Source organism: Falco cherrug, chromosome 9 (genome assembly GCF_023634085.1).
Source record: "Falco cherrug isolate bFalChe1 chromosome 9, bFalChe1.pri, whole genome shotgun sequence".
Taxonomy (NCBI): Eukaryota; Metazoa; Chordata; class Aves; order Falconiformes; family Falconidae; genus Falco; species Falco cherrug.
Window position 1 is genome coordinate 53,750,538 of NC_073705.1, and position 128,814 is coordinate 53,879,351.

A 128,814-nucleotide genomic window follows, 5' to 3' on the forward strand; every position below is an offset into this window, starting at 1 on the left:
GGTTTTGAAAACAAGCATTGAGCAAATATAAGTATGACTTGGCAAACAGACATACCCATTGTGAAACCCAACCACAGCAAATTAATAAACCTAAAAGACTCTCACAGTTTGAAACTGTGCTTCCTAATCTATGATTGCTGCTACATTTATTTTATTGTGATAGAAAATAAACATCATACCTTTAAACTTTTCACATTGCTAATAAATCAGCTCAGAGGGGATGACTCTCACGAGAGGATCGTGCCTGTGGTTAGCACAGTCCCACAGATACACAAGAGGTGCAATTATGCTAGAATAGCCAGTTCTATGGCTCTGACACAGCTTATTATTTGACTGGTAAACAAGGAACTTTTTCAACTTAATTGAAGCCTGGCTTTTCTACCACTTATCTATTTCATCCTTCTTTTCCTTTAACTGTGGCCTTCGTAGAATTTTATTTTATTTTAATCCTTTGGTTGTTGATGTGCACATTTCTTGGGTCTGTGTTTTGTACTTGCTACGGATCTGCACAGCTTCAAAACGAGGTAAGCAGTAGCTGCTGATAAGATTTACCCCATCTCAGCTCACTTGTTAGAAATTTGTGATTCAGATTAAAGGAATTTGCAGCATTAATTTGAGCCATGCACTGATAAGAGGTTCTTAACTGTAGTGGTGTAATGCCCCTGAAAGCTATGAAATTATCGAGTCTCTTGCCGAAACATTTATTTTTGGATGCATCTTCAGACAGTAACATTCCTTGTACCATAATGTATGCATGTTCGATAAGGAACTAAAAACTACAGAGGGAAGCAGAAAATACCTATCGGTAACGGTCTGCATGATCTGCTAGCATGTGGGAAGAGCTGAGCTTTGACCAGCATTAGCAGCAAAGCTCGTACCCCCCGAACAGTGCCCTTGCTCTGTGGGGCTGCAGGTACTGATCACCATCTTAGCTGCATGCCAAAGACACAAACTTGTCCTGACTGAACATCATTTCTGTCTTCCTGTCATGTAACGCTTCGATCGCCCTACACATATGGAATACCTGAATTTCACTAATTAACAAATGGCCCTGGCATGGGGCCCGGGGACACGGCTGCCCATGCTCTGGTACTGGCTGGAAAGCGCATGGCAGAGCAGCTTGCAGGATTGGGCCCTTAAAGGTCAAGCAATTACCAGCTTTCAGCAACATAAACTGCCTTTAAAGTCAGCAAAGTAAACAAAAACTATTAGGAGATTCATCCAACATTTATCTTTTAACTTGTTATCTCCAATACATGAATTTATTCTTATACTGTTTGCATTGCAATGCATAAAATATTAAAATTAAAAGGCTCAGGGACTTCCAAGAGGAAAAAAGAGCAGAACTATTTTAGATCCAGAAACATTTCATCAGTATGTAGTGCATTTGCATAGTGGAATCAGAGATTCCTGATTATACATGTTTATCGATTTTGGCTTTGTTTTGATTAATGATAAAACTATGATAGTCTTGTGGGGTAGCAAGGCTTGAGGGAGCTTAACACAATACAAATGGTTTGTATTGTAAGAAATCCTATTTATGCAAATAAGAGGACATTCACATGCATTTTGCTCAACCATGGTTGTAACAAAGCTCCAAAAACGTTCTCTTTTATACTCTGGATAATTTGGGGAGGCATGTTTAATACAAAAATACTGCATAACAATTACTTTTTTCTTCATTATGAATGACTTCCATTATATCACCTTGGACAAAAGAACAAGCTGAAATTCCCACTGCGTCTAATTTATTATTACTGCTGAAGATATTGTTTTGTGTCAGAGTGCGTACAGTATTTCTAGAAATGTATTGCAAAAAACCTACTGGGGGGAGTTAAAGGGGAGCGGGGAGAAGTAGGGAAGAAATAGAAAAAACATAGCTGGCTATAAAAGTTCTTGCACCTTCGTGAAAGAGCAACGTTGGCATGTTAGCCCACAGTCATGCCACTCAGGAAAATGGGAGAAAGGTTTTCATTATACAAAGCAAGCTGTAGATACTTGTTATTGGAGTGCAAAGCAAATGAGAAGACAGACTTCCCATGTAGAGTGTGCCAAGGACATCAACAGTTGTGACAGATCATATTCCTGTCTTAGCAGCATTCAGACCATATACTAGGCAGTGGGCTGAGATGATTCTGAATTTATCCAACAAGACACCTGCACATCAAGATCAACTTATCAGATGGCCTGTGTTCTGACACATGAATTATTCTTACAGAACTCAGCAGGATCTCTGCCTGTGTGACAGCTGCCATATTGGCCTCTGATACCTACTTTGGCAGTAAGAACACGATCTATATAGTTTAAATATAAGAGCAACCAGAGAATAAGGGAGAGAATGGAGGTGAGGAGGATCTTCTTCCTTAAGATAGAGTCCCAAAACATAGTTTGGGGACAACTTGATAGTCTAAAGCTGTGTTGTAGAAGAAGGATATGGAACAAAAGTGTCCACTTCTGCAAGCAAGGGCTCACCCATCTGCTAACAGACTCTGTGACAACTTCTTTTTAAAGCACAGTAGGGTTTGCCCGCTGTTGGCTGCTGGTGCTGCAGACAACAGAATACCACTCTTTCACGTCATCCTCCCATGACCTAAGGATATTTGCTTCCACAGCAGTCTGGAGCTGCTTCATGCTGCAGGAAATCTGATTGAATCCCTTCTGCAGGTGCTACTGTGCATTTGGGGAGAGACTTGGCCAATCTCCGAGGGAAGAAGAAGGGTCAGCTGAACAGCAAGAAAGGGTCAAACCACCACACAGTCATTCCTGCATCTGAAAGACCAGATTTGTCTTAGAAATTATGCCCTTTAATGTCTTCACTGCTTAACAAGCCCTCTTCTACTTCAGGGACTTCGTTATATGAGATAGATGAAACGGTCATCTTACTCTTCCGGCTCAAGATGCTGAAAATTTTTTGTTCACTTTCAGGAGAAACAGTATTGCCCATTGAAAGCCTTCGTTCTACAATCATTACAGGAAAGCAGGACTTCCAGGCTACAGGACAGCCTCTGCTTAACAACTCAGCAGGGATCGCCCTTTTCTGATACTTAGGGGTCGGAAACAACAGAGCCAAACGGACAGACTGAAGAGATCACAACTGTTTTCTGAGATGGTGTTTCTGAATCTAACAGTCTGTCAGCAGAGCCCTCAGCACAAACCCACTGCATAGGAACCCATCACTGTAGCAGGGTCTCTCCCAACTACTCTGCAAGAAGGGACCATCTAAGTACATACACAAACACACACACATTTCTTCCTCTAACAAAACAAGTTTCATTCATTTTTCCACTCACTTGAAAAGGCAAATATGGATTAAATGGAACTTCAAATTTCATAAGGAATTATTTAACCCAGAGGCTAAAGCTCTTTTATATTGAAGCCTGAATTTAACTTGAAGCATAAAGAAAATTGTAGCATAAATTAGCACATATTGAAAACTTGACACTAGAACAATAAAAAGTTGAATTAAATCTAAGTAGTAAACTAAAGAACTAATTTTGTTAATTTGCTGGATACTGTCAGTGATTAAATAAGTAACTGTAGTCAGATTATAGGCTCTCAAAGGCAAAACAAAATAGCTCTGGATTGAAAAAATTTTGAACTTTATACACATCAAAAATGAACAACTGGAAAAAGATATTTAAATCCATAAAACCCATGAGACTTACATATTTCCATTTGTGTCTGAATCAAGTTGTTGCATTTCTCTGACATGATTGAGAGCTCACTGATACCAGTATAAATCCGATAATTCAACCCACTACGGCAGGTTTTATACTAATATAACATTTACATATCAAAATAACACCGTTCAACACATCTGCCCTCCTATGGTACCTAACTGTATTGCACATTACAAAATATTTTTAGAATTAAATGTTAATTCTATTCCAATGATAGCAAGCCTAATTTAGAATGAAAATTAACGCCACACATGCACAGAAAACCTTCACGGTAATGCTTCAAAGATGACAACGTAGAGTTTAACACCAGTAACAAAAATAGGATTCAGCAGTTTTGATGGAAAATATTGTCCTTATGTATCAACAGTCTTCCCCGTGCCAGTCCTCTTTTATTCCCACCCCCCCCCCCCTTTTTTTTTTAGAAGTCTTTAAACCTGGTACTTAACTCCATCCATGAAATATTACACAATATGTTGATCATGCTGTTTTTTAATTTCAACTCGACTGAAGAAGCATTGTTAAAAAGAGTCACCATATCCCAGGGGAATCAGGAAATTAAACTTTATTTATTGGGTTTTGACTTTCCCATAAGTAGATACAGCCATATACCATCTGATTACCATCTGAGGGAAGGCACAGCTTGAAAAAGAGCACTGCCAATGTGCCACTGGGCCATTGATTAATTAAGCAATAAGATGAGAAGGTCTGTCGCTTAGGGTCATTAATGCATGCCTAAAATACCATTTGAGGCGTGAATGCCTGGTTAGTATTGTAGAGCCTGATCCCACAAGAATTTACATCTGAGCACAGTACTTGATACTTGTGTTGGTCTGTTTGCGTAGTAGGCAGAGCTATTTGTAGGTATTAGAATATGCTGGACAATCTAAACACAATTTTTATTTTTGGAGGTTGGGGGATGAGAGAGGAAGAATGGATGTTCACTTTAAATTAAAAAAACCCACTTCCACTTCAGACATAGCATGCCTCGAGTTACAAAAATTGCCTCTCATTCCATGAACTATTGAAAGGGATCATAAAAAAATATACACAGCCATTAGTTTCTTAAAATAATACACTGGCAGGCAACTAGGTCTCTAATGAAGCTCTAAATACTCTATAGCAAATCTATGTACAGGAAAAGAAGTGCTGGTTACAGCAAAAGTGTAGGAGTCAGGACTCCTCCATCTTACAGTCATGGCTTTGCTGCTGACTGAGCAATCCCCCGCAGTACAGCATGCCACAATTAAGTCATCTGCAAAATGAGTACTACTGCTTAAATACTTCACAGGGCTACCGTAAGGATTAATTCAGTGCTATTAGCATAGTGCTTTATGATCATCACATCACTATTTCTAGACATCCCACAGCAAGGGGAAAAAATAGGCGTTCCTAAGATTCTTTGAATTTTCTGAACTGGTTCAGGTAGTCTGGGGAAATGACCACTCCATATCCCTTCTTCCAGAGCTGCTACAGTTTATATGAAACAGTTAAACATTGGGCCTGAAAGAAAGCACAGGGTTTTCTCTAGTTCAGTGGTCTGGGCACTCAGCTGTGAGTAGGCAGACATGAGTTCCAGCCCCTGCTTCAATTAATGTTTACTTCAAATTTAAAAGTCATACCAGGACCCTAACCCAGGCAACCCCCTCCCTTCGGTGGGTATTCTAACCTCTGGGCTAGATCATCATGCTCACTCACGTATACCTGTGAACTTTCTCTTCCTGATGTAATGAACATCTAAATAACCCATGCACGTGAGACAGCTTCAGGAAAAGGAAAGTAAGGAAAACTTTGTAATAAGCCATAACCTCCTCGCTGAAACAATGCAAAACCGGAGGAAATAATAGAACCTATTTCAAATGGGTGTTGTAATAATTAAGTTTACACACAAACATGATAATAGCTGCTCCTCATGTACCCTCTGGAGGACTTGACGTGTTTGAGCATTCTCTCAATTGAAAGCATGTCATGACACTAGAATAATTAATTTGTGAATCTTTCCCCCAACACAGGTATGAGCTTGGTGCTGTCAAGACTAAGGCACTTTAGACTTGTCCAGAAGTAGCATTTTAAGCACTTGTGGAAGACTTCTGGGACTTGGGTATCTCTAGCATCTGCCACCAGATTAACAGGAGTTCAAATATATACAGTCTCTGCAAATTCTACACAGCTTCCACTTTTGATACATATAGAATTAGCTGCATAATCTCAAAAGGAAGGAGAAAACAGAGGCTTACCCAGCTGTTTTATTTTAAAACCCTGGTTTACAGGCTGTCCACATGATTTCAGTTCATTGGCTTCAGGAGAGATTAAGGCTTTTGAGAATCCCTTCCCATGAGCAGGCTGAGAGATGTCATTATTCCTTCGGTATTGTAGGCTGAACCTGGGATTCTGTGACCACCTTTGGGCCACAGAGAAACAGGAGAGGAGCCAGCAAAAAGTAAGATGGTCTGAGGCAAGTGACTTGTGAAGAAACAGGTTTGTTTGGTCTGGTGAAGATGAGGCTAAGGCAGGTCTGTGGCTATCTGAGAAACAGTTGCAAAGGGGATGCAGTCAAACTTTTTGGTAGTGTCCGATGACACACCAAGAGGGAGTGGTCACAGAGAGCAGACTGGGAAGTTCAGGATGGATATTAGGAAAATACTGTTCTCTTGCACTGCAGTGTAGTGCTGGAACAGGTTACCTGCACAGGTTGTGCAAGCTCCCTCTTTGAAGACTTTCTAGACTCAGGTCAACAAAGCTAAGGGCTAAGGCTGAGCTGATCCTGTGCTGACAAGTCTGGCCTGAGTGGGAAACTGAACTACACATGTCCCAGAGGTCCCCTCTGAGCAGCACTTCTTTGATTCTTTGGCTGAAACTTACCTATTTCAAACTACTCTTCTTTCTGTACACCACATCTAAGAAACGATGATTTGAGATATTTCACTTTCAGGTGAATATACTGAAGTATCACAAACCATGATCAGACAAGAGAGCAAGCTGATAATGTGCTTTTCATAAATGCTAAACAGCTGCCTACCTGAATCATAAATTGGGTGCTTTAATGGTTCGCTCACACCCACTGTTGCCATACATCCAAATTAAGGTCAGTTAGGATTACTTCCCTGTTGAATAGGCTTCCCTTTAATTAGATATTGCAGAGGTAATGTTTTAACAACTCATTATTAACAACTCAACTTTGTTGGGGAGGCAGGCATAAAACAAGAAATTTGGGATGAGGCAGCTCTATATAGTCCTTTCCCACTCCAGAGTGGAATAGGTCTCTGTATTTGCCATCTAATGCTCATTAGATAATGTAGCAGCAGAAAGGGAGAGGTTAAGGCACAATAAGAAAAAAAAAAAAAAAAAGAAAAGTTGCAGACTGTGTCTTAAAGATAGAAGAGCCTAATCTGAAGTTTCTACTTATTTCAGATACTTTATTTCTTGTCAACCAGCACAGCCACTGTACCAACATAAACATTTCTATTAGATACAGGCCTATATTTTTGGTTCAACATTAGCAACAGTTGAACAGCTATAGCAGTATTTTGCTCAGATAGGGAGAAGTTAAACCAGTATAAGAACATTTATAGAAGCTTAATATTTTGAACTACATCACTGTAAATAAATCAGCACCAGTTTTGAGTTTAGACAGATCTCCAACAGTATTACTACTGTGTAGCCCAGGGAACAAAATGGGCTCATCTTCAGTGCAACATTTATATCAAGTTACTTCACTCAGACTAACCTTGAGAGTACCCGCTAAGAAACATTTCAGCTACACAGAGTGATTAGATTATGAACACTGAGTGGTTAGATTAGCAGTAGATGACTTGGAAGTCAAGCTGCTGCATCCCCACTGAATTACTCACCCCATGAGCAGCAGCACTCCCCCTCCACCCAACCATCCCCACAGGCCAGGCACTTCAGGCTTTAAGCATCTCTTTAGACACCAAGTAAACAAAATGCAAAAGTTAAATCTTGCCTCCTATTGTACCAGAACCAATCTGCTATCAAACAACAATAGTTTGTCTATGAGGGTCAAAATGACTATGAAAAGCATTTCATAGATCACAACATTTCATAAATGAAACAGCTATAAAAGCTTGACATCTAGCTTACCAGCAGGCCATGTGGTCCAAGAGACAGCAGCTTTGAGAGAGACTGTTTTCTCAGATCTAGTTATCAGCAACCAGGGCAGCAAAAAGAAAAAACCAAACAAACACACCTTGAACAAATGGACATAACCATGCAGACACAAGCATAAGGCTATATTCCAATGCAGCCAAACTGATGTGACCCAAGAAGCAAGCTGGGTATGGAAAGTCAAATGACAAAGCTGCTACTCTTCAGCTCAACCGTATTAATGACCAGCCTGAGCCTGTTGTGGGGTTCAGCTGATGAGTAGCAACTCATTAAATCAAAGAAACTTGCAGCCATCTGCCCAGCCCCTTGGTTGTTTTTTTTTTGATCAATTTCACTTGTGTTCTGTGAATTTAGCTAAGATACTAAAACACTTTTAAACAAACACAGAAGTGACTTCTTAAGACAGCTGTATAGACAGTCCCTAAACTGATGCAGACTTGGGAAAAAACAGAGGGCAACAATACCTGCTCATTCAAAAGGGTTATATTACAAAGCCAGTTGTTTCTGTAAAGAGATTTTGGCTGTTTTCAAATTGTTGATAATACTGTTCAAGGAAATTTTGTTACAAACTTGCTTGGGGTGTTTTGTGGTTTTGTGGGTTTTTTTTAAATAAAACAAGCAAAAAAAGTCCATCTTTATCACACCACCTAGGGTATAACCTCTACTTCTCCAAAACAGTATTTGGCTGAATTAGCCCACAGTGCGCTCATTCTGCTGAGCTTACCTCCACCCATCTGATCCTAAATAACTACCAGCTGGGATCACTTCCTTGCACCAACTCGGAAACCTTTCTGGGAGTTGCCAGCCCTCCTCCCCTCTCTTCCATCCTCCAAGGAGGAAAAAAAAACATATTGCAAAAATACTTTAACTCAACAGGTCTTCTTCTCAGAGACATAATTATTGCAAGTTTAAACAAAACTGATGGTTTCTATCCAAAGTACACAAGCCTATGACTTTCTAGAATTCATCAGGGGCGTTATAGTTCATTTTGAAATTCAATGTATTGTATCTCATGCTGTTTACCCAAGAAACAGACACAGCACAAGATATGTGGGAATCACCTGTTTGGTTCAACCCAGCACAGTGTATTTCAGTGTGTATAGAGGTTTTATGATCTCTCTATTTTCTCCTCTGGAATCTCCATCACAATGTAGTTGAGAACATGTATTAATCCAGTTACTTAAAAAAATAATAATTTTTTATATATATATGTGTGAGTGTGTGTGTGTGTGAGTCAAAATGTGAAGGGAAAAAAAGAAGTCTGGAATCTTTCTATTGGTGTTTTAAGGCATAACAAACTCCAATAATTTATTTCACCATATCCAGTTGTAATGCTAAACCACAGATAAACATTACTATAATGTAGCAAGAATGTGTTTCTTCCTTCTGATGTAGGTCCAAGATTGCCCTCTTGAGTATGCCAAACAGCAGGGGGTACTTCACTTACCATGTGATTTGCACACACTTTAGTTTTGAATCAATTTGGAGATGAAATTGTTGGCTACGGCTACGGAAATTCTGACTCTAGAGTTGTCAGGCAGGCTGTCTTTACTTTGAGAAAAAAATAATTCTTTTTAATAACACTATGTTACTTGGCTTTTTATCTGTTTTTACGTTGTTCATTAATGTTTTGCATTTCTACATATTGTGCAGCACCCCAAGAACTTTAGTAGAGAGAACTTCATAAAAAAAACAGTTTATTATTTCAGCATGTCCTAATAAAATTGTTACGTGTTCAGGGAAATATGCTAGTACCATCTATCTGGATGGCACACAAAAAGGTCAGCCATTGCATGCTGATGCAAAAATATCTATCTGTTCACTCAAAGGAAGAAATAATTTTTAACATAGATCATTTTCAAGGCATCTCTTACAGTGCAGGGAATGGGAAGGGTTGAGGCTTTATTTTTCCATTTATCTTGTAAACAAAGGGAAATTATCCCACAAACTTATGCTTAAATTTTTCTAGTCAACATTATTTTGCATAGCAACAAGTTTACTTCCAGTGTATTTTAAGACACACAGTTTGGTTTATTATTTTATTCATACTAATGGAAATGATCCAGAAGAGGAAAACACAGTATTTGGAGTTTTGACTCTAATGCCTTCCATATCATACAGCCAGTAAGATTCTGGGAGCAGAGTGCTTAGAGGATTGGTTCTGAATTCACTTCATTAGGGACATGGCACTATAAAATCATGAGTTCTTTTGAGATCCAGTTCATCTCAAACTCAAACTTTCATGCAGCCTTCCACTTTCACCTTGACCTTTTTTTTTCCCCTTACTGCCATGAATGACGCTTCCGCATGTACACTCACATTTTGTGAGTGCACACACACGCATGCAAACATTGTTTGCCACACCCTTTCTTTCTTCATTTATACAATTTCTGTGTTATAACCAAATGTTACAGTTATTTTGCACAGTAATCTAATGCACAGCTGCTTTTTTATCTAATGTCTGCAATGGCCAGTAACCCACCTTCATAGCCACAAAACCTTTCAGAAAAGTGTCTCTCTTACCTGAACACACAGTTTTGGCTCCCTGTTGTGGTAAACCCTCAAGAATCCAGTTCCATTATATACTTCTGTCAACACAGATGCTATCAGCTGCTCGAGGTACAGTCATACCACTGATTCGGAAGCTGAAGGAGCTTTTCGATCAAGATGAGGGTCAAGCAGTATCAAATAACACAAGTACAATCACCACCTCTGTTCTCCTAATAGAGGTATTTCTAAAAATATGTACAATCATGCTTTTCCTTACAATGCTCCTCTTGCATTACTATAAAAATTTCAGTGACGTCTTCAGAGTAACATATGGTTGTTGACTTCAATGAACTCTCAACTGTACTACCACATTCTCTTTACACAAATGTTTATTTCATCATCCATTTGAGTAACAAGTAGTTCCACTCTCAAGAAAAGGCACAGATGATGATAAATAATGCTACAAAGGTGTTTTGATAATTAAGATGACTTGTTTGGCTGCAGGTTTTTTTCATTCTCAGGAAGGGGTTTGTGAGTGCCACATTTTTCTGAGTGGTGTTTCGGATACCGCCTACAAAATGGGCTCTTGGTATTCTGATCTTTTACAAATGATGTCTGATAAATGGTTAAGCCATCCTCGCTGCTAGGAACGGAGTCATGAGCCCATAGGAAGAAGTTTTGCGAGTTCTGTTGCTGTCTCTCTGGTTCAACCTTCCTCCGGCCCATACCCTAGAAAAAAAAAATCAAAAGAAAAATTCATGTAAACATATGACTTATAATCACAGTTTCACAGATGAATCTTGTAACAGTCACTACCCCACTGGGAAGTTAACAAAGCTGTTACTACAGTGATTTCAAGAACTCATGGCTGATCTTTAGTAAGTTAAAAATAATATTATTAGACTTGCCTGTATGGACATTTCTGGTTGCATATATAATGGGAAATGTGTTGACCTTCCACCTCGTAGTACTAATAAATCCCTTATACTTTGCATTTCTGTAGCATACTATATACTCAAGGCTATTTAGCTATACTCGGCTACATTAATCTTCAGAGTAACCCAAAGAAACAGGTTAATAATTTTATGTTCAGACTGCAAGAAAGAAACTGAGATAGACCATGAAATCTGATTCTTCAAAGCTATCCCTTGTGTGTCCAAACACAAAGAGACAGAGCCTGATTTTCACACTCCATAGCTTGCAGGAAATTTATTTGGAATTATGGTTGATCAGTATCTGTAAAATTATGAGACACTGCACAAAGTGCACAGAAATGGCAGTTAGTCAGTGAATAATGAGTATCAAAAAAACCTAGCTGTAAGAGCCCAAAGTTAGACAAACTTTCACAATTCGCTGCTTCCTCCTCTATTCATTATCTTGTGAAGTGCACTATTTCTTTCAATGCCTAGAAAACTGTCAACAATCTAAGAAAAGTGGAAAAACGTGAAACTGTTGCACATACAGCAAAGCCTCACACAATTTAAATTCTATTAAAAATTGTGGCTTCTGCAACATACATTTAAACAGTTATATTATAAAGAGATGCGGATGGGAAAATAATACATTCTGGAGATATATTGTCTGTCCCCTATGGATTTCGGTGAAACTTATGATAAAGATGAGTCTGAATCAAATATGTGGGGCTGTGAATTATGAGTGGCTGACACCCCTATAAAAGTTCATCACAAGGCAAATCACTTCTAGCAGACTAATAGGACTGTAACTTGTTACAAAACCATGTTAGGACATAGAAAATAGGATCTCTAGAAAATGCCTGTCAGAGGCCCTAATCATCGGGTTTTTGTTCCCCTTGAATTCTGTCACTTTCAATGACCATGTGTGCTGCTGTATAGCTGTGCCAGCCTCAGGGAAGTCCCATCCCTATACTAAAAAAAAGTGTGTTTTCCTTTGCTGTATATATTTTTCTTTTCTCACAATTTTTAGCATCTATAAAGTTTGCACGAGAGAAAAAAGATCGTGTTTAATCTCTGGCAGACAGATACATGAACTTGCTTGATCTTCTCAGTGCTGGGTACTTACCAAATCAAAATACTCTCCTACATTCTGTAGACAGTGTCTGTTGTCATGAGAAGAAAATGGAAAGTTTTTGTTCACTGCTCTCTGAAAAGAAGAAATTATAGCAAAAAAAATTATGAATTTTCACATACCTTGTTTGGAGTCCACTAGTCTTAGTTCTTATATTCTGACAGATGCTGAAACTACAGCTGCCTGTGTTCTAACACGGAAGTCATATATTAAATCTTCAACTGCACCCTCATTATATTATAATTTTACAAAATCATCAGGAGAATTTGCATTCCCTTGACTTGCTGACTATATATGATTAATATAAAAGCGTGAATTTTCAAATAAAGAATGATACATTCTGTCTGCAAGCAGCAAAATACTAGATCTATGTCAGGATTGCCTTGTTTGATTCACTAGTAAGCCTAAAGCTAATTAAAATTAACTACAGAAGGGACCTCAAAACTGAATTAATCTATGATTTATGTACTGAATGTCATGTACACTGCTTGTTGCAGGGGAAGTAGAGGAAGTATTAATTGCATAACTAATTTATAATCTCATTCTTTAACATAATGTTCATCCAGTCACTAAAATGAAACCAGAGTTTCAGAAGAAAAAAGGACAACTGCAAAAGAACCATTTTAAAATTAATTTAACATATTTAACTTTTTAAAAGTTTATTATGTATCATTGTCATATTATTACAATAGCTAAAAGTTGAAACATTGCAAACTCTTCTGGACTATTAGATTGCCTCTGTTCTTCCCCAAGCATAACTTTCCTGCTTCATGCTGGGAACTTTATGTTTCTTCTGTAAACGCTCTAGCAATTTTTACTTTTAATGTGGTGAAATACATTTTTCATCTTCCAACTATGATATATTCATCTCCAAACGGAAGAGCAAGTTTTAAATGTAACACAGTTTAAAAAAATGTGTTTCAAGAGTAAGTGAATCTGAATAATTTCTAATGATAAATGTAACTGGATGACTGATCCAGCAAGAAGAATCACTAAATACAAAATATGCATGCATGGAGTCAGCTGCGTGATCATATCTTAAAATATTTGGCACACTAGACAGATTATCTACCTTTTTAGGTACGTACCACAAGTTCACTTGTTTTCTCATACAGATTCAAGTAGACTACAGTTTAATGGATAAGTAAATTCAATTGATATATTCTCATATATGTGTTTAAAAATAAGTACCTTCTAAGTCAGTAAAATGTAAGACTTGGTAAAATATCCTACTGCAAGTACATGTCAATCTTAACATTTTAGGAATAGCGTTTATTACTAGTGCTTATATGCTACAGGAAAATTGAAAACCAAGATGGTAAATATTGAATATTGTCTCTTGGAAGGATTCCCCATATTAACTAATGGTTAAAAAAAAAATCTATTACAGAATAATTACAGGACTATCATGAAGTAAGAAATGAGAGGTAATATAAGCTTAAACAATATGTATTTCTTAGAAAATTAATTAACCTCACAGCCAGTGAGTTCCCTCATACAGAGATTAGAGACATCCAGCTTCTCATGCAGTGAGCTTCCAACACTCTTATCAGCACTTGTTAAAAATGTCACATAAACAAACTCCCTCAGATTGTTCCTGTGACATCACGTTGTAGCCTTTAACGCATCTTTGTACTCTCACCACTGATTTCATGTAATTCCTCATTTATGACAGATAGGAATTCCACTTACTGTTTTTAACAGTGAAGGGCTGGTAAATACAAGACAAAAACAACCAGGTGAACAGTCCTACTATTGTTGATAAAAGGTCCATCTGACCTGGTTCACCTTTTCAGACAGTGGCTAAGGCAAGATGCTCCACAGAAAGGTATATGTACTATCAACATAATGCATACTTATGTTACAGTATAATCTCCTCCTTTTCACTAGCCTCAAGCCTCCCTTTTAAATATTCCTTCCCAGCCCATTTCTGCTCTTCATTATAGCAAACTCTGTGAAATGAACTCAATATAATTGCTATGCTTATAGAAAATGAAAACAGAAAATCTTCTGTGCACAAAGTGGATGGGTAAAGCAAAGCTCAGTCTGATGATAAAATAAGCACATAAAAATGTGCTTATAAAATTCTAACATTTTAAATACTTCTGATTTTAAAATACTGGATTTTGTTTCCAAGATTGTCCCAAATCCCCTCATATTTAAGCAAGCCTTAAAAACATTTCACATGGGAAGCTTCTAACTTTTTAATGATCAAAAAAAGTCTTATCCATGAATATATAGGATTTCTGACATTCAAATCAAAACAGATCATCAAATTTCAATTAAATGTTCTTATAGGGCTTTACACACAGGTTTTGGACAGATAGATCATAATATATTCTGGCACACAAATGTGTTTCGAACAGCTAGAGCGGCTAATAAAAGAGTAACTGATGCTGGAAATCAGCAATAACTACAGCAGGACTTTGAGTATCCAAAATTACAACCAAGTAACAGTGAAATCTGTTTCTTCCTTAACACAGCTAGGAATCATTTTACTCCCTGAGGCACAAAGTCTGCCAGTCTGCTATGACTGCTTTGCTAACTCTGTAAGTGCTATTCTTACTTATAACTTAGCAAGTGATATCTTGCAAAAAGAGAGCTCTTTAAATTGACTGTATTGCCACAGCAACTCACCTGCTCCTGAGCTCTGTATGCTAGCGGCAATCTATCCTCAGTACCCTGAGCTGCTTCTGAGTCCTGGACCTGTTTTAGTGCAGAGCTTGTAGGTGACTCAGGTTGACTCTGGCACGCTCCAGAGTGAGAAAACTAGAAAATAAAGAAAATTGTGATCCATTTAGAAAAAAAGCCAACAACAACAAAAAACAAATACATCTGATCACCAATGTAGGCAAAATTGTATTTTCCCATTTATTTTTTATTATTTGGATTATAGCAGCACCTAGTGGCCTCTGGAAAAATCAGGAGCCTCCCACATACAACACAATCCCTACCATAAAAATCTTACAACATAGATCAGTAACCGGACAATAATATTATTTCTCCAGGAAGTTTCTGACAACTGTTTATATGCTGATAATTCAACTAGCAAAACCACATATGCTATAACACCTTTTTTTTGCCCATGCTGTTGTACATAGTAAGGTCGCACATAGGTTTGAAAGCACAAAATTTCTGGGAACAGCTCAGCGAAACGTTAGGCCCAGGGGTTCGGAGAGGGAAGAACAGCCTATGCCAGGTGCACATCGCAGCGCCCCAGGACGCCAAGGCACCCCAGCCCAGGGCCCAAAACATGAGAGGCAGCATTTCTCTTGAGGCTGAGAACCCAGGCAAACGTCAGCTAGCATTTTCAGAAGTTAATCAGCTAAATATAAAGTTAAGACACTTTCCAGTGCTGTTAGAAAAATGGGGGGTGTGGGGGGTGTGTGTGGGGTTGGGGAAATCCTGCCAGAGTTTCTTTTAGCATTACTTCCCCCGGATACCTAGGGCACATTTTCTTCCTAAAAATCAGGGACGGGAAACGGCGTTTGTGGCTAAAGACAAAGTCACCCCTCCCAAGCTTTTTCGAGTGTTTAAGGCTAAAAAAGCCCTGGGGAGCTGGGGGCTCCCGGCCGGCCCTCACCCATGCTCCAGCGTGCTGCTGGCTGGGGCGGTGCCCCCTGCCCCTGGGCATGGCTCTGCTCTGCAAGGCCCCTGGCCTGCTGCTGCCGCTTGTCCTGCTCACAAAGTGGGGCAGCGCCAGGGGAACCCCCCACCGTGACATCAGACCCGCTGTGACATCAGACCCGCCATGATGTCTGACCTGCAGTGACGTCAGACCCACCCTGATGCATCACTAAGTGATTCTGGTGCTGGAGGAACAGCCTGACAGGCAAAGGCAGTGCTACTCTTATCCCTCTGCTGTGCCGCCAGGGCAGGGGGAGTTGGTAAAAGTATGGAATGCTGCCTTAAAGTGGGAGAGAAATGGAATTCCATTTAAAAATGAATTAGTTCTGCACAATTACTGCAATGACACTTCACAATAATGTGAATATAACAATAATGGTAATAGCTGAAGAAAGGAGGGTCATTTTTGAGGAAAAAACTAAGGATGTTATGTATATTGTTTTAAAGTTGTAACCTCAAGCTCTTCTTAAAATCACTTTACACATACACACACCTTAATCACCTACACAAGCAATTTTTGTTTAAAAACCTGACAGCACTGTAAAGGTATTTTTTTTTGCCTTTGAGTTTGAGCACCAGCTCAATACCCATATTATTTCACTGTCAGTGTGCTCTGCCAGAAAGCACTGCCCTGGCAGAAACCCAGCACCACCAGTGTCCCTCAAGGAATATGGGGGTGGGGGGATGCCATCTACACTTGCCTGCTGGCCAGAAAAATCCCTAGTCCGTTCATCTGTGTTACAGACATAGTCCCCGAGATGGATATAGCAGAATTATTTTTTTTTATAACATTTTGTAACAGGTTTTTATGGACAAGGAAGTGGAGAGCCAACTGAAATGTAAGGCTTCTTTCACAGAATGAAAAACTGGGGCACAAAGCCCTTGCTTACTGTGAAATAAGGCTGTGGGTAAGCTGGAGACAAGGCAGAACTTCTCACTAAATTAAGCACAAACCAAGACTTTGTCTCCTTGGCCTTGACAGACTGTAAAGAACATGACACTTGTACGGCAAGCAGCCTGATTTCCAGTATATTGATATTCAAGGCTAGCTTATGTGGGAATCAGACACTATCGCTGGCAAATGGAACAAGAGAAAATACAGTATTTGTATTAGTTAAGTATGAATGATTCAGACAGTCACAGCCATTTACAAAGTGCAATTGCAAAGTTCCTGCAGGAAAATCTAGTTTTCCATCCTACTATCAGACACAGGTATAATATTTGGGAACACTAGCAGACATCATGATTTTTCAAGGCTTTCTTCTAAATGACCTAAATACTTGTTTCTCTACTTGTTGAGCTTTTCGTAATACAGATAAGAGCAATTATTTGGAACTTGTCATTATTCATGATGCCATGCTGAGTTACTTTTCAGTACAAAAGTAGGTAAATTGACTTTTATGATGATTTAGAGGCTAATGCAAGCCTTGTTTATGAAAAATAAGCTGTTGCAGATAATGCAATTTTGATTAAAGAAAAAAAAAACCCAACAAAACCCAACAGTTGTAAGCAAGCTCTAAGAGCAACATGTTTTGGAATACTTTCATGATTGTACTGTCACGTCAGCCTCGACTGTAATGAACTGCACCAATGTCTGAATGTGCCAGGATCAGCTCAGAAGGCTGTGGAGTTAACTCATGCTATTTTTAAGACTTAAGCCCGTGATAGAAACAACTAGAGAAGGATAAAGAATGTGACAGGCAGAGGAACCTGTCATTTGTTTTCGTTCTATTCTCTTAATTTTCAGATTAAGTAAATTGGTGCTCCTTACTGCAAACTCAGGCAGCACTTTTAAGGTATTACTCCACTAGAACCTCTTTTTTCTGAAGGGCTGCAAGTTTTGTATGTACTGCTGTTCTCCATTGAGATATGGGTAAAACTGAGAAAGTTTAAGGATGAAATATAAAAGGTCCCTTACCAACACCATGAAAAGATTCTAAGGGAAGATAAGGAATAAATAATTCATTTAAGGAAGAGTTGTGCCAGTCCACAATGGCAGTAGGCATAGGTCCAATATAATAAAAGCTTGACTAAAACTGCTTTAAAACATTACCTTAAATAATTGTATTTCTTAAATAGATTTTTTATGTTTATTTGCATACCAAAGTTGTTGCCGTATTTATAATATTGTTGTTACTGCTAAAAGACTTATGCTTTGTGTTAGTAAAAATAGGTAAGATTATTTCAGCTTGGTTCACAAAGGAAACAAGGTTTACGCAACTGCACTTTCTGATTCTCGGATGCCATAATAATTTTCAGATTTTCAGGTCACTTTCAATCAACTTTGATAGAAATTAAGGATTTTGAAGATGACTAGGATCACCTAAGCTCAGCGAGGATCAGTGGCAGGACAGAAAAGTACCTCGGTAAAGAAAGGCAGGCCCTGGCCCTGTTGCTATGTATGTTTAGGGGGATGATGACAGGCAGAGAACATTTGTACTTCCCAACCACTCACAAACTGTACTCTGTTATGGCCTGGAGAATAAACAATCTAGTCTAAAAGGGTAACAATAAACATTAAGAATTCTTTGTGCGCTATTCAAGGCACCATTTACTTGCTTACGCCATCACAGCTAGGCCTTTGTCAAATTAAACTAATGAACAAGAGGCCAGCACAACACATTCATGATCCCCCTAAAGGTAAGGTGCCCTGTCACAAAGTTTTCACTGGTTTCATTGAGAGTTATTCAGTATCTCCGTAAACCCCATCAGAAAGCCCTACTGGCCCATTTCCTTACCTAAGCTACCTAACACGGCGGTTAGCAGCGTAGCAGTCCTAGTCTCAGGGCAGGGCTGGGACAACCGGGCCCCAGAGCAGGCCCCAGGGGCTGCCAGCTCCCCGCCACACACAAACGCCCTGAAAACCACAGCACCTCACGCTCCCAGCAGTGCACACGGTGGCGCTACCAGACCAGCTGCTAATGGTGCAGCCCAAACACAACCACCCGCTTCGGTTCGGCACCCCTGGGCGGCGGGACACCCCGCTGGGAGCCTCACACCAGCACCTCACCGCCCGCCATCGCCACCTTCTCCTCACCCCCCGCACCGCCCGCCATCGCCACCCTTCTCCTCACCCTCCGCCCCGCCCGCTAGCCCCACCCTCCGCGCTCTCCTATTGGCCAGAGCCCCCTTGCTCCGCCCACAGGGCCCCGCGGGACTTGTCCGTAAGTGTCGCGAGAGGTGGCTGCTCCCGAGCCGGCGCGCTGCCCGCCCCCCCGCCGGCAGCGGGCGCTGACAGGGGCCTGCAGCGCCTCCGCGCCGCTCGCCCGGCCCCGGCCCTGGCCCCGCACGGGCCGGCCCCGGCAGGCGAGTGGAAAATGGAGGAGCTCCGCGTTGTGGGGGCCGCCGCTTCTCTGAGGGGAGACGCGGAGGAGCCTAAGCAGGTGACGGCGCGGGGGGGGGCGCGTCTGTGCCCGGCAGCCGTAGCGGGAGGGGGCCCTGGCGCCGCCCCGGTGCCGCGGGCGGCCCGGCTGAGGCGCGGGGGGCGGCGGCGGGCTCGGCGGTCGGGCGGGGCTGTACCACCGCCCACAGGGGTGTTTGGCGGGTGTCCGCCCGCCGGTCGGGCGGGTCAGGGAATGCTGCTGGGAGGGCTGGAGTACAGGAGGGAACGTACTAATTATGATTAAGCTATAATTGTGAGCAGTATTTCTGTTGTTATGTTTAAGTGCAGCGTGCTGCCTTGTATTTACATAAATAGTGTCCTGTGGATCTGTTTTTCCCTTACCGTGTGCCGGTTCAAAGCTCTTTGCACGAGCTGGCAGCTGCGTTGGGCTGTATTTGAGGGGGAACGCGCAGTGGTAAGGCGTGCGTACCGAGTGAGGTTGGCTTTCGTGTTGGTCTTTCTTAGCACACAAACTTTTGAGGCATTAGTGGGAATTACGGTTGATTTTCCACCTTCTGTGGGGAGCCAGCCTTAATCACGCCTTAGCCCTAAAGTGGGATGTGTGCTTGGTGCAAGCATTGGAGTCGGGGTAACTAAAATACTCATGAGCGTATATGTGGGAGAAAGTTGGGAGCAAGTGCAGGACGGGGGCTTTGATCACTTACCATGAAAAATAACTGATAATCAGGTAGTTTCAACTGCTGTTGTCTATGATAAACAAAATACTTTTTTTCTTTGAAAACCAGGGCTCGGTGTTGTTTCTCGGAGGCAATGAGGTGAAGAGCAGTGCTGTGGTGAAATACTCCTCTGCCCCGCCACAGGCAGCGTTTGCCCGTCTTCAGGAGAAAACAGACCTGAAACTTCCACCTGCCAACTGGTTACGTGAGAGCGCAAAGCTGGGACCGGCGGGTACAACCATTCTTGGCAACAACAAAAAAAGTAAACCGTTTTCAAGGTAAATAAGAGCAGGCACTATTTTTTTCCAGGCCTTTAAGAATAATTCTAGTAGTTGACTTGACACTATGTAATTCTAAGTGTAAAGTACAGGCTTTACCATAGCAACTAGCTATTGCTTTTTTTTTCACTGTACTCCCTCTGCTTTTTCATCCTTAGTTCTTGCCTGTGTGCTATAATCTTGTCTCCTTTGTAAATGATTAATGATGCTGGAAATGCTGTTGATTATTATTTTTTTAAAGTGCATGTTGACACCTTGCCTGAGACAGTCAAACAGCCCTCATGTTCTTCCCTGGTTGACTGTTGTCAATTGGCCAAAACCAAGGTAGTCTGGCTAAGCCAGCCATTCCGCTTTTGATAGCAGGCGAAAATGGAACAAAGGTGGTTCACCTTGAAAGTTACAGAGCCAATTTATACTTCTTCTGGATCTTTAGAAACTGGACCTGGCTAACTAATGGCAAAAGACACTTGGTAGTCATGTCGGGAGTGAACACAGAAGGTGAAATAAGAAGCAAAACCAAAAAGCAGTGTTACCTTTCAGTATGGATGTTAAATAGTTGGATAAGTTGAGTTCTGAGTGTTTGTAAATAGGTTTAAATCCTGTGCTGAACAAGCAAATTCACACTAAGTCAACTAGTTAGTGAAATTGAACAGTTTGTGGAGGGTCTATGTTTAGATCCTCATGATCTGTTTTAGGAGATGCACGTTTTTGAGCAGAGTAACATGTTACTCAGGGCTCTGACTTTTTCCTATTTATTTTAGGTACCATGTTTGTTTGTCAAATAGATTTTGGCAGTTCAATCTCTCTAGTGTTAGTATCAGAAAGCTAATACTGAAGGTATAGCTTCAGATGCTTGCACATCATGTATTTTTTTGGGTTATGGTAATATCTGGTTTAATTTTAGAGACTGATCTGTATGTTAAAATATTCTATTCTGTTCAGCTTATAATTTAGAGAGGCCTTAATGAGGGTGGATGAAGATACAACCATATTTTGTCTGTTACAGAATCTAGGCCAGTTTCAGAAAATATAAATAAGAGGTAAAATGAAATGACAGCTGCTAAAATGAAACTATTTAAGGTGCTTAATGCCTTAAAGAGAAACTCTTTGAAAAACTGTTTTTGTTTTTAGTGTTCAATAAAAAAAACAACTCAATTTTTCTAATTTCCCATAGCTCTCTTAACAAACACTTTGAATAGTTCCAATTTTCCTGATTTCAACAAAACTTAAACTACCTTTTAGAATGTCTTGCAATTGGATCTAAGCACGTCCAAGGGTACCTTTTGAAGAACTTGTTGAATGTGAAAATGATATGATTTTGTTAATTCACTTTAGATGTTATTATACCTGGTAACATTTACCTAGACTTCTGGTTTTTTATGAAGGAAAAACTTACAAATATTTAATAAGCTTAAAAAACCAGATCTCTAATGCCACGTTGCATTTGTCTAAACTTGTATTATTTTCTAAATAGCTTTGGGATGGCATATGACTTCATTGACTCAGTTGGAAATGATGTAGATGTTGTGTCTGATTCAGAGGTATGTATAAGTCCTATCATTCAAACTCTTACGTTGTATAAACCTTATTTTAAGTTCCTGTCTTGGCTTCTGTCATCTTTGTGTCCTTTGAGGACAAGTAAAGGTCCCCTAGTGAAATACAAACAGATCCCCTGACTTGGTCTGTCATTTAAGGGAGCTGCGATCACTGAATAAGGGATGTAGAGATGAAAATTATTATTTCCTGTGTATTCCTGCAAATAACCTTTGATTAAAATATGCAGTGTAATGAATGCAGCACGTCAACCTTGCAATGTAGTCGTCTTGTGTGTTTGAAATTAGCTATTTTGATGTAAATTATTACTCTCTATTAAGTTTTTTCTATTCTTATCTAGAAGAGATACCCACTCTCCAATCTACTTCCTCTTTCCTCTAATTTTTGCCAGCTTTTTTGGTGCTGGTAATATCTGTAGAATTCAGATGAGGCTATTCAGAAGAGGAAATATACATACTCATTTGCTGCCTCAGTGTTGATGTTTGGCAGATTTTTATTCAAAATTAGGTCTTTGTCCAGATTCCTCCAGATACCTGACAAAGTGTTGGTATTCCTGTGGTGAAGATAAGGTTTTAAAATCCAAACCATCCACTTGCTTGGATTGTTTAAAATCAAAACCGTCCATTTTGTCACATGTGGTTGTGATGATCCAAAGAGAGATCATGTTTAAACCACCTGTGTGGTTTATACTGATCTCTTCATCATCGTTACTTATCTTCTCTGACCTCAACAAATGCAACTTCCTGTGAAATGGCCTTCTTAAAATCACTGGCACTATAAGGTTTTATTTGCCTGCTCATCCCTCTCCAATGTTTCTAGTTTATTCTTTGCTTAGAATTTCCGAGGAATTGTCTTACAGTGTATTATAATTATATTGAATATTATCTTTGTTCTCTTTTTCTCCTGCAAGAATATTAAAAAACTTCTGAAAATACCTTATAGCAAGTCACATGTGAGCATGGCAGTACATCGCATTGGGCGGACGCTTTTGTTGGATGAGCTAGATATTCAAGAACTCTTCATGAGATCATCTCAGGTTAACTGTTTGGTTTTTGTTAAGTATGTCGTATGGTCAGAATGTATTATTTCAATAACAGTGTAGCCAGCAAGAAAGCATGTATATATTGGAATTCCTGAGAGCCATATGTGAGTACAAAAGTTCCTCTATTCTGCAGCAATTGGTTTACCCACAAACTGCTTCTGATGTCCTATATTTATGGTACTGTAGGATTAAAATTCCATGTCCCACTTTCCTATAATTATTTCAGTATTGCTATACTCTTTTATTTTATTATTAATACACAGTATTTGTAACTGTGGAACCTCTTACTATGTATCTGACTTTCTAGTGCAGTCAGCTTTTCAATAAGAATGTTACTTTTCTAGAAGATACTTTTTCAATAAATGACCAATTCAAGACTTTAGCTGTGAAGTAATTCTGGGTTTCTCTTGTTGTTGTGGATGAGTATTCATAAGTTAATAAGGCTCTTGGTTTATTTCACGGATGCTTTTTGATATTAATTTTGTATTTATGGTACTGCCTAGACAGGGGACTGGACATGGCTGAAAGAGTTTTATCAAAGGCTGATTGATCAGAAGTGGCAACGAAAAAAGAAGAGTAAAGAACATTGGTACCAGAAGGCTATACTTTCTAAATTTTTGTATTACAGGTAACCTTATGTCTGCATGAATCTTGATGCTGCACATCTTACTTTTGCCTGGTTTCTTGTCTTGAAGTAAATGTTAAAATTATATTTTGGGTTGTCATATTTACTGATTTATCCTTATACAGATGAAATTGAGGGATAAGATCAGGAAATAATGCAAATGTTTTAACAGAAATTGAACTATTTTAAAGTAAAATTAAAGTACTGAAGAGTAAAATAAACAGTATGACTTAGTTAACTACATATCTCAGTATTTCGCTGAGGGAAGAACAACTTCAAATGTCCAAGTTAAGATAGTGACACCTGCTGTAATTTTGTTAAAACTTTGAGCAATGAACAAATTGTCCATATAGCAAAGTCATTCTTTGAGAACAGTGCATCAAATATAGCAATTGTAAAACGAATCTCTGTGCATACTGTCAACTGAACTTTTTAATGTTCCTTTGTCAGCATTAATGGTGATGGAGCTGCTCAGCCTGTTCCTTCCACTTCAAAACAGCACCAGGAGGGTCCTGTTTCAGGTGAGAGTGATGAAGCAGGAAGGGCCTCTTGGCCAGCTCCTTTTGAAATGCCTTCTTCATTATCTGAAGATCCGGGTGCCTCTAACCAGGTTAGTGTGTATGATGTTTTAAATGGCACCTTAGTTTTTGTAGAGGCATATATATTGAAAGGTTTTCAAAAGTGCTGCTGCAGAACTCTCTGCTGAAATAAATTAACTAAGGCGTTAGAAAGAAGAACTTGGCAGTATGTGCGGTTTAGCTTATGCCGGTGTTTCAGAGCTCTGAATTTCAGAAGTATTTTTTTCTGTCACTGTAATACTAAATACATATTTATCTACACATTTTTGAGAAGCAAAACATTTGGCTTGGAGTAGTCATCAATGACTTTATGTAAAAGTAGGAAAATCTTAGGTTTCCATGCACACCTTCTGAATATCAGGTCTTGGCCTTTCTTTTTAAATTTGCCATGTAAATGAATCTGTTGTGGCCCTGAATTTATTAGGTGAAGAAGAAAATTAAGATCTGTGAAAATGCTTGTAAACAACTAAGCAACATTTACAGATACTTGCTATGAGATTATCGAAGTGGAAAGGGGAGATGTTGCAGTAATTCTGCAACAAACTGCAATCATTATTAGGCCCTGATTCTAGGGTTTCAGTCAGTGGCTAAGCTTATTTATGAAAACTTAATTCCTGGCGTTTTTGAGTAATACAATACAGGAATTGATTTAATGTTTGAGAAGTTGAAAGATCTGTTGTATTCAGTCTACATTAGTATAATGATGATGCTATAGTTATGCTTAGACTACCAACTGGTATGCCAAATGACTGTCAGCTAACTTAGGAAGGCTCTAAGCTATGTTATCCATAAAATTGTAACCTCATATGTTGTGGTCTAGTAATAGTTTCAAGTGGTGAAATATTTCAGTACTTGGAAGCTTTATACTTCTCTCTTCTGCCTTCTTGAGGAGCTATTGCCTAAACCAGACTGTTTATCATAAAGGAGCTATTGTGCATTTGTACAGTGTCATTTTCTTTAATTTACTAATTGGGATAGAGGTTTTACTTCTGGAGAATGATAATCTGGTGCTGACTCTGGGGTAATAAAGAGTTTCTTTAAATTTTCTGATTTCTTTCCGAAGCCTCTGAGAATATAAAATCTAAAATTTTGGTACTACCTATAGAAAAGAAGTATTCTAGTCGCTGACTAGAGGTTTTTTGTAGTTTAGTGCATATTTATTTAAAGATATTAGAGGTAAAGGTTTTTCCCTTCTATGCTTTTGTTGTTCAGATATTTTTTTTTAATGGCCTAACTTTACCTCAGCAGCAGAATCACTCCTTATCCTTGTGCTTTTCACAGGGTAGTGTGCCTCTTGAACCCTCATATATAGTGGGGCATGTGGCCTCAGCCCCCAAAGAACAAAACCTGACTACTTTGTTCAATGACGGGGAAAACAGTCAGGTATGCTATATGTGAAATTTGAGCTCAAACACTGAACCCCCAATTTAATCAACCATTTAAAAATTTGGTCTAAATTGGAACAGAGAGAAAAACTAAGTCCCCTGTAGAAGTAGTTTTTGTGGCATTTGCAATCTCAGTCTTTTAAGTTAATGTGAATGCGTAGCCTAGTTCATTCTGTGCTGTCTTTTATTTGCTGCTTTTGCTTCTCGCTTTCTCATAATTCCACAGAGTATCATAGAGAGCAAGTTTTATAGTAGTGCTTTATAGACCAGTTTTTTCTCTCTTAATGAAGGGACTTAAAAATGACTTTGTTCGTAATATCTTGTGGACTTTTGAAGATATCCACATGTTAGTAGGATCAAATATGCCTATATTTGGAGGTGGGAGATACCCTGCTGTGAGCTTGCGTCTCAGGTGAGTTTTGAAGTTAATGAGATACGTATGCCAGCCTTGATTGACTTGTTGCTTTGCTTCCTCTTTAGCTATCTGCATTGTTTGACTCACTCAATTTTTACATGCAGTTTAAAGAATAAAATTTGTACTTTAGACTTAAGTGGTGATGGCATTGTGAAGTGCAGAAAAACAGAAATGGAGTCCCAATGCCATGCCACTGCACTGTGACTTGAGATGCTCTGCTGATCTTTTTCTGGCTCTAAGTAAACCTTTATTTGAAAGTACTTGTGGTTTGCAACCTTTCCTGACTTCAGTGAGAATGCTGAGTGTTAAAACACTCCTGTATATCTAGCCCTTAGTTTTATTCTATTGCTAATTTTATAAAACAGAGCAGTAGTATTTCTCCTCTTGGGATTCTGAATTTCGGTAACTTCTAGTTGGGTATAAATACCTAAAACTTGTGATTATAGTATTTCTAAGTTCTGTCTTACTGTTCACTAATACTTTCTGCTGATCACTTGATTACTAGTCTTTCTGTTCCTGCCTATGCATAGGCAAAGAATGAGTAGAAACTTGAAACTTGGTCGGTATATTTGTTGTCTTTTTAAGACACGTATAGGAATTTACACTTGCTTTGCAAGGAACGTTGGAAGGTCTGTGAGAAAGCTTGCGCTATAATTAGTTGCAGTTAATATTGCCATTCCTTTAGTATTACTTAATAGGTACTTATTATCTTGGTAGTAGTGTGACATCTGAAGCTTGTTAAGTTTCAGTATATGTGCAGGTAAAAATTCAAAATTGTTGAGGGAATGTGAGTGTATTTCATTGGAGAGATTGGTACATCTATTGTGTTTGATATAATTCATTGTTATAACAAGCCACAAATAATTGTTTTAGTATCCATCCACTCTCAGGTGACTCAAATCTAAATCCCATTGGTAAACATCCATAGTATTTTCTGAAGAGTAAATACTTAAATAACATGAGAATTACTTATTCTTAGGGATAACAACAAGCCAATAAATGTGCTGACAGGAATTGACTATTGGTTGGACAACTTAATATGCAATGTACCAGAGCTTGTGATGTGCTTTCATGTTAATGGCATTGTTCAGGTAAGTCTGGCACTTCGCACTATGCATGGTTAATCTGTTCTTCTGTTTCTGAAATTGCTCCAGTTGTAACAGATCTCTTTAAAATCTTACTGCTCTGACAGAAAGATTTACAAAAATCCTTTATTGCAGAATGAGAAGTATCTACACAGCTTGCAACAGCCACTAAAAAATACTATGCTCTTTATTCCTCTCCCTCCCATGCATGCAAGATTCCTTCTTTCCCTGATGTATGAATGAAGGCAAAAATAAAAAATGTAGCAGCAGAAATAATGTTTCTTGCATCTTAAAATCTGTAGTGTTCACTTGTCAAGGTAGATGCATGCTTTTTAAACTTTAGTTTGATTATTTTGCAGTAGACCACACGTATCAGCTGAGTTTCTGTTGTACCTGATAGTGTATAGTTGCTTACTAGGCTGACTGGGTTTCATCGAAGTAGACGTAGAATGGTTTGGGTTGGAAGGCACCTTCAAAGATCATCTCATTCCAACCCCCTGCCATGGGCAGTGACACCTTCCAGTAGACCAGGTTGCTCCAAGCCCTGTCCAACCTGGCCTTAAACACTTCCAGGGACTGGGGCATCCACAACTTCTCTGGGCAACCTGTTCCAGTATCTCGCCACCCTTGCAGTCAAGAATTTTGTCCTAACACCTGATGTAAATCTACCCTCTTTCAGTTTAAAAACATTACCCCTTGTCCTATTGCTACAGGCACCACTAAAAAGTCTATCCCAAATATAGTTAGATTTTGCACCTTTACTGTTTTTTCACCTTTTATTCTCCAGTTACCATGTTTGTCACAGAAGTGATGTTTAAAAGCTTTTTAAAGCTCTTACTGAGTAGTGTAATCAAGATGTGCTTGCTTTTAAAGTAAATCATAGAAATTAACTCAATTTATCATGACGCTGTATCAAATAGTAGCCTTTTGTTTCTTTTAGCAGTTGGTAGAGACACTGCTCTATAGATTTTTGGGGAGGTAGGTAGCAGAAAACCCTCCTGATCTTGATACATTCCTTGCAGAAATATGAAATGATCAAGACTGAAGATATTCCCAATTTGGAAAACTCAAATTTTTCTACCAAAGTGATAAAAGATATTGCTCAAAATATCTTATCTTTTCTGAAATCAAATTGCACCAAAGAAGGACATACTTATTGGTTGTTTAAAGGTAAGTAGATTTAGATCTGTTTGAAGAGCTTTATGTTAATGCGAGGTTGATTAATGAAAGGTCTTACCTTTCAGCAAGTGGGAGTGATATAGTAAAGCTTTATGACCTAACCACGCTTTGTGAAGAGACAGAAGACAAATACCAAAACCCTTTTACAATGCCTGTGGCAATTCTTCTGTACAAGTAAGTTTTTATAGTTTTTGTTGTAATATTTAGTTCTTGGTGCAGTTGTATTAAGAATTGAGACCAAAAAGTACATTACAATTAAAAAATGCATTAAATGAAAGTAGTCTTTTACACATAAGCTTGGTAAGCCGCAGTCCTACAAAATCAAACCAGACTTTCTTCTGTTCACCATTTCTCAGTGTAAACTACACTCTTGCTAAGTACGTCTTGTAGACCCATCATAAAGTCTGGGAGATCTACATTTGCATCTGGGTACATTTACAGTTCTTCTAGCACAAAGAAATTATTCTGTGATACATGATTTTGTTCAACCTTCTTCTAGAGTTGCTTGCAATATGATGCTGAAGAAAAACCAGAACAAGAAACACTATGGCACTATCAGGACATTGCTCCTGAATTGTCTTAAGTTATTGGACAATGGCAGACATCCTCAAGTAAGAATTGCATGTTTTCTTGTAACTTTTTGTAAATATAATAAATGCTGTCATCGTAATACACCTAGTAATATATTGTGTGGTACTTCCTCCTTTCCTTGCAAGGGAGAAAACTATAATTAATTTATAAACTTAAAAGAAAAAAATACTCTGGGGCTTCTTTAAGCACAAATAAATTTCTAAGCCGTAGCCTTCACTGACATGCATTGCTATGTAATGTTGCTTCTGTCCTGCTCTAAAAAGGAACTTGTCATTACATTTGCTCTCTTGCTTTCATTCCCGAGGAGTCCTTTTGTGCTTGGAAGCTATACAGGTGCTAAGGTAGATCTTAGCTGGACAGTGTAAAGTGTGAATATAAGAATGTTTTTACTCTGAAGGTGGCTGAATGTTGGGATAGGTTAACCGGAGAGGTTACAGAGTCTCTATCCTTTGAGGTACAAAAAGCCCAACTGGATGTGGACCTGAGCCACCTGCTTTGAGCCAGGGGGGTTGGGCTGGGCTAGGCCGTCTCAAGGGGTTCCTTCCAACCTCAACTATTCTGTGATAGATGGGAGAGTCAGGAAAAGAACCTCAAACTCTTACCTCTTCATTAGACCTTGTGTCAGCCTTTGGTACCTTGATGCTCTGTAGTTTCAGAAGCAGTAAGTAATGAAAAGAAGGTGAAGCTGTACTGACCTTTATTCCACATAGTTGATTCTGGTTCTTTTCGAAGAAAGACAGGAATCCAATTGCTCTGTCAGACAAGTAGTTTATTAAAGTTTAGGGAGGTAGGGAACATGTGTATGTCTTAAAGTATTACTGCTGCCAGATGTGCTAGCTTCTTTTTTCATTGCAGAAGATAAGGGAGTGTGCTACTTTCTCATTGGTATTTTGACTAAGTCTATTCACAATCTTTTCCTTGTCTTAAATTGAGAAATCTGTAGGTTCAGAATGCTATCAATATGCTTAACCAAAAGACAGGAGGCTTGGAAGTTTATCAGGCAGGAGCTGCTTTGTGCAGGCTACAGCACACCAGCATGGTAACTTAATACTATTTATAGGCAACACATTATACATGTAAAAAAGAAATACCTGTACTGAAACTAAAATCTAATCCAAAGTTTGTCTTCATTTACATGTAAGTGGTCTAGATTTAAGCTGTTTTCAACTGAAAATTGATCTCAAAAACGTCATGTGAAAAATATTAGTTCAACTAATACATGCCATGTCTCCTCTTGTTATCTACTTTAAATACAATTCATAAGTATTTTGTAGACTCCTTCTGAAGTTGTGGGAAGCTCTCAAAATCCCGTTAGAAGCTCTTGAAAATTGGTGGGTTTTTTTGCTTGCATGAGATCCTTCCGTTGTTTGCTTCTTGTGATCTACAAGCTTTTAGAACAGGTAATACTCTTTAACAGCTGGTTTTTATTCTTTTCTGAACTTGATCAGGCTAGAATCGCTTTCCCTTTCCTATATGTTTTTTTTTTAATTCTAAGTAACTCTTTAATAGGGCAGGAGAGAGTCCTTACTTGAGTAGGTTAATGGAATTCATACTCCTGCACAGTGGTGGCCTCTTTTACTTTCTCTCAGCAGCTGTATACTGGTTCAGAAAGCGGCCTGGTAAAATGAGTAATTTTCTGAGCGCTGGTTTTTTTTTGTGTGTTTTTTTTTTTTTTAACAAAGCAAAAAGCCCTCCAAAAATACACAAGAAGTGTAAAATGTTGTTTGGTTGGCAGTTCACCCAAATGGCTAATGCCGAAAGGTTGCTGTTCTGATGGAGGGTTACTTAACATGCTTACATGATATAGCATGGCTACTGTGGGGAAATTGTATCTCAGTTCCATTTTGTATGAAATTGCTGGACTGTATTCTGGTCCAATCTCACTAGATTCCAGCAGAACCAGGAACTGGAACATGCCCTTTATTGCCAGAAGCAGGAACTGTAAGTAACAGTGCTGTTGTAATGCCACTGAAGCCCACTATTTACATGTAGTACCTTTTTTGAAGTCAGAAGTAGAGAAGATGTTGGGAAGCAGAAGGCGGCAGCGTGGGCGCAGGTTTTTTTGTCACTTTTTTTTTTCTTCCCCCTATTCCCTGGCTACCCCACTGCTTTAGAAATTACTCTTGACACTTTTTCATATTCTGAATGTTCAGGAAGTAAAATGCAGGAGTTATGAATCACCAAGGTGCATATCAGGGGAGTTAATCGCACGTCCTTCACCCAACACTTGTTCAGCATTGGGGGGGGGGGAAAAGGCGTCTCAGAAGCCAGAGATTTCAGTGTAAAAATGTGTTCTAGAACTTAGGCCTTGACGTAATCACTCTGTGTGTGCATGAAGCAGTAATGCAAGTCTTTTGGCTGTTACATCCTTCCTAAGGTGCCTAAATGCAAAAGGCCAAACCTGAAAGCTGTTCCTTAGTGTTTTCCTGGAGCTACACAAGAGTCAGTGATTTAAGGTGGAGCCTAAGCACTTATCAAAATTGTTCATTCCAGTTTGGGGACCAGGTGCACAAAAGCAGGTCACTTCAAGGCATATATTTGTGTTTGGTTTGTGTTTTGGTTTTTCTGTGTGTTTTTTTTTTTTTTAACTAAATCTGATCCAATTTTCTTGGCAGACTTGACTCGTCTCTTAGTGTCAGAATTCTTAGTGATAGGAGTGTGAGAGCTGTCTGAGCAAGAGTTCAGTTTACTTGAAAACTTGAGGTAGCAAGAAAAGGGCTTAACACTTACTGTAAGGTTTATTATTGTATTGTTCTTACTGGTTTAATTGTTAGGTGTGTGTTATGGTTCCAAAATAACCTTTTCTCTAAGCACTTTTCTTAGAGGAAAAAAGTATGTGTATGTGTGTATAGTGTGTATACATATTTCTCATCTTGCTGACTTAGTCTTTGATGGGTGTGTTGAAATGTTCTGGAGTGCAGTCTGATGCTGGACCAGGTTGGCTTTCAGCTGTTTGTGTTCAGTCTCTTTTTGAATGGAATGGGAGGAGGTTATGGAGCAACATGTACAGGACTGCGTAGTACACTTAGGCAAGAAATGAGGTTGAACTTTGGTACATCTTGCCTCAAGGCTTTTTATTTCTGTATAAAACCAAACTGAAGCAGGGGGTGTAATGCTCCTTGTTTTAGGCTGTTGCCAGTGTGCATTGTATTTCTCCTGACTTACTATATAGTTTTATTTGTTTTCTCACTATAAAAAGCAAGCTAGTTACCTCTACAAGTATATCCCATTTGTGTGCTGTTTTCATGTTTGACCCCTTGAGTTTCAATTTACATCTGTTATGGTTGTCAGTTCCAGTGTGTTCTTTGTTTTTGGAGAAGCTGAAATTGATTTCTTCACGCTCTAAACTGTTAGTACTGTGCATGCTGCTGCTGCTACAGCATAGCTTTTAAATGTTTATATCTAAGAGCTCATTCACTGACATATTCTGAAACTCTGGCAGTGTATAAACTGAAGCAGGAAGAAATTAAATGCAGACCCCCTGAATGCTTATCCCTACCAGAACATAGTTTTCATTACTCCATTTTTCTCCATGCAGCAGCAGTCCAGAGAAGAGAAGGGATAAATACCCCCTTACTGTCAACTAAGATAGCTGCTGGGTTTTTCTCTTACAGCAGATTTTGCCTTTTTTTGTGTGAGTTAGAACAAAAGTGGAGGAGGTAAAAGCTTCTCTGGAAGGCAGCATAACTGCTGTTTGAGACAATCCTCAAAAGATGTGAATAAACAAGTTTTTAGGGTGGTGCTGAAAAGAATAGAATAGTGTGATAGAGCTGCCCTTACTTCTTTTTCTTTTTTTTTTTTTTTTTTTTTTTAAACAAACTAAAGCTGTCTTGGCCCAAGGTGGTCTGTGTTCCAAATTTTACCTTTACACCCTCGCTTACAAAATGACATAAAGACCTTGTAACGTGGGGGATGAAGCCAAGTGTGGGCAAGCTTGATTGCAGGGTCTGCATGCACATATATGGATATTTAACAACATACTGTCTGCAAGCCTTTGTTCCTTAAATATTCTTTAAAGTTCAGTGCTCAAGGATATGGTCATACAATGTGTGTGTGTACAGGCTGTATTTACAGGTTATCAACACCTGTTTGTATGCACACTCTACTCCTTGTTCTAAGGCAATTTATATTGATGTTGCCTTTCAAAAGAAAAATAACTTGAAAATAAATCACCAATTTTTTCTTTTATTTAAAAAGATTATTGCTTCAGCAAACTACATGTTATCAGAGCTTTTTCAGTTGGATGAACCTAAAAAGGAAGATGGTACAGACTTCCCTATAAGTGGAAATTCTGATGAAAGTTACAGCGAGGAAGAGGAAGAAATGCCAGACAGTGATGAAAATGGTTCCTACAGTAACAGTTCTGATCCGCCAGATGACAATAAAGCAGTGGCTGTAATCAAATCTGTTGGGGAGTTATCAGTACCAGAAAAGTACAAGTCTGTTCATCGGATCCGTGTAAGTAAAGCTGTGGATATTTTTAAAGGGCTTTCTTGAAAGATTCAGTTCATGTAGCAAGGTTTGTTACTGAAATTCAGTTACCTGTTTTGTGCTTCAGTTAACCTGAAGACAAGACAGTGGGGGGAAAAAAACTTCTGATGGGCTGCTCATAACATTTGAGGTCTTTGAATTTTAAAGTATAGCAGGTTTAATGTAGATTTTCCCCTGTCTTGCATGTGTCCTTTGTGTCAGCATAGCAGGATACAGAAAAATTATTTCCGTCGCAATAGTAAGAAAATAGGCCAACTGTGGCTATGTGTAAGCACTGTAGATGACCACGAGTTTGTGTGGATAGCTAGGGTATCTTAGTCTTTTATTTCTGGAGCAACGTTGATGTTTGAGTGTTTTTCTGAGATCAGCAGCTACTTCACTTCCACAGGGTTAGTGTTTGATTTCCCTTTGTCTTTCCAAGGTAACTGATCGAAATACAGCAATTGATTTCCTTGAAAACTTGGTTCTAGTTAATTTTAAAGAAGAGGTGAAGCTTCACTCTGCACACATGTACATGTTGTGTCTAAGGGGATAGCTGGGTGCGTGGCCATAGTATTCCTGAAACTTTCTTGGCATACATGTGCCTGATAAAGGAATTGGCAGAAGTGTAATAGTGCTACCTTTGTTGCACTTTCTGTGTATTATTATTGTAACAAAATACAGGAACATGAGAAACTGGGAAGGTCAGTGAAGAAGTTGTTCAAAGCATTTTATTTCTGATATTTTACTTGTCTTACCTAATATAGGGATATGATTGTGAAGTTACTCTCATTGGTCAAAAGCTAAACCTTTTTTTTCTAATGCCTGTGTTGAGTAGCAAAGAACAAAATTTCCTAAGTAAATTTGTAACTGTTATTGCATCTTAATTTCTAATGCTGCAAGGTCCATCAGCTGAAAACACAACTTGTACAGGTGCAGAAGTACTCAGTTTCTTGTTTCTCCTCCCACTTCTACTCAATCCTAGAAAAAAACAAAAATACAAACTCCCCCACCACCACCCCTGAAATCCCAAAGCTTTGAGTTGTTCAAAGGTGACAAAAGTGCAGCTTTGATGTATAGGCTGAAGAAATTATTTTTCTGCAGTATTGAATCTTATCCTCCCAGATCTGCATTGCAGACCGTCTGTGGATGCTTTTGTAACTACTGATGGAATAGAGACATCTCTTCTATTTGTGATTACCAGGGGAGACCAAGTAAATGACTAGGTATATGAATTGCTCACTAAGGTAAAGGAAAGAAATACTGTGACACTTTTTAGTCTCGAGTTCAGCTGTTCCGTTAACACATTTCCTTAATGCTAGGTCTCATTTGCATCTTCTAGCCAGTAACTTTCTTCTGCTGAACATTTTCCTTCCTTCCCTGTGCCCCCTCCATGAAGCCTAGCTGTGCGTTTCCTGTCTGCCATGGCACTGAAGAGCGCTGCAGGCTAGTGCTCAACTATGTCCTGGAGGTAAGTTTACAGTCAACTTTCTAGTGATATTTCACCTAGTACCCAATTCTTGATGTATTCTGTATTTCCTAAATGTTGCTTTCAAGGTGACTTAAATTACTTCTTTTTGCAGGGCTTGAAGTCTGTTGACAGCAGTGTTAAAAAAGAGGGTGACCTTCCTGCAGCTGATCCCAGCACTCCAATCCCATTGAAATATGAAGATGAATCCACCAGTGGTGGTCCCGAGTGTCTGGAAAAACAGATGGCATTATTTTTGGACAAAAGTAAGTTGTATTGTTGTGCAAATAAGACCTTTTCAGTGCCAGCACAAACTGCTGCTACTTTATTTTGATTGTCAAAACAGTGTACTTACGAGTCACTAATTACACTACTGCCTAAGTAAAAGTAATATATTGAAAATTGAGGAACAGTCTGTTCCCTTTTAAATATGAAAAGAATAGGTCATTTGGGATATTTTGCATATCAAAGCAATTATATTAGTAAACTCATAATTTACGGGACCGTATTTAGATGTAGTTTGCAGATGACTTCCATAAGGACTTAGTATTTTGGGGTTTGATACATGGAGCATGACAAATTGCATGGGTTGTTTTTAAAATAGTCTTTAGTTGTGGGGTTTTCGTGACTTCTCACTTCTGGCAGGTTTTTCTCCTACATTGTTTGCTGCTGAATTGCATATCAAATATTAACTAGGATTTTGTTTTCTATCTTGTACATCTACAGTTGTGGAAGGAAGCAGCAAGTAAAAGATGGGGTTTTTTTTGCTTAAATACTCGAAATACAGAAGTCTCAGACTATAGTCTGTCTACTTACTTTTTCTCTGGATTACCATAAAAGGGTAGAAGAAGAAAGACTCTCCTGAAATTAGAGTTCTCTGCAGGGTGAGAAGCCCTACAAGCACAACCCAGGAAGAAATTTGTCTTGCATGTTCGTACAATTCTTTCTTCTTTCCTTTTTCCTTGCTTCCCCCTTCAAAAATCTCTAAATAATAAGCAAGTTCCGTTTTGAGGTACTAGTTTGTGTTCTCATATTTCTCTTCCAATTTCATGATTCTCTTGAATGTCAGTGATCTGGACATGTACACATACTTCCTAGTTTTTATCACATACAAGACCAAGGAGTTTAGCACCTCCATCAGAAAGTTACATTGTGCCCAGCTTGCATAAATCATGTGCAGTACTGCTAATACAGACTGTGAGACTAACTGTTACCAAGATCTACGGAGAAATTCCACCTAGGGCAGCTCAGCAAGAACAGTGGGCGGATTTCAGCTCTCCTGCAGTCAGGCTCTGTTTTCTGCCTTCAGGATTTGGAACTGGTAACATGTTGCAGCTCTTGCCAGCTGGCAAGGAGAATGTCCAGGTTAACTTTTTCTGTTTAGAAACAAGTGTTTCCTGGGGGAGGTGGGAGCTGAATATTGTACAGATCTCAGAATAAACCAAACCAAAAAACCACCAACCACCCCCCCACCCCCCGCCAAAAAAAAAACCAACTTAATTTCTGGATCTGTGCTGGAGTTCTTCCCTGAAGTAGCAACGGTGTTGCTTGTTTAGGTCGTAAGGATTGAATTCAACCTAGAGAAAAATATTTCAAACATAAGGGGGAAACTTCTGCTTCTCCAGCATGTGGGTTTATTTTCTGTGATGCAGATGATATAGTTTCTTGGCTACATGTGTATGTTTACATATGTATAGAAAGGGTAAGTGCTCTTAATTCTTGAATTTTGAGCTTGGAGAACTACTTCTGAATGGTATATGGACACAGTATGTGTGCATTCTATGTCTTTAACTGCATGAGGTGTTGACGTATTAGATTTGGTTTTGTTATAAACACGTAGTTCTAGAACTTACTAAAGAGAGTGGCCTTGCAGGTCAGGCCTTATATGTCCACCTGTGAGCAAGAGACTCATTTCTGCATGCAGATACTGTCAGGACAAAATTCTGTCCTTTGGTATGTCTAAAGCCAAGTCACCTGTTCTTTCTGGTTCCATAACCGAACCCTGCAGCACTGAAGGAACCTTCATATTCTTATGTTGAGGATGTCTTGGAATGAGCGCGAGACAGACATTGGCTTTCCTTGCAGAAAGGACCGGGTTATCCAGTTCCTTTTGTGCTGGAAGCTAAACTCGCAAATGGAGGCTTTCTCACTTTGAGACTGTTCATACAGAAACAGAGCATGTATTGCAAGGATTTGGCAGAGAACGTGACACGTTATGCCCATGGCTTTCTTGTTCTTTTCTACTGCTGTCTAATGGAATAGTCTTGGTTGTTGCATCTGTATTTCAAAAATGGTTTAAAGTTTGAGAGGGTAGCTGCATTGGCTCTGTGCTCACTATGTTTGAGCATCCTGCTACCAGTGGACTACATGGAAAAGTTCAAAGTATTGGGTCCATTTTGCAGATGAAAAATGTAGTGGCAGACAAGTTGGCATAACTCTGCTTGTGCAGAGCTGTACTAAGGCAATTTGCATTCTGTCTGAATGCTGATGAATTATGTTCAACCTCTAACATATGTTATGGAGATGAGATTTACTAATGAGGTTCTGTTGCATTACAGTGGGCTCATTTCAGAAGGGTAAGCATTCCAGTCAGTCAGGAATGATTCCTGGATCGTGGCAATATAAAATGAAACTCCAGCTCATTCTGAAATCATCGAAGGCTTATTATGTCCTATCTGATGCTGCCGTGATTCTACAGAAATACGGGAGAGCGTTACGATACATCAAGCTGGCTTTACAGTGCCATGGTAAGTTGCTTGAATGTGTTTTGTCATCTGCACCATTGCCTGTAGATACCTTTCACGATATCAAATACTTCTCATGTGCATGATTTATCCTAGTGGTGCGCAGTGACAAGTCTGACAACTGTGCGTTTAGTTAACTAAGTGTCTAGCTCCTTATTCGGGAGGGAAGTCTGTAGTAAGAAGAACTCTTGTCTCCCTTTGGTAGAAAGGTGTTCCCATGTTGACAGACTGGGCATATCTGGAGCTTCAGAAGACTTGAAGTTGGGAAAGTTGTTCTGGTGCCAAGACCAAGATAATATTCTGTGGTCGAAGTGCTATCGCTGCAGGCAGATGCTTTTTTGCTGGAAGTGCCTGGTGGTTCCTGTTTCATTTAGATATATTCCCAACTCTCAAAAATACCAAACTTGTTCATCAGCTGAATTGGATACTCCTCTAAAATGAAATATATTTTCAAATATTACTGAGGAAAACGAAGAAAGTAAAATCAGGCTGTTTAGAGTATTACTACCATAATGAGAGTAACTAGTTGGAAAATGCTATTAGCTTAGTACTATAGTGCTGCTATTTTGCTTCCATGTTTGTAGGGCTTGGGGCAGGAGGAGTCTTATAAAGCAAGAGTCTTGATCTTAAGATGAAGAATCAATATGCTTATCAATAACTCAAAGCATTCTTCAGTTTTCAGTCTTTTAAAGACTTGAGAATCAATTTTAAGCTGTACCTTTTGGAAATGAATTTTTCAGGCTATAACTCATTTGAGTTAATCTGTAGAAAGTCAGTTTTCCTTTAGTCAAATATGAGATTAGCATTTGTAATTATCAAATTCACTGTTCATCTTGGACAACATAGTTGCTCTTTCGAAACTGTCAGCTGGGTAGAGCAGCTGTAACTTTAAAATAGGCTAATTTTTCTTAGCAGAAAGTATGTTGTCTGCATACAGAGAATAAGTGTGACAGGTAACATCAAAACCAATTATATTGTCAGTCTGTGTCAAACCTTTTGACATTTAATTCTTTTTTTTTTTTTTTTCCCCTCCCTCATCCATGGGATTTTTTTTTTTCTAATAGATACCTACTGTTGTCTCTGCGCCAGCATGCTTCCTGAAGTATTAGTATTTCTTTGTCAGTGTTTAACCCTTTGTGGAGATATCCAATTAATGCTTGCTCAAAATGCAAACAACAGAGCAGCATATCTTGAAGAATATAATTACCAGACAAAAGAAGATCAGGAAATACTACATAGTCTTCATAGAGAATCCAGGTGCCAAGGTATGGTACTGTTACAAGATAACTGCTGTAATTTGGTTATGTGACAGACATAAGTAATTGCATTATGCTTCCTCAAAAGCATGCACTAGCAACGTTTCTGGAGGAGGGTTTATTATGCTTCAGTTCAGTTCCCTTCAGAGAAAGCTTACCGTGCCTGTCACACGTAAGGAGGCTGTCAGTATGACATGCCTGAAGCTGTAAAATAACTAAATTTAGATACTAACTGTTTAAGTAATGGGTAAATTTTACTTACCTGTAGAAACTGTGGGATCATTCTGACATGGGTCTTATATTTGGTTATCTTTTAGGGAATTTTCTTCTAGACTATCACAGGTTTAAGTTTATTTGGAAATACTATTTGACATGCAGGCTTTTTGGTTTGTTTTGTAGCATTTGCCTGGGCTACGGACTTGTCTACGGACTTGGAATGCCAACTTTCCGTCAGCTGTAAATGTTATGAAGCAGCTTATGAAATTTTACTTTTCAGCAATTTAAAAAACCAAAATCCAGAGCAGCATATACAGGTACTAAAGAGGATGGGCAATATCAGGAACGAGATTGGAGTGTTTTACATGAACCAGGCTGCTGCAGTGCAGACTGAGAGAGTGGGCAAGTACTCTTCCCCCCTCCCCCCCCCCCTTCTTACTATTTCATGGAACTGCAAAAACAATCATGTTCACTGGTTGTGCTGGAAGTCTTGTCTATTTCTAATTATAAAGAAAACATTTAAAGAACTCTGTAGGAAGTACACAATATCAATTACAAAAAAAACTTTAATGTCCATTGTAAATATTTTTCTACAGTAGATTACTGTGACTTGTAAATTAAGTCTAAACTGAATGATGAGATCTATAGCTTTGGAGAAGTTCCTTTACAGTGGGTAGAACACCTTCAAAAAACAGGACAGCAACTTTCAACCAACTTTGTTATAAAAGGGAGGGCATGTTGCTTTCTTGATATTCAGTTAAACCCAGCATGGCATTAACAACTGTAAGATTAATTTAAACATAAGAATAGTTTCGGTAAAGCCAAAAGAATTCTTTGGCTGACAAGTAAATCCTTGGAAAGTTTTCTTCCGGTTTATTTTTGGTGGGGTTTTTTTGAGGAAATAGAGGTTACCTAAGCTGCTTTGCACAGTAAAGTATTTGGTAGATTTTTGGTTTTGAAAGCAAAGCCAATAGTGTCTACAAATAAGAGTTAAATAAACTAGAACAAATTAGAAGCTGGTGGTTCAGTTTAAACAGCTCCAGTCTCCCAAATACTAGCTGTTTTCTGAGACCTTTGTCCAGTTAGTATTTGAAAGATTTTGTGTTGGACTTCAATTTTGTAATTTTTCATCATCTCTGTGTTTTAGTAGAACTGCCATTTAGCTGAAGTAGCTGAAATACTGGATTTCACTTGTCTGTAAAAGACACTTTTTACTTGTTTCGTATTTCACTACACTTCATACATACTTTTTTCATACTTGTAAGTTTATAAAGCAACTGCAATACCCTGAATATTACTACAGAAAAAAAAAATTAGCTGTTTTATCCTGCTTATTTCCCCTGGGTTTTATGTCGTGTTACCACAGTTCTTTAAGTGTAATAGTGCACTTTGGGCATTAGTTTTCTTATGTTTGAGTTTTTTCTTAAGAGTAGTTTCCCAGAACTGGGTTTTCAGAATCATTTACTACCCTTAAATTCTAAAAGGTCATCTATGAGAAAAAGAACATAGTGGAAATGTTTGTTCAGTATCTTTAAAGAACTTGGGTGAGACTGTAAGCCTTGTGTCTTAACCCTAGTGAGTAAAAACGTATCGACGACAGAACAGCAACTCTGGAAGAAAAGCTTCTCTTGCTTTGAAGAAGGAATTCAGAATTTTGAGTCAATTGATGATGCAACCAATGCTGCTCTTCTGCTGTGCAACACAGGAAGGCTGATGCGAATCTGTGCTCAAGCCCACTGTGCAACTGAAGGTGACTTCAAACGAGAGTTTTCCCCAGAAGAGGCCCTTTACTATAATAAGGTAACATCATACTATTTTTAGAATGTCCCATACCCTAATTTGTCTTTTACTGTAGAATATGTGCAAATATCTTTGTAAATATCTGTAAGCCTTGATGTAATAATTTGAGATACCTCTTCTGCTTTTGTATTGCCTTAATCGGTGTTCTGTAGGCTTCAGTATTGTTGGTTTAATTCCATTGCCCTGAAATAGCGCCGTTCAGATCCTGGTGTTTAACGGACTGTAGTACCGTGCACAAGGGAGACGGAAATGCCTGTTCCGGATTCAAGTTAGGACCAAAATGGTTGTAAAGAAAATGAAGAACGCTCAGATAGGTGTTTTGGAATGCTTCCTTGAGAATGAGTGTAAGGAAACTAATTACTAGCTGCTGTAAATACAGGCAGTAATAAGTATGTGTATTATTTTGTCATCTGCAGGCTATTGATTACTACCTGAAGGCATTAAGATCACTAGGTAAGAGAGACGTGCATCCAGCTGTGTGGGATTCTGTGAACTGGGAGCTGTCTACTACATATTTCACTATGGCAACTCTACAGCAGGATTATGCTCCGTTATCTAGGAAGGCTCAGGAACAGGTAATACAGAGCGTTTGTGGCAACATCTGAAAAAATTACTTTCTTCCTGGAAAACTGAACAGTGAAAAAAATTGATACTGGAATAACTTCCAAATGTTTATTGGATTCAAAAACTTTCGTGAAGTATTTCTTGGAAAACAGAAAACATTTAGTGACTTGCCTTTTTTTAAAGTTTTGCTTAATGAAAAGTGTGTGTCACAAACAGATTTAACTCTTACACTTGCACATAGTTGTGTTCTAGTTTCAGAGTAGCCACACTACATCTTATTGGTTTGTTTCATAGATAGAGAAGGAAGTTAGTGAAGCCATGATGAAATCCCTGAAATACTGCGATGTTGATACGGTGTCTGCACGACAGCCTCTCTGCCAGTATCGGGCTGCAACCATCCACCACAGGCTTGCTTCAATGTACCACAGTTGCCTGAGAAACCAGGTATTAGTAAAAACTGTTTAATTTTTCTGCATAGCTTCCACACGTAACATGTCCGTGTGCATGGAGGTTGATATGTATTCTTCTACCTGTAGTTGGGATATATTTATTTACATGATTTAACCAAAGAAATTTGAGATGCTTGATTTGCAAATCATTGTGAAATATAATGTTATTTTTAAGTGTAGTCTTTCCTTCACAGAATGTATTGACCTTTATGGTTCTGTCTATTCTAAGTAGTTCCATGCTCTCATAACAGAAGCCATTGATGACAAATATTTTCTTTGGTTTGGTTTTGTGTCCAGGCCACTCTTCTGATATGCAAGCAACCAGCATTCTGCTAGAACTTTAGCACAGAATTTATTAAAGTCTTAGAAAGCAACATGCAAATCTGCACTGATTTTTTTTATTTATTTTTTAACCCCAAAGTAGTATTCTTTATGGCTGACTTAGTTCTACTTGGTGTGAATTTGTTAGCATTAGCTATGAAATTACAATAACTTCAAAGATGGCGTGCTGGTGATGTGTTCTAGAACCGTGCAGCCATTCATATAAACCGTGATGCAGTGAGGTGAGGAATGATTGTGGACACCTTGTGTACCAACCTACACAGGTGGTTTTTTTCCTAACGGTTATCTCATGAACATACAAACTGTCTGGGATTTATTATGTACCCTAATTTGAGCGCAGGTTGGTGATGAACACTTGAGGAAGCAACACCGTGTACTTGCTGATCTTCATTACAGTAAAGCAGTACGACTTTTCCAACTCTTGAAGGATGCACCCTGTGAGTTCCTTCGTGTGCAGCTGGAAAGGGTGGCATTTGCAGAATTCCAGATGGCGAGTAAGTCTGGCTTTGTCTTACTACAACAGCTTTTCAAACAACCATTAGCTCTTAAATTTCATTTTTAGATAACTGTGTATATGAGAGCAGGACTAATCTGCTCCTTGGAATAGAGTTTTCAAGAGAGAAGAGATTTTTTTTTTTTTATCTTACTAGTTTTCTGTTAACTAGAACAGTACACACTTTTGTTGTGGGAACTGTTTAATTGGGATGGAAGAAAGTGCAATCTGTAACATAACCCATTTGTGTCATGTTTACCTTTTTTTTTTTTTTTAATTTTATTTTTTATTTTTTTAGGTCAGAACAGCAGTGCTGGGAAATTAAAGACTTTGTTTGGGGCCCTAGATATAATGGCAAAAACCAAAGGTGCATTCCAGCTCATCAGAAAGGAGCTTGTGGCAGAAAGTGAACAGGTAAACAGAAGTCAAGTGGTGTGATTCTTTGCTCCCTTGTCTCTCTTGCATTCCTGTAAAACCGTTATTTGGCAATTAAGATACTGCTTGGTCGCTTTTCAGTAGAGCTAGTTGCTTAAATAGCGTGGGCAGGCTTTGAGCCTATTGCAATTCTTGTCTAGCCTTTAAGTGGAAGCAGATTAAAAAAAAAAATTGCTCTAGAACATAATTTGGAGATGGATTAAAACGTGTATTGCTTGAGTGAGTGAATGGGGTTCTGTGCAACTCTCTTATCCCTTAAAAGATCCCTTATCTGTTAGAAGTAGTCTTAAAGAACTTAATGTATATAAACGGGAATTCTCTCTATAAAGTATATTGAACTATTAAAATGTGGAAGGTTATCTGTAGCTAGTGTTAATAGGTTCGTGATGCCTCGATAATTACTTGCAATATATGCTGACCCGGTGTTCATCCCTTGCTAGCAATTTGAGCAACAGATTGAGCAGTCAGGTCCATAATTTCCTGATATTTTTATAACTGAATACTCCAATGGACAACATAAGCAGTCGGTGTAACTTGTGTGCAGCGTAGATCTGAGCTAACTACTGAAGCCTCATAAAGAGGGTGTCATAGCAGTTGGGGTGTCGGTACCACTTCTGTAAAGAGTAAGCTAACCTGCAAGTGCAGTTGTCTGACTTGATTGAACTGTGTTTAAACGGTGGAGTTCAGTGAAATGGTGTGGCTTTTCTTTCTTTTTCTGTAGATGAGCGAGAATAAAAGTACTGCTGAGAATGTGTCACCTAATGATTCCTCTGCTGGCCTTAACAAAGAAGAAGTATTGAAACTGCTTGGTATTTTTGAGTCCAGAATGTCATTCCTTCTCCTCCAGTCCATTAAATTGTTAACTGCAACCAAAAAAAAAATTGGGTAAGTTGAACTTTGATGTGTGTAGGTGTAGGTGTGGTTGTCATCCATAAATTCATACGGAGTATGTATCTTAACCATGTAACAGTCACCTCCATAAAAGAATAAATACCACACTCTTCTGTGTGGAGAAGGAGCTGAGATATGCCTTAACCATCTAAATTTTGAATGTTTTATGTGGTTTTGCAAGTAATTGATGGAATGACCAAGAAACACCTTTACTGAGCGTGTCTAGGCAGCTTTTTTCTCTCCTCTTTCTGATAGCAGTCCAGGGCTGAGTGAGTTAAAAAATCAGACTTGAATGGCTGTATTCAAATGGGAAAACAATGGTTTGTAATAGTCTCCTGAAGTGCCTGGTGCAGTTATGAATCACTGATGCTTCATCATGCTCTGTGATACCTGACTTACCCTTTAGAGGGTATAAATCCTACGTCTCATAGGTATAAATTCACACACAAAGCAGTTTAACTTTTACTGCCATAATTTTGCTGGCATAATTCTAGTTGTCTTTTATTTGTAATCAAACTGTTTGCTCGGGGAATGAGCTACATGTATGTGGTGTCCTTTATCTTAACTGACACTGGTTTGTCTGTGACAGAGCACTTGAAAGCTACTGGGGGAGAAACCACTGCATGCTGATGATCTCTTCATCTACCTTGACAATAAAATGTATTGGCTACAGCATCGTTTAGCAAGCAGAATACTTCAGAATAAACGTGGGCACATCAGCAATGCTGTTAATAGAGGGGGGCTGTATTGGGAAGATACTCACTGGCATTAAAGAATTTTCTAATGCCTAATGGCATTGTGCAGTGAAAAAAGAATCTTCTGTCTTGCTGCTGGGATTCAGAACAAACGTGGCTTCTCCTTTTTGTGTTGACCTTGAAGTGTTGCTGGGATTCGGTGTGGCAGCGTAATTCCTTACACCACTTCTGTTGGTCTGATTTGGGTGTGTGTGGTGCTGCCCTTGGGATCCAGACAATAACTTACTCCCTCAGCAGCGAATGTGTTTGCAGAAGCTACAGCAATATACTGTTGCTGTTTCTAATGTTATATGAAGTTAGCTTATGAAAACGTGGCATTAGTTCTAGTATGCGGTTCTAGAGAATTCTTTTATTGTTGGAAGTTGTCTTAATAGTTTTTCAGATTGAAGCACTGCTGATGCGAGTGCTATTTTGCTAGAAGTAAACTGTGAAATGCATTCACTCTGCACAGTCGGTTGTCTGCTGATCGGAGGAGGCTGTGAATAGAAAACCGTGAGACAGGAAAAATCCCGCGTGCTTCCCTGGCGCTGGTTTAGGCGCAGTGTTCGGTGCTTTCACTTTTTTTAAAGAAGAGCTGCCACAAGGTGGCAATCTGAATGTGTGACATTCAGAGGACTGCAGTATAACTTGTATGTAACCAAGTAGATGGCCCAAGTAACAGAGCAAATTGTTTTAGTTCTGTTGTCTCATAATGTGGGTAAGTGTTGTAAAACAAAAAGCCTCTGTTTTTGTTCGGGGGCTCCCCCCGTTTACTTTTTCATCGTTGTCTTGAGTGGAGTTTTGTACTGAAGATCCCACATAGGGAACGAGTTACAGTTTGGATGCTGTGAAGTGGCACTGTTGGAACATGTGAAACTTTTTAAAATGGATCAAGGCTAAGCTTAAAACTACCTTTTGTTAAACCTTTTGAGTGCCTTGTGTACATTTCCTCAGTTCTGCTTTGGACAGGAAGGTAACGTCTGCCTTCTGTTTTAATAATGGGTTGAAAAGGGAGGAAATTGGAGCCCCCAAAATCTGTTTCAGGGTCTCAGATGCAGTTTGGCAGAGAACAGGAGAACGAGGTGAAATTAATGTTTGACAGCAAAACCTGCAGACTAGCTATAAAACTGGATGAAATCAGAGTGTTACCCTCTAAAATTTAAATGCACAAGTGTAACTGAACTTGGCTATGTAAATTGGAGGGAAGAAGTAATTGAAAGTAATTATTCTGGGAATTCTTTTAACTTATCCTGGAAATACTTTGCGTTTCAGTGGCTTTTTATTGACTACCTGTTCTGTTTAATAAATAAACCTGTCCGGCTTCTGCCAAGTTTTATGAATTTGATTTGCTTCACTTTTTCATGGTAATGCCCAAAGCATTTACAATTAAACTCACTGCTGCTTGTACACATGTGCTTTATTTGTCGTATCAATGGCAGCATTTTTATTTTTCATTTTTCTAGTTTGGGTCACTTATTAGTCTTGGACATGAAATGTAGCAGAGCAGGGTGGCAAAGACAGGGGGGTGATGGTGCTGAAGCAGAAGACCAGGATGTGTGCTATAAGTGATTTACAGTCTTTGTTGAATGGGGAAAGTTGGTGGGAGCTTAGACTGCAGGCTGGCAAGAAGAGGAAAGGCTCTTTTGTGTAGAGGTGTCGAGCATGGAAAAGTCCCTGTATCGTAGGGGAAATAGCTTAGGTGTATGGAACTTGAGAGAATGAGGCCAGGTCGTGGGTGTCAGACGTGGAATAGGAAAATTATGTCCACAGCGGTTTAGAGGGGAGAGCTAATAGCAGGCAATGGCACAGGAGCAAACAGACAGTGTCCTCTGACTGTTCAGGTGTCTGCATTTGGCACGATCAGGTTAGACACTAACTTATCAAAAGTACAGAGTTTTGGCATCTAGACCTGGATTTTGGAGGGTTTATGATGCGATTTTGGATTATGACTTAATAAAATGGCCAGACTGGAGCTGAATAAAAATCAGCACAGCTTATCCCTCCTGCAGTATAAGCAGGGGCTCTGACTGCAGTGCTGTGAAATGGCAGGAGACAGGAACTAAGGCAAGAAGAGACTCACAGCAAAACACCAGCCATGTAGTTTCACAGGGATAGTCATCACTGTTGTCATTTAATAATAGGTTTTGATAATTTGCGGAATAAAATATTGTGGTTAAAGCTAATAGGTTGTGCTATCTGTTTTCTTTTTTAGGGGCATTAATGAAGAAGAAGTTGTTCTTAAAACAAACAAGCAAGTTTACTCCCTGCTGTTGCGTGCAACTGCTAACAAAAGTATGACCCTGCTAGAACGAATAGAGGTAATCGTAAATTTACTGGAACAGCTGGCTCAAAATGCTGAAGGTAGTAACGGAGGAGTTCAGTGACTGAAATGGTGCAAACCAGCAGAAACAGTGCCTTGCTACGCATGGGATCAGCAGTAGCTTTTCCCATGTCATTTGTATTTGTTGAAGGTGATAATATCACCTACTTCATTAACGTTGTACATCTGGGAAAGAACAGGAATTCCTTTTTATCCTGAGGACTCTGTACTGGTTCAGTTACTAGAGTTTCTTTCTTTGAAAAGCCAATTTTGGGTTCGGGATAGAAACAACAATTTTTCATGTTGGAGAACTTCAGTTTATCTCCTACAGATAATGGGCTTTGCAGTGATACACATGTTTTGCATAAAAATGTAATCTCACAGTTGCTCTAGTTTGGTATTTAACGGAAACGCACTTTGAGCAAGGCTTCACTGAAACACTTCAACCGGTAACGTGACCCAGAGTTGTACAAGGGACATTTCTGTTGAATATGTGGACATGCCACTTCTACCACCATTGCTGTCCTGCACTGAAATGTGTGCCTTTCTCGCTTTGATGCAAGACTCTTGCAAATGTTAGCCATTACTGGGACTTCATTTACCCCAGAAAGTGAATGGTTTTAGCTGTGTTTGAATTAATCAAGAAGAGTATTATCTTTTTCAGACTTGAAACTGTGAATAAATGAGAGCGTATTTTTAAATAAGAAGTTATTTATTAAATATAAACTAATGAATCAGTCTGCCTTGTTTTTCTTGTTATGACTGTTACAACCCTCATCAGAGAAGCAAACTGCTCAACAGAACTAAAACAATTGGAAAGGCAGCAGGCGCTGGGAAAAAAAATCTGTAAAATCACACCTAACAGATGAGTGTAGTCTTACCTCAGTATGTGAGGACTCTGGTTTTTTTGGAAAGATGTGTTATTTAAAGATAAAGTTTTCAAAATGCAACTATGTCTTAATGTTTTTTTTATAAAAAGTGTGGTTCATTATAGGATAATAATAGTATAAAACACACTGTTTATTCCAAGGTAGTAATAGTTTTCATGTGTCTATGCATGCACATATATTTTTTTAATCTATACTAAAGACACAAGTGGTTAATTAACTATATAAGTTGCTTATTTTGAGGAGGTGATTCTTACTGTCATGGTGACAGACAGTGACATATATATATTTTTTTTTTTTTGTATGGGACATGTTTTCACCCAGAAAACCCCAGTTTGTAGAAATTTCCATCCTGACAATTTAAAGACAGTTTTACAAGTGCAGCCTTAGGTCTCTCTTCAGAAGAAACCTGATCTTTCTGGTGCAACATAGAGCACAAATAACCTGAAAGAAGCAAAAGCACCTTTTGGAAGGATGAAAGATGACAGGCGTCGTATGTATCTGTTCTGTCGATTCTGATTTGGAATGATTGATCTGAAAAAGAAGGATTTCTGTGTCTTTTCCTGCCCTCCAGCTGGGGGCTGGCTCGGGGCAGCACCCCTTGCACCCGCCTCACTTCTGGTGAGGTCGGAGCTGCAGAAAATTGAACAGCGGGTGTCTGAGGTAAGACTGCTAAAAGCCCTGTGTCTGAAGCTGTTATCAGCGAGAAGCCTGGCAGCAGCGAGGAGTGGAAGAAATAAGTTCACGACAAAAAGCTCTTCAGAGCAGAGGAGCTGAGGGGTGACTAAGCAGGACTGCCGAGATCAGTGACTGTATCACAGAGCTACTCGGGGTTGGAGAAGTCTGCTGATCTGATGGCTGCTGGCAGGTTCCTGGTGTAAGGGGAAATTCTAGCTGAAAGCCATTGATCAAACCCAATTTCACAGGCTATCTTGCTGCACGGGTCAAAGAGCACTTACACCTGCCCCAGTCCTGCTGCTTTGGGAAGCAGCTGTGAGCATAGCGTGTGCTTCTGCAGGTGTGTGATGGTCAGCCAGCCGATGAGAAGAGCCTCAGAGTAAGCCTGGAGAACCGGTAACAGGCTGTTACCATGATTATTTTTTTTTTGGGGGGGGGGGGGGAGCGGGTTATGGAACCTCTTCTTGATTCCTTGTAACAAAATGCAAGTAATATTTTACGGTACTTCAGCCTCACATAAAAATAGATCAGGTCTGTAACCTGCCAAATGACATCCTAATAAAAGTCTTAAGCCTGCTCTGGTTTATGAACGCCACAGCGGTTGGGTAAGGTCCCCTGCTGCTTAATGACTGGGGCAGACTCGGTGCCACCGAGGCAGCAGCTGGGAGCGTGGCCTCTCCTGCAGGCAGCGCCTGTGCGCGGGGACAGGCTCCCGCAGCGCGCTCGAGGCGGTTGGCAGCGGGTTAAAGACCCAAGGGCCCAGCGCAGGGCGGGTGGCGTGGGTCTGGCACAAGGGCGAATTCCTCGGCCCCAGCCTGGCAGTGGTGACTGGGTAAAGGCAACGTCGGCAAAGTGTGCGTGGCAGTGGTGGAGACCGGTGGTGTCCGCTCATCAGCCAGGCAACAACAGGTGCAACTTACACTAGATGGCAAATAATTTTGCTAGTGTAAGGGAGCAGAAGCCCACAGCTGGCTTCTGTTTCCAGTTCCCATTCTCTGCCTGATCCTGGCTCCTGTTCTTGGGCGGGCACTCGCGGGAGGGGGCACTCGCGGGAGGGGGCACACAGGCTTCATCACAGCTGCCCTCTGTCAGAGAGCAGAGCTGCGGGCAGCACTGCAGGGGGCTGGAACAGGCTTCCCCTTCCTGGCTCTGCCGTGGATTTATTTTTGAGTGAAGCGATGAGCAGCCCTGCACGCTGTGTTACAGGGGTGGTGCCCAGCAGACTGAGCTTCAGTCATCTTACAGAAGGGGCAAAGTCAGCAACTGCTGCATACTCATCCTCTTCCTTCTTCCCTAGGGCATGTTTTCGGGTCCTGCAGCTGCATCCAGTTACCACAGCCATTCCAGTATCCTACACGAGGTTCTGTAAGGGTGAAGCATTCCACTGTTCAACATTGCCTTCCAGCAATTAGCGTACTTCTGAGATCCTATGTCATTGCAAGAAATTGAACTGCTTTATAAAGCAAAATGGTTGTCATATTGTGCCCAGTCTGACTGATGAATCCATATACACAATCTGAAATTACTTCAGTTATTATTAACATAATTGGGTTCAGATTGACTCTCATTCTAGGTATGGAGCATCTCACCTAATTGGAAACGCAGGCCGTATACTCGGAATTAAGCTAATAGACATTTGCAGCAAATGAGGATTTCTCTGTTATTCTATGAACCTCAGTGCTATCCTAACAATGTGAATGACTTTCATGAGGATTATAATTGAGTGTATTATGATTTAAATCTTCTACAAATTCCTTAGTATTAGCTGAAGGTAGCATTAGTGCTAAATAGGATTACTTTTTCCCCCTTTCACAGATAAACAATTAAAGCATAAACCACATCCAAAACAGACAACTCTTAACACCATGATTAACTATGACAATCCAGTTTATTTCTCTGTTAATAAATCCTCCTTCTTTACAGCACTAGAAACCAAAACCTAATTTTTAAGACCCTATACTGTAAGGATATGGAGTGGCAGCAGCTGCCCTGCTGTTGGCTCCACACCGTGCAACTTCCCTGCAAGACCTGTCCTATTCCATTGAGAGTCTACAATCATTATTTTACTATAAATATTTGAAAAGCAGAACAATGAACAAGTAAGCTTTACAACAGAAAATACTTCATTGTAAGACTGCTTCTTCTGGGTTTGGAAAGAAACGGGAGAAAGATGGGTTTGGAAAACTGATTGTACAGAGAAATGAAAACCTTGCCTTGTGTGCTAGTATTACCTGAAGTGATACACTGAACTTCTTTTGATACACGCTGACGCGGATTAGCCTCTCACAACCCCTCTTCAGGGAGCGCCCACATGAAATATTTACACTGCAAACATGAGGAAAGGGGAAGAGCTACATGCTTTAAGGGACACTGGAAAAAAATCTAGATTTCTGAGATAGTTAGATGCAAGCTTCTCACACCAGGCCCTGACCAGGACAGTGTTGCATATCCCTGAAAAAAATACTTTCTTGCAGGACAACGGGTCTGCAAGATGGAAAAACCTACAGCACCATATTCCCTTTCAAATGCCTGCCGTGCTCTTATTCAGGCACACAGCGTTTCTGTCTGTGAAGTGCTTTTTGGATCCCAGCGGCGAGGTCCTGTGGAGTCGGACTCTCTGCAGTGCAGCTCACAGGGATTCCTGCTGCTTCCATGGCTTCAGCTGTCGTTGGACCGATAGCAGCAAACTGAAATGACGTTATTTACAGTTACAACAGCGCAGTCAGGTGCAGCACCAGCTCTCACTAGTTACTCGGGTACGTACCCCTCCTTTGCTGACATTGCCGGTGTTACCAACTTGTATGACTGAGCTTACTAAACTGTACTAACCATTTCAGGTTGAAGAGTCTCAGTATTAAAAACCGCCTACGAATTGAGCTACTTAGAAGTCACTTAGGAAAGGTTATTATTTATCTTGCTATTAGAAACATTGACAGCTCTTAGTCCCGTGAAACAGGAAAAGTGAGAGGAATTTTAATATGCCTCAGCCTGATTCAAGCAAGAACTGTTTACACCTTCACATTACTAAAAGAAAAGAAAGCCTATACCCAGTGGAGACTGGGTAAGTTAAACTGGGGAAATAATTCTAGGTGAAAACAATTACTTTTTTTAAATAAATGGCTCTCAGCTATATAATCACATTTGTGTTTACTCTCTGTGCATTTGCTATAATGTGGTTTTTTTTCAGAGAAAGAAGCACAAACAGAAGAGAAAATGAAGGTCTGTAATGGGTTTAACAGCTTTCCCTTTTCTCATTTGCCCACACCAAACCTACTCCCTATTGTATTTCACCACTTTTAAAGAGAGTATACCTTGATATGGCTGATAAAATCCCCTGAAAGCTTCTGAATGTGCTGGAGGCAAAACTTGACACCAGATGGACTGAAGAACACGATACATGCTGGAATTCCCTGTGTAAAAGTAACCACAGGTTGGCATAGATTACTCACAAATTACTCAGCAGTGTATGGGTACACTTTCACATAAAACCCTTCAACTGTCTCTATATGGACGTGGAGTGTTTTTATTGATGAGACACAGCAGGTATGCCAACGGAAAGGGTTTCCTGTGGTGCAGAGAGCCTGCCCAGCCCCCACGTACCACAGAGTGCTGAAATTCAGGTGTGACTTCAACCAAATGCTTTGTCACACAAGCGCTTGGTGATAAATGCACTGCCAGGGTTCTGGAGCTGTTCTCATTTTCCTGCTCTGCAAGAAAACTTGGCAAGTTCTTTCTCTGCTCCATCCCCATTTCTGTCAGTTCTGCACAGGCACCCTGTTGCCCAGCTCCTGAGGTTTACCCCAAGTTCTGCCTGCCCTGAGATGCTCTGGCAAAGGTGAGGCGATGCCTTAAAACCGCAGACTCTCAGAATAAACCTGCCATAAGAGAGCAGCAGCAATCTTCTGGAGCCAAATAAAACTGCACAATTCTGTCTGGAGTGAAGGTCCCAAGCTCCTGAGCTGCAGACCTAAAGCACATGCTCACTTTATCGTGATTGTCTGACAAGAAAGATACACTAGTTCCACTCAGAGTACATCTGTTGTTAGTTTATAGCACGTGACTTGGTAGCCAGCCTTAGCTCGTGGAGGCCAGAATGAGAGTTTCACACAGTGCTCTTCACTGTCCTCACAAATTGCTCAACACTTGTCATTTTATGTCAGCTCTCCACACACTAAATACATAACCACAGCAGCACCAGTTAAGGACAACTAAAAAGCGCATGAGAAACACATTTTCACAGCTTTACGCTTAAACCAACATCTAATTGCAGCAAGTGAGGAGTGCCATCAAAAGGTTTCAGAAAGTTACAAAATGCGTATGTACCATTGACTCACTTTTGTAACGGCTGTAAACTACATACCGTGGGGATCAGAACTGCAGTACCCACCGAGGAGCACGGGGATACTGCCGTGTATCATCGACTGCCCGTGCCATAACCTTTTAGGGCCTCTTGAAAAAGAACTTCAAAATCAATATGTAATTTAACAAGATGTTAATGCGCAGACTTTAAAAGGAGGTGCAATGTGCTCAAGGAGGCCAAGTCTGTGTAATAAGGAAAGCCTGCGTTTTGCAGAAAATTAATCCTACGTATGATGTGGGTGCCTACAAATGGAAAATTCAGAAAGCCAATCTTGAAAAAATAAAAGCAATTATTAGTACATTCAGATCTTTTACTATGCACTGATCCTTGCTTAATGACATTTACTAGATGGTTTTAAAAAGAGAAAAACAATAATTAGCAAATAGATCTCAACAACACATGTCAACAGCAAGTCACTGCTCTAACACTTCCAGTGAGATCATTAATGCATTCACAGATCGGATAATTGGAGAAAGAACGCTGAAACTACGTAGGGCAGATTACTGCTGGATTCTGATTTGTAATATACAGCAAAGATGTCCAGTGAGATTTCAGTTACAGTAATAAAAAATAATAATAAAGCTGTTCACTAAATATCCTCGCTAAATGTAATTTCTGACACTACTACTGAAAAAGTAGTTGTGTCCAGCTGAAAGGAATAAACTGAATATGTAATTAAGCAGTTATTTCCCGGTAATTCTGAAACACATCTGTTTTGAAAGTTAGACAAAATGTGGAAGGATTTGTTTTCTTCAAAGGGAGGCACTTCCAGGCTCATTTGTAATTCCCATAACAAGTAGCTAAGGGACTCACTCTCTGTCTGAACCTTCTGCTATCGGACTTTGTTGATAACCAACAGGGAAACGAGAAGCCTATGGAGGATATTCTTGTATCACCACAAGTATCCTTTCCAGACAGCTGAAAAAAAGGAGTACGCTGCTAGGTATTATTGTATACCCCCAAAATTCTCAACCTACATCAGCATCCAGTACCTGTTGCGAGAAGTAACTGCTCAAAGATTCTTGCAGATCAGTGTGTTGCGTTGTTTGATAAACGGTAAGGCTTTCCAGAGGTATACCTGGGATCATGATATACATTCATAATTAAACGAGGTTTCATTAATTTCTATCATTTCAATAAAAGACTCTCAACATACTAATTGCAGTTAAGTGTACCATTTTAGGCTTTAAAAGATAGATAAAAAATTCTGTGAGGCGCTTGCAGGTATTTCTAGAGTTGCAAGGTATACCAAAGCACGCGTAACCAGAGGAGCTCGGAGCACGCCTCGCAGCTCGCAAGCCTCGCAGTGTTTCTGTGACACCTTCCATCTCACAGCTGGGAACACCAGGGGACAACAAGGCGAATAACCCTGCCCCTGTCAGGCCACAGCGCAGTCCCAGAGCTACGGGCAGCAATCCAGCCTCACAGGTTTTAATCCCATCCTCTAACTTCTAGCCGACATAATGGCAAATTCAATTTTTACTTATTAAAATGTGGTTCGCAAGCTTTAGATGAAACTTTTCTCATAACCGACTAATTAAAATGAGGCTCCAGGGGAAGTTCAACCTTTTTCTTTAAGTACTGTAGGAAGTACTTCTCTTTTCAGGGCTCCACAAGGAAAAAGAAGAGCTGAGGAATTAGGTTTCTCTCCTGTAAACAAACAAGAACTTTAATTAACTTGCATGTGTAATAAAGAGGAAACAATACATTGAATATATTTTAAAAGGATCGAATGTTGAACACAGCAGTAAATGCTGCGTGCTTCATCACAGACACAGCTCTAAGATAACTGAAAACATCTGCAGGGCAACTGCATCCGCAGTTCAGAGGACAGAGGCTACACTTTGCATGTACATTAAAAAATATTCCATAACTATAATATGAACACATTGGCTAAAAAGATCTCACAAAAGACAAACTGCATTTCTATTCCCCCTGCCAGTCTACAAAGCAAAACAAGTACCGTGCAAGTTATCTCCTCCTCTTCCTCCTCAGAAACACGATCTCCCTCAATTTAATACCGAAAATCTTAGTCCTGCTCAATACACGACAGCTCTCTCTATAGCGACGAATGATCAGGCAGACAAAGAAGAGGGCTGAAAAGTTTCAGTCTATCTGCCTATCTGAAATTCTTTTTTTTTTACTTGCCCAAAGAAAAATTATTCTACTTCCACTGCTAGGATGGAAGTAGGTATCCTCGCTTGCTCTTCTCCTTTGAAACTTTAGTTACTCTTACACTGCTGAGGTGTGAAAGCCCCTTGGTAATTCTGGAAGGACCTTCCCGATACATGGCTGCTGCTAACTTACCTCTTGTGATACACCTGGGGTGCAGTTTCCACAGGTTTTGTATGTTTGTAATACGTTACCAGAGGAGCAAAATTTAAAAATACCACCAGGGGATTTTACTCATGTTACCATCTCTTTGGTTACACCTCCTGCACTCCTGAGGCCACCCTGTCCCCGTGCACTATGCACATGCCCACACACGGAAGAACACTGACCGTGATCAGGACACGGTGAATGCAAACAGCTGGCTCGGAAGAAAGAGCGAGCACTCTCTGTGTGAGACTCGCAATAAATCGCTGGGCTTAGGGCTTAAACTAATAGTTTTGGAAGGTTTTTCACTAGATTTTATCTCATAAAAGTGAATATTGACACTTGGCAGACAATAAACAGCATTTTAATCAAGGAAGAATTCAACTTTTAGACAGGAATTTAACCGTAGACTTTTTTTGTACAGTTTGCCTTTTCTATAAATAACAGAAAATTTCAAGATGGAATTCTACACAGCTGCACGCAACTTTGCATTCATCTTTCAAAATAAATGAGAGTTCCCCAACACATCTTTTTATTACTAATTCAAGTATGTTAATACATATGTTTAAGAGATGACTACTAGAAAAATAAACGCTTTTTCCTAAGTGCTGGAATAGACTCTTGGTTTGTAGCAGTGAGCATCAGAGATGCCCCCCAGGAAAAAAAGGAAGGACAGCATAGTAAAAATGAAATGGAAAGACCCTCATTAGGAGTCAACACAGATACCTTTGACTGCCCTAACTGCACGCTGAAATTTTATTAGAAACTACAGATATGCTTGTAACAAATTACAGGAAGGAAGAATGAACTTGGGACAGAAGTAAAACAGATTTTAATATAATAAAACCAAGTATCTCAGCATTAATCCTCCTACAACTCATGTCAGTTAATTGAAATGTCAATGTCATACCTGTAAAGAAACACTAATCTCCTACTTCTGTAGCCAACACGAATGTTACACTGTAATCAAACTAGAAAAATATTTGCCTTGAAAAGAGAGTAAAGCTAGCTAGCAAAGGAGTAAATTCTTTTATTTTCCCAGTCATAAGTTGAAGTGGGTACCAAAGCACAACAGGTGAATAACAAAAGAAATATAATTACCTCCAATTTTATTTTTACTCTGACAATAAATTCTATTGATATGAAAATTTAGAGGTATTTTTTTCATTTACTTATAATTTTATGCATAAAGAAAAATAAATATATACATAATAGGGAGCACGACGTAATTTAATTCGTACTTCAGAGGCTGTTATAAACCACTTGATGAGCTGAGAACATATAAATATGCACAATCCAATAACTCACTGAGCATGGTTATATATTTAACAACAAGCAGTCCCCAGTGATTGAAATTCACCCTTTGGTTATCAAAACTGAAGGGTATTCAAAGGCAGGCGTTTCTGCACGGGTAATGGAAGTGCTGCAGCACCGTGTTAATTTAAATAGCCTGCTGGCGTTCTGGATCTCAGCACCCTCTACGTAGAAGGCTGTAAAAGCCACGGATCTCTCTTTCCCTGTGGTGGCTGCCAGAAGCTGCTGCTGGCTCTGGATTGAACTTCCCTGCTCTCACCAGAAAGTGCTGTTCCCTGCCTGGCTCCTGGGGCTGCAGCGGTGGGAGGCAAAGCCGGCAAACAGCCACGGGATCAAACACGGTCAGAAGTAACAGGGTCTGAACCAAGCGGCTCCCAAAGGAGGAGGAAGAGCCAGGATGACCCTCATCTGGACCGGCAAAATAACCGAGATACTACGATGCAGTAACTGTGCCAGTCACAAGCTCTCCAACAAGGACTTTTTCCACTCGTGGTACCACACGCATTGCTTCCTTTAGACCTGATCCTATTTTTTTTTCACATTCATACAACAGAAGAGACACGTATTTTTCTCACCTTCCTTCTCAAGAAAAAAGCCTCCATCTGTAAACTGGCAAACATTAATTCATTACCAGAGGTAGAATTCCTAGCACTAAAAAACCAGCTAAAAAACACCTCTGTTTTAAAGTATCTGTTGAAGACTAGACACGGGTTATTCCTCACTTACAGAATTTTGACGTTGAAAATTTCATTATTAATTTTCAGAATTTATCATTTAATCTTTTGTTGGCGACTATCATTTTTATCATGAAATATTCCACATAATTAAAATACTTTATTTGCCAATTAATTAAATAGCACTGACCCTAAAAAACACTTGCCAGCTCCAATCGCATTTTACTTTTACCTTAGATCTCTGCTACTACGCAGGCTTTGCTAATCAACGCACTCTTTCATAACTAACAGCCAAAAATAACGTGTCAGGGCTCTTGACATCATTTCCACTACTGCAGCGCTTAGCACCTTATTTAGCAAGTTCATAAAGTGGGTCAGCAGTAGGGCTTTTAAACCAGCAGATAGAATAATTCATCCAACATCTAGAATAACTGCACTGATTGTCCTTTGTTTCCCTGACCAGGGTTAGCCGGAGGCGGACTGGTGACTGTGACTGACTGAATAACGTGGATTTTCAAAGCGTGGCTCGTTCTCTGTTCAGCTAGTGGACCCTGCGTGAGCCTCTAGATGAAGGTTTCTGTTTCCCTTTCTAAATTTGGGGCAGCAAATCCTTCCGCAGGGGACATACCCTTGTATCAGACTGAAAGCCATCCTCTAATTTCCCAGAGACTTCCCTGCTTTCTCACGTGAGCCGGGATGTGCCCCAGGCTGTATAAAAGCACAGAGGAGGATGTGCCAACTAAAAGGTTCCTGCTGAGATACTGAACCTTCGGTGTGATTATCACCTAGTACAAAGATTATTTTAGCAGCGAGTTTCAGAGTGCTGGGGGACTAATTCTGCTGGCTTATTTTGGCAGCTGTTCGTCCCAGCAGATGCTCAGACAGACACCTTGAAGGCAGCACGTACCTCAGTGGTGGATCCCTGGAGCACCACCACGTGCATCAGCAGCTCTGAGGTCAAACGCACAGCACTGGCAGCTCCTGCTTTATGACATTTTCACCCGAGTTCTACAAGCTGGTCTGCACAAAAACACAGCCTCCTTTTTCACAGCCTGTACTGACCCACCCACACAAAAAATTAATCACCCCCTAAGCCTAAAAATGTTTCGTATTACTATTGGAAATTTTAACAAATTACAGTAAAAAAAAAAAAAAAAAAAAAAAGAGGGAGTAGACTTTTAAAATTACCCAACAACTGATATAACATTTAGAAGCTGCAAACAGACCAGCATTACAGCTTTAACCATAAAAAAATGGTGACACAAAACAGAAAATCATTTGAACTAACGCTTCCTGCACCTTCTTCAAAACCACCCTCCTTCCATGCTGACAAAACAGATTCCTCTGAAGCCACATGCTAATCCTGAGGAGAAGAGTTCCCCGTATCTACTTTGAGCTACGGCAGTGAACAATCCCCAGCACCAAGTGGGCTGAGGCCACCTGAAGTTCACAGAGAACCAGCACATCTACAGTCACCGGCATTTAAATCTTACGATTAAGCAGCAATTTCTAACTATTACAGCCCTGATCTTTTAGTAAAAAAAATACTCTGTCTCCTGGCTCATACAGCATTATTAATCAATGAGAGAGCCTAAGATTTCATGTAAATGAATATTTTGTATAGGTATTTCACAATATCTTTTATCGTCTTTTAGAGGTATCACCCACATCCCCAGAAGCTGAATTCACAGGTTCTACATATAGGAGATACATGCAGTACGGATTGCTCCGCTTCACTACGCACTCAATTTTATTTATAGGAAATGCTGAAACAATGGAAAGTACATTAGCTTAATTTAAGTAGAAGATTTTTAGATACTTACTTGAGCAAATATATTCAGCTAATTTTTCAGCGTTTCCAGACTTTTCTCCTTGTGGAGTAAGGCCAATTTCTTCCACTATAACCAAAAGCAGCAAAGAAAAGCGTTCAGACTGATGAGAACAAATCGTATTTACTGTCACAGAAACATGAGATGAAAAGGGAGACACGACTTGAACCAAGCACGCAAATAATTCTTTGAAAAGCAAAAAAAAATGGAGCACTTGAAGTAATAACATGCTTTGAAAATCTGATTTTGGCTCTAGAAAGACATACCTGAAAGAATTACAAATTAAGAATTCTGGGGATAGCTAAGCTGTTTCGGAGAATTTTTAAACTCTTGTACCCGAAGCGGTGAAACAGAAAGCCCTGTCTGACTATGCTGAACGGGCGGCAGCTCCTGGCATGGACTGCTTGCAGCCAGCTTCCCAAGGAGCGGATCGCTGCTTTTTCTAGTGAAGGCTGGAATCCTACTGGAAAATCTGAGAGTATAACCTTGCGCTTCTTTAAGCAAGTAAGCAGGGATAAGACAAACCCTGAGAAGTTAACTAGTTTGGGACTTGACTCATTCAAGACGGTTGTTAGGTGTCACCAGTTGGTGATCCAGTGTTGTTGTTACCAGTCTGCCTGAAAAAATACATCAGTAATTATCCAAATTATTTTTGGACTAGGAGCAGAAAAACTTCGAGACTTTGAAAATTCTCAGATGCTAAGTCTTTTCGTAATATTTCCTGGGTAGTTCAGTGGAAGCTAAAGCTGCAATGCAACTTTACAATAAGAAAGGCTTTCACAAACTACAATCTACATTGCATTTTTGTTACGCACCAAAAATACGTATTACATCAGATTAAAACCACTGTCAAGACAAATCAAACAGCTGGCGCACTGAAGTCAATGTGGAGCGTACTGCTGACTTCGTTTTGGTAAATACCTCAAAGGAACGCTGAGGGAAAGATGGGCCAGTGCATCAAACTTCGTACAATCTCAGACCATCATGCTATAAATCCTTTCATCCTTTTTCATTTCAAAGTGAATAAAAAAAAACCCACATGCAAATTAAGAATAAAGGTTTCTTCTTTTCTGATCAGTTTTTAAACTAGTTATGATCACATTACAATAAAAGTAGTGGAAAACCAGAATCTGGATCCTCTGCTAAAGTAAGCATGTATCGTTCTAATGTGTATACAATTACTTGTCTACAAAATTATCCATTTATAAAACTTACCTATTTCTTTTTTCTGAGCACCCTTGAATAACAGATAATACTCCAAAAACTTTACTTACAAGACCGACTTATCTAAGACTTCTTTTTCTAAACCCAAGCTTACCTAAGGAAGCTGTAGCTCTTCCTACCACATACGCAGGTTTGGTATTCCACCTTAGTTTAAGAGATTTTGACCAGGCTGAAAAACATTTCATTAAATTTAAGCATGTGGCAACAATATATGAATGCTAAATGAGCGTTTTTAAACTTCTGTTTAATCTACAAATAGAGCAAAATAATAATAACTAACACTGCGCTACACATTTCAGTAAATCTGGATGTACAAAATTAATTTCTCCAGTATTTTTTTCATTGTGTAAACAGCAGTCTACAACTTGTTTTTAAAAGCTTAATTGGAGTAAACAGCTTTTGCTAAGTAGCATTTTTAATGCACATATGCCCTATGCCAGATCACATGCAACTTGCAATGTTCATTTATATTTTGGCATTAAGGACTTGGCAAAACTCATAGGAAAAAAGGCGTATAGTACAAAGGGAGATTCAGACATACAAACATGGTTTAAAATTGAAGGCTTAGGCAGAAAACAAATATAACATTCTATGACAACAAATAAAAGGGGAAAAAATTATATCCATGCACTACAGTATTCTATAAAGCAACACTTCCCTATACAAGAGAAATATAGAAACTCATTATATTTCAAACATGAACCAAAAATAAGTTATCAGCTCAGGAATGAAATATACCTGAGACCAAAATAAAGTTACTAGGAAATGGTTTTCCTCCTTCAGGCAGTAAGTAGGTTATAGGTTACATTTCTTCCTTCCGGCTACCTGACGCCTATGCCTGATACCCTAATGGGTCACAACCAGATACACTGTGTCTTTTACTGTCTTGTCTTAAAACATAGCATAGGACGTTGAGTTCCTTTCTAGTATTCTTGAGGGAAAAAATTAGAAATAGAAATGACAACAGTTAAAAAAAAAAACAACCCAGAGGAAACTACTCTAAAGAAGGAAAAAGATAAGAATTTATTACCTTTGATAGGAACTAAAGACACTTTTTATTGATTAAAATACATATTTCAGTAGCTGCCAAAAGTCCTAATGAAGATTAGGACTAGATAAGAGATTACCCTTGACCAAGAATCCTAAAATATAGTCCTCTGTTGTTGAAAATGCTAAAATAAGCTAACAGTCTCAGTGTATTCACTGCTTACTCAAGAGCGTAAGCTTACTCGCTGTACATTGATTAGTATGACTACAGCCCAAATACGGCGCAGATGAAGTCATAAAACAATTTAAGTGTAATCAGAAACTCAAAGCCAGAAGTTATCACTTAGAGTAAGATTTTAGAAGTGTTTACAAGGATCTGATAGATCGTTGGTATGGTAAATTCTATTTAGCACTTTGCAGGATTCTTACAACTAATCTGTCAGCTTTTATGTATCACCATTTTTTCACCACTTTTTAGCTAATACTTCATTCACTTGAGAAATTTTATATTCAAAACACAGGAATCTCTTCTGTAAGACTTCATATGAATTATACAGGCTCAGAAGTTAGCAGTGGCCTGTTTCTGTAACACGCTCCTCTCTTTCAAGAAGGAAAGTAGTTGGTAAGCAAAACTTGGCACTGCAGCAAAATTCTCCCTATGCAAGAGATAAGCACAACTGCAAAAGCTCACAGTAATTAGTAATTTGCACCAAAAGCTCTTTCCTTTATTTTACAATAACAGTGTAAGTGCGGAAAACCCAACCCTTAAAAACTCTGTTTAGCATGAGGCCTTTATGATGCCCAAAGAATTATGCGATGCAGCTTTTTTAAAAGGGTATATTCCGAACGCCTACTGCTGGGCAAAATAAAATCACAAACTTCACAGAGTACTAAACCAGAAAGAGTAGGCAATATAAATATGTACTTACCTTCATTTTTACTATTCTTTTTTAAACACATCTTGATGGCTTCTAAAGCTCTTGGACTGGTAAAAACTAGGCCTCCATAACATTCTGGATGAGAAAGCTACTTATAAAAAGTAAATTTAAGGAGTAAATTAAAAAAAAATAAAAATAAGTTGATAAATTCTTTATAAACTTGTGAAGAACAGAACAGCTTCAATAAATGTCTGAAACTGAACGGGGCAAATATTTCATTACTATCAGTAGCCAGAGTATTTGTAAGAGAAATTTATAACAAAGCTTAAATGCAGAACAAAATTTGCACAGATTGTATTCATTCTGAGAATCTGTAGGAATGGACAAGGATTCCTGTCACTGAAATGAGCTGGATGGATGGGCAAATGAAATACGAGGTTCTTACAATTCACAGAAGAGAAATGAACTGTTATTCCAAGTAGTAACAGAGGGTACTACTAAGACAGCTGCTTGCCCCCTGCCCCTCAAACAGCAGTTAAAATTACTAAGGGGCTCTTAAAGATCAGTATAAAAAAAGGAAAAGTGTTCTTGGATCACTTGTAAATGCAGATCATGACACATTCGAACACCTAACAAAGTTCAGTGCTGTTGGAGACTGTCAATAAAGGCAGAAAACCTTTTCAGGATTTTAAAATTAAATACATACATAGAAAGAAAGAGTAGAAAGAGAACACCGATTACGCAATTTTATTCCACATAACTAGGAGATGCAGTACAGAATTTCAGCAGAACGTAAGGGTGAACCTCAGGTAACCGTTAGTTGTCACTACAGTCTTCTAACTTTTTGTTGTGACAAAACAACTTTTTGTTGTGACAAAATGCCTCAGTACCTGTGACTACCTATGGTCCACCGACTAAATGTGAGTTCTATCTGACCAACTTAATTACTTAACAAGTATGGGCAAGGTACTTGATGTACAATACAATAATTGTATACAGCTCTGTGGAAACACAAAAAGAGGTACCATAAAGGGCATTATTAAATCAAGGTAAGGCATGGCATCTTGGCAACCATGGCCTAAATACTGTTAAAAATAAGACAACTGAAATCATTTACAACTTACCTTTTCAAATAAGCTTTCAAGAGATATGAATTCAAATGACAAAACTGGAATCAAAGTCGTTTCAAAGTTGTATAATCCTAACTCCTTAAAAAAAAAAAAAAGGGGGGGGGGGGTTAGAGCTCTTGAAATAGACCTCAAACAGTAGTTTTTCAAAGAACAGACTGAGTCAGTACAAATATTTTTTTTTTTATACTAAAGCAAAATACAAAGGCATCTTATTTGCTTTTGCTAGTGAATCTACTTTGGTTTTGTTAGTTATTTAGCATTACAACATAATACTAAACAAACAGCTGTGGAAATGAGGCCTCCTACGTAGCCACTGAACGGTTACAGCTTATACCAGCACTAACTCTGAAGTCCCGAAGTGACAAACAATCACCTAGTCCTGCAAATACTCCTGTACATCTCTGTAATTCTTTAAAGTCAATAGACTTGCTCTTATGAGTAAGACTTACTCACATGACTAAAGGCAACAGCAGAAAGACCACAGCAACAGGTAACCACTTTTTCACACTGCATTCCCAGTAAGGCTACTAACATTTTTTGTAAACTTAATTTTATCCATATGAACATAATCAATATTGATTAATTAAAATGAAATTGCTTTAATATCAGTACTTTACTGAGAGCTTTAACAGTGAATTCAATAAAAATGCTCCGTTAGTAAAATATTTTTTTAGTATGAGCAAATTTTCTAGCATGCTTTTTTCTCAGCGTAATTTCAAACACACACTCCTAATTTTGCTTATTTTTCTTAGAAAATATAATTTCAGACACACATTTCTCATTTTGATTAAGCACATTTTTCACTTGAAACAGTTTAATTCACCTATCTTGCTGAACGCGTGGCTCTATTATTTAATAGCGAAGTGACACAATTGTTTGTTTTTTTAAAGTTTACTCACTTCAATATAGGGATCTGGTCCTGAATCTTTGTCTTTGGGATCCTTCAGCAACAGAACCTTCATTGTTTACCAAAAGAACTCTGAAATACAACAATGGAAATTATCTAAATTAGATCTAGAGTACTTTCTACTGAACAGTGACTTTAATAGCTTCAAAGAAACTGGGTTGCTAACAGCTGCACTGCTCTCTATACCATGAGTAAGCAGTTAATGTACATTCTCTGGGCAAGAATATCCACCCTGATAAGACCAACAAATGACATGCTGTCTTCAGATAATACTGCTTAAGGGAGAAACTACAATGAGAGTCATCAAGGAGAATACATTTTAAAGGAGAATATTTTGTAAAACAAGTAACAACCCCTACAACGCAGTCACATTCAGCCATGTAACAAGGCCCTACCTATAAAAACTTACTCTGTGTATTCATTCCCACGCTAGTTTCCACCCTATGCTCATAGTAATGAGTTTGCAAGGGGTTTACCTCGATCCGTTTGGGGTCTCATCCTTTTCAAGGGGGAAAATGCATGCAGGGCAGTGTTTCAAAATGTTTTTTAAAAATACAAATATATGTGTGTGTATATACAGACACATTTATACATCTGATTATTTGATAATATTCATAAATGCCTTCTTTGATATACCTGTAGTAAACAAGGCAAGACTGAAAAAAAATACATTCTGCCTTTACAATGGAAGGTGACAGTTCTCAGCTCCTTAAAAGCTGCCTCGGGTGCTGAGCTCAAAGCCCCTTACCCCACCTAAGCAAATACACCAAGCACCAGGTAAACACATGCATTAACACAAACAAATAGAAATCCACTCTCTAACTGCACATTTATTATTTATGTGTTACTTTCCTGATAGGTTACATACTAGCAAATTCTCTTTAAAATGAATGAAAATAAGAATGACTATTTGAATGTATAGAACATCCTAGATTTGATTCCTTTGAATGACATGCACTGAAGTCCTCGAAACTCAAAGACAAAAATGTCAATCAAAGACAAAAAAAAATCCACTCAGACAAAAAATGAAAAGAGAAAAAAAAAAAAAGGCGAAAGGCAGCTTTAGACCGCAGCAGGCCAAGCAGGGCCTGGTGCAGGTCACCGGGCTCGGTGTCCCACGCTCACCTTTGGCCAGCAGCGGTGACACATGGGTGGGGAGGGGGCACCCAGGGCACCCCAGGGCCTCACCACCCGCCTGCCACACCGGGGTCATTTCGTGGGTTTTAAACTTCATTATTTTTTTTTCACCGAGGTTCTAAAATGTGGCGTCGTTAACTGAGGTGTTCAATTCTGAACGTATTACCGTTAGACACGGACGCGCTCATGGCCACAGGGCTTCCAGCGCTCAGCACTGACACAACAGGGGCTGGTGCCCGTTATAGTTGAATTTAAACAAATCGAGTCCAAAATGGATTCACTAAATATTTATTAAGGTAGGAAAGCAAAAGCAGCTCTGGGCGGCTGGGAAGTAACAGCTCCACCAAGGGCTTGCAAATTCAAGCAAGCTGAGCAGCTCTTTTTATCTTCACCGAGGTCGCTTCTGACATCTTCGGTACGCCCCTCTGCTTCTTCCGTGGTTTCTTGCTTAAGGTAGTTTCGAGATGTTGGTTCCAGAATCAACTTATACAATCTATTCTTTACATGGTTGATTGGTACAACGGCACACGTTAACATAACATTGCGGTTTAACATCTGCCCAGGATCATACATTCCGATAACATTGCGGTTAAGATTTATCTTGTCAAACAGGACGTTCCCATGTTTGGTGCAGCAAGGTAACATTGTGGACATGTCTCCTTAAACAGGAAGTTCTCAAGACCGCCACAACGGGTTCGTTCCTCTTGCTTAACTTGTTTGATCAGCAAATTACCCTTAGTTAACAATTCCCCCCTTCTTTTATTTATAAGCGGTTTGTTGATCAAACCTAGACAACACTTCACAAGCTGCATCTAATTCAGGATTTTCGGTTGGTATAATTTTCATTTCCAGTTCTGATTGCTTCAACACCATTAGCTGCACTTTTTCTAACCTGCTTTTAAAAAAGGTTACAAATTTATTAATGACACAGGGTCCAAAAGTCAGAGCCAATAGCAACATTATGAGGGGTCCCGCCAAAGTAGAAATTAAGGTAGTCAGCCATGGTGACTGATTAAACCAAGATTCATAGCAGGAGGACTGAGCCTCTCGCTCTCGTTTTCTTTTCTCTAATCCTTCTCTCAGCTTAGCTAACGAATCTCTTACTACCCCTGTATGGTCAGCATAAAAGCAACATTCTTTACCTAGGGCAGCACATAATCCTCTGTTTTGCAAGAACAAAAGGTCCAATCCTCTTCGATTCTGTAAAACTACTTCCGACAATGAGGTCAATGATTTCTCTAAATAAGAAATAGATTTTTCTATTCGGGCCAAATCTTCGTCTACTGCAGCTCTTAGAGATGTTAGACTCTGCTGTTGTTGCATCAAGGGGGTTATGCCAGTGGCGGTCCCAGTGACCCCTAAACCAAGTAGAGTAGCTATAGTAATTGCAGATATTGGCTCTCTTTTGTTGATTGTATGTCCTAAATTGCTCCAATGTAAATACATAGTTTCTTCCCCATGTAAGAGGATTCTAGGTACCACAGTAACCTGTACACAAAATTCTGAGACATTTTTCTTGAGAACAGCAGTGGACAAACACGGTGTTAATGTGCTTACGGAGCAGACCCACCATGCCCCAGGACTAGGCAGAACCCATTTAGTATTAGATATAAAGTTTTGAGTCTGCTTGGTACATAGAGTTCCTCTCTCGTTCGTTATCTTTCCTATACACCAACCGCTCCCTCTGACCTGTTGGAGAGTAATCCCCGCCTTCCGTTCCTTCCAATTACATCTGGAGGGATTGTCCTTGGTAGAGGTATTCAAAGGAGATGACACAGCTATCCCCTCATAAAAAGGGGGCTTTATGTCGTAACATAACCAACAGGAAATGGTAAAATTTGGATTTGTTGCATTTAAAGCTTGATAGGCTGCCTGCATTACAGTTCATAAGGGTTCATCGTCTTTGGGTGTTTTCTCCACTTTATTTGTAGAGGTTAGGTATGTCCCTGGGGTGACTGAGGCTGTGGAGCTTCCTACCTTTGTCTTTTTCTTTTTCCCTTTTTGCTTTGTGATGACTCGATTGGGCCCTACTGCTTGTGGCATTTTAACTTCACGTATTTGAATGAATATTAGTCCTCCTCTATCAGTTCCAGATTCCCAATATCGCATTCCCCAGGTTCGTCCAAATAACCATCCGTGGTCATTAGGCTGCAGGATTTCTAGTACAACAAGCTTACAGTTGCCAAGATGGGGGCCCTCTATGTGTCCATCCCAGCTAGGAGCTGGCAGGTTGCATCCTCTGGGTCCCCATGTTATATTTAAAAATCTATCTTTAATGGCTATGTCCCAGTTTGAAGCTATGGTTTCACATCCCCAATATGCACAGTAATAGTGATTAGGGAAATTGCAATAGCTTTTCCCTGGATTCGAACCGGGGCAGAGATAAAAAGGTTTTATTGCTCTTTCTTGTCGACCGGGTGGGTCTAGTTCATAAAAGACGAAATCTTCCAATTTAACTTGGAATTCTGGGGGTCTGGCTGTCACGTTATATCGAACTTCTATTGAATCCTCCCATCGACCTAAGGTCCAATTGAAGGGTTGATGTTCATTTTCTAAAGTCGTGGTAATCAATACCATTAAGAGGATACCAGCTTTCATCTCCCCACCGTTCAGTACCTCTCTGCCTTCCTTGTCTACTCTTTTGCAGAGAACAACGGGATATCAATATCTTCTCGGCAGCAGCAGGTAGTCTTCAGGGGAATTTTGCTGTTATCCTGTCAATAATTTCCAAGGTCTAAAGAGTTAGTTATCTCTCAAATATATTTCCACCTGTTTGGTTGCTCTGCCTGTTTCCAGGCGAATCTTATAGTACACTGTCTTAAAATCTATACCAGTCTGTTTCATATACTTCCCAAAGTTCAGGTACTGACAGTTCCCATCCACAAAATAATTTACGAATTTCCACTTGATCCTCTGGCCCCCTGGTACGTATCAAATCATTGTGGCATTTCATACAGTAAGGTTGTCTCTTAAATGAAACACAGGACCAATCTCTATTACAATTTAGACATCGCAAACAACCCAACATAAATGCCCGAAGTAGGGTGTTTTAAGCAGGGTATGCCCCGGAGATCTCCTATTCTGGGTGATTCGGGTATCTCCGTCTCTGTTTCGCAACAAAAGGGAAAAACCTGGGGAGTTCCTGTTAGTTTGTATAGTCCACACACGCCCCACCCCCCCACGCCCCACCCCCCCACCCCCTGTTTGGTCAGGTATCCTTTCTTCACTCCAAGGTGCAAAATATACCTTTCATAGAGTATTTCCCGGTGCTATTTGGAACCATTGATATAAACTATCTCTTACTTCCCTTCTGGAGTGGTTCATTTACCGGTCTCACTTTTCCTTATCTTTATTCAAAGGTCTCCTGGTTCCGACGTCACGGTCCACTTCTCTGGGAAGATAGGTCCCTTAATTCTACTAGCGTGAGCCCATCCTTTCTCTGCTGTCCGTACAGCCATATCGGTGGTAAGTAACACAACAAAGGATCCTTCCCAACGGGGTGTTAGGGAGGTTTCTCTCCAGGTTTTGATTAGTAGCTGGTCTCCGGGCTGGATTCGGTGTATGGAAATGTCCAAGGGAGGTCTTTGTACTACCAAGCCCTTCTTTCTTAGTTCCTGTCTTCTTTTTGTAAGTTCTAAAATATATTCTGTTAAAAGTTTATCCTCGACCTTTGGGTGTTCCACTAATAACCCAAAGTCATAAGGCATTCCATACAACATTTCAAAGGGGGATATACCAGTATCTGCTCTTGGCTGAGTTCTAACGTAAAGCAAAGCCAATGGTAAACATTTAACCCAATTCATTTTTGTTTCCACCATAAGTTTGGTTAGGTGTTTCTTTACCTCCCCATTCATTCTTTCTACTTTCCCAGAACTCTGGGGGTGCCAGGGAGTATGGTATTCCCATTTTGTACCGAACAATTCAGTTGTCTCTTTAATTACTTTGGATGTGAAATGTGGGCCTCGGTCTGAGTCAATTACCACAACAGTCCCATATCTTGGAATAATTTCTTCCAAGAGAATCTTAATAACAGTCTTTGCAGTAGCTCTTACCACTGGAAAGGCTTCTACAAAGTGCGTAAGGTGATCAACCAAGACCAATAAATACTGATACCTCCTAACCTTTGGCAATTTGGTAAAATCCACCTGTATTTTCTCAAAGGGTCTTTTAGCCAATTCATGACCCCCTTGAACCTTTTCTCTAAGTTGTCATTTATTCACTTTGTGACAGGTTAAACATCTCTCTAAAATCCTTTTAGCTAGACCGTATATTCCGACACAGGCATAGTCTGTCTCAAACTGATCCACTAAAGCTTGAATTCCCCAATGAGTTTTATGGTGTAATTTATTCGGTATTCCCTGAGCTAATCCCTTTGGAAAAATTTCCCTGCCATTTATCACCATCTCTTTTTGCTCCAATTTGTTTTAGCTTATCCAATTCTTGGAGAGTGAAAGTCTTATCTAATTTTAGCCTTTCAGGCTCCTCTCTCAAGGTCTGAACCATTAACAATGCAGCCCGTTTTGCCTCTGCGTTGGCTAGGTTGTTTCCTCTTACAATATGGGTTAGTCCCTTCTGATGTCCTTTTACATGGACTATGGCTATCTTTAGCGGACCTCTTAATGCCTTTAAAACTTCTAGGATTAGCTTTTCATGGACTAATCCTTTTCCCTGGGTGTTAATTAAGCCTCTCTCTTCCCAAATTTTTCCAAAAGTATGTACCACCCCAAAGGCATACTTTGAATCTGTATAAATAGTTCCAATTTTATTTTCTAAGAGCTTTAATGCTCTTAACATAGCATATAACTCACACGCTTGTGCGGACCAAGCTTTACTTCATGGTCCTGATTCTTTTATCTTAAAAGTATACCCATCCACAATAGCATATCCTGATTTTCGTTGTCCTTCAACCACTCGTGAGGAGCCGTCCACAAATAATTTTTCTCCTTCGTCTAATTTATCTTCTTCTAAGTCCTCCCTTATTTTAGTCTGCAAATTTATTAGTTGGAGGCAGTCATGTGTCAAATCTTCTTTAGGTTCTCCATATATAAATTGGGCAGGATTCTGAACAGAAGTGGTTTCCATTTCTAGCCTAGGGGAGTTAATTAAAATTCCCTCATATTTTAGCAATCGACTATCTGTAAGCCACTTAGCAGCCCGTTGTTGTAATACTACTCGAATGTTATGGGGGGTGTATACTTTTAGTTCATCTCCTAAGGTGACTTTTCCAACTTCTTCTACCAATAATGCAGTGGCCACTATTGCTTGCAAGCAGGTGGGCCACCCGCGGCTTACAGGATCCAGTATTTTAAAATAATATCCTACAGGCTTTCTCTGTCCTGCCCATCCTTGGGTCAGAACCCCATAAGTTGTCCCGTTATCCACACTGATAAAAAGTTGAAAGGGTTTACAGATATCGGGTAAACTGAGGACAGGTGCTTCTACCAGATCTCTTTTTATATTTTCCCAATGATTCTCATCTTCAGGGGACCATTTTACCAACCCGTTTTTAGTTAATTTTTCATACAAGAATTTCACTCTACTGCTGTGATTTTCTACCCAGCCGACAATACCCTAAATAATCCCAATAACTGTCTTATCTGTCTTTTATTAGTGGGCGCTGTTAGAGACAAAATTCCTTTTACTCTTTCAGGATCTAATTTCTTGTGTCCCTTTGTGAGCCAATGTCCCAAATATTTTACCTCTTCTTCAGTAAACTGTAATTTGGACTTAGAAACCTTTAATCCCTTGAGGCCTAAAAAGTTCAATAATTTGATGCTCTCATTTCTGACTCCTTCTTGAGTTTTTCCAGCGATCAATAAATCATCCATGTATTGTATTAGAATTAGTCCCTGACTTAATTCATAAGATTCCAGTAACTGTTCCAGAGCTTGTCCAAACAAGTTCGGAGACTCTGTGAATCCCCAGGGCAAAACCGTCCACCGTAATTGTTGTTTTCTATGGGTCTTGGGGTTCTCCCACTCGAAAGCAAAATAGTCCCTACATTTTTCTTCTAAGGGACAAGCCCAAAAAGCATCTTTTAAATCTAGAACACTATACCAGTTATAATCTGGATTTAACTGATTAAGTATAGTGTGGGGGTTAGCCACCACAGGGAACCGGGAAATGGTTCGTTCATTTACAGCTCTCAGATCTTGTACTGAACGATAAGACCCATCCGGCTTCTTTACGGGCAATATGGGAGTATTGTGGGGTTCCAAAAGCCCCTGGGCCAAAAGTCTCTCAATTACTGGCTGTCCCCCTTCTCTCCCCTCTCTAGAGATGGGATACTGTTTTATCCTAATTGGCTGGTCTGGGTCTTTTATGGAGACCCATAATCGGTTTGATATTTAATTTTCCCACCGACCCTGGGCTACACCAAGTTTCTGGATTAATCTTGGCTCCATCTTCCGCGGTTAATAAGCATAATCTTACTTTTAATTTCTCTTGATCTACTTCCAAATTGATTCCTAATTCCACCATCAGGTCTCGTCCCAGAAGGTTACACTCAGCTTCTGGGACCAATAAAAATGTTCCCACTCCATATTTATTTGGAGCTTCTATTGTTACATTCCTTATCAGGGGCACTTTGAAAGGTTCCCCCTTTGCACCAATTACTTGGAGTTTATCCTTTGATTCAACACATCCAGATGGTAACTTTTGGATGGTTGACCTTTCAGTGCCCGAGTCCACGTGGAACTCGAACACTTCATGCTGAGGACCCAATTTTAATTTTATCAAGGGCTCGGTAACCTTAGGGGTCCCCAGCAAATAGAGCCCCTGACCCCCCTAATCTTTCTTAAAAATCTCCTCATCCTGTATCCTTTTCCGACAATTTCTCTGCAAATGTCCCTTCTTGCAACAATAAAGACATTCCATTTCTTACGAACCAAATCTTCTTCTCAGGTCTACTGGACCCCTCTGGGGACTGTTTCTTCTCCTACCCAGATTTTGCCCTTCTCTTACAGCTGCCATTAGGATTCTGGCTTGTTTCTTCTGATTTTCTTCTTCCCTTCTCACATACACCTTCTGAGCTTCTCGTAATAATTCATCTAACCCCATTTCTTGCCAATCTTCTATTTTCTCTAACTTTTTTCTTATGTCTGTCCAAGATTTAGCTAAAAATTGCGTTTTCAGCAGAGCTTGACCCACTTGACTATTGGGATCCAACCCAGAATATAGCTATAAAATCTTTCTCAAACTTTCTAGCCATTCAGTGGGGGTTTCATCTTTTTTCTGTTGTTCGTTAAAGGCCTTATTAATAATTTGTCCTCTGGGTATAGAATCGCTAATCCCCTGAATTATCATATCCCAGAGATCTACCATATTATTTGTATGTATGGGGTCTTGATTGTTCCAATTGGGCCTTTGCAGGGGCCATTTTTCATCTCTGGCGGGACCTTGCTGATGTCTCTGGTCCCAATGTCTCATACCTGCCGTTCTGATCATTCCTCGTTCTTCGTTTGTAAACAAGATCTTTAAAATAGGCTCCATTTTGTCCCAAGTATAAATGTTAGGTCCAAGGAATTGATCAAAACATTCGGCTACCCCTAATGGGTCCTCTAACAAGTGTCCCATTTCTTTCTTAAGTTCCCTCACATCCCCGGAGCTGAGGGGTACAGATACAAATCCGACTCCGGGTTGTGGTCCCCCCATAGCAGTCTCCTTTAATGGATACAATAGATTTTCCTCCCTCCTTTTTCTAGTTTGACTTCTAGTCATTATTCGATCAGGAGGGGCCTCTTCCTCAGGTTGGGGGGGTGCTATTGGAGGAAGATCACGCTCAGGACCTTGTGGTAGCGGAGGAGGGGGAATATAGGGTGGGGGAGACGCTGGAGGTTCACCTACATCCTGCCTTTTCTTTCTATCATTTTTCTTTTCTTTTAATGGGAACAAATTAGTGGTCTGAGCTATGCCCAGGATCCATAAAAAGGCATACTCGCTCTCCTCCTTATTAAACGGTCGTTTGTTGTTAACATATATGTTTAATTGTTGACATATCCAATCCTCAAAAGATCCATAAATTGGCCAATATAAATCTTTTCTTATTTGTTTTATCCCCATACTTCCATACAATAATGGACCATTTTCTCCTTGGGCTTCCCCTTTCGAGAAGGGGAAGTACGCCCATATTGGATCATTAGGCCTAACGGGCCACCTTGGGGTATATCGGGGAGCCCACCCCCACCCCGTACCTCCTGCATGGAACCAGAAGCCTTACTCTTTTGTCCCATCTTCCGAGAGTGCCTTCTTTCACTCAGATTACACTGGTTTCCCTCCGTCCGTGGCCCACGCCCTCGCAGACAATGGGAACCGCACTATTAGGAGGTCCACACTCACTTTGCCCGGTGGACTACTACATCCAGTGGACGTCTCAGTCACTTGCACCCTGGGCATCCAATCCCCGACCGAACGGAACCACAATACACTTACTCACTCCCAAGTCTTCGTCCAGCTCTTCATGCACAAAAATTATGGGGAACTGTAGTATCTCCTTTCTCTTTCTTTTTGCTTTCCTATCTCAGTTCGGAAAATCCAGGTGAGCTAAGCTGGAATCTCCTCCGGGACCATCTGAAGATGGGGTGCCCTCCTAAAGTTGAATTCTGAGTCGGCTGTCTGGATCCAAGTCATGGCACCAAATGTGTTATAGTTGAATTTAAACAAATCGAGTCCAAAATGGATTCACCAAATATTTATAAAGGTAGGAAAGCAAAAGCAGCTCTGGGCGGCTGGGGAGTCGCAGATCCACCAAGGGCTCACAAATTCAAGCAAGCTGAGCAGCTCTTTTTATCTTCACCGAGGTCATCTCCCTTCTGACATCTTCAGTATGCCCCTCTGCTTCTTCCCTTATCGTGGTTTCTTGCTTAAGGTAGCTCCCATAAAATGATGGTTCCAGAATCAACTTATACAATCTATTCTTTACATGGTTGATTGGTACAATGGCACACGTTAACATAACATTGCGGTTTAACATCTGCCCAGGATAATACATTCCGATAACATTGTGGTTAAGATTTATCTTGTCAAACAGGACGTTCCCATGTTTGGTGCAGCAGGGTAACATTGTGGACATGTCTCCTTAAACAGGAAGTTCTCAAGACCGCCACAACGGGTTCGTTCCTCTTGCTTAACTTGTTTGATCAGCAAATTACCCTTAATTACTTATTACAGCGCCTGCGCCGGGCCGGGGGTGCGGGGCGCCCGGCGGAGCCCCCTGCCCATCGCCGCCCGCCTCAGCCGGGCCGGGCAGCGGGGACACGGCGGGAGGCTCCGGGGCCGGGGGCAGCGCTCGCAGGGGCCGGGGGCACGGGCAGCGCCGGCTCCGCCGGGGAAACGGGCTCCGGCCGGTGCCGCTCACAGCCCGGCGGGGCCGGGAGAGAGAACCCGGCCCGGCCCGCGCCTCCCCCCGCCCCGCCCGCCGGCCCGGCCCGGCCCGGCCTCCCCCCCGGGCTCCCCCCGGGCGGGCAGGGGCCGCGCTCCGCTCGGCGCCGCTGCCGCTGCCGCGCCGGCCCCTCCGGGCGGCTCCTCACACTCGGGCCCGGCCCGGCCCGGGCTCCGCTCCCCGCGGCGCCACAGGCCCTGCCGGGAGCCGCTCCGGCGCGGGCTGCCCGCGGGGCACGGCCCCCGCCGGCACCCCCTGCCCCGGGGGGGAGCCGCTCCCCCGCGGGCTCCGTGGGCCGAGGGGCGCCGCCTGCCCGGCCGGGGGCTGCCCTGCCCCGCGGGTGGGGGGAGCCCCCCCGGCCCGTCCCGGCCCGGCCCCGGGTGCCCGCGGCCCCGTCCCTGCCCCGCTCCCGCCCCGCTCCCCACCGCCGGGGTCCCCGGGCGGGTTGTGCCCCCCCGTGAAACGCGCCCCCCGCGGCGCTGCCCCCGCGGCCGCTGGGCTGGGCCGTGGCCAGCGGCGGGCCCGGCTGGGAGCGGCTGCCGGGGCTGCTGGGGCCGGGGGGAAGCGCCCGCAGCCCCCGCGGCCCCGACCGGCACCGCGGCCCCACTGCAGCTCAGCGCTGCAGTTCTGAAACACCAAGGCCAGTGAAGTCAAAGGGAGCGGCTATAAAGCGCAGACAGAATAAGAAATAAGGGCTTTGTCACGGGCTGTATTCTCAACAGTGCAACTCTCGCCGATCTGTAACTAGAGCAAATGCCATAGTAGATCCCATCCGTGGCTTCCAAGAGTTGGACTCCCAAGTACTTTGGAGTATCCAGTTGCCAGTAGCTTGAAGAAGGTAGTGTGAAACGACTTTTCTCAGGCGCTTTGACATTGTAACAGTCTTTAGCAATCCAACATTCCTGTAAGAAGGTACTGTGCCCGAAGTTCTTTGTAGTGTAGATTGTCATTATGATCCCGACGTTACTAACGACTGTTACTATAATGCCACCTTCAGTGCTTATGCTCTAACTACGATACACTTACATTGCTGGTACTCTTAAAGTCTAATAACACCAAGAAAATGATGTTAACCTAGCACACCTATTTCCAAAATGTCAATGGTATGACATTATGAACTCATCAAAATGTAAGGGGGGGGGGGGGGGAAATCCTTCCAAACTGTTTACTAAAAGATAGTAATACTTTCTGGAAAGCGCCATTTCCAAAAGTATTGTAGTAAAACCCCCAGATGACATGAGAGAGTTAATTCAGGTACACCTGGGGAAAGCAGATTTCTAATTAATTATTTTAGGTAGTTACAAACAAATTAACTTCCCACCCTATGCCTTATTACTGTGTCAAGTAATGAATAACAATTAGAAATGGGTAAACATCCATGTTTAACAAGGTGACTTACAATAATCAATTTAATTATTTTGTTTAGAACCTGCACACAAAACACATACTGCACCAACAAATAATTACAAAGTCATAAAATATCATGAACTACAGCAAGATGCAATTACCTAGCATCTCTACACAGAAATCATACAAGCTGTATTTTGGACTCAGCCATCTGGCTTACTTGTATAAAGAGCAAGACTGCACAGCTCTGGCACTCCTAGAAGCCACTGGCTTATTTTCAATTCTGCCAGAAGGCAGCTCATTTTTGGACTCCAAAAAGGGGCTGCAAGTGTCCAAGAGAAGACAAATTTGACCTAGGGAATCTATAAATTTCTGCATTCATGAATAACATGTATATTGATCTGCAACTACCCTCGGATTGCTTTTGGTTTTACCGCTGAAAAAATTAGTCTCTTTTTCTGCAGCCATAAACCTATCAGACCGTTCTGTTCTTTCTACCTATTTAGCTTAGACAGGTTCGCACAGAATTGCAGGGACCAAATGAAAACTGTTGGAATATACCCATTTCCAAATGCCAGGTCCTCCCACCCCAGCATTTTCTTAGAAAGTGCGTCCTACTACTGCTGACACATCACTGCGAATCCAGCCAAAATGCCATCTTAACAGGCAGGCAGAAGGCAGACAAGATCCCAAAGAGGGACAAGCAGCAAACCAAAAATATGCCAATATACATTCAAAGGGTGAAAAAGTTAAAACTCAATTATGGATTGTTTTTTGGGGAAAAACATACAAGTTTTCCTAACTTGCTGCAATGACGTGGGGGTTCCACTGCACCAGGAAAGGTAAGAGAAATACAGTATTTTTATTGGTTTACTTGTGTCCTTGAGGTGTTTCTAAGGAGTGCCCTATAAATGACTGAAAGAATTTTAAGCTAGGTTTCTGCTAAATACATGTAGAATCATGAATCCTGACAAATTCTTATTAAATCAAAGAGCATTAAGAGAAAGCACATAAATAAGACATGCGGCATCTTTGGTAATTTTTGATGTATTCTAAGGGAAGTACTTACAATACAAAGCTATATTTCAGATCTCTCGTATTTTATCTATATATTACATCTTACATATTTAATCAAGAGAGGTATGCACAAACTTCTAAACAACCATTAAAAGTTTCTATTTAGAACAATGAATGGACTTAGCTGAGCCCAGCAGTGCTCTATCTGTGCCTGGAAAAGGGAATGTGTATGAATAACGTTGCTGTGGTTTAACCCCAGCTAGCCACTCGCCCACTCCCCCCGTGTCAGGATGGAGAGGAAGTGAGAAAACACGTGGATGGAGATGAAGACAGCGTACCCGGCCAGGCAACACCGCGCACAGGAGCAAAGCAAAGCCCGGCACTGGTTCCCCGCTGCCCGTGGCAGGCAGGTGCTCGGCCATCCCAGGGGAGCAGGGCTCCAGCACGCCCAGCGGGGACTGGGGAAGGCCAACGCCATCGCTCCCAGCGTCCCCCCGCCCCCCTTCGTCCCCAGCTCCATATGCCGAGCGTGACGGCGCATGGCACGGGGTATCCCTGGGGTCGGTCGGGGTCAGCTCCCCCGGCTGTGCCCCCCCAGCTCCCCGTGCCCCCCAGCCCGCTCGCTGTGGGGTGGCGGAGGAGCAGGAACGGCCTCGGCTCCGTGTAGGCACCGCTCAGCGGTCACGGAAACATCCCTGTGTCATCAGCACGGCTTCCAGCACAGACCCAAATCGTGGCCCGCACCGGTGGCTGTGAAGGCAACCAGCTCCAGCCCGGCCAAAGCCAGCACAAACCTTAATAAGTTTTACACTGCCAAGTCTTTGTTTCTAGGATGATACTGGCCACCCACTTTTTGGCTCACTAAACAAGCACTTTGCCTGAGCACCAATAACAATTCTGCAAAGACTGTTCTTCAAATGTTAAAAAATTACCATTTAAAACCCATTAGGCTCACAAACAGCTAAAAAGAGGGCAACAGATTTTCTGCCTTGCGGACACAGACACAAAGATGAAGAAAAACCTGTATTGGTCAGTCTGAGGTTTGGGAACCATCCAATTAGCTCAGATAATGAACTACAAGAGCAACTGGAGTGTTTGAAGCATTACATCATGACTGAAGGCTAAAAGCAGTTTGGTGCTCTGAGTCCACATTACTTAATTTTAAGTCCACTTAATTTATAAGAAGGGTCACACTGCATTTTCAGAATATTATTCTTACAGACATAATTGAAATGGTTCTCATTCATAGCATCACACAGTAAAATTCAACATCCTTGTGCCTTCAATTAAAATATAAAGTGGATTACAATGTGTATCTCTAGGTACCTGATATTAGTAGAGTAAAAATGAGCAATACTCTCTCATATTAAAAAAAAACCCACAACCTGCAGATTTCTTATATACATTGTACAGAAAGAACATCTTTGTAGGTCACTCAAATTTCATTTGAAAAGCTGCCCCCAAACTAACTGCGACCTATCTTTAATACAGCGGACAGCCTGTAAAAAGAGATAAATGGGGACTTCTGTTTCTTGTTGCTGAAGTGACACTGCGAGCTGCAAAATATTACAACTTGTCTAATGCTATTCTGATTATAAGCAACCGTACGGGTCACACGGTAAGGTCTGATTGCCATGTGCAGAGGGAATTGTCTGTTCCATCATAACATAAATAAAGATGAATTTTGAGATACTACTGAGATAAGATATGCTTAGGGCAGTGAGGGGGGCACACAGAAGCTCTGGACTTCAGGAGAGCAGCCCTTGGCCTCTTCAGGGATCTGCTTGGCAGAGTACCATGGGGTGAAGCCCTGGAGGGAAGAGAGGCCCAAGAAAGCTGGTTAGTAGGATCACCTCCTCCAAGCTCAGGAGCGATGCGTCCCAACAGAGAGGAAGTCTGGCAAAAATGCCAGGAGGCTGCATGGATGAACAAGGAGCTCCTGGACAAATTCAAACACAGAAAGGAAGTCTACAGAGGGTGGAAGTCAGAGCAGCCAGCAATCAGGTTAGGAAAGCTAAAGTCCTGATAGAATTAAATCTGTCCAGGGACATCAAGGGCAACAAGAAAAGCTTCTATAGATAAATCAGTGATAAAAGGAAGACTAACGTGGGCCCTCTCCAGAAGGAAACAGGAGACCAGGCTACCTGGAACATGGAGAAGCCTGAGGTACTCAATGACTTTTTTGCCTCAGTCTTCAACAGCAAGTGCTCCAGCCACACCGCCCGGGCTGCAGAAGGCAAAGGCAGGGACTGGGAGAATGAGGAACCACCCACCATAGGAGAAGATCAGGTTTAAGACCATCTAAAGAACCTGAAGGTGCACAACTCATGGGACCTGATGAGATGCATCTGCGGGTCCTGAGGGAACTGGCAGATGAAGTGGCTAAGCCACTATCCATCGTATTTCAGAAATCGTGGCAATCTGGTGAAGTTCCCACTGTTCAGAAAAGGGGAAACATAACCCCCATTTTTAAAAATGGAAAAAAGGAAGACTTAGGGAACTACAGGCCAGTCAGTCTCACCTCTGTGCCTGGGAAGATCATGGAGTAGATCCTCCTGGAATCTGTGCTAAGGCACATGGAAAATAAGGTGACTGGTGACAGCCAACATGGCTTCACTAGGGGGAAATCATGCCTGACAAATCTGGTGGCCTTGTACAACAGGGTTACAGTGTTGGTGGATAAGGGAAGAGCGACTGGTGTCATCTACCTGGACCTGTGCAGCACTTGATGCTGTCCCACATGACAGCTTTGTCTCTAAACTAGAGAGACATAGATTGATGGATGTACCACTCAGTGGATAAGGAATTAGCTGGATGGTTGCACTCAAAGAGCTGCGGTCAATGGCTGGATGTCCAAGTGGAGACCAGTGACAAATGACACTCCTCAGAGGTTGGTACTGGGACCGGCACTGTTTAACCTTTGTCAGTAAGATGGACAGTGGGACTGAGCGTACCTTCAGTAAGTTCACCCACGACACCAAGCCGTGTGGTGCTGTCGACATGCTGGAGGGAAGGGATGCCATCCAGAGGGGCTTGAGAGGTGGGCCTGTGCGAACTTCATGAAGTTCAACAAGGCCAAGTGCAAGGTCCTGCACCTGGGTCAGGGCAACCCCCAGTATCAATACAGGCTGGGAAGAGAATGGATTGAGAGCAGCCCCAAGGAGAAGGACTTGGGGGTGCTGGTGGATGAGAAGCTCCATGTGACCGAGCAATGTGCGCTCGCAGCCCAGAGAGCCCCCCGTGCCCTGGGCTGCATCCCCAGCAGCGTGGCCAGCAGGGCGGGGGAGGGGATTCTGCCCCTCTGCTCCGCTCCCGTGAGACCCCCCTGCAGCGCTGCGACCAGCTCTGGGGCCCCCAGCATGAGAAGGACACGGACCTGTTGGAGCGAGCCCAGAGGAGGCCACGGAGGTGGTCAGGGGGCTGGAGCCCCTCTGCCATGGAGCCGGGCTGGGAGAGCTGGGGCTGCTCAGCCTGGGGAGGAGAAGGCTCCGGGGAGACCTTAGAGCAGCTCCCAGCACCTACAGGGGCCGGCAAGAAGCTGGAGAGGGGCTTTGTACGTGGGCACGTGGTGACAGGCCAAGGGGGAATGGCCTTAAGCTGGGAGAGGGGAGATGCAGATGAGCTGTGAGGCAGAAATTGTTCCCCGTGAGGGCGGCGAGGCGCTGGCCCAGGCTGCCCAGAGCAGCTGTGGGTGCCCCATCCCTGGCAGTGCTCAAGGCCAGGCTGGATGGGGCTGGGAGCAGCCTGGGCTGGGGGGAGGGGGCCCTGCCCAGGTGGGACTAGAGGATCTTTAAGGTCCCTTCCAAGCCAAAGCATTTTATGATCCTAAGATTTTTAAAAAACTTCTAAAAATCCCTGGGCTACCATTTTTGATACTATACATTTCTTACCAATACTCTTTTAGTATTATTAGATGGGTTTAATAACCAGAGAAGCAAAAAGCCTACCTGTAAGGCTGCCGTGAAATATGGCTCCATATTTCATATTTCTCACAGATAATGTAAGACATTTATCATCAAATAACAACAAGAGTTGAGAATAATTCCTGCTGTTTGTGTGTCTACATCACAAAACTCAACAACAAAACTGTTTTTTTGACACGGCAATCCAGAGGAACAGCAAAGGACTCAGACTCTTCTACTACATCATGGATTTTTACCAAAAGCAATGTTAGTAATTATTGTAATTCTTGACTGATACAGTTTCAGAAATAAAATGGAAAACTGTATAGAGGCACAGATTGCATTGCCACAGAGGCAGTCCTACTTGCGGCAGTAAAAGGCTTTGACAATTCATCTCTCTCCACACTGAATTCTTTCCCTGTATCACTGCTCATGTTTTGTAATGACCTAAGCGCTCCCTGAGCACACACAGCTCTCGAAAAATAATAAAAAATAATAAACAGTGACTTATTTGATACTTTAAAGGGACTTGAAAATTCTAACCTGTTTGGATTGCATTTATAAAGCTGAGATTACATACCAGGCCCTCCGCCTTGTGTTTCTTCTGGCTGGCAACAGCGAGCGCCCAGTCCTCTTCTTCAAATGACCTCGTTAACACTTACTGTTCTTCTTTAACTAGACACAAAGACTTAAATGGAACATGGTGCGCATGAACCAGGCTCAGACACTCACAGCCACTTTATAATTTCAGTGCTTTGGATTTTTCAACTCATTTTCCTGATCAGTATTTTTTATAAAAAACGCACTCACACTGTGGTTACTGCACTCTACCTGGCTGCCTTTCCTGTTTGTCTGTCTGGAAATTCATTTTTTAAGCAAGCAGTAAGGACTTGATTCCTTTTTGTTTAATTGAACTTCCTTAGCGCCAGCGACGCTGTGCGGGGGCCACATGCGGCCTGCTCGGCTCTTCCCTTCCCGGCAGGGTCACCGCCAGGCCCCAGACGCGGCCACGCATGGGCAGTGAGGGCAGCGTGAGGGCATGTGCTGCACAGTTATTTCTCTGGCTTTTAAACAGGCGCTGCTTCAGCAGGGCAGGGAGCTGCCACCATGAACACGCACTTACATGGTCACATATCGTTCTTAAGTGTATCTCGAGTGACGGCGGAGCCCGGGTGACTTCCCCAGAACACTCTTTTAAAGCGGGTGACATGTGCAGCACGAAGAGGGGCTCCGGGTGTTTCAGGAGCGGGGCAGGGGCGGCCCGGGCCCACGCTTCCCAGAGGCCCCAGCGGGCGGGGCCAGGCCCGGCCCCGGGCCCCCCCCCGGGGCTCTCGGCCCTCGGCAGCCTGACGCCGCCGGTCCCCGCGATGCACCGCGGCCGGGCACGACCTACCCCTGCTGCCGCCTGCAGAGCTCTGCCCGAGCAGGCCCGCGCTGCGTTCCCCACACGGGCGGAGGCGGCGTTGGCCGCTGCAGGCCCGCACGGCGCGCTCCACCAGCCGGCCGGGGCACGGCCCTCCGGCGGGCCCTGCGGGGAGCGGCCGGCCGCGCTCCCCGGCGCTCCGCAGCGCGCAGGGCGGGCCCCGCGCCTGCCCTTCCGGCGGCCGGGCGCCTGCGCGCCGCGACACCATGGCCACGCCGGCCAAGCGGCGGGCCCGGGCCCAGCCACAGCCCCAGCCCCAGGCCCCGGCCCCCGCCGGGGAGAGCGGCTCGGAGCCGGAGTCGGGCGAGTCGGACTCGGAGTCGGGCTCGGAGGAGCTCGGTGAGGTGAGCGGGACCCTCGCGGCCTTCAGGCGGCCCGCGCCCCCCCGCCCGCTGGGTGCCGCTCCGACGCGGCCGCCCCCTGCCCGCCTCCGCGGCCGCCCCCTCCTCTCTGGCTCCGCTCTCGGACAAGTCGTACCGCGACAGGCAGCGACAGCCGGAGCTGCGGCTGGAAGCTGGTTGGGGGGGTGCCCCCTGCACAGCCCCTGCGGGGCACCCGGGGCTGCGGCCCGGCGCTGGGCGCGGGTTCGTGTTCCTGGGTTACAGCGCGGGGGGCGCCGTGGTGTCTGTCGGCGAGCGGCCGTGTGAGGGGAATTCTGTAATTTTTGTGGAGAGTCTGATTTTTGTTTGTTTTCTTTCTGGTTTTGGGTTTTTTTTGTTTGTTTGTTTGTTTTTTTAAATGCAGAGGTCCCCGAGGCCGCAGTCAGTTGTGCAGGCTTGGCCCCGGCGTGCGGGGTTTTTGTGGGCCTGGAGGCAGCCGCTTGAAATAGTGCTTTGGCACAGATGATTTGTTATAATTTTTTTTTTTTTTTTTTTGGGGGGGGGAGTAGAAAAAACACCAGGCCCCACGGAAATAACATTTTAATTGCTTTTCCGAGCGCACACACTTGTCTTTCCCCCCGCACGCCTTTCTGGGCCTAGACATGGGTGAAAATGCTTTATTGAGCCGTGAAACACAGCACTGAGGGGGGAGCAGGAGCCCCCTTTGCAGGAAGGAGGGAGATACACACCGAGTTTGAACTCAGGGACGGATGATAAGGCAATCTGTCGTTTCCACAGGGCTTAGAAGAGTCAGAGAACAGACCTGTCTGTTTTAACCCAGTATATTTCAAACTAAATATTTTAACTCGATTGTCTTGACTACGTTTTTGCTTTGAGTTTATTATCTTCCTTTTTCTTAGATGAGGCTTTAGTTAGCAAATTAGCAAATAAAAACCCCAAACCCTACCTCTTTTAAAAGGATACCATGTGATAAAAACTGCAGGCTTAATTGTCTTCTTAGTCATGATGGAAAAGCACATTTATCATTTGCTAGAAATGTGTGCCACATTAAGTGACTGACTTAGTTGGAGCTAACGTATGTTTGTAAAGTTCTTGGCTAGCACTGCTACTACGTGTACTAATCAGTGTTTGTAAACTGATAGATGTTACACTAGTGTCTAGAAGCTATGAAATTAAAGCTAATGGTAATAATCCTTTTTTTTCCTTTTCTTTTTTAAAAGTGGATGGCATTCCTGCATAATGTAGAAAGGACAGTGGTTTTGTTGTGGTGCTTGTGGGTGAAGACTTGAGTCTTCAGTGGCAGGGCTTTTGAGGATGGTTTCCGTTTCCTGCACTGGTGTGTGGTACTGCATTTTATTTGCAATTGTTTGTGTGCTGGATAAAATTTGCAATGTAATGCTTACTTTAGTGTTCCAGCTTTTGAGGATGATATATCACTATTACATCTATTTCAGTTTGGAAGTCTTCATAGAAAGGTACATTGAGTATCTCTCAATTCTTGTAAAAGATGTCAAGGTGTGCCTTGTTCCTATTAAAGAATTGTACAGTTACAAAAATTCAGTACACACTTAAAAGAACTTATGTACTTAAAGGGCATTTGTTTCTCTGCAATTCTTGGCATTTTTATTTTTGCCATATTAGTCTTTCCCTTTGTCTCTTGCCACTTCAGGTGGAAATGGAAAATCTCTTCCTTCAGGCAGATGTCTTCTTTATAGGAAGGGGCATGTGGTAGTTCTGTCAGTCTGAGAACAGCAGCATGATGGCTAAGTGGCACCTGGTTGCTGAGAAGGAGCTTTGCTTACTGCTGTGTCATACGTAGCAGAGTATTGCACAGTACAGCTTGTTCTGCATAGTCTTGCTTTGCTTTGGATGCAGTCCAGGGGGAAGAGAATAAGCACAGAGCATCCAGACAGGACACACCAAAATATATGAATATATGATGAGTCTCCATTTGCTTTTTTTTTTTTTTTTAATAGATGAAAGATGGAGGGTTTGTAAACTGTCATACTAGGCTGTTACTTTGGGTAGTGGGAAAGCTATGAAGCAAGACCAGTGTTAGAACATCTAGCGCTTCTGTGGTTTATATCAATTTTATGGCTGTGGTTTGCACAGTATTCAGAACCACTGTAAACTGTGTTTTGTTTAGAATTTACTGGCTTAATCATTCAGTGAGATCCTTGAATTTTAAAGCAGTCAGAAAGTTCCTGGATGCCAGGAGTGAATGCTGTATACACCAAAGATAAAATCTGTTTTCTTATATTGATAGCTTCTCAAGTAAATTATGTGCTCTCAGTTACCTCTGTAGAGCTTCCTTGCTTTACTAGACCATAGAAAAGTATCTGAGCATGTCTCCTGATTTTTATTACCCTACAAAGTGGTTATGTATCTGTTTTCAACATTGTAAACAGGCCTTTAACACTGTTCTCCCAGTGGACCGTAAGGACCATGACCTCAGTATAGGATAGGAGAGAGTTATGAGTCTTCATTGGTGACAAAAATAAGGCTCAGTTGCTTAGATTGTTCAGAAGGTGGAATTCAAACTGACAGTTAAAAGGCAAAGTATGTTTGGATGATCTTGAGCAGGCAAGGCAACCTTGGCAGGCAGTACTGTTAATATGGAATACCAGTAAAACCGTTTGCTAGGTGCGCAGCCTTTGTTCTGAAAGGAGAAGCAGGAGGTCACATTCTGCTTTTGCTGTGAGTGGGTCTCATTGTGCGCCTACTGAGCAGGCTTCCAGAGTGGGGTTAATGATACCATTAGGATTTGAAGAAATAGCAGAGCATTGTTTTGGATGTAATTATTTAAAAGTCTGCAGCAATCTTCATCTTTAGCCAAGGCATTGCACGGCAGTAGTGCAGTTTTAAAAGTTTAACTGCCTGGATCATGCCTTTCTAGAGTAAGAGTCTATGTGGTTACGGTGAACGTAATTGTGTGAACCAGATTGCAGGAACAAAGCATTATAGGTTTGATTACAACACAATTTGTAAGTTAGTTTTATAAAGTTACTTTCGCAGATGCTGTCTAAAGATTACAGAAGGAACGATAACAATTGCTGAGGTTACCGAGAGATGGAAATAAGTTCTATTTCTGATGTTGACCATTACTTGTCTTGAAGTTTTATATTGTTTAGCCTTCTTTTGATATAGCTTCTTGCCAGGTGTGTTTGATATTCTCCATTTTACTTCTTCATAGGAAGTGAATATTGAATTTGAAGCACATTCCATATCAGACAATGACTGTAACGGGATAAAGAAATTACTACAACAGGTACTTTGACTTCTTATTATCTTGGTTGATATGTCCATTGATAATATCTAGAGTTATACAGTCATCAGTGCACATTATCTGTATTGATTCTTAGTTTGCTGTGCTTCAGCTCATGAATATTAAGTAATTACAGCCACAGTGAATATGTGTCTCCTAAACCATGGTTTCAAGAACTTTACCCAGTGAACTGTAGGACTGTTTTTCCACAGTATGTATAATTTTTCCATCTCCATTGTGTTAGCTGCTGCCCAGAAAACCTGGGCTGACAATGTTAGTCAGCTTCCTGGAGGGGTTTTTTTTTTTGGTAAAATTTAGCCCTTAAAAAAACAGACGAACGAATGATGTGTGTGTTCAATGTGGCAGCCGCCAGTCTTCTTTTGGCTGTTTCTGTAGTAAGTCTATGCTCAGCAAGCATTCAGATCATACCAAACTCAAAAGGATATCAGGTATGCAAAATAGCAGCTTGTGGAGGGTCAAGGAACAAGTGCTTCAAGAAGCTGATTTTTAGTCTTTACATTATTGTATTGAAGAAAGTTAAAGTCACTAAATGGAAATTAACAGTGGAAGAGAGTATTGCATAACAACTTGGAGAAATTACTGACTTTATTTCCTAAGTGGCCCATGATATGTCATCAGGTCTAAAACTTCTTAATACCTGTTTCCTATTTTCCAGTTGTTTCTAAAAGCTCCTGTTAACACTGCTGAATTAACTGATATATTAATACAACAGAATCATATTGGAAGTGTTATCAAGGTAAGACAGTTTACATTTTTGAATGAAGTACAATACTTTTTTCTGTTGAGAAGACATAACAGGCTTTCAGAAGGGGATCCTGTTTTTGTAATTTGTATGCTTGCTTCCTTTTTTGCTTTGAGGAGGATTCTTCTAGGGGAGCTGAAAGTTTCCATGTCTACTTTCAAGCAAACAAGGAATTTGATTTCTTATTTTGGTTGATTTCTTTTTATGTATGGAAGGCTTTTCACTTGTCTCTCTGAATTTTTAGTAGTAGAGTAGTAATGCTGAAAATGCTATGGAGAAATTTGTTACCATCTTCATAAGAAACATGACCTTGTGATTTCCCAACGTCAGACCAAAAACGTCCTGCATGCAGTTTCTTTTTGTGCAGAGTTCTTTGTGCATAGGAAAGGATCCCAAAATGAGTCCTAAACAAGTTCTGCTGTGGCAATGGAGCGCTCTGCAGAGGCTCCTGAATTGCTCCTGGCTAGGAAGTTGTTCAGTACTGTATGGTGCTCACAACATCACGGCCACCTTGCTTTCAAACTGCTCCCGTCACACAGTTGTGCTGTTTACCATGTTACATGGTACCTTTGCTGTACATTCCCTTTTTGTCCTGTGCCAACAGTTTTTCTTCCCATGTTTAATATGATCCTTATGTTACAATTGCATGACCCCCTGTTCTTTCCCAATTTTTTCGTTCTGGAGTTTTGTTGAGCTTTTTGTTTCTCTCTCTGTCAAAGCTCTATTGCTGTGTGCTTTTCAAGACTTCGCAGGTTTACTTCCCTATGTTAGAAACCGAAGAAAATTGGGTTTTGCTTAAGATATTTCCATCCCTTGTACTGAGATGCTGCTTATTAAATGTAAGCTAGCAAATTTTAGTGCCTTTCAAAAGACCCTACTGTAGAAGGCAGATAACCTGGCTCTCTATATAGCTGGCTTTAAGTACACAGAGACATTCAGGGATGCAGCACTTTCATAACCATAACCAGAATTTGTAGGTTTTGTGTTTGTACAGATTACCTGGATGGTTGTCATCTACCAAGCATCTTCTGGAAAGAAAAAAACTCCCATTTTTTTGCTGCAGAGCAGAAATAGAATGTCAGTATGAGTTGTTGCTTTTTCTTTCATTAAATAGCAAGCAGAAGTCCAAGAAGACAGTAGTGATGATGACGAAGATGATGATGAAGTCTTTGGTTTTATAAGCTGCTTAAACTTAACAGAAAGAAAGGTTAGTATTCCTCATTAATGTCTAGACAGTAGTGAGACTGTGTCCTGCTTTCCTGCCTTTTGTTACAAGCCTAGACAGCTGGATCAGGATTTTGAATTTCACCGTGGAGGACTATGGTCATAAAGGCTGCACATCACTTAGCTTGCTTTTGGATCTAGTCCTGTGTAACTTGCTGGAGGTCAAACATAAAGCAAAGAATGGCATAGAGAGTTAAAATTAGGTCAAATAGTATTTCCAGGGTGACTGAGCTGCCATCCTCTTACATTTCTTGATTTTCATCTCTCACAGCTTTTGAGTTTTGCTGTTGAGTGTGTTGGTGTTGCAGCTCCTAGCTGCATTCCTATCAGTTACAAACCTTTGTTTGCCCTCAGCTTCAGGGTTGGTAAATAATTTCAGAGAAATTGTATAGTGCTTTAGAGACTGGTTACAGAAATTGCCAGTAGGCCTGTAGAATATTCCCTTGAAGTACACATTCGAGGTTTTCTGTGTAAATAATTGTTTTATAATGTAAAGAAAATACACCTTTTGATTCTAGGGTACACAGTCTGCTGAACAAATCAAAGAGCTGATTCTGAGTCGGTGTGAGAAGAGTTGCGAACAGCATGTAGTTGAACAACTGAATAAGCTTCTAAATGACAGTACTAAGCCTGTGGGTCTTATACTAAGTGAAAGATTCATTAATGTACCACCGCAGATTGCTCTGCCCATGCACCAGCAGCTTCAGTAAGTTTCTTTGGGGTTTTTTTGACATGATGTTGAATAGTACTTTTGCTTCATTTTTTTTTTTCCCCAGAAAAAAATATTTTCATCTCACATAAGGTCTTCAGTTAATTTAAAAATATTTTTATATCTTTAAGCTTTTCAAACTCGGTAAGATAGAGGAAGTAATCTAAGAATGTATGCTGTTCTACTGCAGAAATAGCTGTGTGTATGTTATAGTTTATCTATATTGCAGAGTATTTCCTACTGATCTGGGAAAAATTTAAAATGAGAAGTTTTTATAGCATGCTGATGATGAGCAGCTTGGATGTTTCTGCTCGTGTGTTAATGTCTGGCTCTGGAAGGGAAGATTCAGACCGAGGGACAGGCTTACAAGGTGGATGAGTTCTGGCACAAGAAAACAATATGCAGTGTTTTGATTAGTTTCAAGTAAATGACTAAAGCAGGTTAGATGCTGGGTAGTCTACCAGTTAATGGGTTTATATCATAGGCTGGGGGGCAGTAAGTAAAGGAATCCACTGAGATACAGCATTATATTGTTTTAGTGCCATGCTGACAGCCAGAAAATTACAATTTTTAAGGAACTCCAGTGATCAAATGAAGATTGTTAATTTTATTTTTTTTCTTCTTTTTTCTCCTGTGAGGTGGGATTAGAAGTTAAATTAAGTTGACTGTTTAAATGAGCCATGACAGCAATAAAACAGAGCTTCAAGAAATTACTGCTTTGTTGTAAAAATAAATGTGTTGATAGGGATGGTCAGGAAGGTTTTTAGAGAAAGGAATGAGGTGTTTGAAGACTTAGCTTTGAGGTTTACCACTAGTATAGCACTTGTCACAACTCAAATTCAGATCTCAGTCTCTTTCTCTTAATGATTTTGGAGTGTTGCAGTGACAAGTTTAACACAAGGGTGGGCAAGAGTATTTTCTGGCTCTTCAGCTATTGTTCTTCATAGAGGTGATAGTCTGATGTGTTTCCAGCAGAGCTGCACTTAGAATCATTTCACAGACCCTACCATGAACAAGATTCTGGGAAAAAGGGTTATATTGTGAAGTGTGGAAAGACATCCATCTTTTTATTGTTTTGAAGTGCCAATAGTGTGTTTAAATACTAGGAATGCATATGCAAAATCTGTTTTCTGAGGCAACTGTTAAAAAATAGGCTCCAATCTCAATATCCTTTCTGTAGTAATGCATTATAAGGTTTGCTTGTTGAGGGTTTAAATTGTGTATGTAAACATATTTTTAAATTCTGTGTATAAACATCTATTTATCTTTAGGAAAGAGTTGACAGAGGCAGAGAGAACAAACAAACCTTGTGGAAAGTGCCACTACTACCTCCTTGTCAGCAAGACCTTTACAGAAGCCACGAAGAGTAATTCTAAGAGGAAGGAAGGAAGAAATCGGCAAAAGGAGGAATTAATGTTTGCAAATGCAGAGGAAGAATTCTTTTATGAGGTACCATATGAAATTTAATTTATAATATTATTTTTCTTATCGGCAAAAAAGGTATTTCACCTTAAATTCAGGGAAGGCTTTTGAAAAGATATGGTCACGTATCTTTATATTGAATCCTGCTTTTTTTAGACTAGTTTTGAGGGGTGGGCAAGCAACCTATTTTTGTGTGTTGAACACTACACTTTTTGTACTTACAGAGTTATGGAGAGGTGTGCCATCCATAAGTCCACATTATTAAACTAATACTCTGTATTGGCATGAATTGACTATTATGTTATTTGTGTCGGGTCACAATTAACCTGGCTATAAGACTTTGCGGCATAGACTGCCTGTAGCAGCGTTACTACCTGATAGGGTCTCCAGTGCTATGAGGATAATGGAAAAAAATTCAGAGAATACCTGCAATAATGAGAGACTTTAGGGGAAAGATCAGGTGTTGCTTTGTCTTGAGGCTAGTGTCTTGGCCTCAAAGAATTAACAAACTTCATCTCTTTACTCGTGTAGCAGTGCCAAAGAGATTGAATTGAATGTAGTAATTGTCAGACTTGTTGAAATCCCGTGAATGGAATATCTACATTTTTAGGACAAACAAATGGTAACAAATCTGGGTATTGAATTTAGCAGCATGTCCCAGGCCTCCTGAGTTTAAAGAAGTTTCTTTTGTTTTGGCAGCAGTGCAGTTGTCGTCTTTAATCTGAATAATCAGAAATGTGGAAGACTTGCTAAATGGCTGTGCCAGCTGAACAGAGCAGTGTGACTGTGGGTGTGCACACTGCAGGAGGGGCAGGTTAGCCTGAATGTCTGTCAGTGAGATTCAAGCTAACATGATTTACGTCACAAGTGCCCAAGAGTGGCAGTGCAAACAACAGGTAGTAACTTGCAAGGGTGCTCTAACTTAATCATGTGTCACAGCTTTAAGCACTTAGATGAATAAATATTCAAAAAAATCTTCTGTTGTTAGAGTCTCGATCAGCATCTGCAATGCATGTTAATACTTAAATACACAGATCTCTTTTCCTTGCCCCTAATAGTTAGTCCTGTGTCAGAAAGAAACAGCTGTTGAGGCTTTATTTAGGTTTGGTAATCTAGTGAAATGCATTGCTTGAGATCTCTTCCCAAGAAACTTAACAGATGCCAAGCTGTGCCTTTGTGTTGTTGCTGATACTATATGGAAAGCTGATTTATCTGTTTGCTTTTGGATACCTGTTACTTTCAAGAAATAAGAATAAAAAACTTCTGAAGATCCAAACAAATAGCTATCACTTCCCTTTCCTGTCTCTCTTCTACTCAGAACAAGTATATTAATAAAAAAATGCTACAATACTGAGATTAAAATATTACTTCCTCTTTCCTAAGGCAACCTGTTTACACGATTCTGCAGGTCCCAAGCCAAATCAGGCGAGGGAAAGATGCAGGAAATTAGATTAAAAATATACTTTGAAATGCAAAGACTTTTTCATTGTTCTTTATTTTTTTTCCCAAAGCTTTAACAATATTATTCTACAATATTATTGCTTTTTCAAGATACCATTATTTTTTATTTCTGGCAGTGCCTACAGGAGAAAATACTTGCACATGTGTCATATGGTTAATGGCAAAGGTTTCTGTAGGTAATTATTCATGACATTCTCTGTTAGAGGCTATAATATGGCCGTAATTTTATTTCTTGGGAAGAAGAAAAATGTAAGTGGGTGAATTAATTGTTAGCTATAGGGAATACTGTTGTAGCCTCTATGCAGTAACATGTTTGGGATTTTTGTGTTCCTGCCACAGCACCTTTACCAGCTGAGTATGAAGTCCATGTAAAAACCTTACTGAAAAACTGAAGGGGAGAAGTGTGTGATGCGCACGTGTCCACAGGCATTACGTTCTCAGAGGCCTATTTTGTATTTATTTCTGTTTTGTTGTTTTGATTGGCATCTTAAAGACTAATTTTCTGCTTTTATCAAAATTGCAAGAATTGTCAATTCAAGTGGATAGACTCGATCTGAACATGCTTTTCTTTCCAACAGCCTTTCTCGTGTTGTTAATAAATTCTTTTAAAACATGAGGGAGGCTATTAGATTAAGTGAGTCTCTGTACTTAATGATGTATATGTGTTAAATTAGTGTTAGAGTGTATTTCCTTCTTGATCACATGAAACATTAATTAGATTGCTATACAATAGTATTAAATGTGGTGAGGCAGAGGCTTGGAGCCATATAAAATAGAGAGAAGCTTTTTGCACTTGTCAGTTCCCTGTGCTTTATTCTGTTCCTTAAAATGTTATTGAGGGAGCAGAAGAAAATCTCTGTTATAACCAGACTTGGAATTGATCAAAGGTTTAGAGCCTCCATTGCTTAAATTGTTTGTTCTTGAGCAAAGCCACTCAATTAATGTGATTGTTCTTCCAAAATTAAATTTACAGCCTTGAGATACTGTTAGTAAATAACAAACCTAAAGGGAGACTGGATCTTAACTTTCCCTGCAAAGGGAAGAGGTTAGATGAGTTTTTCTACTTAGGAGTTCAGTTCATACTTTGTAATCTGACTTGTGTGAGAACTGGAAGTGTTTGTTGGGTAAGTTTTTCTATCCGTCTGGCATTTTGTCTAGGAAGGCTAATAAAGAGGCACAGTTCTATATGTATACAGTATATATCACTGAAGAGAAAGAATACATGTTATGGACACCTACATATTTTAAGAAGCATCCTTTTATTAATATTGTCTTTCAGTGGCTCCAGCCATCTAGGGATTTTCCAAAAGCTTTTTGAAATTCTGCTCAGGATTTATATTATTACCTATCCCCTTAATACTTAATTTCTACTGGCAAGGTGAAAGAGAGGATTACTGTACTACATATTCTTACAGGTACCTTGATTTTTAGGACTGAGCAGTTTCAGAGTAGGCCATGAAAAGAGCAGAGCCTGCATCTTGCTACAGGCCTTCCACATGTTGTCCACACGAAGCTATCGTCTTTATTGCAGGCTCTGCGCTACTTGCACTCTCGTGCTGTTCCTTTTATCTGGGCTGTGGCTGATCTGCTAATTCTCAAAATTACACAGCTAGTGGTTTGCTCTTGCTCCAGGGTTGAAGGACTCTTAAGAGCCCCATATTCCTGTTACTGGTCAGGAGTCCCCGCTAGCTGGCACAACAGCTTCTAAGGGTCAGCATTCCTTAATGTGATAATACGGAGTGGAGATGCTCTCTTAAACAGTCTAAAATGGGGCACTGTAAGCTTATAAAGGAGGTGTTGATTCCCCCCCCCTCGCCCCCTTAGGTCATTTTTCCGATACCAAACTATAATGATATCAATAACTTTAGAATTTAATATGAATTATATAAATTATGTGAAAAGCATATAGTTTAAAATACTTGATAGTGGATTCTTTTGTAGGGTTTTTTTTGGTGGACCTTTTGAGAGTGAAGAAAATAACTTCTTATTAAGCATGTGCATGATAGGGTCATTATTTTTACTTTGTTTTGATGATGTATTACTTCACACTAATTAAAAAATTTAATCCTAATGCTTTTATTTCTGTTGTTTAGAAAGCCCTTCTGAAGTTCAACTACTCCGTGCAAGAGGAAAGTGACACCTGTTTGGGTGGCAGATGGTCCTTTGATGATGTACCAATGAAACCTTTACGGACTGTTATGATAGTTCCAGCTGATGGAATTAATGCAATTATGGATAAACTCAAAGACTATCTCTCACTCTGAACGTTCCTGTAAATGCTGGTTTTTTATCAAGCAGCCATGCAGAACTATGACTTCACAATATTTTTAGAGGACTGCTATTGAGTTAATGATTTTGTACTGCTCAAATGATTCCTCTCTACACTTACAAGACAAATAGGTGGTACAACTAAAAATATCCATCAAATTAATATTTTTAAATACTGTATCTTTCTGTACTTTGGTATCATCATTAAGCAGTCAATAAAAACCTGATGTTCGAAGAAAACTTGGAGATCTGCTCAGTATGTTTTTAACCAAAACTAGGTTGTATGGTTTTGCTACAAAATAATGCATGCAACTCCTTTTGTTAAGAAAAGTGCTTTTTCTGAGTTTCTTCTGTTAAATAGGTTTATGTTGAAAGTTCTAAATAATTACATGGGTTAAGATGAGGATGTATATTGCATATAATGCTTTTATTTCTATGATAGTTCAGTCTAAAATCACTGAATAATACATCTGTGTTCAGTGGGAGTTTGGAGAGATTTTTCATTTTCTTTGTTGTCGTCATTAGTTTTCTGTTCCTCCTTCATGGCTGAAACAGGTGACAAGTGTTTGATCACTTCCTGCAGAATATCCTTACTTTCACTAGGTGGAAGATTGCTAAAATAATACTGAGGTACCAGCTCCATGAATCTGGTGAGAAAATAAGACAAATACATTATCATTTTTTTAATTGAAATTTGAAATGCTTGAATAGCTATTTCCAGGCTTGTACAGAAGACATCAGCCACATGCTGATGCATACAGCTACAAAGTTGGTATTTCAACCGAAAACCAAAACTCTCTGCAAGATGTCGTAGTAGTTTGTGCCTTCAGTAGTCTTGCGCTTAAGGTACTCGGTCTGTAATTCAGGGGATTGTAGTTCAATTCTCAATGCCACCGATTGCATTAGCAATTCTTCAGGTTCAATAGAATTATGAAAAAGGCTTTCTTATAAAGATTGGAAATAGAAAAGATAGGACAGTGAAATGTATACTCTTGGTGTAAAGAGATTGCTGCAGAAGGAAGACTGTAGTCTTTTGTTGAATCCATAAACAGTTGCCATGGAATGATTTAGCTGGCAGGGTACATAAAACATTTGAAGAAAAAGATGTACTGGAAAATAGGTTTTCAGGGAACAAAGAAATTTTCAGCTAAATTTAATGTATGGGTACACTGCTGCATTAATTCTTCCTTGACCGCCCCGCCCCCCCCCCCCCCCCCCCCCCCGTATATTTTACTTTTTAAGAAACTTAAGCAACTTACAGGGTGTGTTTTCAATGGATGAATTTGTTACAATTACATGGCAGACATTGAGACTGACTTCAGTCCCTGAGCAGATCAGCACACATTAGGAACTACAGAAGCCTGATTTTCGATGTTTTGTTTTGCAGGAAGAGAGTAGTAAGGGCGTGAGATCACAGTTCTTCCCTTTTTTTAGTAATTGAGCTGTAACACAGTGAGTGTTCTCAATGAAAATTAAGCAAAGCTAAACACAGTGACAGAAGAATACTGGCAAGAAAGAAAATCTATGCCACGTGTTTTCACTATATAAAAAGTGTGAAAAGCAACAATTTCTTCCCCCTTCAGTGATGCCAACTCTTGCTTGACTAGGTATGAAGATTGACCTTTCCTTTTATGCCTATTTTACTGGTTATTTTTTTTCAAACCCACATCTGTGCCTAGAGTGAGTGAGTTGTGTTTGGAATGTATTCTCAACAGAACCAGAAGACAGCTATTTTTTATGACAGAGATAAAATCAACTCTGGTCATCTTTTCCTTCTCCAGGCATTGCTGCAAATGTACATACATATCCTTACCCTCTTTGTGACTTAATACTTTTGTGATAGAGGTGTGAGTGATGAAACAGTTTCATTGTTGTTAACTTACAGATCGGGTGATATCTCTGATACGACTCTGATGGAATTGTTTTCTGATATACTAAATTCATGGAATAAAACCCACTCAGGAATCCTTCTGGTGTTATAGTATGATGAGAAAGGATGAAGCTGGGCCACTTGTCTGTGTGTTAACATTAAGTAGTTACCTGAGCCATCTACATCACGAGCAATCTAAAAAAAAAAAAAAAGCAAGCAAAGAATTATCCGTTACTTAATTGAATGTACAAGATGCATAGATCAGTGTTTGCCTATTATATTAAAACCAGAAGTTAAATTTGCATTCAGATACTTTCAACGGGAGAGCCTAAATTTCTGTGGGAAAGCTAGGGACTGGATACTATGAAATGAGGCTTGAAGAAAATGTTGATCTGTATATTTGAAAGGAAACGGTTTGCAACAAATGAGGACAGGCTTATAGGGTAAGTATCTGAACTTGGCTTTGGAGGGTCTCTGTGAAAACAAGTTTTAAAGAACTCTAAGAGTTTAAAATGCAGTGTGTGGCATGGCACTTGAAGTAGGGCAGTTTGGAGGGGTCATTCTTGTATTTAGGAGGAACATAGTGGTATGAAGCAAGGCATGTTTTCAAGTGGGAATAAATTAATCTTTCTTGTTTGTGTTTACAGTTACAGTTAAGAGTACCTCATTTGGTTGAGATGGAGAAAGCTGTGTATTATGGTATACCTAAACATATTCAAGAAGTGAGTTCTTTTGTTTCCAGGGTATTTTCATAAAAACATCTTCAAAAAGGAAATAACGTCTTGAGAGAATATTACAAGTTAAAGAGTGTTTTGAGGTAAAAAGAGCTCTTTGAGTGAAAGGCATATTGACAGTTCTCCTCTTGCAGTGAGGTGTATGAACGTCATGCTGTGATAGCTGAAGCACAGGGAGAAGATTGGAATTGGCAGAAGTGTTTGTTACACTGTGGAAAAATGGCTTTTGTCCTTTCTGATGATCAAGAGATTTCACTACCTAACTTGCGTTCTCTGAAAGCATTCTGTATAACTCAGCAATGCAGTAAGATGAAACCACAATAATTTTCCTTACGTGCATAAAGTAACCAGATAAGAGAGATTTCTTAATGCTTAGTATATTTTCGTTGGATCCAAAGTCCGGTTCTGAAATGGGAAGTTCAATACGCTTCATAATCTCTACTAGTTCAGCTCTGATAATTTGTGCCATCCTCAGTGCAGAACAGCTTAGAAAATAATCACGACACCATTTCTCATTACTGTAGTCTGTGGAGGAAAAAAAAGTATTTTGGCTTAAAGCAAAGTCTTACTGATAGGTGCTAGCCACAGATACACTGCTCTGTAAAATGCTCTTTGGTGCAATAGATTAAAAACATTTTGGAACGAGTAGCTGCATCAAGGCTGTCCAAAATTCTGATAGCAAGAGCCATGTGGACAGCTTAGGCTCACTGATGTTGCTTGTAAAGTGAGTGGGTAATACTCGATATCCTTACTTAGTTTTAAAGAATTTTAACCCTGTCTTTCCGAATAAAAAATATTCGAAATCCCTTATTTGGTCTGTAAAAAGTAATAGCTTCAAATAGAATGAGTAGCAGCTCTATTTTCAGACTTTATTTCTGGATTTGACTAGGATGTAGAAGTGGAGTCACAAGTGTTTACAATCACACAACGATTCTGTATGCTGGTAAAGGACAGGTTTTCTTGGACCTCGCTTTAGCACTCAGCATGACTGAACGGGGAATAATCCCACTGTCCCGTCCTAAGTTTTTACTCAGTATGTGTGAATTTATCACTCCACTCTCTTAAATACTGGACTCAGTCTAAATGAGCCTGAGCAAGGTGTTCTGAGCACAGGAAAGTGCTGTGAAGAGCTTCTGTTTGCAGTGCAGTCCTCTTGCTTTTATTTGGTTTCCTGTAAATGTGAACTTCGCTACTTTCAGTATTTTCCTTTAAACTTCCCTTTTAGTTGACAGCTATGAGAAAAACAGAATTGTTAGGCTGCTGGGGGAGTGGAGTCCCTCCTCAACAGTTTATGTTGTTTCACATCTTAAACCTGGATGAAGTGCTCTTACAGGGGGCACCATCACTACGTTTTTGTAAATGTCCCTTCAATGACAATTTTAACGGCGCTTATGTCCCCTTGTTGGATGAGGTGTGCTATCCTAGGTCATTTTTAATTGGTTAATAAACTAAAACTAATATTTGCAATGGCTGCTATCTCTGGTTTCTCCCTGCAAATTAGCAAATCTAGAAGGAATCATTCAAAAAGGGCTTATGAAATAAATGCTAGTAATGACTGTTCAGAATTTTTTTAATTTTTTTTTTTTCCAGATTGTTTAGTGTGCTTCATTTTGTCTGGTATGGGTACACTTACATTGGCTTGCGGAGTTTGCACTGACTTCCTTGAAGGCGTTGAAGACATTGATAAGTGTAAAGTGATCTCCTGCAGGGTGTGAGAATTTTCGCCAGCAAGTAAGAGCAATCTCTTCTGTTCCAGGAGGTGCGTGTAAGAAGCAATTGGGAGCTTAGAAAAAAAATCAAGCCAGGGGTTATTAAGACATGCAGATGCAGGCACAAATAGTAACTCCACTGGTATTTTTGTTGTTTTCCTTCCTCAGTTCCCTTTCATCTTCAGTGTTGGATTGCTGGTGAAGGACTGAATCTATTGCATTTGCTAAGGTTTTATTTATGTGGATGTCCTTTCAGTCTCTCCTTTAGTTAATGTGCTGTAAACACAAAAGAAGATGAAAAACTTTCTCCTAGACTGATGCCAAAAATGCTTTATAATGGCATGATCCAATTTATCCAGAACCCAAGCATATGGTTTCTTTAGTATAGAAAGAAACCAAATCTGTGGCTGTAATGCCTTAATTTGCCTCTATATGTTGAAATTTGTGCCTTGCGCTGCGTTTTACTTCTGTTGTGGTACTGTGCAACATAATTGTGTCTTGCGAGATGGCTGAGCTTTTTTAAAAAAAACTGGTGTGTGCCTCTGCTCCATCGTTTATATTTGTTGTATGTACTTAACAATTTTATCACAAGTTTAGGCCCCCTGTTAAAAATCAAGCCAGCTGAGTCATAAACCCAAGTTGTACTATAAGGACAACTACTAACGCAGCTTGCTGTCCTCGGCTCCTCACCGATTTCTAAGCCTGAGGATATTGCCTCTGGGCAGAGCACAGCAATGCCGTGCCAGACGGCGGCTGTTGAGCAGATAGCTTTCAAGCATTGGTTCTGTATTAGGGTTATCCCAGAAAACCAGTAGCATAGGCTGCTCCAGAGAGGGGTGGGACAGCTAAATATTGCTGGAGCCAACATCACTGTGTAACGCTGAGACCTGAAGGGATGCAAGTCTAGCCCTGCCCTGCATTATCTGGTGGGATCCTGAGAGGTCAGCATCATTATTTTCTCTTTGAACTTCTGGAGTTGCCCTCCTCTCAGTTATCCCAAAATCTTTGATTTTGTGCATCTTTGATGTATTAAGATTCCAACAGCAGCTTTTGCAGAGTGAATAAGTTTTAAGTATCGGATTTATGCGTTGGTTTGAAAGTTCTGTCACATCAATGAAAGCGGTTTTATAGTTAACAACCTTTTAATGTAAATGTTCTTGCTCCAGCCATCATGTGTCCAGTCTTTGGGGCCAGCTGGTTTGTCTTACAGTGCCATGTAGGAGCAGAGTGATCCGTCAGGACAGAATGGTATGGATACTTAAGGTTAGGTTATTTTCAAAAAGTATTTGAATGGAGAAACAAGATCACAATGTGATTCTTATGTAGGTCACCGGTTCAGTATTGTTTATAATTAGAACTTCCCCTAATTTGCTGCTCCAGTCTGTAGCAAACGTACAGAATACAAGATAAGAAAGTTAATTTTGAAGGGATGTTCAGTGTATGATTTCTGACTAAAGGTTGGAAGCCAGTGGGGCAGCTGAAGCATGGAAATGGAGTGCTACTTACAAGTTCATTACTTGTGTTTCATTGCATGTGTAAAATCAAGACTTAAACAGCCAAAGATACTAATTTACTTGAAATACTCAGGATGTGAATAACAAAAGTTTGCCTTTGGGTTGCCCTTGGGAATAGTCTTCGAAAAGGTTTATGTGGACTTGGCAGGTGGCACAAGAAATGCAGTAAGACATTATCTATGAGTACCTGTTACCATGGCTGCAATGGTGAGCATTTCATCAACACACTCAAATTCACACGAAGCCAGAATTGACTTTGACAGTTGTGGATCCAGGGGAAATTCTGACATAATAATTCCAAATTCAGAAAGGTTTCCATCATTATCCAGGGCTGCTAGATAATCGAGATCTTCCAAAGCTTGCATCAGGCTTTCAGGAGCTAATAAAAAGGAAAGATAATTCAAATTCTTGAGAACAGCTACACATAAATGAATGTCTGAATTCTCGTTATAATATTTCAGTTGTATATTTCCTGTGTGAAATTCATAGAAGTCAGCTTCTGTCATTTGAGTAAATGAGTAAGAAGAAAAAGTAATAGATGAGGGGTGGTCACATTTGTGGGGTGCTGAGAGATACACAACAGCTCTAGGAAAGAGGTTTATGAACAAAAGACAAGTATTTACAGAAGTTGGAGCTGTCTTACCATTCTTGCAGGTAATCAAAGTTCTCTTGGTTGTCTTTTAAAAAAAAAATTATTATTTTACATGTTTTTTCATAATGTCATAATTAAAATGGAAACATATGAGCACATGTCTCCCTAGCGATTGACTTTCACGACACAGATTTCAACGTTGTTTTCCCTTATTGTAGGTTCTAACCTCTGTATAACCTCACAACCTCCATGGGTAGAAATGAGAACAGTGAGGCAGAAAAAATGATGAGTGAATACAGGCAGGTAATTAGGTAAGCTGAGAGTCTAATTTGGGAAAGTAGGAAAGAAGTGACTTTGGGCCACACAGTGAGCAGGAAGCATGAGTGTGAGGTGGGTTGAACAGAGGCAAACATGAAGAAATCAGGAATTACAGTCTCGTGTTTAAGACGGGGGATCTGAACAGCGCAAGCAGAGGAGAACGAAGACTGAAGTGGTGGCTTTTCTGTCTTAGACAAACGCAGGCGGAGGCCAGCCCAGAGTGTTTGGTAGGGATGTTGCTTCTGCGTATGCTGTGCGCTGAGCTTTCAGGCTAAAGTGGTCTGCATGTGCTTTTGCTGAAGGCTGCTGGAGTATCAACAATTAATTCAGTTAGTTGTTCAGTTAACTCAGTTTTGATCAATGGCATGTTAATATGCTATAAGTAGTACCTCCACAAGGTATAGGTATGTCTTCCTCTTTTGTGGATGAGGATGAATGAAATCGACAACCCACAATATATACACATGGGCACAAATCCACCATGTTCACCAGTTGTCATTACGTCTCATCAGTTATTTCTTGATAGACTAAAAGGTGGCATTTGTTGTAGCTCTTCTGAACCTTTTAGCTGGATGGGAGTAAGTAACGAGGGAGTTTGACAGAGACTCTCCTTTCTCATTAACTATCTTGCTTTCTCCTTTACTGTTTTCTTTCCCCCCCACACTATTTTTCTCTTACTTTTCTGTATCAGAGGCGGTGGAAGACAGCTTACATAAACCATAGTCCTTTTATTGACTGCTTTTTCTTCTGAAGGTTCCAGAAAACTGTAAAGCATTATTCTGACATTTTTTTCAGATTTTGAAAAAAATAGTCTTAAGTTTTCTCTGTGACACTTTGCTCTGCTGAAAGGATGGTGTGATGAATTCAAACCCTCACAGCTGTGGTGATTAAAAAAAAAAATTAAATGTCCTGAAAGGACAGGATTAAGGAAATCAGTAGTTAAAGTGAGAACTTGAGCATATGTGTAGGAAATCTGCTGTTGGTGGAAGCAGTTCCCTTTGGCAAAACAAGCATAGAAGTCCTTTATGTGCAAACGTGGTGGCTATAGCTGTGGGGCTAGAGAGGATGAACCTGAAAGCTGAGTAGAAGTTGTCCAGCCTGCACTCTCCAAAAAGTAATTGTTAGAGCATGAAAGAAAGGGGGAAATTTGGAAACTCTTGAATTGTGAAGGTTCTTTCCTCCCAGCTCTCTCCAAAGGGAGATTTCTATTCCAGGCCTTGTTGTAATGGTCAATCTATTTTCTGAGTGCCAGTTCACTTACATTCCTAACCACTCTCCTGTCACTGCAGCGACTTTCTCCTTATTCCAGTTTAAGGAACTGTTTGGTTGTTTCTCTCTGTTTCATGGATAACAAGTTACATTCTAGTCCTAATGAAGTTGGTGGCAAAAATTCCACTTCAGCAGGACTTGGCCTCACCCCCCGCCAAGCATACCCAGCGCGGGGAAGGGAATGGCTGCACGGGCAGTTCTTCAGTCTTCCGTGGGCTGCTGTCAGTTTGAATACCAATGTAAAAAAAAAAAAATATCTCTAAATAAATAAAAAAAAATTCTCTAAATAAATAAATAACACCACCACCACCCCACCACCCCCGACAAATAAAACACAAGCACAACGACTCACACCGTCAGGGTGTATATTTGTTCTTGCATCTTCATTAATAGATGACTAAAAATAATTTCTTGCTGTAATTCATTATGGAGGGGACCCTGTGGCTGGCAAGCTACTTTTGCATCGTGAGGATTAAAAGCCAAGCAAGCCTCTAGGGCGCGGGGTTCCCTTTCAGCTGTACCACCACGCTTCAGGCACCCTGCCGTCGTCCTGCAGGAAAATCTTTGAGTTTGGGTTTTTACTTTGTTGGCAGTGAACTGTTAGTTTATTACTGTCACTCTGTAATTAACGGGTTATAACGAAGTAAAGAAAAAAGTAAAATGGGAAACAAGCAAGCACCTGTTGGTTTTAACCCTTTACTAATGTCTGAAGGGGAAAAAATGGTTTATTATTAATACCTCTTACACGAGCTTTTACAGAACTTCTCCAGTGTGTAAATCTGTTAGTGTGACTTCACTTAATTTTAAAACACTTCCTGTTAGTTTTCATAGATGTTCTCTCAGAGGTCTGCAAATTCCTGTTAAATCTGTGGACCTGTTTTATTTCAGCATTAGAGTTCGTATCTCTGCCTGTACATGGGGGGTTTCCCTCTAGAGACACTTGTTATCAGACATATGGGATAAAAGCTGAGCCCTTGCAAAAGCTGAGGAGAAAATGCTTAGGAAGCTTAAAGAAATTAAAAGGAACAGCTGATGAAGAATGAGAGTCAGTGACAGGAAATAGATATCAGTGATTGAAAATACAGGGAGAGTGAAATGGTCATTCAGGCACACAGTAATTGCTCGGAAATCATGGAAAGCTAATTTCCAGAAATCAACAAAGTAGCTTGTGCTAGAACTTACAAAATATATGGTTATATGGCAGTCAATTTCAATCCCCTGATAGCATCAGTAATTTGCATTTTTATGCACTAGAGTTAGTTGCTTTGAGATTTATAAACAGAAATTACTTTCCTATTTTGCTATCAGTGTTACCACAAAAAAAAAAAAAAAAAAAAGACGACTTCTGGAGGTTTATGGTGCCAGAAAGGAGAGGATAGTAAAGGTAGATTAGAGCAGGTGAAGGAACAGTGTAACAAAAAAACCAACCCCACCCAAAACCCAAAAATCAAACTAAAAAAACCAAACTACCCAATGAAAAATAAAAGGTAGCCTAGGGCTTTCAGATACAGGCTTTCAGATTGAGTCACATAATCAATAAAAAAACATTGTAAGAACAGAAAATGCTCATTTGAGTGTTCTTTATGGTATGTTTCCTATTTAAATAAAAACTATGATAAAGCAAAAATAGTATACGTTTTTAGATATGGAAAGCTCTTCTTTAAGAAACAGAAACTCATACTTTTTTATAATGATTTTTAGCAAGCAAGCGTCATTACTTTTAGGGCTGCTCGCCAATGCTAGCTACCGCTGCCATTGAGGCAAACCACACGGCTTTGTGACTTGACTGCTGCGTTCACAGGAGCAGAGTTAAAAAGAAGATCTCGTGATGTGTCCTGTGCTTTCAACGAGAAACTGTCACACCCCTGCAAGTTTGAAAGGTATTTCCTAATCTGATATTTTCTTTCCCTTGCCTGCGTTCTTTGACTACTGAAGGCTGGGTTGCTCTGGACTTGTTTCAGGAAATCTGACCAGTTTTATATAAATATGGTTTTTACTTTTGATCATAAAACAAATATGTAACTAAATGTTATTGTTAGCACTGAAATCATTTACCTGAGAGTTTCAACTGACTTAAAATGATATTTTTTGTTTCCCAGTTTTTTGTAACTTTGACACAAGCAGAGTAAGTTTATGTTTCTAAAGGTAGCTGCGCCTTTAATCTTTTCAGTATCACATCCTATGTGGCTGAAACTGCAGTGCGTAAGGTGTGATAAAATAAATCTTAAAATATTATGCTTTTTGCATTAAGGAAGCAAGTGATTTAGCAAGTTGCCCAAAGTTCTGTAATAAGAGAATGTTAGAGAGAGGGATGAAACATAAATGCCGTGATTTTTAATAGTCCATTTAACTACTATATCATGCTTATCTGGAGGATCTAAAGGTCTTGCGTTCTGGCCTCCTACTCTGTGAAAATGCTGAGTATGTAAAATACTTTTCTTGATAGATCCTTTCTTTCCATGGATGTAATTGCCATAAAGTTAGAGCTGACATGAATGTCAGGTGAAGGCTTGTTGTCTTTAAAGAGCTGATTCACTGCCTGGCAAACCGCAAGCTTTTCCAGCTTCTGTTAGGCTTAACAGCATGAGGAACTGCCAGAGTAATTACTGCAGGGATAACGGTTCTGGGGAATGGCATTTTCTGTTACTGTTCTTTAACATCGCTCCTTGGATAGCAAACTGAAGATACAGAGAAATCTAGTGCCAAATTTTCTTCAAATTATGCAGACGTTTTCCTTCTGCAAGGACAAGCTTCTGTGTGCAGGTTTCATCTTGTCTTTTCCTCCGTGTAAGTTACGAGGTAGGATCTTTTATGAGTCTGTCATGGTCTGAAGCCACCTATTCTGTAAGTATTATTTTGATATTATAGTCGATCATTCAAAATTACTTTTCCAAGGGCATACTTTGCCGTCTTGCTGTTCCTCCTCACGCTGCTGCCTCACTGCTCCACGTGGATTGGTGATGGTCCCTGCGGTGCCGTCCTGCCCGCAGGTACACCAGCTCCGGCTGACCTTTACGAACACAGACACACACAGTAGTATCCGCACACCGGGGGCAGCGCCGATTCTTCAGTGAAGTCAGTTTTCTGTCTGCTTTGTGTCATCCTCAAAGCACGTTACGTGACTGTGCAACACGTGTCTACACCTACAAACAGTGTAATTAAATGAATACTGTATAATGGCATAAAAATGCTTTTAATCCCTTTGGTTTTTGTTGTTACATGGCATGAGAGTAGTGCAGCTTCAGCAGAACTGGGCTCCTCCTCCTGTTTGGGATGCCCTTTGTGATTCCAGCTCCCTATTCTAAACGACTGGCTACGCTCAGTGCAGTGTGTGCTCAGTTCGTGGGCTGTGCATACTGCTCTGAGTCCCACGAATACGGGACTGCCGCTAAGGGTCAGATTGTCCAGTCTGCCCTTTGCTTCCTCTGTTTATTCTTCTGCTGTCTGGTCCTTACCTCCTCCGATTCCTTTTATGCTTTTCCACTGATTTATGCAGTACAGACTATGAAGTATGTGACTGTGTCTATTCTATCAGAAAGCTTTTCATTAAAAGATACATAATGCTATTTAATCGATGAAGTTCAGAAATTAAAACATCAAAGAATCGGCAAGTGGACTTAATATAATGAATCTGCCATGAAGTGATCTCAGCTGAGCAGACCTTGTGTGGCACATTGAGTTTCTGTCTTTGACAGTCTGCTTCTAATGAAAAAATATGCAAACAAATGTTGCTTCTGAAACAATTTGAAATTACATGCATTTATACAACTTTGTGATTATGGAGATTCTAGAAATACACTATCAGCGAGGTTATATGAGCATAGCTCTCAAATGTCACGGTATGCATGCCCATCAGCAAACATTCTAATCTGAATTTTTTTATGGTAATTCTGCATGAACGCAGAATCTGCAAACTGCTTTCACCTTGATTTCTTATGGAAATTGTACACGGCTTCATCTTTATACTGATTTGCATAGTTTAAATAGGGATCTTCCAGTGATCTACAAAAATACGTAATGTTGCTGCACTCCGTGGGAAAGGAGTTTTTTTGTCCCATTATATAACACAGTAAAGATCGAGCTGATTAACCGATAAAAATGTAAACACATCCCTATTATAGTGGCACAGGAATTCAAATAATGCACTTCAGAACTGCAGTGCCAAATACATTTTCATATGGCTCATGAATTCTAAAAAGGGTAACAAGTCTGCTGCATTTACTCATCTCGATTATAGCGTGAATTAAATGCAACAGCTGTAAGCCTGACATGTTTGTTGCTTTCATAATGCAGTAATGAGTCAGAGTTAATCCAGGCTTTTATTTTTCCTCAGAGCAGCAGAAAAAAACCCAACTTGTGCACATTGCTGCTGAGCAGAAATACAATGTTTTACTGATGTAATTTTTGTTTCTTTACTTATCTGCTATATGTTCTCTATGTCATGTACAGGGAATGGACTGAAGTACTCTTTGAAATCTGGCTATACATTTTGGTGTACTTTTGATTTGTTTATTCACCACATGTCCATACGTTACTCTGTCATCTCAGTGAAAACATTATTTTGTTTAAGAAAAATTCACCTTGGATTGAAAAAATTCCCAAAGCCTCCATCTGTTTCAACGGCGAAGAAAATTTGAGAACGTTAGCTGAACCGAAACGGTGCATAGGAGAGCCTGCAGCACGTGTGGTGCGTGTGGCCCGTGGGAGATGCTGCAGTGTGTTCACTCCCGTTACAGGCAAATCAGGTCCAGGTTGGTGAAGGGGCTTGGAATAGTCAAGCCCAGGACAAACCATGCTGGAGAGAAATAGCAAGGCTGTTTGTGTCTTTTAGTCTCTCTCTGTTCTGAGCAGCACTGGGTTTGGCCAGGTCGAATGAGAACATAGAGAAATAGAGCCTTGTCCTTTTGTTTGCTGGTTTGCGGGGCATTGCTTTGGTCCAGTTGGTCTTGTGCCACGTCTGGTCGAGGGTGGGCAAACTGCCTTTGTATGTATTGGTAATAGATGGGAATAAGAACTGTTGTGCCCAGGAGTTTTCTTCGAGTCAAAACCCCCACACTACTTGTTTTGTGAGCTTTGTTGCTCAACTTTTTCGCTTAGGTTGGTCTGCCACCCCAGAGATCCCTCGTCCTCAGCCGTCTCCATCACTTCAGGTTTCAGAATGCTTATGGAACTAAAGGGACTCCAGCAAAGGCAGTGAAGCCTTGTTGGAAAGCTATAATCTCTTTGCTCGAGAGAGGATGCTTTCCATCTCTGATGGCTCTTCTCTTTGCCTCTCTGCAACACTCTCCTGCAGTATGTCATCCAGAAAATTGTAACCTCCATTTGACCCTGTGACTAGCAACCAAAAAGCTTCAGGGCTCCCCTTTAGCTGAGGATCAGAGGTATTTGGAGCTGGGCAGGAGGGACTCTGTGGTGTGACTTTAGGGTCAGTCTCTGCTTCTGCTGGAGGATGTTGTGCTTCCTTAGCCATGGGAGACCTCGGTGCCATTGAGGGTATGCGGCAGGTTGGGTCTGTCTTGGCACAGAATGAGAAAGCTTGGGCTTTCACAGGCTGAGATCATTGCCCCAAAGCTCTTGGGAGGGTGAAGAGCCCAAAAGAAGATTTTATGTGCCTGAAAGCTTGACACGTTTTGCATTCTGTAAGTTAGTGAAATACAATATCTAACTCCCCTTAGAAATTTGCTTACTTCAGTATTCCTGTTTCTTTCAGGCACATGTATTTCACACCAGGTACTTCAAACTATCTGTATTTTCTGATAGCGTGAGCTTTATAGTCATCTCTGGAGGATTACAGCAGGGATATAACTTAAGTGTGAGTAGGAAAGAAGTATGTCGCCTACTCAGAAGTGGGGAAGAAGAAAGCCCCAAGGCAAAGAAAGCCAACACATGATCTGTCCCAGGGTAAGGGAAGAGCTGTGCTAGACAATTAAAGCACTGTTTCAAATGTTTACTTGTGTGGGACCTTAAGATGTGAAGGACACCAAAAATTGTGCAACCTTTCTCATCTCCTTTCAGTGGACCCCCTGCAGCATTTGGGGGATTTCTTCTTTTTTTCAAACAGCTCCTTGCACTGTTTCAATAATTCCTCAAAGTTTTCCCGACCTTGACCTTGCACATTTGATCTAGTTAGCAAAATTTTTTTCTTATTTGATGCCCATCCAAGTAAAGCTGATGCATTCATCAAATACCTTTACAATTTTGTACACATCAGCAAGATGCTTTCTTCAGCTGTATTATCTCAAAAATACAGATAAAACTTAGAATTCCTGCACCTGTGAAATCCTTAAATGCCTCTAGCATTTCATTCTCTCTGAATACCAACCGCCTCCATTCTGCCTTTAAACCCTTAAAATACCAAGTGCTTTGCCTAATGTAACTTCACTAATTCATTCTACAGTTCAAGAACAACTTTCTTCATATCCAGTAAAAGCACTGGTACATTTTAGATTATTTTTTTTTAAATTATTATTATTTTTTATAAAATACTTTCTAAATTTGAGTGGAAGCCAGCTATATTCCATAACCATTTTCTATGAAGGTTTCCTAGATTCAACACAAGAGGTGACACTCGCGAGGCCAAAATGCTCTGATTCTCATCAGTCTTGCATTAGTTACTGCTCAGACTGGCAATGTTTTTTCACTTTTCTTTCAGGCATGGTTCTGTTAAACAGGCAGACAAGGGAAAAGCAGCTGAAATTCTACTTGAAAACGCCACTGACAATCTATCACACAACCAACAGTGGGAGTTAAACGCTTTGTTACTGATTAATTACAGCGCACAACACATAGACGTTAAGCAATCATTCTAATTTTGTTTAGTGTGTGAGGAAAGGGAGGATAATATAGAGATACTTTCTGTTTGCACTGGAAAATTACCACAAATGAAGCTAGCAGTAGGTCACAGGATCCCCAAACCAGTGAAATCAGTGCTATTTCCCTCACTTGGACTGGTTTTACGTCAAAAGCAGAATTTGCAGTGGTGCTTGGGTTTTGTGGTTGGTCAGAACAGAGGGAAATATCCTTCTATACAAAAAGCCCTAAAACATGGATTCAGGAAAATAATAAAAAAGAAAGAATAACTTTCTTCACACTCTTACCTCAAAATTTGGAATATTCCCTGTCTAGCTTTGAAAGTTTATTCAGGTTTATTTGTCCTTAAGTAACAGCTTATTGTAAATTCGAGGTGGGAGATGCTGGAGGATAAGTCGAAAGCTGATTTCCTCCAAATATACCTCCTAGGTAACAACGGTAGTTTATTTAGGTTGTAAACTTTTGAATAAAGGAATATATTTTGTTAGATATCTGTACAATGCCTTGTACAATGAGACACACATTTTCTTGGTGGGTTCCAGGAAGATAATATGAAACCTAGATGAGAAGATATTTGGAATATCAGTTTATTTTTTTTTAATTTCTTTTTTCTCCCCAATTCCGTTCAGATACTTTATGGTCTTTTTCAGAGCAAACAGTTCCTACGTGATACCCGTTCTCTAAGTGCAGCTATTGCACTGGGAACTGTTCTAGACGGTAAGTGGTAAAAGCAGTGGCAGTGTTATTACAAGTACTTTAATAAAAAACAGTACTGTAAAAACCAGGACAAAATCTTTCAATAACAGCAAAAATAATAATAAAGACATGGAAAATTGGTGCATCATCATTACCTGGCCTGCTTATGAAGTCACAGTGTCCGAAGCCTGCTATATCCATCCTTTTCAGGAAGAGAACCATGCTAGTGAGGTTTGATTCCTGGATTTTGGCTGTTAGATGTGGTTTCATTTCTTTGTGTGTAAATTCTTCAGGATACAAGCAAAACAGTTTTCCTGGAAGAGATTTCAGGAAAATTACCTTTTTTATTTTTATTATTTTTTTTTTGCATTGCCACACTGCTTCTATTAATAATTTAAACTAGTGGATTTAAATTTTGAGCTAATAATTCTACCTGATGAAGACATGCCCAGAATTTGTTTATGCATCTCTGCTTGACTTTTGCTGATAGGCTGCGTTATAACAGAGTCTGCTCTGATTCTAGGATTGTACACCTTTAAATGAAAGAGATATTAAGCATCAGATAAGTAAGTGAAGACTACAAAAATATTAATGGTCTGTGTTGAATCTTTGTCTAGGTCATTTTACAGAAAGTATAGTAACAGTTTCATTGCTTTTTATACTATGTATTTCACCAGCTTGGAAATAAGACCAGTCAGCGCTTTGATAAATTGACAGACGCAATTGGCAATAACTCAGTATGAATACTCCAAGATAAATGTCTTTTTCTCCAGAAATGTACATCACTAAAACAAAAAATGCACATCTGTGGTATCACCAAGAAAAAGCATCAAAAAAGATTATTTATTTCTTCCAATGACAGAATCCCAGCAATGTCTGATAACATTTTTTTCTGTAACTTGAGATTTTTGTCTTAATACTGAAAACTGTCAGTTCAGTACAGGAGATAAGGACTGTATTAAAGATGTAGAATGCCCCATTATATATTTTTTTTTAATTCTACTTTATTTTGATTAAATAGAGGAGCTGATTCACTCGCTGTTCTGACGACCAGATGATGTCCATAAGCTTCTGTAGTATATGACAAGACATACAACGTCTGGATAAGGCGATTTTCTAGCCACGCCATCTGAATTGACTTTGTCTGCTTTAAGCAGGGTTTTAATACAGAAGGTAAAATGTGAAGGGGACAAATTTATTTTCCTCGGGGTAAATTTATTATTTATGCAATATATATTTATGCAAGACTTAGGTGGGATTTTGTTCTGCACAAAACTTTGCCTCTATGAGGCTGACTTCCAGCTCTAGAGACTGAATGGGAATTTGAGGTGCTGCGGAATGAGTATGAGAGGACTAAACTTCAGGTGTTAGGACAAAATCATTGAATTAAAGGGTCAAAACTGCATAACTGACAGAGGTGAATTGATGGCCATCAGGACTGTGTTGAAACTGATTTTTTTCCCGTTGCTTCATATTTCTGATTCACAGAAGTCTGGGAGGACTGAATTTTACTTTGGGCTTCAGAATACCATGGACGTGAGGTTCATTTCCATCATCCAAGACAACTGCAGTTTCAGAAATAAGTTGTTAGGCATGGTCTAATTGCAAACTGCTTTTAGGCTTTTATTCATTTCACACAACAGTATGACCTTTTTCCTTTTTTCCCCTTTAACTTGAGGCTGAGTTAGTTTAAACCCCCCAAATGGGATCCTTTAAAAATGGCAGTGTTAGACACACTTCTTAAGACGAAAATGAAAGGTGGTGGTAGTCTCCAAGCATTTGCCTGAACTGCTTTCAGGGCTAATCAGGACTGATGATCTCCAATCCAAAATTTTAGGAACACTTCGATTTTGGTGATTCCATTCTGGATTATATAAAGAAACTGCGTTACATTGTTTCTTTTGCCTATTAACTGGAATATTTATTTTGACTAGCAAAACACATAGGACAGTTTCAAAACCTGTAGTAGTGCAGCCTTCCAATTCGTGCAATGACTTGTTCCTACAGAGTTACTCATTCTTTAGGACATCAGTTTTGTGTGAATGAAAGAAACGAGGTATTTTTTGCAGCTGCACTAGTCCTTCCCAGGATGGGGTGGAAAACAAGAGCTGAGGACATACTTTGAACTTTAAAGGGTCAAGGACTGATTTGATAAATTGCAGCATTTTGAGGCGCTTGGATAGAGGCATGTATCCGGAAGGAGCATAAGCGGCTTTAGAAAGGAGTGGTTCCCTGTGTGAGCATTCCTTGGCGTTATACGATCTGTGACATTACACTGATCACTAAATTGTTAAAGAAATGATGAGGTTAATCTACTAAACCAGGTAATCTGCCAATAGGTAGCCAAGAAGTGATTGTATTTTGCTCTGTCTGTAAGGTACTGAAGAGATAATTATGATGGATAGGCCAAAACTAAGGGGAGCTATAGTTTGCAAATGAGATGTCATTGGTTTGGTGCCCCAAGGAGTGGCAGTTCCAGCTGGGAGTGTTCATCTGGTTTTAGAAACGTGAAGATTTTGTTTTCTGACTGAATGTAGGAAGCAATTGTGTTTTCTTGCTTAGTTTTCGCATGAGATGTCCATGAAAGTTATTTAAATTTTGTTCATTTGAATGTTAAAAATATTATAGAATCTGACTCATAAAAGAATAGAAAAGTATTTGATCCTTTAGAAACCATTTGCATCAGTCTATTAGCTGTACATTTCCCTTTCTCCCACCCTGAAAAACCTCCATGCATGGTTCATGTTTGGCATACCGAATCTGGTGAACTTTACTAACCTTTCTTCTTTCAACACCGACATCAATGACAAAAGTTACATTTTTAATCCAAATCAAAGATTCTCCAAAGCTGGTGGTGAGTAGCACTTTTCTTCTGTATTTTCTGCAGCATTTCTGTTTGTCTTGATTTGGTTTGGGAATTAGGTCTTGTTTTGTGGGGTATAAAGGAACTGGGATGAGTTCTCCAAGGTCAGGATTGAAATTAGCCTGTTCCTGTCTGATCATTTGGTAAGCTTTTTCAATTTCCTGTAATCAGGAGAAAGATTTCTTTTTTCTTCATTCATATGAAATCCAATTATCAATATTTAATTTTAAAACAACTTTTTAATTCTAAAATGAATTTTAACTACATATCAAACTGTAACAACATTTAAGTCTTACATGATTAACAATTAAGGGGAGAAAAGGGAACATAACTATGTATTAAAATTTCCTGACTGTATCTGCTAGCTATAGACCAGGGAAAAGCTGGGCTGTTATTTGAAATGTCTTTTTCCTCTTCTACAATTTTCAAAAAGTCCTCCTTGCTTAATTCATATCCAAACCATCCTCTAAGGGAAGACAGATGTGCAAGAATATAGTACAGGAATAGCAAGGCTGAGAAATTATGAAACAGTCACTAAGCTTTATGTGGGACATCTAGGATGCTCCCGCATCAGCAGTTTGGTGCATTTTTGTCGGGAGTGTAGGGCTGGTAAAGCTGTAGCAGATACTCTGGTGCCCCAGCGATGTGCCCAAATAGTTTTCTCTTCTGCTGGAACCAAAGTCATGCACGTGGGGTGCCCTGAGTGGCAGTGTCCCCTGGGAAATGGGGGCTGGCCACGGGGGACCTGCCCTGCTGGCAGGGGTGCGATGTGCAGGGGTGCCCAGGAGACGGAACGGAGCGCGGCAAATCACCGCGCCACCCCACTCCGTTCCCTGATGTCCCCATCGCTGGAAGGGCTGAAACGGCAGAGCCTATATTTGGGTCACTTTGGAAACTACTGTTATGTTCTTAGTCCCATTACAATACATAAAAAGATCAAAGTATGTGGAAACCTCCCTACTTTACATTAATTATTATATTTAAGAAGATATAAGTATTGTAAAGGTTTTAATTTTTTCCCCTAATGATTAATAAGCTCTATGAAGACTTTACTAAGTCAATAAAATGTCCCTTAGCTCTGTTAATGGAACATCACCTTTAAAATAGTTCACAAATTCAGACGTTGAATATCAATCGTAAAAGGTGGGGTTTTTTGTTGTTTTAGTCTTTTTTTTAAATATAAAATAATTTGTGTTGGAACTGATTTATTTTTTTTTTAAAGTACACAAACATCATTCATAGGCTTGTTCAGTTTGAAAGGGATTTTTTTTTTCCAAAAGCATTTTTATTAGCTAACACTTTTCAAAATGGAAAAACCAGATTGAATTTCTATTTGAGAGCAACACTACATTTATGGTAGTTATAGGTTGAAAGTATCCTATCAAAAGTCTTACAAAGATACGACAGTGACATCTAAAGGCTGGCACCAAGACAACACATAAATCTTCGTGTTTATTCATATTTCTGTTCGGTTTAAGGGACAGTTGAGTACTAGGGAACAGTGAGCCATTAGCGATATGAAACAGTAAATCACAGTTAGGCAAGGATGCACAGGATGTGAATTGTGTGGTAACAGTCCGCGATGAGCGTTTTGTTCATTGGAGAGAGAAAACTAAGTAATTTCTTCCCAGCAAGGAATTATTATTTCAGTATGGTGTGGGAATTACTTGTCAAAAAATCAAGCTGAAATGAAACTTTTTTCCCAGTCCTTTAAAACTGGAAGTCTGTGTTTTCTCTCTCACATGTTCTATGGTAAATATGAGAACTGACACAGAGAATTCATTAATTTGTAATTTGTAAAATTTGTGTCTATGAAGTTTACAACTGATAATTACCATTATTAGAAGTGTTACATATCCACCCCACTTTTTACAGAGAAAAACATTACATATAACGGTACAATCAAATGGTCATTTATCTCCGCTTGGGAAATGTCATTGTCTCCTGGAGCAACTAAGGTGAATTTGTTGTTCTAAAGCAGATTTAATGATATGAAGTGGAAGGTTGAAGATCACTACCAGGATAGTAGTAGTAATAATAATAATAATTATAATTTATAATAACTTCAAGTCTTAAAATATTTATTTGACGAGTAGATTGCTTTGACAGCTGTAAAGGACCTGATGGTGCAATTCTGGCAGCAGTGAATTTAGAGCATCACTGCTGTCCTCCAAGATTCAGAGATGTCGCTAGTTAGAACAGCCAAGCCCACGCAGAACCCAGGGTTATCGGCGGCACCTCTGAAGTGGCATTTGCCTCCTGCTATTGTGTACAGAAATGACTGGGAAGCTTTAGCTATAGAGGAAGATGCAAATGGAAAAAACGTGTAGGCAGGTTTAAGGTAAAAACATCCACGCATATAAGGATGTTTATGCAAACCGGGCATGTGTTCTAGTTGTCCCTGTTCTGCAGGAACAAAGTGTGATATCCCCGATGCCAGCACAGATTGTAATGTATTGACTGCCCGCGTCTTGTGGCCCTTGTCCCTGTATACAGCCTTCGCTCCCTTCTGCATCGTGCAGCCTTTCTTTAAGCATACAGAAAATCTGATCGTTAAGCATATTAGTTTATGCTATATATATACACTACGGTGTTACATATACCGTAACTTTTTTGTAGGAAGAACCTGAAATGACAAAAACTATTGGCAGGGTCTCGTGTCTTAGATACTGGCCTTAAGTGTATGTGTGTATATATATATATATATATATTTATGATATATATAATGTTTTATATATATATATATCTCATATATATAATTTGATATAACATATATCAAATATATATCTCTCATATAAAAGCACAGATGGAAGTTGTTTCTTGATTAAAATCAGAAATATTGGAATCAGTTAATAACTTACTTGCTCACATGCCAGAAAGATCACAATGTTGCCCTTCTCTTTCGTATGGTGTATCTCAAAGAGCAGTTTTAGTGCAGACAGAAAGTGGTCTTGCTGAATGCTGCAAGAGTATACAACCTCAGCACGGTGTTTGTTTTCCACCCTTAGCACGGGGATGCTGCCATAATAATTCTGGAGTCTGCTGGACATATGAGGTGCGGTGAGTATTACCAGCCTCAGTTCTGGTCTTGATAGCAAGACATCTTTAAGAAGGCCAAGTAACGCATCTGTTGCAACAGTTCTTTCATGCACGTCATCCAAGATGATAACACCATAACAGTTCAGGAGAGGTGTAGACATCATTTCCCTCTGTAGCATATCATCTGTACAGTACCTGCAACATACAAACAGAAAATTCTACAAAGTTTCTCGGAATATTCAGTATTGATTGTAAGAAAATAATTCAGGGTCTTGGGGACAGCTCGGTTCTTTCCGTTCTAACAAGAAAGATTTGATAAGGGCAAAGAGTCTATTTTGTAGACTGTATTACAGTCTCAACTACGTGTTTAAATCCCTCTTTAAGGAGCTAGAAGAAACTCAGTGTAATTCAATGACACTAAGTGTCTCTGTGGTTGAAAGGATGCTCTAGTCAAAAGGAGAAGTACTTCCGCCCTGAAATCATAACTTATATTGCTTTCCCTCTTCCCAGCTATCTAAGCATATTGCATGCCGTAATCAGTTCTTGAGCTAGGAACTAATACTTTTAGATGAGAAAAGAAAACATACATGCACACGTGAGGCAGTGCCACAACCAAGATGAGACATTAACTCATGCCGTAAGGCCTGCCTTGCTTTTATCCCTACTGTTCCTGCCACTGTCATTTTTTTAAAAAGATACTATTTTTTCCTATGTTGCTCAGCAGAACGTTGAGTTCTTTAACCAGGTTTTGATGTGTGAGACGATAGGATTCACCTCCCTTTCACACCAGGAGCAGCTGCAGGAAGATGTGCCATAGGATGAGGTTTACAGGCTTCTCCGTAGAGGGGAAAGGACACGCAAAAAGAAGAGTGGTTGAACATGATTTTCAGAAGTGGTGGGTATCTGCTGGAAGTCAGAGGCTGGGGGAAAAAGGCTTATGGTCTAGATTTTATAGTTTTTCCTTGCCATATTAAGGAACCAGAGAAAATAACTCTCCTAATTTTCAGAGACGTTCAAAATCTGAATTGCTGTGTTGCTGCTGTCACCTGCCTATATTTAATATATTAAGTGCATTGCTTAGCTCTTAAAATCCTCCTAAATGCTTTTTTTTTTCTTATTACTGAATATAACCTTTTCTAGCCATGATTTTTGATTGCTTTTAAATTCCAGCTTTACTTTGTGATAGATTATCCCCGTATGGTAATGAACACTCCTGTACTGGAAAACAAAAGAAAAAGGAGAATGGCATGGAGGTTCCTGAGGTGCTTAATGAAGCTGGGCACAGACAAGAACCCTGCCCACTTAAATCTCCACTACAACTTAGCACAGAATACCTCCTTCAAGCCTTTTGCAGCTTATTGATTGATCACAAAATGTCCAGAATCTGCATGTCAAAATAGCGTATGCAACATTAGGGAGCAGTGTTGGTGGTTTTGTTTTCATACTGTATGCAAAAATGTTTTGCAATTCCAGCAATGGGTGTCCCTCCCCGCCCCCCAGTTATTAGGTCATCTGTCCTGACCACATTAATGGAGCATTGCAATGAAGGGCTGAGGACTGGAGTGCTGCCGGCTGCAAACTTTTGCCCTTGCAAAGAACTGTGAGCTAGCTAATTAGTCTGAAGGCATTAAAACCCAAACACACACACCTCAGGATGGTTTCTGTTGTACAGCAGCTTTCAAATGGGATGAAGTAGCCCACTTCATGGCCAACGTTGACATCCATTTCATCAGCGACACGCAGCGCCAGCCACACTGCTGTCTGCTTGTGCACCTGCGTGCATACCACTACGCCGTGTTGGTAGTGGACAGAGAGGCAATACTCAGCGCACCACTGAGGAACCTGGAGGTAAGTAAGAAAACAGGTGTATTTGGTGTTTAACACATTTAGCAGAGACTGTAATGCGAAAGAAATAGTGCGGCAGAACTAAATCAAGCTGAGCACCTGCTGCTTGCCGTCTGCCTGCTGATGGATGAGCTGTACCTCACACCCAAATTATCTCCCTTGACAAATGTCAACTCCTGGAATATCTGAAGTAGTTGAGACCTGGAGTGACACGGGCTAGAAGGTTTACCTGGGAATTTCTCAGCTGAAAGTATTGAGTATATATATATAAGTATTGAGTATATATGTATATATTGAGTGTATATATATGAGTATTACTCATACTCTAGTTTGAGTATGTTGCAGGAGGGTCAGAACTGGCCTCTGGGGAGCGGGTACCACTGGCAGTGTCATTCCTAAGCATCTGCTGATCGAGCCAACAACGTTAGTGCAGCTGCCAGGGGCTTCCCAGCTGGCGTAGTGGTACGCCTGCCCCTGCTATGTCATATCCAGGTGCTCAACATGAGAAACATCTCCCAGGAAGAAGATGATTTCAAACTGAAATGCCCCAGTAAATAGATATAATTTCAGATTAGTTACTCTGTAAACAAAGATAACTGAAACTGAACTGCTCCAGAAACTGATGCAGTAGCTCTCTAATTTATATATTTACAGTCGAAAAGCAGCACTAGAAAATATGAGTGTTAATGCACGAGAAAGTGAAGTTACATTATCAATATTATTTTAGTGAAAGTATTAGGTTTCAAACCCTTTATTTATTCAACATACATAAATTGGGTGCATCAGCCACCTATCACTTATTTCTCCATAGTTATTTATGTTTCTAAAAATGTTTAGAAAACAGCTAGCAGCATTTTACATCTTATTAAGCTTGTTTAAGGGCAATTAAAAAATCTAACATTTCTTAGCAAGCTGTTTATTATTATACATTTTGTTTTATATACATTACAGTCAGTAATGTATATAACACTTTGCACATCAAAACCTATTCCAGTCACCATGTTGGTGTGTATCCTTTTTATAGGAATTTCCAATGAGAAGTATGATGACCCGAGTTCGATATGTGATCACTAGCAGTGTCCAGCATCAAAGCCTCTGGTAGATAGGAGATGCACTGCCACAGTAATTATCCTACGTGCTTTACCTGCTGGAAAGTTTCCTCCTTAACCCAGTCATAAACAACACTTGACTGGAAATTCTTCTCTGTTTACTGTAACAGAGTACTGTAACAGGCTTAGATCGTTACAGATTTATTGCAACAGAATTTGATAGTCCCAGTGGATATTTGCATGTTTAGAGTCAACTGAGATCTTAGCTTCAGTGACGTCTTTTAACATTAGATCGGTGAAGTACTTGTGTATGCTTGGAAAAAGCATTTGCTTTTGGCTGAAGTGAGGGAAAGAACATTAATTCTGCCCAAGAAACAGCCCTACTGATTTCAGTCCTTCACTCCCTGAGAACATTTTTCCACCTTCTCTTATGACCTGCCTGCAAATCCACTGTATTTCTCTCCTGGTATAGCACTAATCTGAACCAAAACATGTTTTTCAAGTAAGAATATGCATTGAGTCCAGTACAGGCATTGCAGAGTTCGAAAATTCCACTGGGTGTTCAATGTGACGATGGACAAAAAAAGGATCAAATGATTAGTTCAGTCATTATTAAGCAGAAGGCAATAAAATTCTCCAAATGAACAAAATAGTGGCCAGCCAAATGCAGAAGGAATGGTTTATTGATAAAGAACAGAAACAACCTGAAAGAAGTCCTAAAGTATTTTACACTTAGCCTTGGCGCCTCTGAAGCCAGTAGTAATGTCAGTGGGAAGGATTTTAGCCGACACATTCTGCAATATGTTTGAAAATATATTTTTGATAGGTTTTCACGTTGAGATGTGATGTTGTGATACACAAGCAAAACAAAACTTTACAGTGTTATACTGGTAGGTACAATAACATTTTATACAGAATTTTTCTAAGGTTATGTCTGTATTTTTGGTTCTGAATTTTAAACTATAGTATTTAATGTGAGTGCTCTTCAGTGTTCAGAAAGGGCTTGATATTTTTAGATTTAGTGTTTAGCACATAAAAAGTTGCGGTTTGAGATTTTTGTTAGTTGTTTATGGCAACCACAGTCTGAGAAGTGTTATTCTTCAGTGCCTAGCTTACCCTGAAGTCCAAAAGTTATCACCAAACCCATAAAAATGGCTTGTAATGGACAAATGTATGGTAAGTGTTGGTTGTTTGTGAATATTTGGAGAAAGTTATTTAAATGCATGCATATATATATATATATAAATTTGTATTTGGCTGCGTTAATCTTTATTCACCTTCTGTATTTCACTTTCCATTTCTGGCCTTAATACCTCAGATTACAAGAGATGGCTGCACGTTTGTTTCTACACCGAGAACTGCTAAACTCAACACAACTGTGTGCATACACCGCGGCTGAGCTCCTCAGAACTGGATGTTATTATATCGCAGTACCGTGCGGTACTCATCATAGCAACAGCCTGCTACTAACAGAAACCATATACTTGTATAATATAAATCTAGATATTGATGTGCCTAATATAAGCAAAGGGCAACAGCTGTGAATAGTAAATCCATTGCAAAAAGAATTTTCTGTTTTAAAAATGTGTAATATTAGTAAAAGAGTAACAATAACTCTGAAAAGTGTACAACATTAAATAGTCTAAAAATAATTTTAACACCCCCAACCAACTATGTTGTACTGACCTGGGAGCTCTTGCCAGTCTTAGCATCTCCTGACACAATCACAATTTGATTACGAAGCAAACTTTCCATAAAAGTGTGTTTCTCTTTCCATACTGGAAGTTCTTCTCTTTCTTTCATAAGTTTATAATAACGGGAAGAGTAAGGCAAGCCATCAAAAGGATTGAGCTCGAAATCTTCTCCACATACTAGTATTTCCTCTTCATCACCATCGCTGCAGTCAAGTAATTCTGAAAAGCAGTGGATCTCTGGAGAAAAGCTTAAAAACTCCATTTTTCTTACATATGTTATTCCCAGCAAAACCAGATCAGTAACAGCAGGAGCCCTTTGTGTACTGAGTGATCACTCAGGGCCCCCTGAACCCGAGGAATCCATTTCTGCTTGCTTCAGGATTTAATGTTTCCCAGCTCTTCCGTTTAAAAGCTCAGTCTTGGGGTCCAGCCTTTGGGGTCTGTTTGTCACACTTCAAGGTTTCATAACCCCAATGAACCCCTAGAAAAATACATTTTAAAACTCATCCAAACTCTTTAAAATAGCTAAGAGAAGATGAGGAGCTTTTGCACCACGGGAGCGCGTTCAAGGCTGACGGTGCATACCAGCGGCGCCTTTGCTCCTGCTGGGCCAGGCTGGGGAATAACTGGGAAAGAGCACGCTGAGCCTGACCTTTATCGCTGCTGCCAGCGTGGACAGAAGGCTGGGGAGCGATGATTGTGAGGGCAGAGGTGGTCATGTGGCCACTAATCCCGGCACAATGGGGCTCGCCCGGCTGCAGCCACAACGGCGCAGGGCCTGCGGGGAGCGGCGGTAACCGCTGCTGGAAGCGCCTGTCAGGAACGGCCGGTGGTTTTGGTTTGTGCTGTTTGCAGTGCTTTAGAAAGTCAGGGTAGTAAAGAGTCTTTTTATAGACTCCGGTTATTAACTCTACTTGGAAATCTTGCAAGGCTTTGACGGCTTTGCCGCAATTAAAAATCTAAAAGGTACTGAAGGCATTAAAAAAAGCAGAGAGATGCCAACTCTATTCCTTCAAGGGCACCAGAAGTGGCCTTGAAAGATGGGGGAAGAAAAAAATATTACTGATGTAAAGGAACTCCAACTCTCAGGACTTAAAAGCAGCAAAAGTTTCCTAATCTTGACTGATCTGTACTGTAACACAAATATTAAATAAATTTTTTTATTTTAGTACCAGAGGCAAGTGTCCTCTTGAACAATGGTACAGATAATGTCTTGATGAACAGACTATGAGCACAATACTTGTATGTTTTTATGTTTTTTCTGTATCAAGCTTTTTCTGCACCAAGTAATATAACAAAAGTTATTGCCTCTTCTTACACATTTTTCTTGTTTCATGGCTTTGGAACATATTGGCTATGATGCTATTAATGCATTCTCTGATGAGAGCAGCATAGGAAACCAACACAGAGAAGTAGAAGAAAAATCTTTTGTTCAGCAGTCTGAATATCTCAATCCAAATGAGATAAGTCTAATTATATGCTGCTCACAAAACAGACTGATTATTGGCACGTAGGGCGGCTGGCAGCAAAGGCTGACAGACTGCTCAGTCTGAGGGCCAAAACCAAACGTGGTCTTCTGCAGGAGCATCTCTGAAAGGCAAAAGGACCAGAGGTGACTTATCTGCCCACTCTCTGGCATGTAGTACTGCAAAACGTGCTTTGGACAAAGCAGCAGAGAGGCTGCACCTCATACCTGTGAAGAGGACAGGATGACATATCATGATATCTGTGGAGACAGGAGTCTAGATTTCATGCTTAGTGACACTGAATTGGATCACATTCAGCTGAACTTGGAAATGACTTTTTTTCCTGTGACCTTGGTGGATCCCTTGTTATCTAATGGTTTGTCTGGTTTTGTGTTACATCCCTATTTATTGTTGCAAACTCACTACCATTGAGATCTCTGCCTCTCTCAAATGTGGTCAAAATCACTCAGTAAGGCATAAATGTCATGAGGGGACTGAAAGCGCAGTCCTACAGAATATTTTTTGTGTGTGTGACATTCAGCTTACAGCAACATGAAGCAAACAGGTGAATTGCTGTTATCCTTCATTTTACTTGTTTTTCACAGGCTTAGCAGCAGCACGTACTGCTTCTCCCAGGTGCAGGATAGGTTTGTCTTCAAAGTGTTAAGATTTGGACAGCAGTCTTTTCTGGTTTGTTTGAATGAATGACTTGCATGTGGTGTGACCTTTTGAGTGGTCATACCACTGCAGTGTTGTCGTTTTTGCTTTTTGGTACCTGTAATAGAAGAGAGCAAATTGAAATGTTATCAAATCAAGAAGAAAGTTTACTATTTGAAAACCTGAATTTCTGAACTCTGAAAAAATTCTGAAACTAATATTCCTTTCATGAGAATGAATACTTTAACAGAACAGTTTGTTAACTGGTTTACATTATTCATCTTTGCTAAAATGGCCCGTGTAAAAGCTTCATCCTGATCTTCAGCCAGGTATCTGATCGAGCACTTTGAGCCTCTTCCTGGAGCATCATCCCAAGAGCTCTCTGCAGCCAGCCTCTCTGGCAATGGGGGAGGCCAACGAACAAAGCCAAACGGCAGGTTGGGAGTGTGATTGAGCATTGCCTTTGCAAATTAAGACATCCAAGCAGCAGCTCTTTGCTACTTGATGTGCCTCACGGCTATAGCTCTGCCATTTTCTTCCAGAGTACTGGTTTATGGTCTTGCCTCTTTCACTCCTTAATTTTGACCTCATGATGTCTGTCTATTCCATCGTGGTCCCTGGCACTCCACCTGCTTTTGATCATTCTGTTGAATGTCTCCCATAGTACCGCTGCAGTTGTTCTTGGCTTTGGCTTTGCTATTGAGCAAGATCTCTTCTTCCCTTTGGAGTGTTGTACCCTTTTCTGATAAGGTTTCTTGATCATCTTTTCTGATTGCTGTCGTAGCAAGCCCTTAGGGATTTACAAGATATGCATTCTAACATAATACAGAAGGCTTTAATTAATTCTAATAAACAACAGAAACGCTCGCTGCAGATGAGTGCTTTTAGTCAATTAGGGTATAAGCTGCTTTCAAAGATATCAGTGAGAACTTTGCTATTGATTTAAATTATATGTTGTGCAAGTGCTTATGAAAATGTATGGTAGGAAAGCAGTAAATACCCCATAACGTATTCTGTATCTTTAATAAAGCCTTGTTAATATATAGGTACTCTTTGCAGCTTTGCTATTAAGTCTTTCAGAGGAGGAAGATTTTCTGTGTGTAATTTAGACAGATTTTTTTTTTTTTTTAAGATCAACGGTATTGCAAAGTTCTTTCTTCTCTGTTCCATTTTTCTTCCCCCGTTTTGGCAGCAATAGCTTGCAGTAGCAATGGGAATTTAAGGGTGTCACTTCTTTTTTTTTTCTCCCCAAGAATGTTGTTTAAATAGAAGGTTTCAGATTAAATTTACTTTACAATGAAGCAAATTAAGCTTATGAAATATGAATGTGAGATATATCACATTTTAAAAAGCAAAATTATAGTTTATTCTTGTTAGATGAGAACCAGCAGATGCTGTCAAGAACAGTTCCTCTTTCCATCCTGTTTTCCAGCACAAAGTCTTTTGATGCCAGATCCCCTCAGCAATCATGTGTGTGTCCACAGGGACCTGGAACTGCATCTTTGCAGCTGGGAAGTGGAGGGGCTGTTCCTAACCTTGAATTACATTTGTCCTGAAGGCTTTACTAATTTTCCCTTTTAACTTAAAAAATGCTGTATGCTGGTAACATATTTCTTTTTGTGTGCCTATTACAATGCCCAATTGCTCCCCTGCACTTTAGACCAGGAGCTCTCATCTGTTTGAGCTCTTTGTTTTTCTCAATGAGACGAACCAAGGGTTTATGTGGCACCAGTGCAGTTTGGAAGAGAGATGGCCTCCAAAAGTAGGCATCTTTCCGTTTTACCTACCCAAATAGCTTAGTTTATTCCCTGGGACTGGATTATCTTGCTGAACCACCTCTGATTTCCCATGGCCTGAGGCTGGTGGCCTCAGCTGTGGGATGCCAAGGCCACGACCACGTCCAGGACCAGGAGAAGCCCAGGCTTACCCCTGGAGCTGCAGCTTACCATCCATGATACTGTGGTGCCACCCTTCCCCAAGGGCAGTCAGCCTGCCAAGGCAGGTGGTGCAAGTAGGAGGGTTGGACAACAGCTAGATTTTGGCCCATGTTAAACCCTCATTGAAGCGCTTTTCTGTGATAAAAGTAGGACAGGGGCTGAGGACACGGGTTTCCTTGAGCATAATAAAAGCTGAACCAGTAACTTGTATGCATAAACCTGCTGGAGCTGATGGCAGGGGGAGACAATGCCAAGCACTGGTAGAACCTGGAGGTGAGAACATCACCATGATTTATGGAGTCCTGTTACTATAAATGACACTTTAATAGTCTCTGCAGGGCTTTTTGGGGTTGTTTGTTTTTTGTTGTTTTTTTTTTTTTTCTTTTTTTCTTTTTTTGGTTGCTTTTTATACTGCTATGAATATGAAAGCTTGGTGCCTGGCCAACGGACAGCAAACAAATGTGGAAAAAACCCCTTTCATTTGAAGACTCTTCTCTGTTGGCCTACTGACAGCAATGTTTAACCTTGGTTATCCTACAACTATAATACTGTTTATTGAGCAAATTGTAAAACTAAAATAGAGAATTTCCATCACATGAGAGAGATTGTAGCAGCACAGACAAGTCACGCTTCTATTGTTTTTTAATTTCCACTTCAGGTTTTGTTGGTTGGTAAAATATTATTAGTTTTGCATAACTGCTTTTAAAAGTACTGACAGGCAGTGATAGATAGGTTTAGAACAAAGTGCTTCAAGTCAGCAAATAAAAAAAATCTAGGTTTAACTCACTGGTTGCCCAGTATTGAATGAGAATGGTTTTGAGCTGAAATTGTGCATGTGTAAGCAATATACTTGCTTGGTTTTGAGATTCTTCATTTTATGTGGAAGTGAAGGAGAAGTATGTAAGATACTGCCTAATTTTTGTTTTTTTCTTGTTTGGTAATTGTGGATTGAAATTGGAATTCACTTAAAACAACAATGTGAATGTTTTAAGTACTCAATAATATTGAAAACAGTAACAAAAATATCATATTTTAAAATTCCAGTCAGATTTATTAAGAAAAGGAAGTGTGGCCTAAGAACTAGTGAATTGAGAGGGTGGCTTCAGATTAGTGTAAACCTGCAAGATTCAAATCAAGAAAATATTCTCTTTTCACTTGGAGTCTGTCCTGGCCAGAAGCTGCTGTATCGTTCCAGCGGGCTCTGGGTACAATGCAGCGGCTTTGCTTAGCTCGGTGCTGGCAATAAGCATAAACCACAGGGGTATTATTTCTACCAATGGGTTACAGTGAGTTCAGGATATAATATAGTTTACCATAAACTGACATGAAGTTTAAGTAAGTTTTATTTCTGAAAGGAAAAGTAAATGAAACCTACAATTCAGTATTTTATTAATTGTTCAATACCTCACCCATCCCAAATCAGTAGCATGAGCAATGTTAATGATATTCATTAGTGATATCTGCTATCCTTTTGTAGATAAGGCTACGTAACGTTAATTTAAGTATCATTTAAACCTAAACAGGACTTCTGGCAAGACCTGGCATGTTGCCCATGTGGAGTAACAGGCGTTAGGTTTGCATTAGTACTGCAGTCCTCCCATCTGCTGAGCAAACCCAGAGCGGCTGGGGTTTTGCTGGGTCTGATGAGCATGTTCACGTCGGTGAGGGGCAGTGGGGAGAGATGACAGTGAAGGAAGAGGTTGGGAGGTTACCGCCAGCACCCTGTGTCCCCAGGTCACCTCCAGGAAAGGGCTGCAGCATGGACTGGCTTGGTACGAGACACAGGCTGAAGGCTGTTAACTTCCATAATTGAAAAAAAAAAAAAAAAAGAAAAAGAAAAAGACAGCTCAAAACACGTTTTTCTTGTATATTGCCATATTTATCACCACCATTTGCTTAATAAAACCATTGGCTATCTCATTATCTGTAGTATAGCTGCATTAGGACATTACCCACAAAACTGTCAGCCAGGCACCAGCTCTGTCTGTTTACTCTTCATTTGAATAATGATACGAAAAGCAAGCTAGCAGCTATATCTATCTTTTGCAAGGACTTTTTTTTCCTGAGCTGTTTTAGAGAACAGCTTTAAGTGTTATTTAAACACCAGATATCTTCAGAAGACAGTTGATAGAAGGGCTAAAAGGAATTTAATTCTAATTTATTAGTGTTTTTTTAATGTAGTGGGATATCTTCATCTGTTTTCTGTTCTCTTCATGTTGTTTAGAAAAAGCAAGACCAGCATTCTCTTTTCAATTCATTAGTATAATATTCCTGCGTACTGTAGACTTAACGCTTTCCAGAGCTGGAGCAGGAGGAGGAGGAGGAGGAGGAGGAGGAAGAAGAAATGGAGATAATTCATAGGGAAGAGAATAAAGGATATTTTGAACTTGGATTTGAAACGAGATGAAGAGTCAGCTAGACAGTGTTAGTACAGTTTGTTCCAGATGACAGGAGCCACAGACAAGAAGTTTGGGTAGGGGCCAAAACGTCTGGTGGGGCAGCAACAAAAGCTGGTGCTGTAGCAGTGCGGGAACCAGAGAAACACCAGGCTGTTTGTCAGAGGGTGCTTTTGCTTTATAAACTGATGAAAAACATTCTCTGGAAAGTCTCTTGGAACAAGTTGGGAAGTTCTGTTTGTGAAAGTATTAGTTATGTGGCTATATTTTTATTTGAATGGGAAGGCTGAAGTATTTTCAAGGCCTGGGATATGAATTTCTGGATTTTGGGGAGGTAGGCTGGGGCATACGGAACAGCTGTTGAGCAATGAACGGGGAAGGTGTGCAATGTAATGGAAAATGAACAAGGTGAAGCATTTACAGATAGCAGTAAATAGTGGTGGCGATCGATTTACGGGCAGATGGCAAGGGATCAACCAAAAGGCAAGCCCTTAGTCACCCCGCAGCCAGCGGGCGCTTGCAGCTGATGAAAGGGAGCTGTGATTTAGCCCAAAGAGTTTGGGAAGGAGTCATATGGCTTACTCAAATGACCTAGCTCAAAATCAGAAGATGTTTCCGACTGCAGGAGCGGTTCCCGCGGCGGCGAGCAGCCCTGCTGGGTCAGCAGAGCGGCGGAGCTGTTCCTTCGGGAATTCAGGGCTTCAGTTTTCTTTGCAACTTTGGCAGCAGCGGTGAAACTGTCAGAGTGGTCATTGCTGCTCTGAGGGGTGGTGGCATGAGAAGTCTCTTTACTCTAGGATTAATTTTCTGTATTGTAAGATACTCCAACTGCCTCTTTACGATTTAATTGATGTGGCTATTTTTTTAGATTTGCTCAGTAAAATGTATTACACGCCCCACCCCCACCCCCAAGTGTTTCTGTGTCACAGGTGCCTGCCTTTCTCTGCGCTGGGGTTTATTCCTTTCTCTGTGGCTGTGGATTTCTAATGCTTTAGATCATGAAGAATGCAAGAAGCATACGCCAAGTTAATCTAGTTTACTTCTTAATATAAAAAGAAAGAGCATTTTGTAGCTACTTTGTTGTGAGTACAAATTTTATTGATTTGTTTCACGTTCCAAAAATTTTCATTTATTAGTACTTGTTTATCCTTACTAACTTCTAAGGAACTTGTATCTTAATAACTTATTTAATGAAGCATGGGATGTGAAAATGTTGAGCTTTATGGATGTCTCCTGATAAGGGAACGCTGCGCTCCTGCAAAACACGGTGCTGCAGTACTGCAAATAAAAACTGAGGCAAAAGGATGAGCACTTTGCCTTTATGAAGGGTTGATTTTGCATGCTGGGGTTGAACATTTTTTTTCCCCAGTACTGTTTGAACTGAGCTGAAGCTGACATAGCTGTTTCTCTCTGGTCACACAGTTACTGTCACTGGGAACCGGCGAGGATCAACGTGCTCCAAAATAAAAGTTTGTTTTGTTTTGACGTTAGGAGGTTGGTTTCATGTGACACTGCCCTGGCTCAGTGCCGCTCAGCTGCATTTGGCCGCTGTCCCTGTTGGGTTTCATTGCAGAGCTGTGGTGATGCAGTGATTGTTGACTTGAGACCCAGAAAGTCTCATGTCATTGCTTTGGCCACCATTTAGTGTTGATTTTGCCTGAGGTGTTACAATATTCCGACCCTAATCAGGCCAGTAGGAGTTGTGTTACGGAATAAATGGAGTCAGTCTTCACTCTGTGGCTTTTACCCTGCAGTCATTATTCAAGCCAAACTATTAGGGAAGTTTGTGAATGTGAATTGGCGTGGTTATACTCAGCCAAATCAAGTCCTTCTTCTTGTATAGGCAGATAATATTTAGTATGACTGTCTGCTTCATTACAGATGCAGAACTAAATGTTTGGCCTTTGAATTTAGTGGGAATTTTGCCACTGATATAGATCAAGCCAAATTTTATTCCAGAAAATATTGTTAGTATATCCATGAGACGTGTGTGGTTAAAAGAATTATGGAAATGTAGCTTATTTTCTTAGGGTAGGGTAAGCCTTTGTGTGGGGTCAAACTTCATTGTAGTTTTCAGATGCAAGCAAAAAAGTACATGTTAGATAAGGAGTGATCTCTTGATTCTGATTTTATGTTTACCTCTATAGAAGAAAGCCAGTATAATTTCGCATGCTGATTAAGAAAAACGTCTGCTGCTTTACGTTTTTTTTTATTATTATTTCTCAGTAACTATGTCACTCCTCTGAGAAAGTGACCTTTTATGTCACCTTAAGTTTCAAAGTTTCTGGAATAATAACTTTGACTTTTTCCTTTGCTAGCACTAAAGGAAACTCTGCACCACCAGAACCTTTGTGCGATACATTAGGAAGGGCTATATGGGCATTTTAATGAAATCCGCTATCTCTCATAATAAATACTTGGATTATAAAAATTTTAGAGCCTTTGAAACAGGAGGCAAATACAGTATCTTTGCCTTTTGTAGGTGTGTAAAGGTAGCATTTTGGTTTACACCTCAGAATATAATTGAACGGGCTAAACGGTGGTGTTTATTTTTCAGAACTACGTGTTTTCATGAG

At 40.4% G+C, this 128,814-nt stretch overlaps 5 protein-coding genes and 1 long non-coding RNA gene across 8 annotated transcripts; 3 read left to right on the plus strand and 3 right to left on the minus strand.

Moving 5' to 3' along the window:
• Positions 1-10,663: 10,663 nt before the first annotated feature.
• TEX36 (testis expressed 36) lies at positions 10,664-19,021 on the minus strand. The gene is made up of 5 exons (XM_027805535.2): positions 18,965-19,021; positions 16,856-17,014; positions 14,976-15,107; positions 12,333-12,413; positions 10,664-11,021 (listed from the first exon to the last, which is right to left on the minus strand). The coding sequence occupies exons 1-5, from the start codon at positions 19,019-19,021 to the stop codon at positions 10,773-10,775; spliced, it is 678 nt and encodes a 225-aa protein (XP_027661336.2). The 3' UTR covers positions 10,664-10,772.
• A 143-nt stretch (positions 19,022-19,164) lies between these two features.
• Positions 19,165-47,675, plus strand: EDRF1 (erythroid differentiation regulatory factor 1). Of its 3 annotated transcripts, XM_055721161.1 has the most exons (25): positions 19,165-19,348; positions 20,094-20,302; positions 21,777-21,843; positions 22,767-22,892; positions 23,402-23,526; positions 23,974-24,133; positions 25,383-25,484; positions 25,777-25,898; positions 26,881-26,992; positions 28,009-28,156; positions 28,231-28,339; positions 28,665-28,776; positions 32,954-33,214; positions 34,626-34,697; positions 34,810-34,960; positions 37,253-37,441; positions 38,503-38,703; positions 39,094-39,316; positions 40,491-40,710; positions 41,127-41,285; positions 41,569-41,718; positions 42,406-42,559; positions 42,857-42,972; positions 43,715-43,878; positions 46,831-47,675. In XM_055721161.1, the coding sequence occupies exons 1-25, from the start codon at positions 19,283-19,285 to the stop codon at positions 47,000-47,002; spliced, it is 3,690 nt and encodes a 1,229-aa protein (XP_055577136.1). In that variant the 5' UTR covers positions 19,165-19,282; the 3' UTR covers positions 47,003-47,675. The 3 variants fall into 3 exon arrangements, with proteins under 3 accessions (XP_055577136.1, XP_055577137.1, XP_055577138.1); XM_055721162.1 differs by lacking the exon at positions 25,383-25,484; XM_055721163.1 differs by lacking the exons at positions 19,165-19,348; positions 20,094-20,302; positions 21,777-21,843; positions 22,767-22,892; positions 23,402-23,526 and having other exon boundaries at positions 23,977-24,044.
• Positions 47,676-50,372: 2,697 nt separating this feature from the next.
• On the minus strand, positions 50,373-82,437 carry UROS (uroporphyrinogen III synthase). Its single transcript, XM_055721165.1, has 12 exons — positions 82,298-82,437; positions 81,448-81,579; positions 64,115-64,194; positions 63,210-63,293; positions 62,137-62,233; positions 60,315-60,389; positions 58,991-59,065; positions 54,430-54,513; positions 53,856-53,941; positions 51,815-51,913; positions 50,766-51,190; positions 50,373-50,734 (listed from the first exon to the last, which is right to left on the minus strand). The coding sequence occupies exons 3-11, from the start codon at positions 64,175-64,177 to the stop codon at positions 51,044-51,046; spliced, it is 810 nt and encodes a 269-aa protein (XP_055577140.1). The 5' UTR covers positions 64,178-64,194; positions 81,448-81,579; positions 82,298-82,437; the 3' UTR covers positions 50,373-50,734; positions 50,766-51,043.
• Positions 73,807-80,991, plus strand: LOC129736875 (uncharacterized). The gene is made up of 2 exons (XR_008734004.1): positions 73,807-74,368; positions 76,492-80,991. It is a non-coding gene; the product is annotated as an uncharacterized LOC129736875 (long non-coding RNA).
• Positions 82,438-82,533: 96 nt separating the features above from the next.
• Positions 82,534-95,747, plus strand: BCCIP (BRCA2 and CDKN1A interacting protein). The gene is made up of 7 exons (XM_055721164.1): positions 82,534-82,671; positions 85,862-85,936; positions 86,610-86,690; positions 87,811-87,903; positions 88,439-88,626; positions 89,901-90,078; positions 93,606-95,747. The coding sequence occupies exons 1-7, from the start codon at positions 82,534-82,536 to the stop codon at positions 93,774-93,776; spliced, it is 924 nt and encodes a 307-aa protein (XP_055577139.1). The 3' UTR covers positions 93,777-95,747.
• On the minus strand, positions 94,235-120,406 carry DHX32 (DEAH-box helicase 32 (putative)). The gene is made up of 11 exons (XM_005439246.4): positions 119,775-120,406; positions 116,843-117,036; positions 115,017-115,389; positions 112,071-112,316; positions 109,726-109,825; positions 109,448-109,606; positions 99,795-99,986; positions 98,018-98,167; positions 96,719-96,909; positions 95,664-95,845; positions 94,235-94,427 (listed from the first exon to the last, which is right to left on the minus strand). The coding sequence occupies exons 1-11, from the start codon at positions 120,042-120,044 to the stop codon at positions 94,235-94,237; spliced, it is 2,250 nt and encodes a 749-aa protein (XP_005439303.3). The 5' UTR covers positions 120,045-120,406.
• Positions 120,407-128,814: the final 8,408 nt, after the last annotated feature.

What these genes read in the sequence shown, in the direction of transcription:
- DHX32 (XM_005439246.4), bottom strand. Translation starts at nt 120,044, where the DNA reads ATGGAGTTTTTAAGCTTTTCTCCAGAGATCCACTGCTTTTCAGAATTA. An exon ending in CATTGCAGCCATGGTAACAG is followed by an intron (nt 98,168 to 99,794) that starts GTACTCATAGAT and finishes TTTTTTTCTAAG; the next exon opens with CTCCCAATTGCTTCTTACAC. An exon ending in TATCTGGTTACTTTATGCAC is followed by an intron (nt 95,846 to 96,718) that starts GTAAGGAAAATT and finishes TTTTTTTTTTAG; the next exon opens with ATTGCTCGTGATGTAGATGG.
- UROS (XM_055721165.1), bottom strand. Translation starts at nt 64,177, where the DNA reads ATGAAGGTTCTGTTGCTGAAGGATCCCAAAGACAAAGATTCAGGACCA. An exon ending in GACCAGATCCCTATATTGAA is followed by an intron (nt 63,294 to 64,114) that starts GTGAGTAAACTT and finishes TTTTTTTTTAAG; the next exon opens with GAGTTAGGATTATACAACTT. An exon ending in ATTTTATCAGCCATATCAAG is followed by an intron (nt 51,191 to 51,814) that starts GTATACTCTCTT and finishes ACGTCATTTCAG; the next exon opens with TTTGCTGCTATCGGTCCAAC.
- EDRF1 (XM_055721161.1), top strand. Translation starts at nt 19,283, where the DNA reads ATGGAGGAGCTCCGCGTTGTGGGGGCCGCCGCTTCTCTGAGGGGAGAC. An exon ending in ATGACGGGGAAAACAGTCAG is followed by an intron (nt 25,485 to 25,776) that starts GTATGCTATATG and finishes CTCTTAATGAAG; the next exon opens with GGACTTAAAAATGACTTTGT. An exon ending in GTGGCAATTCTTCTGTACAA is followed by an intron (nt 28,340 to 28,664) that starts GTAAGTTTTTAT and finishes ACCTTCTTCTAG; the next exon opens with AGTTGCTTGCAATATGATGC.
- TEX36 (XM_027805535.2), bottom strand. Translation starts at nt 19,021, where the DNA reads ATGGCGGGCGGTGCGGGGGGTGAGGAGAAGGTGGCGATGGCGGGCGGT. An exon ending in CATACAGAGCTCAGGAGCAG is followed by an intron (nt 12,414 to 14,975) that starts GTGAGTTGCTGT and finishes TCTTCTTTTCAG; the next exon opens with AGAGCAGTGAACAAAAACTT. An exon ending in TAGGAGAGTATTTTGATTTG is followed by an intron (nt 11,022 to 12,332) that starts GTAAGTACCCAG and finishes TTTTTTTTCTAG; the next exon opens with GGTATGGGCCGGAGGAAGGT.
- BCCIP (XM_055721164.1), top strand. Translation starts at nt 82,534, where the DNA reads ATGGCCACGCCGGCCAAGCGGCGGGCCCGGGCCCAGCCACAGCCCCAG. An exon ending in GCTCGGAGGAGCTCGGTGAG is followed by an intron (nt 82,672 to 85,861) that starts GTGAGCGGGACC and finishes ACTTCTTCATAG; the next exon opens with GAAGTGAATATTGAATTTGA. An exon ending in ATATTGGAAGTGTTATCAAG is followed by an intron (nt 86,691 to 87,810) that starts GTAAGACAGTTT and finishes TTCATTAAATAG; the next exon opens with CAAGCAGAAGTCCAAGAAGA.